Raw genomic sequence first — 139,010 nt, forward strand, 5'->3', positions numbered from 1 at the left:
CTAGAGTGCTGCTCTGCTTGGAAGTTAGGCTATTTTTTTTAAATATTCGTTTGTTATCATTCCATTCTATGACCTGAAGTATTCACGCCGTAAGTGTGCCTAAAATTTGAATTTAAAGTGAACGATTCGATGAAAAAGTGAACCGAAAAATACATTTCCACGCTTCATTATACGCTACGTTAGAAAGACCTCCGCACTTTCCATTTTGAATTTCGACCGCACTTACGACGTGAATTGTAAAAAAATTGCTCATCAGAGCTGGGTTCTCATCAGACACATTTCACGTTTTTTTCTTACCCACGAGAAAAGAACAGTCACACCATCAGTAACTGTGGAAAATCAAACGTTTATACAAACAATCACCGACAATATCTGAGCTTCACTAATGCCATAAAATTCATCTCACTTCACAAAAGCTTTTGCTCACAAAGCTCATAACATGAATGAGAGAGAAAAATGTATGCGAGAGAAACCATAACTGAGCAACATAAATTCATACCTAGATTATATACCTACAATCAACATGTTAAGGAGCTGAAATCAATAACATTATCTGAGATTGTTGATATACGAGGTCTACGAAACCAAAGTCAATGTATTTAGCTAATGTTACATCAGCTGTCGAACTTAGTTTGAATTAACTCTTCGGCGACGACGCAGAATTGTTTGTCTATTAAATTATTTTTTTGTTGATTTCGCAACAAGATGAAGAGTTACGAAAACAGTCGGTTGAACCTAAAAGTAGTGTTACTGTTAAGTGCATTGCCGCTGATCAGTTCGTACAACATTTTGGTGGTTTCGCCTGCAGTGAGTAAATCGCATTTTAGTGTTGGAGAAACAATTTCGATTGGTTTAGCCGATGCCGGACATAATGTGACGTTAATTTCACCCTACGATTACAAACCGAAACATCGGAATATCGAACCGGTTCAAGTTACTGGCGTTCTGGAGAAAGCTGAAGGTATAGTAGACTTTCGAGTCGTCAGTAAAATTCAACCGATTTCACATGTAGTTATGTCAGCAATGATGAAACAATTCATGATTCCGAGATATGAGACTTCATGCGGTTCGGTTAATTAAAGATAAGACAATGTGATAAACGAATGATGTTTTCATTGCCGTACCTTCTGTACGTTTTGCTCAGTAATAGAGAGCTAAGTTAATTTGAGAGAGTAACTTTGGGGTACGAAAAATTCCCGCTAGATTTCCATACACTGATACTGAACATTTTGAGAGATGGCCCATACATTTTGTGTCATAATTTCATTTCACCGGTTAGTTGTATGGACAGGAAGGCAAGTTAAAATGACTGATCCAAGTTATAAATACTTCTATCACATTATAACAGTCTATACTATAACAGCCTTAGGTTCACACTTTATTGGCCACTTAATAAATAAGTGCGCCAAAAATTTAAATATTTTCAAGTGACAGTTGAACAAAACAATGCTGTCCTCATACAACAAATGTCAAAAACTTTGTGTTTAAATGACTCGCTACGATAATGACGACTGATGATCATAATAGTGAACTATCGTGTCCTTCGCATGAATGACAGACCTAGAAGTAGTTTAAACTTCGACTGAAATATCTTTCTTTCCTCCCCTAGAAATGATGAAAAAACAAGAATCCCAGGGTATCGAAGCCTTCACCAAGATGCCAGTCACTGTGATCCTACCAATTTTACTCTACTACGGCTACGACCTATGCGACTTTACTCTAAAACATGAGAACGTTCGAGCACTATACGGTCGAAAGTATGACCTCGTGATTATCGAAATATTCGGCACCGATTCGATGATTGGTCTAGGTCAACAATTCGATGCTCCGGTGATTGGTTTCTCAACCTTCAGTACATCCAGATGGACAAACGATTTGATCGGAAATCCGTCTCCGTTGTCGTATGTTTCGCATACAATGCAGGATTTTCCGGATAAGATGAATCTGTGGAACCGAATTTTGAATATCGTTTTTTACGGATACGAATCGCTCATTTTGAATGCGATGTCACATCCGTTGCAGGTGGATATAAATTTGCAACAAAGACACCTGCAGAGACATCGTAAGATTCAATTTCTATTTTCTAGCGATGGGTTTACAATTCGGCGTTTCCTAATGCTAAACTCACCTACGATGAGGCGAGGAAAAATGTGTCGCTCATTTTTGTCAATTCACATTTCAGTTTGGCGAGACCGTTGCCCTACGTTCGTATTAAAGTGCAAAGTTTTTCCGAATTATTTTTTAACAGAGCTCGTTATAGGGACCGAACACAATTGAAGTTGGTGGAATGCATGTCAGTCGAAATCCGAAACCTTTACCTCAAGTAAGTCAATTTTTCAGTTGCTTATTGTGTTCAGAGAGATGTTAATATGACGACAACTGAGACGTCGTTTCGTCGAATGAAAAAATGTCCAATGACAGTTGGTGTATTTTGAGAGAGAATTCAATACATTTGCTCTCGATTAAATTCAAAATCATTCGACGTATTCTCTCTATATCCGACGAAACGACCCAGTCATCACATTAGCATCTGTCTGTTTGCGTTCCCTGTGAATTTATTCATCGAAGGATAGTAAACTGAGTGGAGTTCGTTTGCGTCTTCTCTAGGACATACAGAGTTTCCTCGACTCAGCTACAGACGGTGTCATCTATTTCTCCCTTGGTTCGTTTATGAAAAGTTCTCAATTCCCCATCGAGAAGCGAGACGCATTCATCAACAATTTCGCCAAATTGAAACAAAAAATCGTTTGGAAGTTCGAAGACGACACTGTACCCATGCCGAAAAATGTCTACACCGGCAGTTGGTTGCCACAAAGCGACATACTCGGCCATCCCAACGTGAAAGCGTTCATTTCACATGGCGGACTTCTCGGCACCACCGAAGCAATCTATCACGGGGTACCCATTGTCGGCATACCATTCTTCGGCGATCAACATTTGAACATCAAACGAGGATCGCAAGCCGGTTGGGCGATCAAGTTGAACTACGATAACATAACATTGGAATCGGTAGAATGGGCGTTGAATGAAATTTTGAATGGGAAACGGTAATTTTGATTGAATGGCAACAGAGAAACGGCGTAACCGGGCGGGTAATTTCCAGGTACTTAGAGAATGCGAAAGTCATCTCGGAACGATATCGCGATCAACCGATGACCCCGATTGAGACGATGGTCTATTGGTCAGAGTATGTAATTCGGCACAAGGGTGCACCACATCTTCGGTCGGCTGGCTTGGATCTCAATTTCATTCAGTATCACAATCTGGACGCATTTGCGGTTATTTTCGTCTTTGTGATCGTATTCTGGTACGCACTGAAATGGAGTTGTCTAAAGTTATGCTGTCGCAGGTCGAAAAAGGTGGAAAAGAGTGCAAGCAAACAGAAAAATAATTAAGTGGACGCTGGATGCTGTAGTTTCTAAGGAAATTAATAAAGTTTTTTTGGTTCGCCCAAAATTCTAGTTTTTTTTCCTGAGTGTATTTGGGCTGGAGGTGTCGGCCGTGAATTTCGCGCGACATAAAGTGAAATTACGAACGGTAACGTAGTCACATAGGTTTTCGGAGAGCTATCTCTACGGCAATGTCTCCAATGGGAAGAAGTACCAGAAGCACTGGAAAATGCAGTGATCAAAAAGTAGACATCGAACCATCAATCTCTTATGAACTGAACACTGTACAAGTTGTTCATGAAAGTCGTTACGAAAAGGGACACCAAGAAGCTCGACTTCTACCAATCTGTTGAACAAGCTGCATTTAGATCAGGGTTCAGCACAAACGACCACTTACATATGATGAGAACGCGGGTTGAGAAGTGCAATGAATACAAGATTGCTGTGGTCTTGTAGACTTTGAAAAAGCGTTCGATTCAGTGGAAACATGGTCGATATTAGACTCATTCGTAGACTCAAGGTATTCCAACACAATTCGATACGTCTATAAAAACGCTACGTCATGTGTAAAACGCCATAAAAGCATGGAAAAATTCAGAATTGGCAGAGGTGTACGTCAGGGTGACACCATATCACCCAAGTTATTCACATCAATTCAGGTGCATGACAAACATTGACGATGACAGAGACAATAATGTTGGTTATACTGTCATTGAACGAGTTGACAGTTATGTGTTGATTGAACAAATTGAAGTTGGGTCTGGGAAACCAAACTGCAGGAATAAAACGTAAAATTGATCTTACATGGGCGGCGTTTGGAAAACTCAGACTGATTTTCAAAATCAAAATTCTCCTCGTGCTCCCCGTGCTCACATGTGGAGCGGAAACGTTAACAAAAGCTTCCGATAATAAATTAAGAGTGAAACAAAGAGCCATGGAACGGAGTATGCTTGGAATTACGCTCAGAGATAGAATGAAAAATCAATGGATTCGACAAGAATCGCTGATGTCATGGAAAGAATAACATCTTTAAAGCTTTAAAGTGGAGCTGGGCGGGAAATATTGCAAGAAGGACGGACGAACGTTGAACCAAAAAGATCATGAGCTGGAGACCACCTAAAACACGACCAGAGAGATGGAATAATGGTATAAAGAGAATTGCAGGCACAAATTGGCAACAACTGGCAACAGATCGTTCGGAAAGGAAAAGAATAGGGGAGGCCTACGTCCAGCAGTAGCCTTAAATTTTGCGAATAAAATTAAATCAATTTATGTCATTTTGTTCTATTTATTAGGTCACTTATTTGACATTTAAAAAATGAACGGCGCCTGCCTGGTTTATTTTACTCTGCCCTGCTCTCTCACATCGAATCATTAAGAATTGAGATACATTCGTCAACCAGACGCTATCTTCTTCACGGTTTGTGATGGTGAATAATTCTATTCAATGATTCGCCCAATATTATGACACCCCACATCATCCTTTGCCTTGCCCGTAAGGTTTGTTGTTTCATCTTATCCGTTAATGTTGCTTCTCCATTGTATTCGCAATATTATAGGGTAGCTAACCGTGAACTGTGCTGCGGTTGCAATGTTCTTTGTTATTGAACTATCCAATATTTAAGAAAGATTTGTTGTGTTGGTTGCTTGGATGGACCAGTTGAGAAACAGCTGACGCAAATTCATGTATGAAGTCCCCTGTATTCACTTCACATATGAGAAGAAACTTGAGCGAAACTATTATTATCGTAATGAACTGGCTCCAAAACCTTTTTGGGCTGTTAAGGTAGATGATTGATGTTATTACAGCTGGACAGATGAGGTTTAAATTGTGTACAAATTTTAGTGGATCGATTACTGAGCACTGTAAGTTACCCTACACAAAACAGTCGCCGAACTTCGTCGTTGTGAATTTGTCTCTCAGTTCTTTCTTAGACAATCTCCCATATATTAACAAAGCAGATCAATTATTGAGGCTGTTTCACTCAAATTCTGTATCTCGTTGGAGAAAGTTGTCGATTTTTTTTCGCAATATGGCTTGCTTCGGGGGTGGTGACAAAAAGTTATTTTCAATAAACGGTGAATACGGTATGTGTCCAAACAGTTATTGGGTGAATTGTGAATGTAAAATCAAATCGTTAAATTCAAACATTTTCTTGGCTCATGTGGCGTAATGAATCTAGGCGAAAAGTACGAGTTCGATGCGAATTTTAAAGGTCCCAAGACAAGCCGGTTGGCAACAGATGTAAAATGGTTATGGGTTTTCTTGGTGTTTTCAACCGCTTGGATCATATTTTGTATCTGTGGTAAGAGTAAAGATTCAAGATTCGCTAATTTAAGATCCAATTTTGACTGAATATCCGACTATTGTCGTACATCGAGAATGTTTCCTTTTTTAAGGCTTGATTTCCACTTACCAAAACAGTACCCCTTGTGAGAGACAAAAATGTTTTTTTTTTAATTTTTGCTTTGTTTTTACTTGACAGCTCGATCTCTCACGGCTCCTATCATGGAGTACTTTTTGTTGAGTGGAAACCATACTTAATACTACTAACTCAGAAAAAAATTCATATCGACCGGCATCAAGAGCGGAGTTTAGGTCGAGTTATTTTAACGAAAATAATTTACAAAATCAATAGATTTCTTGTATTGAACTCATCGAATTATACTTATTTCGTGCAATGGAATTTACAATTTCGCTTCTCCGTTTCAGATGCTTCTTCAACGGACGAATTTATATTCGTGACATGTTAGGTCCTTCACCCAACAAATTGACTTTAATCTCATTTTCATTGACAAACCGGTACACTGAAAAACACTTGATTTTAGCTTGATTAATGAATATTTCCAAACAAAAGTCCTACACCGACGAAGTGGCGCCGTGTTACCAATCTCTTTTTCTACATTTCTCCATAACGAAAGTATAGCGAAATGAGAGGAATAAGAAAAAAGAGAGAAATTTTATATTTTCTTGAAATTAGGTCAGCCTGAAAGCGTGCGTACCGTTTCGTTGACATTGTATAGATCATCTTCAAGGCCGTTTGAAACGTCGTCCACGTTAAAAATAGTGTCATTTGAACGAGATATTTTGAACCGTCGCCTAGTATTCGTTCTCATTTTTACACAGGATTTTCAACTTCGTACTCAAAAGGCAGCTCTTTTTTGACATTAAAGTTTGTGTTAAATAAAACCCAACGAAACTAATCTGAGTTTACGTTTCAAAGTACTGTAACTTGAGATGCACTGCGGAGGTCGCTTTAGCAAAGGAACGCAAAGTGTATGGAAGATTTTGGTTGTGTAGAGTTTGATTCGTTTGATGTTTACATAACAAAAACTCCATTTGTTCATACATTTTGACAGTAAATGTAAATCTTTGCGTTTCAAATTTTCTTTTGTTGTTCCACAATTTATATTTTAATCTGAAGGTGTCGCCTACTTCTACTTCAAGTGCCAATAGGCTAGTACACAGTGCGTGAGATCGTGCACAATGCCTGAAAAATAATCGTTTACATCGGGTTTACATCAGGGGCGCTGACTTCTAAGGACAAGCGAGGCTCGGGCACCACTACTCGAATGATGAGCACCACTACATCTTTCCAGTTTTACTTGAAAGAGCACCACTACTTCCAGATTCGCTTGTTGTATGAGCACCACTACTCCCAAACACAAGTCGGCGTCCCTGGTTTACATCAACTTTAAGAATGTTTGCCCATTAATTTTATGTGAACATTTCTCAGTCATTGCATGGGCAATTTTTCAAACATTTTTCACGAACTGTGAACTGATACTGAGACCAATTTCTTTACAATTGGCGGCGAAGTCTTGAACTTAAGTGGGAAATAAGACATTTAGAATACAAAGGCTCTTTTACGCTTAGCACTACCCCTATCATAAATATAGAAATATTTGGAGGCTGATGACAGTGATAGGTGTGGCGCAGGGTGGGCTTCGCTTATTACTGAAGTGCTTACCGAAAACAGATGATACGAAAAAGCCGAATATTGGATTTTTAATTAAGGTAACTGCGCATCGGGATCTGACCGATTAGCCCACAGGGTCAGTGCTGGTTATTGGGAAATAGTTCCACCAGGATAACATCATGGTATTGCCAAGTTTAATGTGCCACCCTTAGACGAAATAGGTATAGACTGGCAATACATTGACGTAACTGAAGCTAAAGTAAACCGATATTACGCAAAATACACCAACACATTCATAAGTCTTTCGAACGTCAAACAAAATTTGTAAAAAAATCCAAACGATTTTCGCCGATTTTCGAGTATACGATAAATTTATGGTACTCACTGACACTATTAAGCATTTTGTATTTACTTTTGCTCATAGAGGTAGACTACCTAGAGGAATTATGACCGAAATTCATTGAAAAATTATATCACACACACCACTAACACGAAAACGTCAACTTTGCTTTGCTTTTGACATTATGAGTCCCTTTACTTTTGACATTAAGAGTCCCGAGTACTGTCTGTACACGGAGCTGTCACACACACATTCAAATGTATGATTTTTCATTTTAATTTGTCAGTTTGTTCTATTGAGAGGGCCCTTGCTTTTGCTTTAGTGCTCAAACAAAATTTTTGTATGAAAGGCCAGTCTATAACTGTTTAGTCTAAGGTGCCACCCAATGTTCTATATGAGGAGGTTTTTAAATGTTGCAAAAAAGTCAAATTCGCTTTGTTAGGTTGCAACACACATGCCAAGACTCAATACTAAACAGCGCAGGTTCAACAACAGTATTACGCCAAACGTCACGGATGCAACATTAGAAATTTTATATTATTCTAGACTTGGGCTCCGTATTTTTTGTGATCCGTTGAAGGTTTGTGTTACCTTCAGTGGGTATGTACTTTGTCCAGGCCCGGACTGGCCATATATGGCAACTAGGCAAAGCACAAGTGCGCTTTTTGGATTTTGCGCCTTTTCAAAAATAAAATGTACTATTGTATCGCCTGTCTAGATTATCATATTATGAATTGTAAAAGGCGCTAATTGTAATTTTTATATTTTTTCGTTCAAAAACGCGAAAATTTTCGCCTTCGGCGCTAATGAAAATAGTTCTTAAACCTTCAACGGAATACAGTTTCACCTTCGATTTCAGGTGCAATAAATGAGTTTTCTTTAGGTGCTTGCGTCGTAGGGGCTAATTTAAGCGTGTAAATACTTCGTCTACTTGATTTTGAACAAGCCTAATTTTTGACAGAACGTGTAGTTGCACAAAAATTAGCTGCGGTTGCACACGATAGAGGTTGCACACAAGTTCTGACAATAGTTTCGGCAACTGAAGTGATCTGAAGTTAAGCTTGTAATCAATTTCTTTTGATTCTCCTAGTTCAATTATACGATCTGCGAGTTGTTGAACGTTAGTAATTTATAGTTACTCAAGCTATATTTGTTGGAAATAAAAATTTCGATGTGATTACAATTTCAATCTAACGAACCTCAGGAATTTTATCAATCAACAATTTTTTGATAGAGGTAATTACTCTATTACTTTTGGTAAAAAAATATATTTTTAATATAATTATATAATCTTCCAGATGAAAAGACCTATATTACTACTACTAAAAATAATAAGAAGTTCATTCTTCAGCACAAACTCTTTACTTCGCTTAGAGTCTTCTCTGATCATTATGATAAAATTTGGTTCCAAAAATTTTGAACTGTTAATTTCAACAAGAAGTAGGACTTTTTGGATGGGTCAGATTCTTTGACTGACTGTCTGAATTTCGATTTTGGTTACCTTAATTGAAAATGAAACCCATTGAACAGAACAATCCGTTTTTATTCCATACAAAGAAACACCAAGAAATCATTTCGAGAAATTTTTTAGGAATAATTCCTAGATTACTACTCAGATGTTTTCCTCGTCGAATAACAAAGTTGGAAATATGTTGAGAATTACTCAAGGTATCAAGGACGAGGCAAATTTTCTGTCGGGAATAACTCCGAGTCACAAGTCCGTCATAGCCCATCTTCGAACTTCACATCGGAAATTTAAATCTCCGTCGTGTTATCAAAGAATTGCTAAATTCTGACAAACATTTTCTTGCATTTAAGGTTTTTGATCATACATGCATGTATTAGGGAACGTCAGATTTATCGAACAGGAACGCAATGTCCAACGAAACGGAAACACAAACTATCTTTCCTTGCAACAGACGCTTCGCTCCAAGGAATAGTGAACAATTTGTGACCAACATTTTCCCTGACTCACAGTCAAGGAAATAATCTTACGACGTTAATAAGTTAGAAACTTTGGGATTTTAAACGAAAAATTCCATTTGGTCGATTTTCACATGATTATGATTTACCTATGCCTAAAAAACAGTCAAAAAGAATCGCCAAAGTCAAATCGCAAAAAAAAAAATTCTTCAGAATTTACTTCAGACTTTGGCGTTTCATCACACTTTGGCGATTTTTCTTGGCGTTTCATTGTTTTTTGTTAACTTGTTAAATCACAAGAAAAATCGGCAATGCGTGAAGAAACGCCAAGAAAAATCGACAAATTGTGAAGAAACGCCAAAAAACGTGAGGAACGACCAATTTTCAAAGCGACAAAAAACCATTGTTAATGTTAAGACCATTTTGAGTTTGAAACTAGGCCCTACCTCTTAGGTGGGTCAGGCCGCTTGACTGACTAAATTTTCCAATAATTGCAGTCCCTTACCATTTTTAAATAAGCTGGTGTTTTCAAGAATGGTCTGTTTGCTACATCATTAATTGTGAATCTCTTTTATTTTCACTGACTGTTTAGAAAACTCAAAATTAATTTAATTTTCTGAAGAAACAAAAAGAGCTGTGAGTTGAAGGTTCAGCGAGCGATGTTTTACACCCAATAAATATGAGTCTACTATCTCTTGCCTACCTCTTGAATTAATTAAACTTTTCTAAATTACGGCCCTCGCTTCGCTCTGGCCGCAATATTTACACTCGTTCAAATATTACCTTTCATATGTCCTATAAGCATGGAAAAAATTCTTTTAAGAATATAATTTCACGCAAAAATTAACTTCTTCGAACTTAGCCACCCACTGGTCGGAACCACCAGAAAACATTTTAATGTCATGTAAATCCATGCTTAAACTTACTTTCAAAACTCACTTTTCTGAACTAAGACCGAGTGAAGTTATAAGACTATTTTCCTCCACCACAGACCACCTAAGCCCATATCTCTATAAACAATATGGCTAACAATTCGTATCATAAAACTAAATCTCTCTCTATTCGTCTTTCAGTGATTTCATGTGTATTTTATGTGTGTTTTTCTTAGTAAAAAGTAGCTTTCTTCTATAATTTTTTTTCTTTTAACGAAAATTGTCCTTATACAAACCCAATTTCTAGAACTTAATGACTAGTCTACCAACCAACGAAAAAATGTCGTGGTAATAAAAAGAAAAGAAGTTGTGTATAGAATTACTCCCATCTCACTACTTCAATATTGCTAATCTACGAACTGAACCTCATGATTTTCATTCTCCATCGAATGAGCCCAAAATTTTGAAAATCGATAAAGAATTACTTGAGTTATCGCGGCAACAAGAGTACGGACGTTTTCCGTATTTAACGTTTTATGCCAATGTAGAAATTTTTCAAAATATCTGTCATAAAATCCTGACTTTCAGTCAAGGAAGTAGACGAAAAATTTAATCATATTAAATGCAAAAAATTTTCGAAGAATTTTTTTAGAATTTTTTGAGAATTTTTTAAGAAATTTTAAGAATTTTTAAGAATTTTTTAAGAATTTTAAACAATTTTGAGAATTTTTAGAATTTTTTAAGAATTTTTAGAATTTTGAGAACTGAAATTCCCAATAATAAGTCCTGCACGATGTGCCTTTATATTACATTTCGTAGAAGGATAAAATTGCTAGGATCGCACTAAACGCTTACGTTTTGTAAATGAATAAAATATGCTAAAGTGAGAAGAAACGTGAAGATAAAAAAAATCATTTTGGTATTTTTTCACAACTCGACGATTTTTTTTTGCGTTTGGTGATTCCTCTTGTCGATTGACCATTTTTTATTTATTTGTTACATCACCAGAAAAAATCGTCAAAGTGTGAAGAAACGCTAGAAAGACAAATTTTCCATTCGTAGCTTTTTTCACATTTCTTAGCGTTTATTCTCTTTTCTGGCGTTTCCTTACACTTTGTCGATTTTTCTTGGCAATTTTTTTTTTTGTGATTTGATATTGGCGATTCTTCACAGGAATACTAAAAATTTTTCTAATAATTTAATTGTACTTCAAAGCAAGTTTTCAATAAAATTTCAGCTTTGAACGGTTCATTAAAAAAAAATCGCTCGCTCTGCTCGCCTAGTATACAATTTAGTACTTTCAACAATTTCAACTGTAGCATAACAAACTGTATCCGAAATAATATATAGTATTTGTGCAGCTGAAAGGAAGCATATGCTTACATTCTTTCTAAATAATAAGTTTTCGTTTCTTGCCGTTTCTTGCGCCTTTTGGCTCATCGCACAAGTGCGCCTTTTGGGAGCCAGTCCGGCCCTGACTTTGTCTGTATTTGCGTCACCTCTCCAAATTTCAAAGCCCTGATTATCCTGCACACATAATATGTCAGAATTTTTTATGTTCGACCCTGACTGCAGTCACGGTAAAGGTACACATCCACGTTCAGCTTTATTCGCAAATTTGTTATCAGATTTTCTTTTCTGTTTTATTTGAATAGTGCTCGCCACTGGCCTGAACAACATCGATCCAAATATGTTGGTAAGTGTAAATCGTTGGACATATGCCTTGCAAACACTCTCACCATATTTGAATATGTGGAAATTTACCATTTACTTGTTTATATATGCTGTGCTGAGATCAGCAGAGAGATAACAAGATTAATGTTAACCCTCCGATAAGAATTCACTGCGTTTTTACAAAGAGAAAACAAGTAGATTGTGGGAATTGTTCTCCTCACATTGTCATATTTTCGATCAAGTTGTCCATGAAAATCAAGTGTCAGAAGACTGACCCAACAACAGCGTCAATCAGTGAAAGTACTCAGAAATAAGATTTTTAGATTATTTAATCCAAATAGTGTTTTCACGTAGATTTTTGGGTTTGGAACACGTTGAGTGTAGATCTGAGCAGTGTATTTCTCAGTACTGTCACTGATTGACTCTGACGGCAGGTCGGTCTTCTGTCACTACATAAGAACAGAATCTTGAACAACGTGATCAAAAATATCACAGAACTTAACCTAACGAAAAAAAACGGCCGCTCTTCTCATACCAACCTTACAAACTGAATGCATATGAAAATATTGTAGCTCAAAAGGAGCAATTCCCACCATCTATATATAAATTGACAATCAATCATCGCTAACTATCTATGCTAACTTAGCCTCAGCTATTTCACACAAACCTAATGCCAAATTATATTAGCAACTAATGTTGTACGCTAGTCACATTCGTTTTGTTAGGTTGCAACACATGACAAGACTGAATACGAGACAACGCTGTTGCAACAACATTATTATGCCGAACGTCACGGATGCAACATAAAAAATCTTACGCTCACCCTAAACTTGGGCTATGTCTTCTTTGTGATCCTCTGAAGGTTTGTATTACCTTCAGTGTTTATATACTATACTCTAATCCAACTGTCTTGGCGCCATGCTACTAACTCGCTATGATGCAAGTCCACACTAAAATAATTTTGTATAAAAGTCATGCATGGCGCCACCTTACTAAGGCGTCGTGACGCAAGTCCTAATTTTTATTTGAATGTTATAAAAATCTAGTGAAAAGCAAATTTTTGATTTTTTTTCCCATTGGCATTGGTTGTAAACCTAATTTTTTTGCATGCTCAAGCTGTGAGTGTCACTTCGCGGATTTTATTACTGTTGTCATAAGTAGTTGACTTGCGTCATTCTTTCCACAACCGACACTACAACAAAATCTGCAGATCTTAAAAACGTTTGATACTTTTCTCGTGTAGCAAGAAGAGACTGAAACTGTCTTAACTCACACCGTATACGCCCGCTGAAATTTCAAAAGTGGAATCAAACGCAACGTGGTATATGGGCTATTCACGATATTCTCATATCAGAGTGCGTTAATAATTTTTAAACAGGTCTGTTCCATCGTACTGTGAAAACAATTTTTGACAAGCCGAAAACTAACGAGAGCATTCACAGAGCCATAACCTCCACGGTTTTGCAAACATTTCGTTGACAATAATTGTTTGGTTATGTCTCTATGAATGACTCTTTGAGAGCTGAAATAACCTTGGAACAGACCTATTCATTTGTTCATCAACTGATTCACCCAAAATTTAAATTCTGAAGCGCGAATACGACGCGACCTACTTGAAAGAAACGTTATGGTGTTACTTGGGACCAATACTTATTGCAGCGGTGATCTGCCTGATTTTTTGTTATGCGATTCGTTGGATTGCAACACCAGCCGTCTGGTTTTCAATATTTGTTATCGTCGCTCTATTCGCTTGCGGTAATTATTTTGTGAAAAGCTTTTGTTACAGTCGGTGACGTTAAAATAAGTTACACATTTTGTTTTAACTGTTTTTCAGCCGATCCAATTTAACAAACAAAAGTGCTTACGCTGCACACTTTGATTTGTATGAGTGAAGCAGCTGGCAAACAGTTGAAAGAAAATGCGTCACTTAATTCAAAGTCGCCGACTGTATAACGAAACGAATTGAGAATTTTTCTATCAATTTCAGTTTCAATTCTCGGTTTTATGCACTACAGCACTTCCGTCAATGATAATTATACTGGACTTGTCATTGGTATTATATTTATGATAATTACAGCTGTGATTGTTAGCTACATTTACTGCCAACGGCAGCATGTTTTTGTTGCAATAGCACTGATCAAAGAAGGAAGCAAGTAAGTCGATTTGAAATCTGACAACATGGCGGCCACTTCCATTTATTACCATTTTCAGAGCGGTGGCATCGTCCTACTCTACCATATTCTTGCCGATCATACCAAGTCTTTTCCACTTCGCCTTCTTCGCTCTGTTTGCAAGTGTCTTGGTCAACATCGCACTTGTTAGTTCAGATGATAACAGTAGGATTGAACTCGTCATGGACGTACGCAATGAATTTTGCCACTCTATAGAGTGGAAGCGTAGCAGGGAGATTATAATTACGGCGACGTCTTCGTCGCCATAATTGTCATTTCTCTGCAGGGCTGTAGCTTTAAAATTTTTACTTTTTTATTGAAAGATGGTGAACTTTTTCGGATTCCTTTGGATCTGCTGGTTTATTGAAGGATTTCAAACAATGGTACTGGCTCACACATACTCAACTTGGTATTGGACACTAGACAAGGACAAACTTCCATACTTCACATTAACTGCAGCTATACGTAACACAACTCAGTAGGTCCTATTTCATATATTTGTTAGGGTACAAGCACCAGTCATTCAAAATCAGGCAATTGATTGGTTAAACAAGAGAACAAAAAAGAATCGCCGGATTTAGAGCATTGCCGAATACTAGTGCTTTTACCCTACTCAATTTTTGATTCATAAAAGAGAGCCTGAAGACACTTCGCCCGCTTCGCACCATTGACATGTTTAGATGATAATTTAGCGACTGGGACGTCGCTTCAGCAGATAGATAAAGATTTGACGACTGTGACGTCGCTTCGAATTTTTTTCATTGAAATGATAAGTTGGAACGCCTATGGCGAGATAGAAGAAACATTGGAATGACAGTTAGCTTCTATGGGAGAGAATGTGAGAGAGAGTAACATATAAATTCTTTCACATTCACTCCCATAGAAGCCAACTGTCATTCCAATGTTTCTTCTATTTCGCAACAGGCGTACCAATTTATCATTTCTCTGATTTTTAGCCCCGTACGAAGTACGAAGGGGCTTATAGGATTACGATGCCGTGTGTAATTGATGGAATTCGAAGCAGACGGTAAGGGCAAAGTGTTTGCCTATGTTTATAGATGACGAATCCGCAATAAAAATTTGGGCCGTCTGTCCGTCTGTCCGTCTGTCCGTCTGTCCGTCACGTCGATATCTTGAGTAAATCAAATCCGATTTCAAAATTTTTTTTTTCCCTGAAAGATAGTCAAAATAGTGAGGCGAAGTTCGAAGATGGGCATATTCGGGTCGGCCCTTCGTGAGTTAGGGCCACCTAAGTGATTATATAACTCGAGCAAATTTCATCCGTTTTTCGTAATTTTTGTTTCATTTGAAAGGTAATCAAAGGCCGAATAGAATGTTGTTGAAAAAAAATTAAATTTGGGTCCTTGGACTAAGGCCGCTACTAGGGCCCTATGTGTATTTTACATATAACTCGAGCAAATTTCATCCGTTTTTCGTAATTTTTGTTTCATTTGAAAGGTAATCAAAGGCCGAATAGAATGTTGTTGAAAAAAAATTAAATTTGGGTCCTTGGACTAAGGCCGCTACTAGGGCCCTATGTGTATTTTACATATAACTCGAGCAAATTTCATCCGTTTTTCGTAATTTTTGTTTCATTTGGAAGGTAATCAAAGGCCGAATAGAATGTTGTTGAAAAAAAATTAAATTTGGGTCCTCGGACTAAGGCCGCTACTAGGGCCCTATGCGTATTTTACATACAACTCGAGCAAATTTCATCCGTTTTTCGTAATTTTTGTTTCATTTGAAAGATAATCGAACACCGAATAGAATTTTGTTTAAAAAAAAATTAAATTTGGGTCCTTGGACTAAGGCCGCTACTAGGGCCCTATGTGTATTTTACATATAACTCGAGCAAATTTCATCCGTTTTTCGTAATTTTTGTTTCATTTGGAAGGTAATCAAAGGCCGAATAGAATGTTGTTGAAAAAAAATTAAATTTGGGTCCTCGGACTAAGGCCGCTACTAGGGCCCCATGTGTATTTTACATATAACTCGAGCAAATTTCATCCGTTTTTCGTATTTTTTGTTTCATTTGGAAGGTAATCAAAGGCCGAATAGAATGTAGTTGAAAAAAAATTAAATTTGGGTCCTCGGACTGAGGCCGATACTAGGCCCTATGTGTATTTATACTCAATAAATTAAAATTTTAGGGCTATTTGAAATTTTTGTTTTATTTGAAAGGAACGTCGTACGGGGCTTCGTAATTGTGCTATGCGCAATTTCTAAGATGTACACATTACATAATAATTTTACTTTAACTACTTTAACCGGCGCATAGGCTTACGGTCAAAGTAGGGTGACAGACGCACTAGGGTCACGTACGCAATAGATATACGGGTTTGTACGGGGCTCAGTCGCAGCAAACGCTCCGACTGTTCTGATGGCTCGTTTTTTGTAGAATTCAAACAAGTCACTTCTACCAGTCGCCAAATTATCATCTCTCTGTCGAAGCGACGTCCCAGTCCCCAAATTATCATCTCTCTGACATCCGAGTTTTAAGAATGAAAATATGTTTTTCTTTTGCACTGCGTGTATAGCTATCATCTAGGCTCAATTGCTCTCGGTTCGATGATACTCGCAATCGGCCAGGTAATTTGTTACTTGATCAAAACATTAATGGACAATCGTTGCATGCGAATGTTCAATTTGTGCTGCCGTATCAGCGAAATCGTTCAACGACTGTTGCAATTTTTGAGTAAAAATTCCTTTATCATGGTGGCGATTCATGGGGATCCATTCTGTAAAAGTATGCGAGACGCGTCCAATTTACTGATGCGCAACCTTCACAGCGTTTTCGTGACGAACCGAATCACCAAATTACTATTTAGCCTTTTCAATCTGTTCATCGCTGTTGGAACGGGCGTACTAACCTATATGTTACTGCCGAAGGACGATGTCAATCGACCGATGGATAATTTTCTGTTTTATGTTGCAATTGCGATATCTGTTTATAGCTCGCTTATTATTGGCAACACGTTCTTTGGTGTATACATAATGGCAGTGGACACAATGTTCTTGTGTTACCGTAAGTCCAACAAAGTGGAGTTCAAGTCTTTTTTTTGAATTTGAATTTTATTTTTTGCTATTGAATTTCAGTGGAAGACCGTGAGCGTAATGATGGAACTGAAGAAAAGCCATACCATATGTCGCCTGAACTGATGAAATTACTTCACAAAAATGCCGAAATAGCTCCTCCTCCTCCAGAACCAGTGTAAATCTGAGGAAATACACAATGACACAACATAATGACAGAGAATAAGACAAAATCATATTAAATGCTTAGTTTCCTCTTACCAAGAAAGTACTCCGTGTGAGAGACAAAATTGAATTTTTTTCCATTTTTTCTTTGTTTATTTGACAGCTCCCTCTCTCACGGCTCTCTCACTGAGTACTTTTTGTTGAGTGGAATGGAAACTTAAGGGCCGATTCGCAGTCACTCTGTTTTGGTCGCCGTTTTTAAATTACCGTTGATCTCAACTATTAACTAGCATATTTGTGTTATTCCTAGTTTACTACAAGTTCCACATACAACGTGGAACGCGTTTATATTTCGGACAGCACTGCTGCGTTTATTGACATTTGACATTCGTTATGGCCAATCTGTTGATGGTTTCGGTTTTTGTTTCAGATCAGATTTTGTTTTAGATTTTTCACTGCCGAACTGGTGAAAATATTTGCCAAAGAAAAAATTCGCCAAAATACAATTCTCATTACTCTGAATTATGAAAAAGGTACCTGTGAATTCGCTAAACAAAATAGAACAAACTTTAGACACCATCGTCGAAGAATCTGAAGTCCTATAGATCAAGTCAAAGGTTATTCGAAATGTCAGAAATCATCTACAGAGAACCCTAACCTCAACGTATGTGCAGTGAAAATGAGCAGGCACCTTGCTCATGTTTGAAAATAAACATAGCTAACGCCGACCCGTATGAAACACCTATTCGTATCAAAAGCCTTTAATGTAGTTCCACATTATCAGTCATTTCTCTTACTTCATTTTCTTCTCTACTGAAAAGCTATTCGCCCTTTAAAATCACTTGCATTATCCACTCTTTGCCTTGTTATCATATACAAATAAATTGCCGGAGGCAATATAGACAGCCCCGTACGAAGTCATCTTTCATAAATTCCTATTTAAACAGCTATATACCGCTATATTTAACTATATTTCACTATAAATAAACATTTCACAGATAAATATGATATTATATAGCTCTATATGCCTGTATATAGCTCAATATAGCTGTATATAGGTATATATAGATGTCCAACAAATATAAATATGATTTTGTCAATGAATTTACTACTGTTGCGTACCATAGAATGGCTTTTCCATGAGCTAATTCGACTACAACAACCGAAATTATATTGACTGCAAGAGAATTTAAGAATTTTGAAAACTTTTTTTTACGTAAAATCATAAAATTCGTTTTGAAACAATAACTGAAAACATCATCACCAAAGGATTAGTTAAAGCAAATGTCAAAAATTGTAGCAGTGCTGTCTGAAATGTAAACGCATTCCACACTGATGTGGAACTTGTAGTAAACTCAACTCAATTTAAGTTTGCAATTGGTTACCATTCTACAATTTTAATTGTTCCACAGCGTTCCACATGTTGTCAACAAAAGAAGCGAAAAGAGTGTCGTTTCACTCACACGTACGTGTGGAATTGAAGAAGCGTAAAGGCAAACGCTACTTCTATGTGGTGGAATACGTGTGGAACAAATAAAACGAAAGAAACAAACAAAACCCACCAAAATTGCATTCTTATGATGAGATCAGTTTAAATTAGAAAAAAACACAAATATGCTAGATACTAGTTGAGATCAACGGTAACAATGAAATTTGTTCTCTCTTTCCATTGTTATAGCGTAAATTTCAGTTCACAGTCATCCGCTTTGTCTCTGTCTTCACTCCGTTTTGTTTCTGGTTACATGACAGATGACATTTAAAAAAATTCAAAACATGTTAGACCTATAGGTTTCTTCCAAGGCCGATCAAAATGTCAATGGTCATCCACAGAGAAGCCAACACAACCTCACTTTGAAGTTTTAACGAACAAATTTGTTTAAGTTGCGGCTGTGTTTGCTTCTGTGGATGACGGTCGGTTGTTTCCGGCCTGTCAAAATTCGTTTTTACCGAACGATGGAAGAAACCTATAGAGTGTTATGATCAGAGCGATAAAACCGAAGACCATTTTATTATAACCTGTCTTGGGGTACTTGTCAAAATGTTTTTTTCTCTTTCATCATAATACTCTATTAGTTGAACTGTCACCTGTCATGAACACGAACGCTAAACGATAACTCTGAGGCCACCTTAAACGGTGAGTAAACGGAGTGTAGTGCGAAATATGGAAAGAGAGAACAGTTTTCATTGTTATTTTGAAAACGGCGAATAAACGTAGTGTAGTGCGATGCACGCTTTAACCATTTATCATCAGCAAATATGAAGCTATTTCTCTTTTACTAACTCTCGGTATATTTCGATGTCTTGTACTTTTGTACTTTTCTTATGCGCCAAGCGGAAGTGCCATATTGTATAACATTAGTCAACAATTCCATTGTTTCTGCTACGCCTTTAAAATAGATTTCAGTGTCAGCGTAGCATAGTAAATTAAAAAAAAAACCAAAATAAATAGCCGAAATTCGAAAACTCACCAAAATATGAAAAAACGCCAAAAAAAAATCGAAAAAAGGGTTATTAATCGCCCTGCCACAAGAATACACAGACGTATACATCATATTTGTAATATTATTGAATTATTGACAGCTAGTTTACACCAAGGTAAATATAGTGAGGAGGTAATGCCATTCAGACGTGCGGCCTAGCACATAAGTTCGATGTCAATGACATCTTTTTTTAAATGGTTGACTACGATTTACTTGTATTTCACAAAAATATTTTCACTACCTCACAACAGATGGCCCGACTTTCTATTCGATTTTTTGCTTTCAACGAAGGGATGAGATGGCGTTTGTATCGAACTTTCGTGCCACCGCACATCTGATTCGGTTATATATGGCATTACCTCCTCACTATATTTACCTTGGTTTACACGAGATTTGCCGTTGTGTGAGTGTAATTTCGATAACCTACCTTCACTTCATGTTGAATTGATTAAACAAAATTATCCGTTAAAGAACCAAAATATTTTTTCGAATATCTTTGGTAATTCTTGCTAAAAACAATTCCAATTGCAATATTCATTTATTTCAGAATGTTTTATTGGTTTACACTTTGACATGTAACAGTTGGTACGACTTGCTCATATTTGATTTCAAATTTTTGCCAATATCTTGAATTTTCTGTCAAAATGTATGGAAATATCAAGGAATATCAATTACATTACATCCGCCCTTGGGAAATATCAAGGTTCTGAAAAAACAGGTTAAGACACTTACGAAGGCGGGTACACGTACACATGGCTAAATTGTTGACTTTAGGAAATATTGCATTTTTGTAATATGCTGTGGCAGGGCCATTATTTTGTAAGATTTTATACTCTCAAAATGCGAAGAGAGCCAAGATATATTTGAAAAATGCGCACAAACGTCACTGAAAATCTGATCATTGAAATGTGTATTGTTTTAACAAATAATCTAAACTGTAACTAAACATAAATTGTTTAATAAAGTTAAAGTTAAATGAAAATCCTTCGCATCTCACTGCGACTACTGTCTATATAATGTAAGTGGCAACTACTCTGTTTGACACCGAAAAACCTCTATTATGACTTAAAACATATAAGCCCCCAAATTTGACACTTGTCAATTCAGTGTTCATACTAGGAGCAGCGCTGTGCTACTATAATGAAATAATACAAAACAATTTCCAGTTAAAGTGGGTTTCATTTCGTTGAAACGTAGCTGTAAGTTAAATCGCAATTGCAACATAGATCACACACAACGTTGAAACATGTTCAGTTTAATTGATTTTTTTTAGGGAGAGACACATGTTTTACAACGGAACGAGAGGCGACGTCAACGTGTTGTCACTAACTCAATTGCGTTCATTCAGGATTTAACATGAAGGATATGGATAAAAATATCAAATTTTCAATTTTCGTCAAATTTTCGTTTTTCATCAGATTTTCTATTTTTAATGAAATTTTCGTCAAATGATTCTGGTCAAATTTCGACAATTTTTCGTTTTTTTTTGGTCAAATTTCTTTAAATTTTAGATTTTCGTAAAATTTTAGATTTTCGTAAAATTTTAGATTTTCGTAAAATTTAAATTTCGACATAAAACTTCCAAAACGAGTTCTGCCAATTGTGTGTCGCTAATTTTTTTAAAATAATTTTCTACATGAAGCCAACTATGTGCGCATAGAGCTGAAAGCAACACCTCCAGCGATAACATTCATTTCAGAAGTTGCACAGAGCTAGCGCCACATTTTTCTCTTTAGAGGTTTTTGTTGGGATTTCAAATATTAAAGTCGGAAATGAATGAACAAATAACCACACCACACCAAATGCATAAAATCCACCCATTCAGTTGAATCTTTTCGTAGACTAAGCATTTTTTGTATCGCATCGGCGACATCGCGATGTGTGCATGTATATTGGCAGTTATACATTTCTCATAGGAGAACGTCTGCCTCTAGAGATTACAAGCACAATCACCTATATGCATCATGTTATACTTCGACAAAGCAGCGAGACTCAAGTCAATTCATAATACCTCGGTCAACCGACAAAATGCTTTTTACATTCTGTGTTTGTGAACTGTTGAATCAACGCACTTCAAGCAAAAGTGCTTCGAATGTTACCTGCCAAATAGAGTACTATTTTGTATGAAAAACTTTATTTTTTTTTTGTTTTCAGTGGCAAAATTTATTTGATACACTGTCCAGTGTCAATGCCCTAACTCATGCTTGAATTGAATTAACGCACTTCAAGCAAAAGTGCCATTAAAGTTAGCTGTCAAATAGAGTACTATTTTGTATGAAAAAATTGCACGAATTTTTTTACAGTGCTAAAATTTCTTCGATACACTGTCCTGTTTCAGTACCCTATTTAGAGTACCACTCATGCTTGAAGTGCGTTGATTGAATGCAATAATTTTACCAATATTATGATACCCCGCTGCATCCTTTGCACATAAGGTTTGTTATTGCCTCTTAACCGTTTATTTTGCTTCAAGGGCGCATTCGCAGTAGTATAGGGTAACTAATCGTGAACTGCAGCATATTGTAACGTTTTAACGTTGTTGATGAACCATCCAGTTTTTAGGAAAGACTTATTGCCTTGTTTGTGTGAGTGGGCCAGCTGTAAAACACTTCGCATTTGTATGTTACATGTGTCGAAAACCGTACTTTTCATGTTTCAAGCACTTCTTTCGACGCCTTCAGCTCAGCATGTCAAATCCATTACATAACTCGCGCTAAAAATCTCGTTTTCGTGTGTTTATTTACCGGCAAGCAAAATCATTGTTGGGAGAACGGGCATTCGAATTCCTATTAGTCTCGCTTCTAGTATATGTAGATGGTACTAGGTTTGTCCACCACTGGAGCAGTAAAATATTTCTTTAATGAAAAGGTCGACGATCGCGAGGATTAGAAACATAAGCAGCGAAACTATAACATAGGAATGAACTGACCCCCTGTGAGTTGATAAAGTGCAGATTACAACTGAAACAACAAATCTCAAACTGTGAGTAAAAAAATAAAGCATCAAAACTCACCGCTGACTGGTGGCGACTCGCTTGACGAACGAATAATGAGAGAACAAATTCCGTCCTCGATTTAATTTGCATGTTAACTTTAGTGGATCAATTACTGAGCACTGTAAGGTACCCTACACAGAACAGTCGTCGAACATCGTTTTGCATTCGCCTTTCCGTTCTTTGTTGAGTGATCCTCAATACATCCAAAGGTCGACTGTTGCGGCTGTTTCACTAAAATACTGAATTTCGTTGGAGACAGTTGTCAATTTTCGCAATATGAATTTTTGCGGGGGTGACTCAAAGGACGAATACGGTATGAATCGAACAATTACACGGAGTACATTGTGCATATAAAAACAAAATATGGAATTTATCGTTCAGTTTCTTATCTCACGTGGCGAAATAATTGTAGGCGAAAAGTACCAGTTCGATGCGAATTTTAAAGGTCCGAAATCAGGTCGGTCGACAACAGATGTGTATTGGTTCTGGGTTTTCTTGGTAATTTCAACCGCTTGGATCATATTTGGTATCCGTGGTAAGAGTAAAATTTCAAGTTTCGCTAATTTAAGAAACAATTTTCACTTAATGTCTGATTGGTTTATGGTTATGATAAACTATGGTCGTACACCGAGAAAGTTTCTTCCGATTTTTCCTTGAATATTACGAACCCGGTCGAGTTATTTTAACGAAAATAATTTACTAGTAGGGCTCACTAGTTGAACAAATTACATTTTTTGGTGCATTTTGGTATAAAAGCGTGAATTTTTTACCATTAATAAATATGAATTTGGTGATTCCAAAACGATTAGGAGACTTTGAAAAAGTGACCTCTAGCGTCATCTACATCCGGTTGAAGTTTTAGATGCAGAGGTAACTTCAATGCATTTCTGTGTAGCGGCAATCGAAGCTGCACAAGTGATATTGAGCTCAAACGAAAGCTAAAGTTTCAAGGTTTTTTTTGGTGCAAAAAAATTTAAAGAATTTTCCGTTTTTCCAGCAGTTTTTCCGAATTTTCTCAAAAATGATATTTTAAAACTAGTTTCAGTTTTCCGGTAAGTGTTTCCACAAAAATCATTTTTAGATGGATATTGATTAGAAAACGGAAGCTGTCAAAAGCTGACACACCCAAAACAATTAAAATCATTTTTGTTTTGCCTTTTCCACTTACCTCCCATATATTTTTAAATTTGCTTGAAATTGGGTCCCACCACATATCTCACATCACAAATCATACATCCCTTGATCCGGAGGTAGAGTGTTTGGTATCATTTAAAAGCTTAGGGTCCCATATTTTGATGCTGTTTGAGGCGTTTTCGGAATTTGTAGGGTCTGTCAAAGTTCGTTGAAGGAGGAAAATTTGCAGATTTTAGCAGATTTTGGGGACCTTAATCTTTTTTTAAAAATCAAAAAATTGGTTTTATTTTGTTTTTAGATCATGTCTAGCATTCCCAGTACTAGTCTCATTAAATTTACGAAAAAAAATTTACCGAATAAAATTCGCCATGCAAAGGTTTCCAATTCTTCGATGAAAACTGAAACTATTTGCCTCTGTTGCGTAACATCCAAAAACTGTTTCGTCGTTAAAAGTTTGGAACGTGCAACGATAATAGCGAAGAAAACAAACTTTTTTGAACCAATTTTAAAAATTACTTAACTTTCAGTTTCAAAATATGATTTTTAAGAAAATTCGAAAAAACTACCGGAAACGGAAAATAACGCTAGAGGTCACTTTTTGAAAGTCTCCTAATCGTTTCGGAATCCCCAAATGCATATTTATCAATGGTAAAAAATTCACGCTTTTATACCAAAATGCAACTAGTGAGCCCTACTATACAAAAAGTTTCTTATATTGCACTAGTCGAGAGGGATTCTTCTGAAAAACAGCAGACCGAAATCGGACGCATTTTGGATTGGAATTTTTTATATGTGCCCAGTAAGGTATTCGACCGTAGAACCCAATTGATTGATTGATTGATTTATTTATTGCCCAAATATGCGTAAGGTGAAAAACACTTTCAAAAAAATTCTTCGAAGCTTGTATGGCTAGTGTGAGGTGATCAAAAACCCAAAACATGCACTTTTCTTACAAAAATTATTCCAGTTACACGAGCCGTACAGGGTCGTGTGGGGTGTCATTAGAAAGTTAATTGCATGTATTTTCTGGGCAATTAGGGTCTTATTGGGTTTAAAATTCATCCACACTGAGATATGTGCAGTTGAAATTTTATATATAAACATACTGAAGGTAATGCAAATGCTCAGCGGATCACAAATTTTACGGAACCAACGCACTTCAAGCAAAAGTGGTACTCTAAATAGGGGACTAAAACTTGACAGTGAATTCATTTTCGTATGTTGTCTAACTTAGACTTGTGCAACATGACGGCCCTAAATACTTCGAATTCTCCACTAAATACAACTTGACGCAAACGAATTTTATATGTTTGTAACACAACGCCGCTTAATCGTTCCAAATTCACCACTAGATTCAACTTGACGAAAACAAATTCAATATGTGACGGAGCTAAAATTCGCCTGAAAGTTTGGATCCGTGTGTAACTGTGGATTTGCATTACCTTCAGTGTTTACATACTTTTCGTTGACGGAACCCGAGTTTCGGGTGAATATAAGACTTGTTATGTTGCTTGTGTGACATTTGACGTTTTAATGTTGGTGGAAATGTGCTGTTCAGCATACAATTTTTTGTGTTGAGTATAAAGATGCAACCTAACAAAGTGAATTTACTTACTGGCCAACATTGTAAAAATTACATTCACCAGAAAGTAGGGTTCCGTGGGTCTTTGTGGTTTTGCATTACCTTCAGTATGTTTATATACTTTGGAAATTTGCAACCGAAAAAGACTGAAAACTTACACTTTTCTGACAGAAGTTTCTCGAGGTACACGAAACGTACATGGTCGTGTGGGCTGTCATCAGAAAGGTATAATTTCACGTACTTTCAGGGAAAGTAGGCCAAATATTGGAATTGTAAGTAAGGACGCATCGGGATTTGACCGATTAGCCCATATGGCCAGTCCTGGTTCTATACGAGGAGGTTTTTTTAATGTTGCACACAAGTCAAATTCGCTTTGTTAGGTTGCAACACGTGCCAAGACTCAATACTAAAGAACGCAGGTCCAGCAACATTATTACGCCGAACTGATGCAACATTAGAAAATTTATATTATTCTTGCCTTGGACTCCGTATCCGGTGACTTGGGCTCCGTATTTTTGTCATCCGCTGAAGGTTTTTCTTACCTTCAGTGGGTATGTACTTTGTCTGTATCTGCGTCACCTATCCAAATTTCAAAGCCCTGATTTTCCTGCACAGATAACTCAGTATTTTTTGGTGTTAGAACCTAACTGCAGTCAGGGAAAAGTACACATCCACGTTCACCTTTATTCGCACATTTTATGAAATTTTCTTTTCTGTTTTATTTGAATAGTGCTAACCACTGGCCTGAATTACTTCGATCAAATAATTTATCCAGATATATTGAACCACTGCGATCCAGTTTTTCGTGAATCAATGTTGGTAAGTGTAAATCTTGCAAACACTCTCACCTTATTTGAAAATGTGGAAATTCATCATTTACTTGCTTGTATGCTGGGCTGGAGGTGAAAAGATTACCGTTAACCTTCCGATAAGAATTCATAGTATCAACAGTGCGTTTTTGCAAAAAGAAAACAAGTAGATTGTGGGAATTGTTCTCGTCCCTACCGCAAAAATCCGTGATGGCACTGCAGTCATGTCAGGCCACCGAGCTCCAAATTTTAAGAAATGCAAGTGTCAGAAGACTGACTCAACAACAGCGTCAATCAGGGAAAGTACGCAGAAATAAGATTTTGAGAATATTTAATCCAAATTGTGTTTTCACGTAGATTTTTTGGTTTGGAACACATGTAGCGTAGATCTGATCAGTTTATTTCTCAGTACTGTATTTGATTGACGCTAACGGCAAGTTGGTCTTCTGTCACTTCATAAGAACAGAATATTCTTGTATTGGACAACGGGATCGAAAATATCACAGCACTGAACCTAACGAAAAAACAAGATGGACCGTTTAAAAAATAAATAAAATTACGACGCAGGATGTCAACCTTACAAACTGAATGCATATGAAAATATTGTAGCTTAAAGGACCGACTCGCAGGCAGCGTCATCGCTGGTATTTGCAGTAGTCAATCTGTATATGATTTTTGTCAATCAATTTTTATGCTAACCTAGCCTCAGCTATTTCACACAAACCTAATGCCAAATTATATTAATATCTAATGTTGTACGCTAGTCAAAACCCGGCTGGAACCGTGGCAACTTACAACAGTCTTGGCTGGACTAGCTACTCGATTTTATTAAACAAACGGCATAGTCAATTAGCGTAGTTAATCCAACATAGTCAATCAACCAACATATTCAATCAACGTAGTCAATCAACGAAGCCAATCGTCACAGCCAACACGCCTCATTCCATTCTGCATAATTTCAAATTTCAATCACCTATCACAATAATTGACAAAATGCCACTCAAGTTGCTAGCCGCTCGGTCAAACAGCCGGACTAGCTACTGGATTTCAATCAATTCAAATAACCAATACATTTCTCAAACCAAATTTAAATCACCTTTCTCTTGTCTTACCTTAAGGTAAGCGAGGTAGTAGCTGACCGTCTAAGCAATTTTTCAACTTTGGTCATCAGTATCTCAGGATGATTTCGATGAAGCTAAGTTTTTCCTTCGTCAGAATTTAATTTGATCTGTTCCCATTCCGTAGAATATCAGAAATATTGACAATTAATTAATTTTTATTGTAAAAAACTGATTTTACTGAAGCACTGTTTTTGATGCAGTAGCTGACCACTAAAAAACGGATGTTTTTATACCTGACCAGTCTTGTTGCAGTAGTTGACCGCTACAAAATTAAGACATTTTTCACATTTTTCGCAATAATTTCGCATTATTCGACACATTTTCACTCTTAATTCACTGATATTAACCAATTTCAATGATAAAAACTCATAAAAACACAAAATATCAACGAATTTTAATCACATCATTTTGTACACAACAATGCACATGGAAGGTGAATTTGTCACCCGAAGAAAAAAAGTACGGAATTTGGTGCGGTCAACTACACAAACATGGCATATTTTTGATGCAATGTTTTGACCACCATGTAATTAATCAAATATTAACTTTTAGACGCTATTTATGTTAATAATATTAATTGTCGAACTATTTACTACCTAAAAACACCAAAACTTTGTCCATTAATAATTCTTTTGTCAATAAAAACCTTAAATTAGACCACACCGATCCTACGATTTTCTTAAGAAATGTGCAACTTTGTACTGAGATGGTGCACTGCTTTCATTTTATGGTTTTATCAAATAAGTAAACATAATAATCGCATTATTTTCATGAAAAAATTAATCTTTAGCTCTAAAGATTAATTATAACGTTAATTTGCGTATTTTCATTTGTAATTATTTTCCAAAACTGATAAATAATGTAGCTGGTCAGGTACACCTGCACGGTCAGCTATACCCCCGCTTACCTTACTCCTTGCAACGTTTTTACCTTTCGCACGTACGTCATCGTCTTTCACACCTACTCATATGCATATAACGTCAATAAATGAACTAACTAACTACTCGTGCGTTAATTCATTCGTCGTTCACACGTCCAATTATTCGAATTGCTGTTCCAGATTGCGCATTTCAATCCAAATCGATTGCAGAACACAATATGGATACGCCAATAGTCATTTGTGTACCTGTTTTGGACGATTGATTTTTAGGCAATTTCGCGGATTGCAGGCCGAACGAAGTGAGGCTTACAAGCGAAAGTGCCTTAAATCAACCGTCCCAAACAGGTGCACATGTGAGTTTTCATGCAGAGGGCCGGAAACCCGAGAAAATTCGAAAAATTGCCCTCATTTTCGGCCCCGAAGCATGAAAAAGTTAAACACACAATCACACCAACATTACATCACAAACACATGTCAGACTTTCGGCGAAAAGAAAAAACTTTTTCTCAAGTCGAACGTACGATGACACCATAATAAATTCGTACTCTTCCCGAATCGCATCGAACTGCTATCCTGGCTAGGCCGTCGTAGCCATCTTTCCAGTTCTCCGCGGCAGAGAGAACACATTTATGATCCTCAAAATTGAAAAAATTTATTAAAACAACAACAGAAGTTCAGAGCACAGTAGAAAAACGCGTCCGATCATAGCACTGTCAGTCCGCTGAAAATTCAAAATTGAAATCAAACGCAACGTCGTATAGGTTTGTTCCAAGGTCATCTCGAAATGTCAAATTTCATCCACAGAAGGCAACTTAACCTCAACTTTCAGGTTGACGAAAATTTTAACGAAAAATTTACAAAGAAATTTGTGGACGTTTAGGTTATGTTCATCTCTGTGGATGAAATCGTCGGCGTTCGTTTTGTCAAAGTTTGGGTTTACAGTTATTTGGAACAAACCTTATAGGGTTATTCACGATATTCTCAAATCGGAGGGCGTTGAAATTTATTTTTAAATAAGTCTGTTCCAGTAAAACCGATTTTTGACAGGCCGAAAACGAACGAGAGCATCCACAGAACATTTCGTTTGGTTATGTCTCTGTGGATGACGCTTTCACAGCTGAAATAACCTTGCAACAGACCTGATGCAAATACTGATTTAACCAAAATTCAAATTCTGAAGCGTAATTACAACGGTGCTTGCTACTACTTGAAACAAACGTTATGGTGTTACTTGGTACCAATACTCATTGCAACGGTCATCTGCCTGATATTTTGTTATGCTATACGTTGGATTGCAACACCAGCCGTATGGCTTTCAATATTCGTTACCATCGCTCTATTCGTTTGCGGTAATAATTTTGTTAATAGTAGAATGCTGCGGAGGTATTTCATTACATGAGAGATCAATTTTGTGATACGAGCCGAATTCACAAGTGTGGTTTGAAGCTTTGGAGGCTCACAAGCTTTGGAAACGGTTATTTTGACAAGTTTAGAGTTTCCATATCAGAGAAGAAGGCGAGGTATGCAACTACACGAGTCAAAAACGAGTTGCCGAAAACCACACGAGTTAGTTCGGCTCGTATCACAAAATTGATTCCAAGTGTAATGAACTACCAAGCTGTTTGCTTGCTATGTTTTATTGCCCATCCACCCGGAGTATTGTTTTACATGTACATTTTCCCACCGAGGACGTAACAGTCACAGTATCAAAAAAAAATATTCTAAATCAATAAATTGCTATTAACATCACGATATTTTATTATCTGACAGATTAAAAAATCTACGCATTGAAACATTTATAAATGAAATCTAGTTCACCGACCCGATGGACCCATTGTTTCGAAGCCAACTGGAATGAAAATGTATTGACCGAGTAACGATCGATATTGTGAAATCTTTTTTTCTTCAGCTGTCAACGCGACCTAACCAACGTTGATTCAATTTTCCATTCTTCAAGCGCATTGTTCAGAAACTCGTCATTTGATGCTACGATTTCATTTCGCAAATTTTTGGTGAAAATAAAATTCAGTAGACGAAAGTTTTTCTGCGACGTCTTTCGGCAAAGCCTACTACTTTCAAATTCGTACACGATAGAGTGTTCGAAACCATCAGAGTCAAGTTTGGCTTATAAAGAATTCTCTCAACCAGCTTTGACATCGACATCACTCCAAGCAGTGACATCGGTCTGTAATTGCCCATTTCCGTCGTGTCAACCCTGTTGGAACAGCGAATCCAAGTGTGCGATTGCAAAGAAGAATCTATCAAGTGTTCTGACGAAAACGGTGAATTAGAAAAATCAACAGAATAAATACGACAGTCAAACGGGCTAGACTCTTAAAATAGGTGTTTCTTCTCAACCGTAAACCCCAAAGGCCACAAAATAAAAGCTAGCTGGTAGCTAGCGGTGTTGAAGAAACAACAGTCTCCTTAGACATCACAATTACTGTCGCGTATTTCAGAACGTCATCATAACACGATTCACAGATGCACCTATTGATCAAGGATGTAAGACAATTAAACGGAAGCATCTTGTAACGTTTCAAAAAACGGACGTGTATCCCATTGAAGGCTGAAGCTGAGGTAGTTAATGTGGGCTTCACGATTTCGAGTTGAAATTCTTTTAGGAAGAGAAGCATTCGCGAAGTGCAAAAAGACACAGAAGAGTGTCTAGTTGAAACTGAAGATGGTATGTAATGAAAAAGTGCCCACATGTAATGTAATGACCGCTTTCCGCAGATGGGAAATGTACAAGTAAGAACATCATTCCGGCGGGATAAGCAACAAAAGCTTCTTTTTTTTCAATCGGCGACGTTAAAATAAGCGACGCATTTTGTGTCAACTGCTGAAAAAAAGTGTTCAGGCTGCACACTTTCGATTGTTTGACTAGAGCAGCTGACAAACAGTTGAAACAAAATGCGTCGCTTAATTCAAAGTCCTGTGTAACGAAAATAATTGAGAATTTTTCTATCAATTTCAGTTTCAATTCTCGGTTTTATGTACGACCAGTTTTTACGCAAGACTTCCGATGATGATTATATGAATGATGATTATCCAATTGATTATAGAAATGATCATATTGAAGATTATATTGGACTTGTCATTGGCATTATATTTATGAACATCACAGCTGTGTTTGTTGGCTTTATTTTCCGCCAACGACACAACGTTTTTTTTGCAATAGAACTAATCAAAGAAGGAAGCAAGTAAGTCGACTTTTGAAATCTGATTTGAGAGCCATTTCGAACTGAAACCATTTTCAGAGCGGTGGCATCGTCTTACTCGACCGTTTTCTTTCCGATCATACCAAGTTTTTTCCACATCGCCTTCTTCGCATTGTTTGCAAGTGTGACAGTCAACATCTTCTTTGTTTGTTATCATGATAGCAGTAGTACTCGAGTCGCCACGCACGTACGTTATTTGAAATGAATTTTGCTAGTCTTCGTGCTGCAACCATGCAGTAGCGCAGTAAATTTGAATTATAAATTTCTTACTGCAAGTTGCTGAACTGTTTCGGATACCTTTGGATCGGTTGGTTTATTGAAGGATTTCAAACAATGGTACTGGCTCACACTTATTCAACTTGGTATTGGACGCTAGACAAGACGAAACTTCCATTCTTTACATTAACTGCAGCTATTCGGAGCACAACTCGGTGGGTCATATTTCATATTTTTGTTAGGGTAAAAGCACCAGTTTCACCAATAGGAGCAAAGCAAAGGTTTGCAGTTTGCACATAAGTTTGAATGTGAACAAATGAAAGTTTTTCAAACCTTCATAAGCCACACATATGCGACTAAGCATTTCGACTATGATTCGCTAGACTTGTTCGTGCGCAAATCGGAAAAGTGTTCTTAGAGCATTGTATCGAGTACCACTGTCGCCATGGCTTGATGAGAAATTGTATTTATCTCCTGCAAGCTGATATTTCATACATTACGCGTTTCTGCATATAAACACAAACACATACATAACCACAGCCTATACGATTGGATAATTCACACATAACCCACCTAGGGTAAATTTACTTTCCATCTACATATTTGAAAAAAAAAAGATGCCGAACGGCGGAAGCGAACACGGGACCAGCAGCATATCAACGAATCATGCTGACCACTACGCCAACAAATCACATAACGCGATGCAATTGGTGTCGGTAGTGGTTCGTTAGTCACTTCTACATCGATCAAATAATCAGAGTAGTCGGAATGGTGTGATTTGAACGAAATGTTGAGGTGGATAGTATATGTGTGTGAGTAAGTAAATAAAGGATTCTCTGTATGATGTTTTTTTTTGTTGTGAATGCGTTTTAAAATTAACATGCTTAATTAATTAATTTTAAATCAAAATTTTTGTGGTTATTTCGCTAATGTATGAAATATCAGCTTGCAGGAGATAAAACATTGTTCTACCTTGGTGTATATTTCTCGAATCACTTCTTATGTACAATTGTATATACACTCGCTGGCGCTCGTTATATACAATTGTACATACGAAGTTATTCTCGAAATATACACCAAGGTAGAAAATGTACTATTTTGAACTGCATATTAATGCAAAACGTCGAAAGACGTATTTAAATTTTCTCTCAGATCGAAACAGTGGTCGAATGTTTATGTTCGCCAATAGAACAAAGCCGGATGTAGAACATTGTCGCAGAGTTCGAAATGTGAAAATATGTTTTTCTTTTGTATTGCGTGTATAGCTATCATCTAGGCTCAATTGCTGTCGGTTCGATGATACTCGCAATTGGCCAGGTATTTTGCAAATTCATCAAAACATTAGTGGACAATCCTTGCAATCTTTGCTGCCGTATCAACGGAATCGCTCAACGACTGTTGCGATTTTTTAATAACAATTCATTTATCATGGTGGCGATTCATGGCGATCCATTCTGTAAAAGTATGCGTGACGCATTCAATTTATTGATGCGCAGCGACGTTTTCATAACGAGCCGAATCACCAAATTACTATTTACCATTTTTAATCTGTTCGTCGCTGTTGGAACGGGTGTACTAACCTATATGTTACTGCCGGAGCACGGCTCCAATCAACTGAATGATGATTCTATTATGTATTATGTTACAATTGCGATATCTGTGTATGGTTCGTTTATTGTTGGAAGTAGGTTCTCTGGTGTATACATAACGGCAGTGGACACTCTGTTCTTGTGTTACAGTAAGTCCGACAAAGTGAAGTTCAATTTTTTTTGAATTTTTTTCTGGATTCAATTTTAGTGGAAGACTGTGAGCGCAATGAGGGAACTGAAGAAAAGCCACACTATATGTCGCCAGAACTGATGAGATTACTTCACAAAAATGCTGAAATTGTTCCTCCTCCAGAACAAGTGTAACTCTGAGAAAATCCGGGAAAAGAAATCCACCCTACAAGTATGCATGCTTAAATTCTATAAATTTCTAACATTTACATATATGGGCTCGCTACCTCTCGATAACAATTTTGGCAAGAGGTACATAATCTCATATTATTGTTTTAATTTGATACGTCGTCGAATGATATGCTACGCTTTATACGGCTTTCCTCTGATGTCGATCGTGTTACGATAATCAGTGTGGCAAAAACCGTGTAATTGGAAACAACGAAATTGATCTGAATAAAGAATAATTTTGGATTAATAGAATCCGATTTGTCTTTCATTTATCAATTTGGATCCTACCAATATTGATCCTAAATGCATTAAAAATCAATCACTACTCAATTGAATTTTTCCTGTAATTTCTTTCTGAGACTAAGCATTTTTTTGATCGCATCGTTGTGTGCATTAGTTCGTCCGCTTCTAGAGATTTACAAGAAAAATCTTACTTAGGCTGGCACTACAACCTACTATTGGTTACGGCCTCTTCCAGCAATCTTCTCCAATCTGAACTATTCCGCGCCAACGTCTCCAGTCGCTCACTCTTAGTATTTTCAGATCAGACTCAATTGCATCTTTCCATCTCGCTGTTGGTCTTCCTGGTCTGCGGCTACCATCGGGATTTGTATCTAGCAGTTTACAAGTTTGCAAAATCATTTTTATGCAATTCAGTGATGATATTTGTAACTTAAGCCGCCTTTGTGCAATGTCGTGCGAACGTATGCACTAGTGCGATAAAGGATTCGCAAGGGGTTTTATCGCACTAGTGCGATAAATGCCACATGTTACTGAAGTCACACTAAGATTATCTTCGGTACTTATTCGATTTTCTTCATTGCATAAAACGTTGTATGCAGCACGAATCGTATGCTAGTATATTATCGCACGCGATGCCTTGCCACTAGATGTCAGATTGCCAAACCGAGGCGAAGCCTAGGTTGGCAAGACATCGCGAGCGATATTATACTAGCATAAATAACTATTTCGCAATTCCGGGCATCACCTTTCCATGCATCCATTTAGTGTCGTTTTGAAGGTATTTATTTCATTGTATTCACGGACACAATGAAATACGAACCTTTTTTTTCGCAAGCTACAGAAACTATTACCTTCAACAAAGACTGAATTTTTATAAATAAAAGTCTTGCATTGACCATAGTTCGAACCCCCAACAGCAAAACTTTTTGAACACAAAGCACTTCGAGTATAGCCACTCGGCTATGGAACCAAAAATTAATGCCGAACCTATTGTTTAAGCGTAAATACAGTAGCCATGGAAGTGCCAGTGTCCATGAATAGTGTGCGGAATATCTTGGGTGATTTGGAAAGCCCTTGACACACTGAAAAAGAAAAGTTCGGGTGCTGAGCTGAAATCCTGTCAGTTCTCGGGAAAAGGAGGGGGGAAGTCTGTAGTGCAGTATTTCATTTTTCGACCCTTTTCGAACACTCTAAACAAAATATTTCGTATTTTTATAAATGATATCGATAGAGAAGCTGCTTCGATTCATAAACAAATGTGAAAGAAACAATACGATCGAACAGATAGATTGGAGATAATGTCAATGGAAGGTAACAAACACACAAAAATAATCGGTATTTTTAGCCTATATTTCTACAATGAAAACTGAATAAATTTAAAAAAAATCTCTTTGATTTTTAAACGACGGGTAAGCCCGAACGCGCTGCTTCGATTCATAAAGAAATGTGCTCATTTTGGAGGGAATTTCAAGAGCTTTGAAACGAATGTAGATTCGACCTAAAGTTTCGCCGGGCTGCAGATTCATAGCCTTTCTTGAGTGTAGAAAAACTTTTTTTTTAATTTGTGTAGGTTTTCAGAGGTGCGTGTGGATGCTTCGAATTTCAAAATTAGTTTTTTGTTATTTTCCTGATCAGGGGACCATTCTGCATCAAACTTATCCGCAGGACTTAAAAAACAAAATAATTTTGTCAAACCGCTACACCCTAATGGAAATACTTTTTATGAGTGCCACAACAAAATTACCAATCAAATGTGGAAATGTGATTCACATTTGTTTCACAGATAAATATGCCGCACTGAATTCGATCGTATTTCTGACGAAACGTCAAATTGACAACCTGCTTTTGTGTTTATCAGTGGCCCGAGTGGTCCCGGATTGAGCTATTTGATCAGTGTTGTCAAACTGGTCTACCCATTTACTTTATTTATGGTTAAACTTAACGAAGAATTACTGTTAGCTCTTAGATAAAAATAATTGATTTTGTTTTCAGCTCTTTTTGTAAGGTCAAATGTCAATTTGTTGTGAAATTTTCTCTATTGAAATGAATCAATCAATGAACATTGGTAACAAATGCAAGTTAGCCGGAGGACTTTGCATTTTGCCTATTTTCCCAATTTTAAAGAAAATTCCAGAAAACCCGGAAAAGCTACTGAAAAACCTAAATTTGTGAAAAATAATTTCACTAAAATAAACTTGACTCTTTTACCTTCAATTTGAGCCCAATGTCGTGGTTGTACGATTTGTTGTCGCGTATCTAAAAATCTAAGAATAAAAAAAACGCCACTTGACGTGATTTCGGAAAATCGACCCTGACTCCACCTCTGTTGGGTAAAAAATTATGCTTCATTCAGAAAAGTTGTGCGGAATAGAAAAGAGAACATTTGACTTGAACATCAAATAGTTCTAAAAATTATATTTCTAAAGTTATTTCACATTAAACTTTAATTCTTATCCAAATTTCCGAGGGAATTCCGGTTAACCCGGAAAAACTACTGGGGAAACGTAATTTTCTCAAATTTTTTTCTCACTAAAAAAAAACTTGGATCTTCTACCTTTCATTTGAGCCCCATATCGATATTGCATGGTTAGCGGTCACGTCTCTAAAAATCACAGAAAGGACCTCTGCAAATCATCTTTGAAGGGGTGAAAAGGAGGGTAAGAGTGGTGGAAATTTTTGGCTACCTCCCCAGAAATTTTTTATTTCACATACATAACAACCTCCAATCATCAGATCGTCTCTATCCAAAATGTAAACGTTTTGGTCCTTATCAACTCCACTACTTCGACATTTGTTCTTATAAATTTCAAATATTGAAGTCTGAATGAACAAATAACCACACCGCACACAAAATGCATAAAGTCCAACTTGAATGTTTTCTTAGAACTATTTTTGTCAGACTAAACATTTTCGGTATAGCATCGGCGATGGGTGCATGTACATTGGCATTTGTATGTTATATTACAATGCAGAACGTCTGCTTCTATATATTTAATATTTACAAGTAAAATCACCTATGAATCATGTTACTTCGATAGAGCAGCGAGACTCACGGCAATTCATAATACCTCGGTCAACCGACAAGATGCTTTTTACATTTTGTGTTTGTGAACTATTGAATCAAGTCACTTCAAGTAAATGTGCTTCGAATGCCACCTGTCAAATAGAATACTATTTCAGTGCTAAGATTTATTTGATACACTGTCCAGTGTCAGTCCTCTATTTAGAGTACCACTCATGCTTGAAGTGCGTTGATTGAATGCAATTATTCTCCAAAAATTACGATAACCTCTGCATCCTTTGCACATAAGGTTTGTTATTGCCTCTTAACCGTTTATTTTGCTTCATCAGCACATTCGTAATAGTATAGGGTAACGAATCGTGAATTGTAACATATTGTAAAGTTTTAACTTTGATGTTAATGAACTATCCAGTTTTTAGGAAATACTTATTGCTTTGTTTTTGTTTGTGTGAGTGGACCAGCTGTATTTTACATGAGTCGAAAACCGTACTTTACATGTTTCAGTTTCAAACACTTCTTTCGATGCTCTGAACATGTAAAATCCATCACATAAAAATGAAAAGTCTCGTTTTAGTGAGTTTATTGACATCGGTTTCGCCTCGATTCAACAAAATTCACACGAAAACTCTACTTTTCCTCTTTTTATATTTTTTCTAAATTAATTAAAAAACAGAAATTGTGTCATCGCAGGATGTACGGATTATCTTGAGGTGTCATCATATCCCATAGGTACAACTCAATAGGTTTCTTGTAAGCAACGGTTAAGCCGAACAAAATGACCGCTGACCGGTGGCGACTCGCTTGACGAACGAATAATGCGAGAACAAATTCCTTCCTCAATTTAATCTGCATGTTAACTTTAGTGGATCAATTACTGAACACTGTAAGTTACCCTACACCCAGAACATTCGTCGAAAATCGTTTTGCATTCGTCTTTCCGTTCTTTGTTGAGTGATCCTCAATACATACGGAGCCCGATTGTCGCGTCTGTTTCACTAAAATACTGAATTTCGTTGGAGAAAGTTGTCAATTTTCTCAATATGGATTGCTTCGGTGGTGACGATAAATATAAGTTATTTTCAACAAACGACGAATACGGTACATACGAATCGATCAATTACAGAGTGCATATACAATCAAAATAAGGAATTTATCGTTCAGTTCAAACATTTTTCTTATCTCATGCGGCGAAATAACTGTAGGCGAAAAGTACCAGTTCGATGCGAATTTTAAAGGTCCCAAGACAAGTCGGTCGGCAACAGATGTGAATTGGTTATGGGTTTTCTTGGTGTTTTCAACCGCTTGGATCATATTTGGTATTTGCGGTAAGAGTAAAATTATTTCAAGATTTGCTAATTTAAGACCCAATTTTGACTGAATATCCGATTGGTTACGTCATATTCAGAGAAATAGTTATTTGTTCCTCTAGGGAATAAAAGTTTAAAATTTCATTTCGAAGATTTTGTTTGAAATTGGCCCGAAAAAATGAAAATTTTCAACTCGTTTTCCGATGTTAAGACAACATTTTTCACAACAAGGACATCCGAAGTTTCAGCTGAGGTGAGAAAATGGCTATTTTCTCGGCTGTGTTGTCAAAACATTTTTTTTTCTTTCTTTTGTAAATATTTATATTATTCAGAGTGAAAATTCAATTCGGCCGACATTCGTTGCAGTTTATTTTGGTCGAATTAATTTAGCAAAAAACGAAACAAAAACATTATCAACTTCAACGCTCCATGGGGAATATAACAACAATAAGTTTTCGTTATAACGAGCTTGTGGAATTAAATTTATTTCAGGCAATGGAATTTACATTATCGCTTCTCTATTTCTGCAGATGCATGCATTGTATGTATTCGCGATAATTTCACTGTTGATATTAACTACAATAAGAAACGAGGAGTATTTAAAACGATAATTCTAAAATAGGTTATGAACTGTCCCTAGAAAATATGAATTGATATGAATTGAAATAGGAATTTGAATGCGTCATTGAATGCGATACTGTTGAGTCGTTGGGCGATACGTTGGGCGAGTCGAGAATGGCACATTATCTGGCCGCAAGGAAAAATTTCATCGAATCAGAATTATTAAAATTATATTACCGCAACGCACTTCAAGCATGAGTGTGAGTGGTACTATAAAAATAGAGTACTAAAACGGGGCAGAGTATCAAACAACACGGTTGGTTTGAAACGAGATTAAATAGGGAACGCCGACCACCAATCATTTTTTTTCATATTATTAATCAGTGATGGACAAGAACATCACACAGGAAAAAATCAAACCGATCGGCTGGGCCGTTTCTGAGAACCAGCAGCTGTGTCGTCCACGGCCTGTAGAGTAGCGGTTAGTTGTGACTTATATTGGGATCGGTAGCAGGACTAATTCTAAGACTTTTTATTAAAAAAAATTCACCTTGGAACATCTGGTTGGGCAGCTGTAGCCCCAAGTAGTCGAAAAATCACGATTTTCAATCGACGATATCTTCGAAAGGAAGCAACCGTGGAAGTTTCGGATTGTTGATATAGATAGAGGGTTACAAGCCCTATCTACCACTAGTAACTGATTTTTTAGATGTTGTCTATAATGGCCCATTTTCGACCATCTTTTTTTTTGCTACCATCGGCGAACTTTGAACACTGCTGGAACGCTTCCAACGTACTTTTTTTAATCAAAATATGTACAGTTGCTTAGCCCGAAGCTTAAGCTTTGTAACAATACCAAGCATGATACTCATCGGTCGCGACGCGTACCGTTTTTGTTAGATTTTTTGTAGCGAGGTCGCTCTACGACGAAATTTACGAACGAATCTTAAATTTCGAAATTGTAACACAACTACTTCGTGTCCTTTGTTCTTGAATGATTTTTTCGTGTTAATAGACAACAGGTGAGCGTCGAAGAAGTCAAATATGACTGATTTTGGTGTAGGTGTCACTATTGGGCTTATGCGGGAATTCTGATTCTGAATTCCCGCATAAGCCCAATAGTGACACCTACACCAAAATCAGTCATATTTGACTTCTTCGACGCTCACCTGTTGTCTATTAACACGAAAAAATCATTCAAGAACAAAGGACACGAAGTAGTTGTGTTACAATTTCGAAATTTAAGATTCGTTCGTAAATTTCGTCGTAGAGCGACCTCGCTACAAAAAATCTAACAAAAACGGTGCGCGTCGCGACCGATGAGTATCATGCTTGGTATTGTTACAAAGCTTAAGCTTCGGGCTAAGCAACTGTACATATTTTGATTAAAAAAAGTACGTTGGAAGCGTTCCAGCAGTGTTCAAAGTTCGCCGATGGTAGCAAAAAAAAGATGGTCGAAAATGGGCCATTATAGACAACATCTAAAAAATCAGTTACTAGTGGTAGATAGGGCTTGTAACCCTCTATCTATATCAACAATCCGAAACTTCCACGGTTGCTTCCTTTCGAAGATATCGTCGATTGAAAATCGTGATTTTTCGACTACTTGGGGCTACAGCTGCCCAACCAGATGTTCCAAGGTGAATTTTTTTTAATAAAAAGTCTTAGAATTAGTCCTGCTACCGATCCCAATATAAGTCACAACTAACCGCTACTCTACAGGCCGTGGACGACACAGCTGCTGGTTCTCAGAAACGGCCCAGCCGATCGGTTTGAGTTTTTCCTGTGTGATGTTCTTGTCCATCACTGATTAATAATATGAAAAAAAATTATTGGTGGTCGGCGTTCCCTATTTAATCTCGTTTCAAACCAACCGTGACAAATTTTGACAGAGTAAAAAACGTGACAAAAATCTCATACAAATTGGTACTCTATTTGGCAGCTGTCATTAGAAGCACTTTTGCTTGAAGTGAGTTGATTGTCGTCAAAACGACCAAATTGTTTCCGAAATTTAACCGTTCCCCATAACATTTCATATTGTGGGCTTGTTTTGCTCCTCTCATTTCTCAGTAATTTCTAGTGTATACGACCCTGATCTCCGTCAATGGAACAACACACACGAACACTCGCATGATTTGTGCAACGTTCATCAATAAAATGTATGGCCGAACCCCTAATTATATGCCTTTACCACTAGGCCTGCTCTGACTTCGGGGAGTGTGGGATATTGGGCTGAATAGGTGTTTTTCTGGTCCGGAAGGCTTAAATATGAGACCCGTATCTTTTTTCAGAATTTAAAAAAATAGTTTAGGCATGGGGAGCGATTCATTTGTACAAATGTACGAATGCGTTAGTTAGAAGAGTAAAAAAGATATACACCATCATTCTCCTCTCTTCTAACCAACGCTTTCGTACATTTGTACAAATGCCTCGCTCCCCATGCCTAAACTATTTTTTAAAATTCTAAAAAAAGATACGGGCCCCATATTTAAGCCTTCCGGACCTGAAAATCTCCTATTTAGCCCAATATCCCACACTCCCCGGATTCAGAGCAGGCCTACTTTACCACACAATATAAGCGCTGTCTACACGATATTTGACATACTATTTGACAGTTAAATTGTCAAGCGGATACTGCGAAAAGTGAGAATGTATGAAATATTGCTATTATCGTGTAGAAGAATATGGTGAGGACATTAGGGGATATTATTGGGGAGTCAGTCATACACTTGACTTCTGAAAAATGTATACTTATCGAGTTATTGATTACTTAAAGCACACTACAAAAAGCGGACGTCATTTATGAAGGTCCCTTATTGCAAATTTAGTTTTAAATTCTTTTGTTTTATTTGAACAGTGTTATCCAATGGTGCGTACAACGTCGATGGAGATATATCGGTAAGTGTAATTTTTTGCTAAATGTGACTTACACGCTCCTCATATTTGAATATTTTGAAATTGTGTTCAGTTGTTCGTTTGGATTGTGCAGTAGGAAAAAACGATTAACTTTAACCTCGCGATAAGAATTCAACTTTAACCTCGCGATAAAAATTCATAGTAATCAACGGCGTGTTTTTTGCAAAAATAGAACAAATTGACCGATTCAGACCTTGCAATACCGAACGAATAAGATTGAGAATATTTGATTCAAATTGGGATTCAACGACGTTTTCTTTGATATGTGGGCTAATTGTCAAGTTGAATTTCCAGCACTCCGTTTTGCGGACAAGACGTTTCTGTTGTTTAGATGACTTTTTATGTGTCAAAAAACGGCATTATGGGCGTGCGTACTTCTTGAATGACCCCTAAGAAGAGGAAGACGTCTAGAAAACGGACGACTGTGAATTCAATTTAACGAAACATTTCACTTTAGCTATTTCACAAAACCCTAAAGCTCAAAACACACTGTGCTAGGCATCGAAAAAGTGTTTCGATCATAATTCTCTTTGTTGTAGTTTCGTTACGCATCAAAGAATTTCGGTCGAAACGCGGTGTGTCAAATGATGTTTACATGCTGTTGTTTTCCCTATGGTCGAAAGTGGCTTATTACACACCTAGGGAAAACAAGAAAATTGGTTTAGGTTACAAATGCATGTAAAATCCATCACATAACTCGGGATGAAAATAAACTGTCTCGTTTTCGTGTGTTTATTTACCTCGGCCACGCCTCGCATCAACAGAATTGACACGAAAACTCTACTTTTCATCTTTTTATCAGTACTAATGTACTAGGACCCACCTTTTGGGCGGGTCAGGTCCCTTGACTGACACTTTTCTAAATGTATTTTTGGTCAATTTCATTGCATTTTAATTTTTTATTGTTAAGCTTCAGAAGCATCTCTGATTCCAATTTATTTTTTCAGCTGTATTCATAAAAACTTGTCAAATTTAGTCCATATATTTACTATATTTATGACTCCACGCAAATGACAGTAAAATTTGACAAAAAAAATCCTTGGGAACCATCGAGTGTAAGGTGGAATGATTTTTGACCACTTTTTGAGTTCTCAATTTTCTTATAAATTTTCAATTTTCAAGATTTTCAATCATCCTCAAATCGTAAATAAAATATGACTCGTGCATATTACGGCCCTCGCTTCGCTCTGGACTTCCCACTCGTATGAGCTGTCTATCATTCTGTTCGATTACCTTCTTGTTACATCAGAGTAGATGCATATATGAATGAGAGATATATACGACATGTAGAAGAAAAACATAGGCTAAAATTTTATGTGTTGGTAGTACCGAATTTGAGCTAGTTAGCTGTCAAAATTGTATGAGACGATGGTGTAGCGATGCGCTGAAGCGCTGTAGGAGCTACATGGTAATAAATTTAAACTTTATTAGTTTTTGGTTCATCTTTAAAAATAACTCAGTTTACCAATATTTTCGGTAAATTGGTAACAATTTCGACTCTATAATGGTAAAGGGATTAAAAATATTTGTGAAAAGAGAAATTTATTGGTAGACCGAGAAAAAATAATCCCTCGAATATAATTTCACATTTACAAAACCTTCAATGATGAATAAAATATCACGACTCGTGTGAATTACGGCCCACACTTCGCTCAGGCCGCAAACTTCACACTCGTAAAATTTTTACAATATTCTCTTTGATTCATTTAATTCCATGAATTTAAAAAAATCTTCAGAAATTAGTTAAGATGAACTCCATATTGCCTTCAAAAATGTAACTTCTTTATCAAAATTTCTTACAGCTATCCAAAATTAGTTAATATCACATTTTTGTTTTATGTAGGATCTGATATTTCTAGTCCCACAGACTCTGACAGCTGTTATATTGAATGAAATATTTGAATTTTTTCCCAGTCGAAATTTTTGTCGCACACATGTAACGACCAGTTTACTGGGATACAAACCAAACGAGCCATCAGAACAGTCGGAGCGTTTGCTGCGACTGAGCCCCGTACAAACCCGTATATCTATTGCGTACGTGACCCTAGTGCGTCTGTCACCCTACTTTGACCGTAGCCTATGCGCCGGTTAAAGTAGTTAAAGTAAAATTATTATGTAATGTGTACATCTTAGAAATTGCGCATAGCGCAATTACGAAGCCCCGTACGACGTTCCATTCAAATAAAACCAAAATTTCAAATAGCCCTAAAATTTTAATTTATTGAGTATAAATACACATAGGGCCTAGTATCGGCCTCAGTCCGAGGATCCAAATTTATTTATTTTTTCAACTACATTCTATTCGGCCTTTGATTACCTTCCAAATGAAACAAAAAATACGCAAAACGGATGAAATTTGCTCGAGTTATATGTAAAATACACGTAGGGCCCTAGTAGCGGCCTTAGTCCGAGGACCCAAATTTAATTTTTTTTCAACAACATTCTATTCGGCCTTTGATTACCTTCCAAATGAAACAAAAATTACGAAAAACGGATGAAATTTACTCGAGTTATATGTAAAATACACATAGGGCCCTAGTAGCGGCCTTAGTCCAAGGACCCAATTTTTTTTTTTTCAACAACATTCTATTCGGTGTTCGATTATCTTTCAAATGAAACAAAAATTACGAAAAACGGATGAAATTTACTCGAGTTGTATGTAAAATACGCATAGGGCCCTAGTAGCGGCCTTAGTCCGAGGACCCAAATTTATTTTTTTTTTCAACAACATTCTATTCGGCCTTTGATTACCTTCCAAATGACACAAAAATTACGAAAAACGAATGAAATTTACTCGAGTTCAATGTAAAATACACATAGGGCCCTAGTAGTGGCCTTAGTCCAAGGACCCAAATTTAATTTTTTTTCAACAACATTCTATTCGGTGTTCGATCATCTTTCAAATGAAACAAAAATTACGAAAAACGGATGAAATTTACTCGAGTTGTATGTAAAATACGCATAGGGCCCTAGTAGCGGCCTTAGTCCGAGGACCCAATTTTTTTTTTCAACAACATTCTATTCGGCCTTTGACTACCTTCCAAATGACACAAAAATTACGAAAAACGAATGAAATTTACTTGAGTTCTATGTAAAATACACATAGGGCCCTAGTAGCTTTTCATTTCTAAGGCCCTAACTCACGGTCCACTCACCCGATTTTAAAAAACTTTTTTTTCCTGGATTGGTATTGACAATACCTATCATTTGCCGTGTCATTTACATTTGCATCGTTTATTTTGCCATAAATATCACCAAAAGACCTTAAATCACTTAGGTGGCCCTAACTCACGAAGGGCCGACCCGAATATGCCCATCTTCGAACTTAGCCTCACTATTTTGACTATCTTTCAGGTCTGTCCGTCCGTCTGTCACGTCGATATCTTGAGTAAATCAAATCCGATTTCAAAATTTTTTTTTCCTGAAAGATAGTCAAAATAGTGAGGCTAAGTTCGAAGATGGGCGATTTTGGGTCGACCCTTCCGGAGCTGGGGCCCAATAAGTGCCTAACTGTTTTTCGACGATATCTCCAGACATTTAAGCACTACACTTGCAAGTGATACGTCAAATGAAAGGTATTTACAATACCGATCGACAAAAAAAAAAGTTTATGAAAATTGGATGACCGACTCGTGAGTTAGACCCCTTGGTGTGAACTAGGTACAGGGCGGCAAGCCGTTTTTGCTTGTAGGTTGACCAAATTTGAACGTATTTAGATGGATTTTGCTTTATTAGATAGGTATTGACCGTACCAATCAGGGAAAAAAAGTTTATGAAATTCGATTCACCGGAGCGTGAGCTAGGTCTCTTGGAGTGAGCTTATATGTGGCTACTCGGCCGTACAGTGAAGGTGGTGTTTTTTGTTAATATCTCGAGTAAACTTTGACCGAATTTCAATTTTTTTTTTGTTTGTTGCCATTTTGGATTTTTGTAAAATCAATATAAATCGGCGAAAATGATACTTACTTAATTTTAGGTCAATTCGAAATTTGTGTTACATTTGAAAGGAACGTCGTACGGGGCTTCGTAATTGCGCTATGCGCAATTTTTAAGACGTACACATTTCATAAGAATTTTACTTTACCGACGTTTACGGGCGCAGTAGGCTTACGGTAAGAGTAGGGCGACGGACGAACTAGGGTCACGTACGCAATAGATGTACGGGTTTGTACGGGGCTCAGTCGCAGCAAACGCTCCGACTGTTCTGACGGCTCGTTTTAAGTGTACACTTTTTAATCAAAGTGTGCTCATTTGATAACAGACATTTTGCTGACGTAAGATGTGGTTGTAAAGGGAGTAAAAAACTACCTACTTGGATAAATGACTAACAAGTTGATAGATGACAAACAACTTTATAGTCAACTATCAAGTTGTTAGTCAACTGTCAAGTTGTTAGTCAACTGTCAAGTTGTTAGTCAACTATCAAGTTGTTAGTCAACTATCAAGTTGTTAGTCAACTATCAAGTTGTTAGTCAACTATCAAGTTGTTAGTCAACTATCAAGATGTTAGTCAACTATCAAGATGTTAGTAGTTCACTAGCAAGGGATGTTTACACGTTAAAAGCTGGGCATCGAATGATGAAATTATTCTTCCTACTAGTTTCATGCACGTCGAAAACAAACCCATATGATTTACCCACACTACCAAACAAAATCAAATTTCATCTGTTTTTCTCGGATAGCTTCCAGATTCCTAGTCCTACATAGCCCATCTTCGAACTTAGCCTCGGGATTTTAATTCCACGTATTTAAAAAAAAGAATCATCCAAATTGGTTAAAAATTACTCAAGTTATCAACGAAAAATTGTTCTTCTTCTTCTTTTTCAGCCTGTTTCTATCCACTGCTGGATGTAGGCCTCTCCAACTTCTTTCCATTTCGTACGATCCATTGCCATTTGCTGCCAGTTTCTACCTGCAATATTCTTAACTCCGTTCGTCCATCTCTCTGGTGGTCTACCTATAGCTCGTCTTTTATATGGTCGCCAGTTCATGATCTTTTTGGTCCAACGTTCGTCTGTCCTTCTTGCAATATGTCCCGCCCAGCTCCATTTCAGAGATGCTATTCTTTCCATGACATCAACGACCCTGGTTTGTTGTCGAATCCATTGATTCGTCATTCTGTCTCTGAGTGTTATTCCAAGCATACTCCGTTCCATGGCTCTTTGTGTCACTCTCAATTTATCTTCGGATGCTTTCGTTAAAGTTAACGTTTCCGCTCCATAAGTGAGCACTGGAAGGACACAAGTGTCGAAAACTTTGCGTTTCAGACTATTATTCATTTTGCTTTTGAAAATCAGTCTGAGTTTTCCGAACGTTCCCCATGCAAGACCAATCCTACGTCTTATTTCTGCAGTTTGGTGGTCCAGACCTAACTTCAGTTTATGTCCTAGATATACATAGCTGTCGACTCGTTCAATGACAGTGTCATCAATTTTGATTTCTCTATCGTCCCCGATGTTGGTCATGACTTTCGTTTTCGATAAGTTCATCTTGAGGCCAACTTTGCTAGCCTCTTCACTTAAATGTTGTAGCATAAGCTGAGCCTGACCTAGATTCGCTGCTATCGGTACAATGTCATCAGCGAAGCGGAGATTGCTCAGGTACTCTCCATTTATCTTTATTTCCATTTTACTCCAGTTTAACTTCCTAAAAACACTCTGCAGAATCGCCGTGAATAATTTCGGTGAAATGGTGTCACCCTGCCTTACACCTCGGCCAATTCTGAATTTCTCCGTGTTATACATGAAGTAGCATTTTTGTACACATATCGAATTGTGTTGGAGTACCTTGAGTCTACTCTACATTCGTCTAATGCGTCCAATATCGACCATGTTTCCACTGAATCGAAAGCTTTTTCGAAGTCTATGAATAGCAAGACTATGTCGATGTTGTATTCACGACACTTCTCAATAAGCGTTCTCATCACCTGCAAATGGTTTTACCCACATTTAACGTTTTTCATAGCATTTCATACATTTTCAATCACAGTTACCCACATTTTTCGGTATTTTCTGGTGTAAGACCCTGACTTTCAGTCAAGGGAATAAGAAAAGGGGTAAATAGTTGAAAAATAGATTGAAGTTGATTCATCCGAGTCGAGGCCGAGGTCAATAAACACACTAAACTTCAATCTTTAAAATGGTTTGATTACTTTTCTCGTAGCATGAGGAGGCTCTAATTTTCAACTACTTGAAAAATACGTTATGGTGTTACCTGGGACCAATACTTATTGCGACAGTCACCTGCCTGATCTTTTGTTATGCGATACGTTGGATTGCAACACCAGCCGTTTGGTTTTCCATATTCTTTTGTGTTGTGTTATTCATTTGCGGTAATTATTTTATGATTATTTTCGGCGGCTTTGAAATAAGTGACACATTTTGTTGCAACTGTTTTTCAGTCGATCCGGTCGATTCACTAAAACAAACAAAACTTCTTACTACGCTCATACGTCTTTAGACGGTTCTAATACTACCACGCGTGTGTGTGTAACTATTTCACCCGACAAAGACGTATTAAGCACGTTTGTTTGTATAAGTGAAGCAGCTGATATAAATAGTTGAAACAAAAGGTGCCACTTAATGCAAAGTCGCCGACTGTGTAACGAATTGAGAATTTTTCAATGAATTTCAGTTGCAATTGCCGGCTTTGTGCAATACAGCAATTTCGATGGTAGATATGCTACCGGCCTTGTCGTTGGCATTTCATTTACCATAATCACAGTGCTGTTTATTGCCTACACTTACCACCAACGACAACATGTTTTTGTTGCAATAGCACTGATCAAAGAAGGAAGCAAGTAAGTGGAAATATGAAATCCGACTTCAACAAGAACATGGCTCTCATTTCGATCTATTACCATATTCAGAGCGGTGGCATCGTCCTACTCGACCGTTTTCTTTCCGATCATACCAAGTTTTTTCCACATCGCCTTCTTCGCATTGTTTGCAAGTGTCCTGGCCAACATCGCGTCTGTCACTTCACCCGATAGTGGTCGGACTCGAGTCGCCATGCACGTACGTTTTTTACAATAATGAATTTTGCCAGTCTTGGTGCTGTTACCATGCAGCAGCGCAGTAAATTTCAATTTTAAATTTCTTACTGAAAGTTGCTGAACTGTTTCGGATTCCTTTGGATCTGCTGGTTTATTGCAGCGTTTGAGAAAATGGTACTGGCGCACACATACTCAACTTGGTATTGGACACTAGACAAGACCAAACTTCCATTTTATGCGTTAGCTGCAGCTGTTCGTCGCACAACTCGGTAGGTCACATTTTTCGATATTCAATTTTTCCTTTAATGTCAGGCCCGAACGGGCGATGACCAAAGAATTTTTTGATTTCTAAATGTCCGGTCCTGCTATAAGTGAACAATTCTATCCCTAGCACATGCACGTGTACAGCAGCGTCTTAACGGTGACAATGTTTTTCTCTGGCAGGTATCATCTCGGCACAGTTGCTCTCGGTTCACTGATCATCACAATCGGCCAGATCATCTGTCACATGATCAAAACATTGATGAACAATCGTTACATGCGACTAGTCAACCTTTGCTGCAGTATCAACGGGATAGTCCAACGAATGTTGCGATTTTTGAGTACGAACACGTTCATCATGGTGGCGATCCATGGCAATCCATTCTGTAAAAGTATGCGAGACGCATTCAATTTACTGATGCGCAACATTCACAGCGTTTTCGTAACGAACCGAATCACCCATTTACTGTTCGGCTTGTTCAATCTGATAATCGCTTCTGGAACAGGCATACTTACCTGTGTGTTACTGCCAAAAGACGACCTCAATGGACAGGACGATATTTTCCTGCTTTTTGTTGCAATTTTGGTGTCTGTTTGTGCTTCACTTGTAGTGGGCTACACGTTCTTTAATGTATACATAATGGCAGTGGACACTCTGTTCCTGTGTTTCTGTAAGTCCGACAAAGTGGAGTGCAAGTTTTTTGTTTTTGAATTTTTTTTTTATTATTTTTCCAGTGGAAGACCGTGAGCGTAATGATGGATCTAAAGAGAAGCCATACCATATGTCGCCTGAACTGATGACAATACTTCACAAAAATGGTGAAATTGCTCCTCTTCCACCGTCTGAACAAGCGTAACTCGGCGAAAATACCTTTAAATTTCTATGAATTTTTGTACTTTTATTTCACGTCATTGCATGACATCATTAGTCTAAAATTACGTTGTTTCTGTTATGTGATGATGAAACAATATTTTCTTACCAAATAAAGTAAAAACGAACAAATTGAGTTTTACCCACAAGTTGAATCTAGGAAAAGTGAACCGAGGACGAATTCACGAATTCTGGTGAAATGAACCGAGAACTTTTCACTTACTTTGCCACTTAAGTGTCAGTTATTGGCCTACACATTCTTGAAATCGTTTTTTAACCCTGACGCCATGATGGCACATTTTTGGCCAAATTTAGAAAAATGTTCACGCAAAAAAATGAAATTTCGAATGTGTTGTAAAAACTCTACATTTTAGACGTACATTCTACGTACTAGACGTAGTGATGTACGTCTAAGACGAAAAGTGTACAGATAAGACGTATAACTCAACCAATGACATAATAGTGGGATAAGGGAAGAGCTGTTTGCGCTGTTTGTTTGTTTTTGACTCGGTTTAGTATTAATAGCCTCGCGCTGTGGGTGAGTTCCAGTGTTACATTTAGTCCGTTGCCAAATCGCAACGTAAAAAAGCCAGTCACGGCCTCCTCTAATGATTATCACTCTGCTACTGACTGTTTGCTAAACACTGGACGCCCCCATGTAGTTTTCTGATTACAGCGGTGGGAATTTAGTGATTCTAAACGTCCTGTGTAAGGACGCACCGATTTGAACTACACTGGATCGCCAATCAGCAATAACGCCGCGACGATTCTCATTTCAATTTCTTTCTCTTTCTAAAGTGTTTTTGTTGTCCATGGGTTGATGTCAATAATTTGTGATAAGGGGTCACGGATTTTATTGAGTTATTTATTTATTTATTTATTTCGTCAATGGCATCCGCCCCCTGACTACTTGCATTTTTAATTTTACAATAAAAGAACAGAAAAAGATTATACATGTCAAGTTGAATGAAAAAAAAATAGAACAAAAACATAAATAAAACATTCATCAACGTCACATAGGAGTGAGTCACGTCTCGTTTGACCAATAACCAGAAAGTCGTCAATAGGTCGTTTTCTGAGCCACCTGGAAATGAACGGTTAGTGGTTAGCGGTAGCCAGTCGGCTAGACTGGCTCGATTCGGCACAAGTCGATAAGACTCGGAGTTAAGTCGTGAGACCACTTTTTAAAGTGAGACCTAAATAACCTAATCGATACCGATTAGAAAAAGAACCATAGGTCCAGCATATTTGGAAGTGAAATCAGTCATGACATTTTGATCTTACCATTCAATTTGATTGGAATCTTCAACATTCTAACAGTCGTTTTGAATGAGTTCCGCGGCATACACTGAAACCAAAGCTGTGAGAAACGGTTAAATTCCAAACACATGTTATTTATTGGTTCATGGTAACCATACTTAGTCCTGTGTTCATCGACAATGAGTAGATCGTCAGCTCGAGTGGGACGAGGATTTAGAGTAATTCTTCTCGTTATTTCAAATGAATCAAGACCACCACTTAAAAGGTCAAAAGTAAACAATGCACAGGCATTTATCCTGCGTCTAGCAAGCGGTTCAATGTCGATGGAGCAACATCTGTCAATGTAAGGTGGAAGTTTATAGTTCTCGTCACGTCTCACTGATCGTCTGAGTGCAAACATCAAAAACTTCTTCTGAATCGATTCAATCCTATCAATGAAAGTTTCTTGATACGTGACCGTGACCGTGACATATCAAGAGCTGGTGCCTGTGCACATAACCAGTAGAGTTTGAACGTTGAACCGCTGATAGTGGGACTTATCCACTTGGATCCCCCTTTTTACTCTCCGGTTCATAGTAAGCGTGCATTGTATATTAAACAAATCACGTTTACCGTGAACAGCGCTGGATCGCTACTCGAGGTATGTTGAAACTTAATCTAACAACAATCACCGTCGCTCGACAAAGTGATCGGACTAACTACACGGCAGTGGGGAGATGAACCGACTACCTGAGCTCTTTCATTGCTCGAAAAATATTGAGGTATAATACAATACAATGTGACACAATATAATGCCACAAGGAGAAATCAATTACCTGATAACGAATTAGTTGTTCGAATCTCACCTGTTATAACTTTACAATTACCTGTCTTATGGAGACTCTCACTAATCTCACCATTGTCCATTCCGTTTGTTCCGTTCAGTCTTTAGATAATATTGTTTCATTAAGTGGCCTAATTCCACATTTCATAATCACTCTTTTGTTCTTCGCGCCCATCGAAACAGAGTCCACCAGGAAGTCATTAGGTCAAGGTACATACGATGGAGATAATATTAAATTAGATGCATATACCTTCATATCTTCCACTGAGTGAACGAAGGTTTAGAAAGCGGTTGACGAGTCAAGAGTTGAAGGATGAAAGCGAAGACTAAGACAACTAACGTAATCCTGTATAGAAAAGCGGACGAAAGTCGGTTACTGTCAACCGGCGTTCTTTTCGGTCCCAGAGAATTTCTCCTTCTACGAAAGGTAACGCAAAGACGCTTTCGGTCCTAGAGAAATCGGCTCTAGAGATTTCCTTCTTTTAAGAAACATAACGCAAAGGCCCGACCCTAGAGAATTTCTACTTAGTCCTAGCGAACTAGATACCTCAGGAAAGTCAACCCAAAGCAAAAATCTCACACAAGAAACGACACAGGGATTTCAACCAAGTGGTCGACTAAGGCCCGCTAAAACAATCATTAAAAATTTCGAAGCAAAATTCTTCGCTATTTGCCACTTCCAAGGCACACGTGGACTCAACAGAAGATTCACCCTTTTACGTAACACTTCCACTCTTTTGCGTAACTTTCAGTGCATCAGTCTGCACATTCCACTGATCAGGGTCACACAACGAGTCAGCGGTTAGCAAGTTTTTTCAACTTTCGTTGACTTGACAGACGTCGACAACAACTAAAACAAAACAGACTGAAACTCGAAGCGCGCAACATTACGGAAAGAAAAAACTCTAGACAAATCACAAATAATTGCAAACTGTTTGCACTTGCTCACGAATGCACAGCATAAAAAAGACTAAGGCTCCTAATCGTACCGGATTATCCGTGAAGGATCTGATTGACAAAGCTGGCAAAACAGCACATCCAAACTAAAAGCGTAAATGCTTATAAGAAATGACAAAGAAAAATTGTGAGAAACGATGCATTCAAAGAATGGCAATTGGAAAGCATCAACAACTCACACATCAAGTTACATCGCATACGTACCGAAACCGTTACCATATACAAACCGTATCTGCTTCAACTGGAGTCAGAGTTTTCTCCGAACCGTGCTGCACTGGGTCCCGATCGTATCAGTTCAGTATCATATATGCGGTACAAACCGTATTTGCAACATATTGATACCAGAATCAGAGCCTGCGTTCATCATTGAGTTTTACTGTTTCACCTGGATACAGTTCATTTCGATATCCCTCGTGTTAGTTTCCGCATTGGTATTCGGCCCCTATTTCTTGCCATTTCCCTCAAATTCATGAATTCCATTGAACAGCTTGTTGAGCAGAAAATGCTGGTAACCGTCCCGTTTCACCGCCCATGAGCCTACGTCTCCGTCCGTCGTAAATTTCATTTGGGAAACAGCAATCGCTCGCGAAAACAATCGGACACAACCGTAAACAACCGTAAACAACTTTGAAATAAAACAAACCACAAAAACCAAGAAATAACTTAAAAAATTTAGAAAAATTCGACGAGCAAAAATTTTCACGTCCAGCCATTTTCACAGCGCCTACGTTGTCAATGAAAGTTTCTTGATACGGGTGCCAAACGACCGAAGCATATTCCAGATACGAACGCACATGTGCGAAATATAAACTCTTCAAGGTTTTGACATTCTTAAACTCCTTACAAGTCCTGATGACAAAACCGAGCATCGAATAAGACTTAGCGATTACGTATTCGACGTGTTTACCAAAGGTCAGTTTTTCATCCATGAGAACTCCTAAGTCTTTCACCAGTTTCAAGCGAGTCACCACAGTATCGTTGATAGAGTAGTTGAATTCAATCTTTGACCTTTTGCGAGTGAAAGACATCACATTGCATTTTCTTACGTTTAAATAAAGCTGGTTGACTTCGCACCACCGTAAGAACCTGTTCAAATCTCTCTGAAGAGCAGTAGCATCAAGTACAGTTTTGATCACTTTGAAGATCTTCAAATCGTCTGCGTACAACAGATGAGTAGAGGAAGAAAAAACTTTCGTGACATCGTTCATGAACAATATGAACAGAAGAGGGCCAAGATGGTTACCTTGACGAACGCCAGACGTCACATTAAAAGTCATAGATGACCACCCAGACAACTTTACGAACTGTGTACGTCCGCTTAGATAAGACGCAATCCACGCCAACAACTCAGAATGAACTCCAAACTTCTTCAATTTGAATAAAAGAATTAAATGCTTAACTCGGTCAAAAGCTTTTTGGAAATCAGTGTAAATGACATCTAGCTGATGTTTAGACTCCATGACTTTAGTCGCATGACTTACAAACTCCACTAAATTCGTCGCTGTAGACCTTCGTTTCATAAAGCCATGCTGAGATTTCGAAATCACGTGATTAAATTTCTCGGTTAAGATTTTAGTTACGACGGCTTCGACAATTTTCCAATAGTTGGCAGAATAGCAACACCTCTGTAATTTTCTACGTCACTCCTAGATCCACTCTTATAAATCGGTGTAATATACGACGATTTCCATCTCGTAGGAAACTTACCAGTTGAGAGTGATGAGTTAAAAATGCGGAGAAGTGGATAAGACAGACTATCAGCGCAGTTCTTCAAAAGAACGGGTGAGATTTTGTCAGGCCCTTCGCCCTTACTGGTGTCAATACCACGTAAATGGCTCACAACATTTTCAATAGTAAAAGAAATCGATCCAACATCAACAAGTTGATCAATGTGGTAAAACTTACGGGACAGGTCTGATTCACTCTCGTTATCAGTAACATAGACACTTTGAAAGAACTCGGCGAATAAACTACAGGATTCAATAGGACTGGAAGATTTTTTATCTCTTTTGCGCATCGTTGAAGGATAGCCTACAGTTTTCTTGTGCGACTTCACAAACGACCAAAACCTTGACGGATCCGATGTCAGCATTTTCTCAGTCTTTGTCAGATACCTGCTAAAAGCCAAATCACGCACAGTGCGAAATTCTTTACTTAACGACAAAAAAACCATCTCTAATCTAGATCTCTCAATGGGGTCAGTCTCAGAATTAAGACGCTTACTAGCTTTGCTAGCTCATTCGATTCGTTGAAGTGATGTGAGTAAAACGTAGTACTACATTTGGTGAAATTTAATTTGTTGTCGACGATCGATTTCATGACCTTCAAGACGTTACTAAAGTTCTGATGAGCAAGACACACCCATGACTTACGACAGCAGAAAAGCTCAAATCAGCTTTACTTGCTCGGAGCCTTTGTGCTTGCTGCAATTTGATAGCGAGAGTGATTTGCAGATTCACCTTGTCAGAGGCAACCACCAATATGTAAAAACGAAAACTGGAATGGACACCGCAGTTTCATTAGCTACATTAGCAAAATGCAAAAAGTTACAATTGAAAGTAGTCTGAATCGGCGCGTGTGAGAATCAACAAATGGAGGGGTGTGGCGTGTGTAAGCGTCGTAGATATATCGAGGCGCTCTATTTTAAATCTCTTCACTTCACGATAAAAAATTACAATCTGCCCGAAAAGCTTAAAAACAGCGGAAAAAGAGGTGAAATTTCGTTAATTTTGAGTAGACTTTCACAAAAGTCGCTTCCGGTCGCTGCAGTGAAACTAATCCAAGGATGTTTTTCCATGGCATGGTACCTATAGACAAACTCACAGAGTAACAAAGGTTGGTAAAATTCATCTATTTCAAAACGTATGAAATTCGTTGCTTCTGGTTCATATAAATTTTTAAATTTAATATCTCGGCCAAATCTTATGTGGCGTGTGATAGCTCGTTGAGCTCATATGGACGCCCAGAATACGAATAATATACTTTGGGGTAGGATTTTTTTTGTTTTTTTAGTGTGAACGGACTTGCGTCACGGCCCTTCACTAACGTACCGCCATGATTTGTATTATTGCATTGGCGAGTATGTTAAATCCTATTTTTCAGGATATTATACCGAACATTAATTCTGTCATAATGTTGGATATGCGTGACGTCATTATTATCTGTCAAAAACCTAAAGGATGAAAGTGACGCAAGTCTTTGTGTCTACTTACAAAATAACTGATATCGCTGAGGAAGACGCATTCTGCGCCTGTATGAAAAAAGTTCTACCAACAAAAAAATTTTGAAAGAAAATTTTACAAAAAGAAATTTGCGTCACAAGTGGCAGATGTTGAGGAAAATATTGCCAGGAAAATGGTTAAAAAATGAATGGTAAATAGGAAGAAATCCGCCACTTGTGACACTCGTTTTGTGTTACATAACACTCGAGCTATAAATGCTCGAAAACATATTTACCGGTAACATGCACTCTTATTACATATGCACCCAATAGGTTGTGTTTGCTATATAATGATACCACCTTCCGTTACATTATGCTTTGAATTGTAAAGTACTTTACCATCACTAGCATAGTACCATCGACCGTAAAGTGATGTAGTACCTAACCTATAGGAACTAAAGTTAGGTTACGTTTGAAAGTACCGTAACGTGTAGATGATCTGTATATATGGGGCATTCCATGGTTGGTTCTTGAAAAATTGAAACAGCTGCCAAAATTAGGAAAACATTTTTTTTTCATTTATTTTTAGTTGATCTCACACGCCGAGTATGATTTAGCATTTTATTTACTAGAAAAACCGGTACTAGAAATTTTTCGCCATGGCGGTTGGTTGGTTGGCAAAGCCGAGCAGGATAAATAATGACGTTCCCTGAAAAATTCCGCAACCGACAACATGTTTTTTTACATTTTGTGTTTGTGAACTATTGAATCAACGCACTTCAAGCCAAAGTGTTTCCGTTGACAGGTACGAAAAGTCGAATGGCGAGCGGTGATGGAAACTTTAGGCTTGGCGCGCAGAGTGCTTATAAGGTAAATGATTGAGGATGTTCAAGAGTTTTGATTTTTTCGAAGGTCTTCCTTCATTTCGAAAAAGTTTTTATGGTCAAGTGGTTGAGTGTTTTTTCGGTTTTTCGGGTTGATTTCTGTTTTATTTTTTAATTTTATTTTGATTTTGTTTAACTTGATTTCGATTGACTCCGTTCTGCTGCCTGCGTCTAAGGGATGTTTCTTCGAAGCAGCCTTCCGAGAATTTTTCCGTATTTCCATCGTAAGGTGTCACGAAATTGATTGAACAAACTTTCAGACACTAGTTCAAGCGGAAAGTTTGAGGCTGTATCGTGTAACGGTTATAGGGGAAACGACTGAAGATGGTTAGCCCACTCTAACCTTTGACCGCCTCTTTTCAATGTTTTGTCATACCCATTCCCTCTCTGTCAACCTTGACTTAAATATACTCCCATGCTTCAGAAGTTGAATAAAAGTGGCAGAAAAAGAGAATTGTTTTTTATTGATCTTTAATAAAATGTCGGCTAACGTATGTCTTCTGCAAACGATTGGTCATTTTTGGTCGCTTTTTATTGACTGGTAGGCCTGTCTCAACCCGCCCGGATTATTGGTTCATAAGATTAGTCGTCCGTCCCGAGTTTCGTGTAGTACATACAGCCCGCTGCCAACCTAGTAGCGCTAAAAAACCCTCGGGGATGGCTAGAAACGAAATGCCCCCTACTAGATTGAATTTTTCGACATTTTGTTGAATTTAATATATACACCACTGTGCGCTTCGTATGAATTTATATGCAAATTCATAAATCACACAAACACACTTCATATGAATTACAATTCAAATTTATATGCACGCATAAATACACTCACACTGTACACTGCATTCGAGCATTGATACACTGGTGCATGCATAACCATCATGAACAGTTAGCGTTAGCAGAGTTCTTGACGCAGTTCCCACTTCCTAAAAAGAAGAAAGCGACCAGCGCCAGGAACGAGGAAACCATATAGGCGAATATTTCAACTTTTCCAAATTGACCAAATTCTAAAATTCATATTTATAATGAATAGGATTCAATACGAGCACTAAAAACGATGCCACTCACTTCTAATTACCTATCATAACCTACGATTGTTATTGCGCACTTTCGATCACCCAAAATCACTTACAGTGAAGGTGTGACGCAAATTCTTTTATTGACTTACAAAAGAACTGATATCGGTGGGGTTGACGCTTGCACTTCGACTCGCAAAAAGAAAAGCGAAAATTTTACCGAAAAAATTCTACAAAAAAAAATTTGCGTCACAAACTGTTTTGACTGTTTTGTATCTGTTGAAATGCAGCTCGAATATTTGAAATTTGAATACGACTGTATTGCTATGGAGCGCTGATGGTGTGTTCTGATGGATGCGACATTCCATTAAGTAAATGTTGGCCACTTGGAAGACAGTATTTCAATTTTAGGCATACGTACCCGTAACACAAATACATATTTTTAAATGCGTGAGTGTGTGGGGACATTTTGGACATTGGGCGAAATATTTTTTTGGGCATAAGGGTGCATCGAAATATTACTTTTCGGGTGGATCAGAATAAAAAAAAATTGACATTAGCGCGACTATTTCAAATTTGAATAAAAGTTGATGAATAGGCTACCTGCAAAATCATGAAATCACTTTTGAATGAAATTTGATGTAAAACTAAACAACATTTACCATTACACATTATCAAAATATCCATTCGTTTTTTTTTTTTAAATTAATTAGGAAAAAAATTTTAAGTGGAAAGTCTGACGTCAGACTAGTGCGATCGTTTATATGTAATACATACACTCATACTATGGTAAAACACCTGTGACGTCATTAGTTGTTCAATTATTTACGTGCCAAAATAAAAAAACCAAAATATTAACAAATACATATCCCAACAAAATCTCTACGAGAAAAGTGTGACGCAGTCTTTGAAATACAATTTCTAAAATGAATGATATCGCTAGAGTTGACGCTTTCAGCTTCGTTTCGCAAAAATTAAATTTTACACCCAATTAGTTCAAACGAGCTGGCTTATTTTTCATCTGCCAAATAATTTTTTAACAAAAAAAAAATTTGAATTTTGAAATTGGTCACTTTTCATACACCAAATTGACTTTTTCCAAACAATCAAAACCTTTCAACTTACTCTGTATGTTTCTATCTATCTATCTATCTATCTATCTATCTATCTATCGATAGGCTATCTCGGAACGTAGTCAGCCAATCTCTATGAAACTTTGCAGGGACCTTAGTCAGGCCATTAGAACTTAAGTTTCATTCATCATTATCCCAGGAAAAATCAGAATTTTGTGTAATTAATTAATTTTCAGAACAATTTCTCTCATATAAAAATGTACAGCCATTTTGTGATGGAAATGTTGTGATGATGTGTTGTAATTTGGTAGCAAAATTTTAAGTTTTTGAATATTACGGTTTACATGGGTGCAAATTAGAAAAATTTGGCTACTTTGGGGTATGTTGGGCAGCTGGAAAAATTTGGTCACTTTCGGTGTATGTTGGGCAGCTGGAAAAATTTGGTCACTTTCGGTGTATGTTGGGCAGCTGGAAAAATATGGTCACTTTTAGGGTATAGGTTGGGCAGCCGTCAAAATTTGTTCACTTTTGGGGTTTATATAACGACCATTTGTATAGTTAGTACATATACCTATATATAGTTAGTATATACCTATATTGACATATACACATGTATTATATAAGCATATTGACGTTTATTAAAATTATGGGTGAGAGTACCTAATGTAATATCGATTTTTTCTTGATCGTGAACAATTCAAATCCACATTCTTCAATTGACGTATAAATATATGTAGGATATAGCTATATTTAGTTAGTATATAGCTATGTATAGTCAGTATATAGCTATATGAACCTATATACAGTTACTATATAGCTATATGAACCTGTATATAGCTATATGGTTCTATATATTGTTAGTACATAGCTATATTGACATATATATAGTTCTTATATCGCTATATGACCTATATATAGTTCTTATATAGCTATATGGATCTATATATAGTTCATATATAGCTATATGAATGTATATATAGTTATTATATAGCTATATGGTTAGTTAATAGCTATATGGACTTTTTTTCCGTGCCAATTTTTTTCATCAACAATTTTTTTAACCAAAATCTTTTTGGACCGCAAGCAGGGTCAAAACCTACTTTCAGACTTAGCTTCTAAAACGATTGATATCCCCGCAAAAACTCTTTCAGAGCAAAGTTGGACGCAGTCTACAGTCTATATGTGTTGATTATATCTAAAATAAGTGATATCGCTAGAGGTGACGCACATCGACGCACATCTACATCGACAGTACGTTGAAAGTTCCACGAGTAATTATACATTGTGATGTTAACGATCAAACGATCTCCATCGTTTTTTATTGTGAAACCAAATTTACAATTAAAACGGAATGTATCAAAATCAAGTCTCTCTCTATCTATTTCTCTCTCCAGACATAAACTAAAAGCTTTCTTTAAGACAACAATGAGCGATAAATAAATCCACACTCAATTCATAGAAGAAAAACATCAAAGTTATTGTTATGCAAGGTGTATATGTGTGCGTGATTTTATTACCAAAACCTAGCTAAATGAACGTAAAATAAATCGCAGATTCTAGACGGTGACATCACTGAAAGAGAATCGACACCGAACTACAAAACTATGACCAGTTCGAAATATATATATTCACACATCAGCTGGGTTAACTCTCCAGTCTGTGTTCATTGCTCGATTCGATATTACATTAAAGTTGATCTCCAATTATTTTTTAGTTAATTAATTTTCGGTTCCGCTCAATAAAATGGGCAATTACAACCGTTGCTGGTTGAAATTGAAAGTGTTGCTGTTATTGAGTGTTTTTCCACTCATCACTTCGTATGACATTTTAGTGCTTGCACCTGCAGTCAGTAAATCACACTTTAATGTAGGAGAGGCTATTTCAATTGGTCTAGCCCAGGCCGGTCATAATGTGACGTTGATTTCACCCTATGATTACAAACCGAAGTATCGGAATATCGAACCAGTTCAACTTACTGGCGCAATTGAGAAGGCTGAAGGTAATTAATTAGACGAAAATTATTTTTTGAAGAACATTCAACGTTGGGGACATAAATAACTCAACGTTCGTTCGTTGTCTATGCTGACTGGTTCAATGGTAAATACACTCGTACGTTTATCAGTTGAGATATTTCGATATAGCGTAACTTTTGAGTGTCATTTACCTATTACGACGGAACAGATTTTAAAACGTAGATATGCGCGAAAAAGAACACGTTTGAAAACAGAGATAAAAAACATGTTGCTGAGCCCACGATTTTTAAGTCCATTACTCAGCAAAATTCAAATGGAAAGAAAAAACATTTTTTGCTTAATAATTCTTGCGCAACACCGGCGCTCGAAAACTAAAACGAAACACGAAGAGAATTGATGTTTATAAACAAGAAAACAGAATGAATCATTGGAGAGAGCTGTGTAAATGCTCTGTATAGAGTAAAGTAGACCAGACAGGAGCAGAGGACGAAAATACATTCAAAGGAGGAACCTTAATCCCGTCTTGCCTGGTTTACTTTACTCTGCCATTGGTTTAGACCGATCGTTTCAGAATGTTCAGGCGTTCTTCCTAAATATTGAATAGGTTTTAAAAGCGTTGAGCTTTGTTTGATCTCATTCTCATGACCATAGGCTATGGTCCACACCGACATAAAATATAATTAAATTAGGCAACACAGGTCTAGTACACAAGTAGTGGTATAAAGTGTGGGAAAGCCCTCCGAGCCTTGAGTACGACCAACGCACTCCAAGAACAGGCCCAAGAACAGACTTTTTAACAGTCAAAAAGCCTCTTATTCTGGTCCCCGCAGTGGTATTATACCAACATAAAAAACTAAATTTCTGACTATACCGCATCGTCACCTTCGACATCATGGAAAAATCGATCAATAATCGATCGATAGTGAAATCATACGCTATCAAATACAATTCGATAGCGAAACCGCAATGGCTAATTGACAAAGTCTAGTGGTATTTCAATTAAGTGGGAGAATATCCGCCATTGCTCAAATATTATTCTGGGCCCATAACCTGTTAGCAGAGCAGGAATTGACTGCGACTAACGGATATCAACTAATATCCGGACTACAAATAAAATTCCGTGTTTCCCTTTCGGGTGTTTATTTGTAAGTGACTTGAGACAACTCTTTTCTTAACTAAGCTTACTCGATCTTACAATTCATTCGGCTCACAACGTTCAATCACAGAACACAACACAGTTATTATCAAGTGAACTCCAACAATTATTCGATGGTCCGCAAATATCAAACTGCGTCGTGTAGGCCCCTTATTCAGAATCATTGTTCTTGTGCCTGTTTTGGAGTGCGTTGGTACGACAAACATATCTGTTGGTCCCAAGACGTTGCAAAAGTAACGACTCAGTCACCGTGAACATTCTTCTTAATTTTCTCCCTAAAGAAATGCACAAAGGAATGGCAAGTCAAGGTATGGACTCAATTAGGAAAATGCCGCTCGTTGTAATGTTACCGTTCATTCTAAATTGGTCGACGGACCATTGCAATTTTACGTTAAACCATCCGAACGTTCGGGCATTGTACGGTCGAAAGTATGATCTGGTCATTGTGGAAATATTCGGTACCGATGTTGTCGTGGGACTAGGTCAACAATTCGATGCCCCTGTCATTGCATTTTCAACATTCGGCACGTCTAGATGGACAAACGATTTGATTGGTAATCCGTCTCCGTTGTCGTATGTTTCGCATCCGATGAGAAACTATCCGGATAAGATGAACGTTTGGGACAGAATATCGAACACATTGATGTATGTGTACGAGTCTCTGGTTTTGGAATTTTTTTCCTATCGTCAGGTGAGTCGGGTTTTATAGATTGTTGTGGTGGCAGTGTCGCATCAGTACCTATACCCTTAGGTTCACAAAAACAAATATTTTTTTCCCTTTTCTCATTCTTGTAGCGAGCAGTCTACGATCATTCATTTCCCGATGCTAAGATAAGCTATGACGAGGCCAGGAAAACTGTGTCGCTGACTTTCGTCAATTCTCATTTCAGCATAGCCAGACCATTGCCCTATGTAACAAAATCAATTTATTTCCGATAAATGAGCAGACTAAATTAAAGAAGCTCGTTGCAGGGCCCTAACACAATTGAAGTCGGTGGAATGCATGTGAACCGAAAAATCAAACCACTGCCTCAAGTAAGGCTCCATGTCTAACAGAAAAGTAATTTTACGAAGAAACAAACCTTTGCGTCTTCTCTAGGATATACAGAGTTTCCTCGACTCAGCTACAGATGGAGCCATCTACTTTTCGCTCGGTTCTTTCCTGCAAAGTTCTCAATTCCCCGTCGAGAAGCGAGACGCATTCATCAACAATTTCGCCAAATTGAAACAAAAAATCGTTTGGAAGTTCGAAGACGACACATTACCAATGCCGAAAAATGTCTACACCGGCAGTTGGTTGCCGCAAAGTGACATACTCGGCCATCCCAATTTGAAGGCATTTATTTCTCACGGCGGTCTTCTCGGCTCAACAGAAGCAATTTATCACGGCGTACCCATTGTCGGCATACCATTCTTCGGCGATCAACATTTGAATATCAAACGAGCATCGCAGGCCGGCTGGGCAATACCGTTGGACTATGACAATATTACGATGGAATCGGTGGAATGGGCGCTGAATGAAATTTTGAACGAGAAACGGTAATTTTGAGTGAATGACGACAGAGAAATGATAGCAAGGTTCTTTTAACATTGTTACCTTTCGAGCCACCGAGTTATCATTTCCCTGGATTATCAATCAAGTTGTCAAAATTTGCAGGTACTTGCAAAACGCGAAAGTCATCTCGGAACGATATCGTGATCAACCGATGACTCCCACCGAAACAATGGTCTATTGGTCAGAGTATGTAATTCGACACAAGGGTGCTCCACATCTGCGGTCGGCTGGTTTGGATCTCAACTACATTCAGTATCACAATTTGGACGCATTTGCGTTAATTGCCGCTTCAGTCGTCATTTTCTGTTATGCTCTTAAATGGGCTTGTCGTAAGTTATGCTGTCGCCGGTCGACAGTGGAAAAGAAGAAGGCGAACAAAAAGAAAAATAATTAAAGGGAAGAGCTGAAAATTGTATGTGGAGTGGACGCCTATGGATGACTATTTAGTTTTTGTAATAAAATGATTTTTTGACAATAAGATACGAATCCTAAATTAACTCTCACCCTATACTAAGAAGATACATGATGCCAGACCTCATCTTTTACGTAAATTTTGTAAATAAAAATGGTAAAGTGAACGAGACTCAAATTTTTGTATAGCGCGACGTAACCCTGCTTCAGACGCAGAATGCGTCAGCGTTACCAATTCTTACTGTTAGTGCGCTTTAGAATTTGAATTTTAAGGGAACGATTGATCAGATATTTAATCAGTGAAGATATACGTCACATTTACCCTTTAAGGTACAACAAGGTGTTTACAATAAGGGGAGTTTCACTAATAGCTGAAGTTGACGTAAACTGATCTCATCATAAGAATACAATTTTGGTGGGTTTCGTTTGTTTCTTTCGTTTTATTTGTTCCACACTTATTTCACCACTGAAAGTAGCGTTTGTCTTTACGTTTCTTCAATTACATACGTACGTGTGAGAGAAACGACACTCTTTACGCTTCTTTTGTTGACAACATGTAGAACGGTGTGGAATAATTCACGCCGTAAGTGTGCCTAAAATTTGAATTTCAAGTGAACGATTCGATGAAAAAGTGAACCGAAAAATACATTTCAACGCTTCCTTCTATGAAAATAACGCTGCGTTAGAAAGTTTTACGAACATTTCATTTTGAATATCGACTGCACTTACGGCGTCAATTCACGCCGTCAGTCCGCTCAATATTTGAAATTTTGCAACGGATCGGGGGCGATTTAACGTTCAGGAAAATTTCATGACTGCCAATGTGAAAAAAAATAAATTCCAAATTCTTTCGTTGACGTGATCCATTGTTTACATTCAATTTGGAATGTATTGATCAAATGATATTGGAAATAATGGACTCATTAATATCCCTTTCATCGATAATATTTTATTTTAACAATAATCACAATCTTTTTAAGAGAGGAGAAAATTCTTTCAAATCGAAAAATGTGAAAGAGGTTGCATTCGATGGAAATCTCAAAATAATTAGAGGAAAAGTTTGAGCTTTCAATTCTTGAATTTCTTCACGCATTTTGGGCCTAGGATGCATAGGAATAAACAATGAAAAGGTAAAAGGTAAAAGTTGAAGTAGATATTACGATGGAAAGTCTTCAGTTTCTTGCATGCTCTGATTATGGTCAGAGGGTCCCGGATCTAGTTCGAAATTAACAATATCGCTTTGCTCAATGGGAATCAAGAAGTCATTGTTTTTCATTAATGGTTCCAGCAAATCTAGTTCGTCCGGTCCAAAGTCATACCAGCCAGATTGAGACTGATCGAGATTGCTTTCTAATTCATTGTTTTGCACCTCGGGCTCGGGCCCGAAGTCGTACCATTCAGACTGATTAAGTACAAATTCTGAATATTCAAGTTTCACTCGCTTTTTTTCTGGTTCCGAATGATCTCGGCTTGGTTCTAGCTCTTTCTTTTCATAGTAGGGAATCGGATTGCTACTCATCCAGCAGAATTATATTTTATGATTTTTGAAAATTGGAAAAGTCAACAAACAAATGAGTGACATTTTAGTTTTTTTTTGGTTGGTATCGTTGGAATTGAGATTTTAAAGTCTGCGTTATGGATTTATTTCTGCGTTTATATGATTATGTTTGAATTTAAGGCGCACTTACGGCGTGAATTAAAACTGTAGAATGCTAATGCTAATGCTAATGCTCAAAACAAACGAGGCATAGGTTTGTTCCAAGTAACTGTAAACACGAACTTTGACAACCCGAACAACGACAATTTCATCCATAGCAACGTCGCTTACGTGATTTACACAGAGATATTATTGAGGTTATGGTTCTGTGAATGAAATTTGACAATTCATATGGCCTTGGAAAAAACCTATTGAAAACGTGTTTTGGTCCTAGTTTTCATTGACAGATGCAGCAGTCGCGATTTTGAATAGAAAACGTTCTAATAACTTCATTTGACAGTTTCGAAAATTTCGTCATGAAAAATAGGACCAAAACACGTTTTCAATGCCTCGTTTGTTTTGAGCATAACCAATTGCAAACTTAAATTGAGTTGAGTTTATTTAAAAATTGGGAATTATTAGGTTGACCCTCCATATACTTTGTCGGCGGTAGGAGGTAGGATGATCTCGGGTAACGGTTGTTCAAAAATGCATTCCTGCCACAGAACAAAATAATTCTCTCTCGAAGTTGTGCTACAAGGGACGCTCCGAAAGTTTCTGGACTCGGATATTTCTGATGAAGTTAATCTTTCGAAACGATTTTGTTCTTAAACTAGAGGATTTTCTAATATAAATCACATCGCAGTAACCTAAATAAGTTGTAAGCCCACCCAACGAAGGACCTCCGGATTAAACACTGCATTTTCAACATTTTTCACCACTTTTAGTAGATTTCACAAATGTTTTGAATGACAAAAAATGAAATTGAATCGATGGAACAGCGTTCAAGAGATGTCCATAAAAAATTGTAATTAAATCGCTCAATTATGTCCAGAAAAAAAAATAGAAATTTTAAATTCATGTAAAACATAACCTCAATGGTGGCTCTAAGAAATAAGTTCTTATTTTCACAAATTTCAGGGCGAAACTCAACTTATTTGTCAGGAAAATTAAAGCCTAGGGTTAAGTCATGGTTCGATTTTTTTCATGAGACATAGTTTTGTGGGTTAGATGTGTGGGACACATGAAGTTCACATAAGGGAAACGCTAAGTTCGGAAGACTGAACTTGAGATCGCATTAGTGACGATATGATCATTTTTTTTCCTAAAATGATTAGTTTGGTTAAATGTATCCTTCCAAGATTGATCATCTTCAAAATTTCACGTTTATAGAAAAATGACTTCTTACAGATATAAGTGAATGTCTTGAAAGACCACATTTTGCGGCAACGACCCTCACCCTGAAAATGTTTTTGATGGTTTTTTGGTCATTAGATTGCTGAGTTATTAGTTAAGAAAAAACTGTGTGAAGATGAAAAAATCTGTTTGAGGTGGCTATAGGGGAGCAAAATCCCCATCAGCAGAGTTTTTTGTTTTATCATAGGAGTATTGCATTGTCATCGGAATGGACCCAACTTTGAGTATTACTTACAAAAATATTGAAAAATAAAATTAATTTGAACGAAATTATTTCCGAAATATGCAACAGTTAAACCGCGGAAGAATTTATTTCAAACAAATGCCGACATCATTTTTTCAAAATATTCTCCGATCTTGAATTTTCAAAAGTCAATTTACCTTTAAATTTTAAGAATATTTTAACTTCTGAATGAAAGTTAGTTCAGAAATATCCGAGTCCAGAAACTTTCGGAGCGTCCCTCGTATTTCATTTTAGAGACTGCATTGTAGTCACAAAGATGCTTAAAGAGAGCGCAGAGGTCGTTCCGCATCTATTTAATCAATATTACAGCCACAATCCTCTTTCATAGTTTCACCTCCATTGACGGCGACCAGAATTATCGCCCAGGGAATTATCGCCCAGACAGATTTTTTCAAAAATTAATTGGTATTATCACCCGGGGAATTATCGCCCAGGAACTATCACCCAGCTCGATGGGAATTATCACCCGGGGAATTTTCGCCCAGGAATTATCACCCAGCTCGATAGGAATTATCACCCAGGGAACTATCACCCAGGAATTATCACCCAGACTAAGTGGGAACTTTCACCCGGGGAATTATCGTCCAGGAATTATCACCCAGCTATCTGGTAATTATTCCCCAGCTAGTTAAAGCTGAGGAATTACGGCCCAGTAAATTTAGAATTATCACCCAGCTATTTGAAATTGAGGAATTATCGCCCAGTGAATTTGGAATTATCACCCAGCTATCTGAGATTGAGGAATTATCGCCAAGTGAACTTGGAATTATCACCCAGATAACTGAAATTGAGGAATTATCGCCCAGAAATTTGTGTTCAAAGTATTACCGAGTCAGCAGTAACTTTTCAACTATGTTAAAAGATTTATCACATTTTCGATATACACATCTTTTACTCCTATTAATTTGGTAAAACATTATCTATAGTAGAGAAAGATAACTTCCTCAGTGTGTAAACTTTAATGCGAATTTACGTCTGATCTAATCAATTGTGCACCTTCTTGTGTTAATCTCATTCGACCTAATCGACTGTGCATCGTCTTAGGGGAATACACATTTGATTCAATCGATTCACCTAAGACGATGCACAATCGATTGAATGAAACATTTAGGTTAACTAATTGTGCATCAACATAGAGTCATCTACAATTAGTCTAGCAAATTGTGCATCATCTTAGAGGCATCTACAATTAGTCTAGCAAATTGTGCACCATCTTAAACGGATGCACATTTAGTCTAACTAATTGTGCATCAACTTAGAGGCATCTACAATTAGTCTAGCAAATTGTGTATCATCTTAAACGGATGCACATTTAGTCTAACTAATTGTGCATCTACTTAGAGGCATCTACAATCAATCTTAGCAAATTGTGCATCATCTTAAACGGATGCACATTTAGTCTAACTAATTGTGCATCAACTTAGAGGCATCTACAAGCACTGCAGTTTACATGTTAGGGAATTCATCCTTTTACGAAATGCAACGAAAAGGAGCGTAGTTCGTCCCTACAGAATTCATCTTTTTACGATACTTCTAAGTTGATGCACAATTAGTTAGACTAATTGTAGATGCTTCTAAGTTGATGCACAATTAGTTAGACTAAATGTGCATCCATTTAAGATGATGCACAATTTGCTGGACTAATTGTAGATGCCTCTAAGTTGATGCACAATTAGTTAGACTAATTGTAGATGCTTCTAAGTTGATGCACAATTAGTTGAACTTAATGTGCATCCATTTAAGATGATGCACAATTTGCTAGACTAATTGTAGGTGCTTCTAAGTTGATGCACAATTAGTTAACCTAAATGTTTCATTTAATCGATTGTGCATCGTCTTAGGTGAATCGATTGAATCAAATGTGCATTCCCCTAAGACGATGCACAATCGATTAGGTCGAATGAGATTAACACAAGAAGGTGCACAATTGATTAGATCAGACGTAAATTCGCATTAAAGTTTACACACTGAGGAAGTTATCTTTCTCTACTATAGATAATGTTTTACCAAATTAATAGGAGTAAAAGATGTGTATTGTGTATATCGAAAATGTGATAAATCTTTTAACATAGTTGAAAAGTTACTGCTGACTCGGTAATACTTTGAACACAAATTTCTGGGCGATAATTCCTCAATCTCAGATAGCTGGGTGATAATTCCAAATTCACTGGGCAATAATTCCCCAATTTCAAATAGCTGGGTGATAATTCTAAATTTACTGGGCCGTAATTCCTCAGCTTTAACTAGCTGGGGAATAATTACCAGATAGCTGGGTGATAATTCCTGGGCGATAATTCCCCGGATGAAAGTTCCCAGTTAGTCTGGGTGATAATTCCTGGGTGATAGTTCCTTGGGTGATAATTCCTATCGAGCTGGGTGATAATTCCTGGGCGAAAATTCCCCGGGTGATAATTCCCATCGAGCTGGGTGATAGTTCCTGGGCGATAATTCCCCGGGTGATAATACCAATTAATTTTTGAAAAAATCTGTCTGGGCGATAATTCCCTGGGCGATAATACCCGTCACCCCATTGACAAATACTAAAACATTTCGGCAGACACCGCTGGAAACATCGACTATTGATTAACATACGGCTGGCTATATTCATCTGTTATCGATAACGACGACAAAAATAATGACAACCTTTGCGTAACGTAGTCCTTTATATACAGTAAAATGCGTGTTAAAAAATTGAAGTACAAGATTTGAAATCAACAGATTAAAAATGCTTTGATCGATGGAAGTAATAGACCCGATTTATAATACTGGTCATATGCTTGCCATCTGAAACATGTTAACATTTTCATTCTAAAACTTTTAACGCTTCACAACAAGCTTATCTAAATAGGCGTTCGAGAATATGCGGTGAGGATCGTACCTATCAAGTGTCGACACAGCCAAATTCCACTCATCAACGCCAAATTTGGACTGTACCAAACCTCCGACTATTTCAGAATCAGTCCACGGTCCGTTTTTCGAGTAACCATAGCCTTTAGACCATTCAACTCTGACTACCGCATCGTCACCTTCGACGACATCATGGAAAAATCGTTCAATTTTTTGAAAAGCTCCGGCCTGATGAGGTGCCTTATCGAATGAAAGAACTGCGATCCAGAGTGCAGTATCCAAATCCGGTCGATCTTTTACTGGAAAAACTGGAGACAATAATGGCGCTTCACCATCTGGTACAACTGTGTAGTGATGATCGAGAGCCGTCGCTCTAATTTCGATGACTCCATTTATCGGGTAAACGCCCCGTGCGGAATATTCACGTAGGAGTTGCTTGTAGAATGCCGTTGCCTGGCTCACGACACTTTGAACATTTGCTTGTTTCGTGATTACGACAACACCAGATGCGGTTTGTCGAAGTGTCGACGATTTTACGTACAACAACAGATTCTTCGACGGTCCCCAAATATCAAACGACAAAAATGCCAGATTTCCCACTGTCGACACAAGACTCTGTGCCGGTCCCAAAATGGGATTAATCAAACCCAGTCCATTCGTTACATTACCCACGACCATCGACAGAAATTCAGGGAAAATATTCGTCAACACGTAATTGTATGGACTACTAACTCGCCTCGCTAACAGATTGGCTGGTCTATTCGTGCATACACTCCACTTTTTCAGCCATGGCGTGTTCGAGAATGGAAATTGAATCGTTTCGATTCGTCCCGTTTCGTCAAGGAAACGCGAAAATGTTCTCGAATTCGCGTGAACATTTGCAGGATCAGCGAACAGTTCGTCACTCAGAATATCGGCACGACTTTCACAACGTAAATTGTAATTGGGTCCAACTATCAGAACCACTTCGGTGATAATTGTGCGGCCTAAGTTGACAAGGAAAGCTTTGGTGTCTGCTTCAGATCGTTTGAACGTCTTCAAAACATATGATTTTGTCGTTGCATCCCAGACAACGGCCGTTAGAGAAATTACCAGATTCGAGATTGATCCGTAAGAAAATCCAGGTACCGCCTCTTCTCCGACCGCTAAAACCGATGTACCATGACCACCGATGGCTAAGACGCCACCAATGGTAATGTCACCTATTGATGGTGAAGCAGCCACTCCTAGCCCATTGGCTTCTAAGAAGGTTAACAAATTGTGTATGGTCACTCCACAGCCAACTCTTACGGCTGAAGTGTTTGGATACGGCGACGGAGTCAGTTGCATCGCGGTCAATTTTTTCGTAGTATCGACAAGTACGACATTTTTAGCGACTTTATTCATTGCCGTTACAGTCATCGGAGGCCAATTGTGCATCTGGCCACTGGCTCGCACTGTGTAGTTGTTCAAGAATGCCCAATTGGCTAGTAATTGCACGTCTTTCCCATTCGATGGTGTGGCGAACCATAGATTTGGCACGGACAATTCATTCGACCAATTTTCATAGTCGCCGTTTCGCAACGGAATGTGAGACGGGAAATTCGGTGGTGGAGGTAGACCAGCTGTAACGTTGACATGCTAAGGTAATGTAGCAGTGGGAATGGTAAAATTTTCAAAAAATCACCTAAAGTATCACGGGCAAGCCAAACCGTCGTACAAAGAAAAGGTAGAGCCAATTGAAGCGCAAACAACATTGGAAGAAATCAGATTGCTTTTATCACAGTAACGTTGCGAATAAAAAGAAATTAATTCTATTCGCTGTGTTTCAGTATGATCAGTCTCAAAATGGAAATGTTTGGACAAATGTTTCGATTCAATGAAAAACAATACTTCGCTTTGTATTTACTCTAATGAGTACGTCAGAAAAATGAATTTTAAATACTGCCTTGAAAGGCAGCGCACTTGGAATTATAGCTACGTTTAGGGTGCAGTGATTTTTGGAAAATTCTTTATTTTATGTTAGTTTGCGCATGCTGATTTCGAAAAAGTAAGCCAGCTGCTGTAAAACCAAAGCACCTAGCAGGGTAATAGAGGTTTTTACACGTCAAATAGAGTAGTTTTTTGATACCAATAATACCATTAGCAGCCTTAATGGTAATTTTGCAATGACATTATGAAAAAAAAGGTATGGAAATGTTCGCATACTTCGATTAAAGTACTACTTTATTTTTTTCTATTACCCTGCTAGGTGCTTTGGTAAAACACATTTTTTTGGTCAAATCTTTCCTATGCATTTGAGTTCAGGTTCACATTTAGACTTCTCTAATTTCATTGGATGGAGCAAAATCAATAAATTTACCAAAGGTACCGAAAGGCGAACTCATCGCGGGCGTAACGATAGTACTCGATGAATGTTGCTTTCAATTCAATTCGCCGATTTAGATGAAATGAATTTCCAACTGCCATTCTGCGTGCAATTTGTTGACGACAAAGTTAATGAAATAAAGGCAGCGTTCAACCATTGCACTGGACCAAGCACAAGCACAGAATTTTAAACCAGGGCCTCATCGTTACAGTAGTCAACATTTCTCATATGAAAGCACTGTCAGCTTCGGTGCTAGACAGTGCGTTGCTCATATCAAAGTATATAAACACTGAAGGTAATGCAGACCCTCAACGGATCACAGAAATTACGGATCCAAACTTTCAGGTGAATTCATTTTCGTATGTTGTCTAACTTAGACTTGTGCAACATGACGGCCCTAAATACTTCCAATTCACCACTAAATACAACTTGACGAAAACGAATTTTATATGTGTGCAACATAACGCCGCTGAATCGTTCCAAATTCACCACTAGATGCTACTTGACGCAAACGAATTCAATACGTGTGTAACATGATGGAGCTAAAATTCACCTGAAAGTTTGGATCCGTGTGTAACTGCGGATTTGCATTACCTTCAGTGTTTATATACTTTGGCTCATATATATTGAGTTTGTTAAGTTGGTACGATGTTATATATGAGAAGAGGGGCCGTTTTTCGTTAAAAAATCTTTTTTAGTGCTTGGTTCAGTGCTATGGTTCAACAGTACAAACGAACTCACCCAATTCACGCCGTAAGTGCCAAGGTAACTATAGTGTGGAGGTAACGCTATATATAACAGAATCAGATGTGCTGTGGCACGAAAGTTCGATACAAACGCGATCTCATCCCTTCGTTAAAAGCAAAAAATGCAATAGAAAGTCTGGCCATCTGTTGTGAGACACGGTGGCGTTGAATGAATTTTGAATAAACATGTCCACTCCACGTCCATCTCGGTTCTTTCCATAGCTGGGTAGGGGAGGCGTGTACTATATAACGGCACATGTTGCAGGCGCAACCACTGTGCCGTTTAACTCCATAACTCCATGGTCTCATGTATCGATAATCTGAAGTAGATACATCATAGTGGGAACTGAGAACACCACTGAATGTCATTAAATCAACGATGATTTCGATGGTCAATTTTTTTCCTAGTCAACATTTATTTCCTTAATCGTGTACAATCGCCTGATAACCGTCTCTTTATTCAAATGTGGTTGTAAGGGTCATGTCTTCACAAGTATCGATGATTTGCGCGTCTCCCAAATTGCTGAATAGAATGCCCGATGTTTTCTCGAAATCAGGAAGATCCGGGAGATTCGGCAGATCAACGCCTGATCGGAACTTTGTCGTTGAATTGATTTTCCTCGCCTTTCCTATTTTTCTGGAAGATCCATAGTTACGGAAAATTGTGTTTTCAGATGATATTAGTCTGAAAATTGATTTTTTTTTCGCAATGATTTCAATAAATTTGGATTGATTGACAGACTACTGTTGTACTGTACCCTTTTACGAATGGTAACACGTCCGGCCAAAATTGCATGATTGCGTTAATGATGAGACCTGAGAAAAACTGAAATGGAACCCATGCATATGACACGAGTGCACGAAACAATCCAACTTTTTGGAAGTCTACGGGGACATCAGAGGTCGAAGCCATTATCAACTAAATTCTGTGAGAAAAGAAAAAAGATTTTTTTTTATCAACTTTGCTTTTATCAATCTATTCACGCAAACAGAAACAAATACAGAAGTAACAAGAAGGTCATCGAAAGTACATTTATTTACAACCTTCCACCCAGATAACAATATAAGGCTTGATTTCCACTTACAAAAAAAACCACTCCGTTTTGCCAAACCGCACCTCTTTTCTTTAATGTCCGGAGCGAACCCCCAAAAAAAGAATGAAGAAAATATTTTGAGACGCTGCAACTATGTTAAGGCGAGAATGCGACTCTCGCCAAAATGTCCAACATAGCAACCAAATTATTTTTAAAATATTCTCACTTCAAATACAAATAATGATAATAAATAATGATAATGAGCTATCACCCTTGTTGATAACATGGCGGAATTCATACAAAAATTCAACAACTGCAACGCACTTCAGATGATGCGGTGAATTTTTTTGTATGTAAAATCATCAGATGTGGTGTGAAAAATGGCATTCTCCAAACAATCAAAATCTTTCAACTGTTTCTGTCTATCTATCTATCGATGGTCGAACTCGGAAAATCCGCAGCCAATCTTCATGAAACCTTGCATGAACCTTAGTCAGGCCATTAATAGTTTTCGGAATAATTTCTCTCATATAGAAATTGCACAGCCATTTTGTGATGACAGTGTAGTGATGATTGTTGTGAAGTTGGTTGTAATTTGGTAGTTTAAAAATTCAAAGTTTTTGAATATTATGGTTTACATGGTTGGCAATTAGAAAAATTTGGTCACTTTCGGTGTATGTTGGATAAATTTGGTCACTTTCGGGATAGCTGATTTTCATAACACAACCAGATCTACATTTTTCTCCATTTGACCAAAAATGAGCCATTAGTGGACCTGCATAGGCAAAAAATCGTGCATCTTTGAAAATCGTTATAACGATGATTGTAGGTTGTTCCGTATCGATTCCTGATTCTAAATTGATGTGGGGCCAAGACGGCAGCTCAATGGTTCTCTGGTGAGCGGCCGTTATGTCCCTTTTTTTTCTATGATTTTTCATTCGTAAGCGAGAAGAGATATCAATCCACTTCCAAAGGATAAGTTATAAAGAAAAGTCTTTTTTTTTGGTGAAATTTATTTTTTGACATTTGAATCCAAAATGGCGAAAAAAATTGGTCAAAGTCGAAAATTATTTTTTTCTCAAAGGAAAATCTCTGAAACTGATAGAAAGACAGTAAATTCGTAAAAATTTTCTTCAAAAGGTTTATAGAGAATTTAAAGAGCTACGTTTTCGTTTTTTATTTATTGAAATCGGGCAGCTCGTTCCGGAGCTATGTCCGTAACAATGAAGTCACCACATGCTCTTCATGTAAAAATACATCGAAATTATTATTTCTTTAGAGTAAATAATCACACGTATTTCCATGACAATCGACCTAAAGTTGTATTTTCTGTAAATTTTAGTAACTCAAGGCGTAACCGAGTTTCATATTTTCACGGAAACATGCTCCCTGTTCTAGAATTTAAGGATTTTGAAGGATCTCTGGGTTTTTTTTGGATTCTCTTCAGGATTTATTGAACTGTTGAGGTGGTAGTGGGTCAGTTCCTAAAATTATGTCACTGCACATGCACAATATGTTCCCAGCTCTAGAACGTAAGTATTATCAAGGATATCTGAGATTTTATTGGGTTCCCTTCTGGACTTTTGGGATTGTTGAGGTTATATTATGTTAGTTCCTAAAATTCTACCACTTTACATGGTATACCATGCTATCAGTTCTAGAATTTGAGTAATTTGAAGGATTTTTCAAGTTTTTCTGGTTTTCTTCTGGACTTTTTGGATTATAGAGCTGGTAAGATCCTAAAATTTAACCATTATGGTACATCATCTGGATATTCAGGATTATTGAGAGTCATCTTAACAATCCCGTAGGTTCAAACGATATCCTAAGAAACCTCAAAACTCTAGAACTGGGAAGATGGTAGACCATGTTGGATGGAGGAATTTTGAGAACCAAAATACTACCATCTCATTAACACGGCGACAATTTGTCTATAGGTGATGCAATAATGGATGAACCAATAAAATATGTATTTACAAAGAACATTATCTTCGAACATTTTTTATCAGTCATTGATATTAGCATGAAAGATAGGCACAATTTAGAGCTCGTCAATGAATGCGTTCTTACCGATATTTTTACGTTATATGAATGGATATGACATCATAATCATCCGACCATTAATGCTTTGTGGTTTTGATTGAAAATCTTTCTTTTGTTGTTTTATATAAAATTTCAATGAGTGGACAGGGCGAATAACCATTTGTACAAAAAAAAAGTTATTTACATGCGTCGAAAACCGTACTTTTCATATTTCAAGCACTACTTTCGACGCCGTCAGCTGAGGTCAGGCTGAGAATCAATTTTTTTTAACAGGTCAGCTACTAGTCAACGATTCTCGTTTTTAATCGGATGAATGAAACATTTTTTAAATTGACATTTTTGGGAAGCGCGGTACAGGTTTACGTTTAGTGAACATTCTAGAACTAGAGACGCTGTTTCAGGATCGTCTGATACCCTTGATACAGTATGGTCACAAAACGTGAACCATGGGAAATGGAAAAGCTATTGTTTTGTTCGTTGGATGATTTCAGTCTCTCTCTTGTTAGACTTATAGCCTCGCGCTGTGGGTAAGCCTTAGTGTTGTATATAGTCCGTTGTCAAATCGCAACGTAAAAAATGCCGTATGCTCTGTATCAAGGGCAATAAACGATTCAAAATTTTTTTTGTAGATCCGATCAACGCAAAATTGCTCGTGTGTTTTCGGCCTTACACGCATGCGCGTATTAATGGTAAAACGGTATAAACGATTTTACAAAAACGTTACAAGGATATTTGTTTGTATCACTAGACCGAACTGAAGCAAATTGCATCACTTTTATGGTTGTCCTGGAGTGTAATTAAATGAGGGGACAAATCCACGTCGTATAAATTTATATGTCAGAGAGAGCTTTTTTCTCCTTTGTTACGATCTGTCAGTTTTTCTATTTTGCGATTTAGTATGGAAATGAAAACTAAAATTGAGATATAATTTCTGTTTTAAGTGGTTTTCCATATTTTTATGGACCAAAATATTTTAAAATGTGTTTGGAATCGATTGGCATTAACAGATTGTCTGAAAATATTTTTTTCTATTTTATTATTTTGTTAATGTTAATCGATTCCAAACACACTTTAAAACATTTTGGTCCAAAAAAATATGAAAAACCACTTAAAACAGCAAAGATATCTCAGTTTTAGTTTTCATTTCCATACTAAATCGCAAAATAGAAAAACTGACAGATCGTAACAAAGGAGAAAAAAGCTCTCTCTGACATATAAATTTATACGACTAATGGCGTGGATTGATCATTTTATCATAATTTACGCGCTCTATCTAACTCTTTTGCATACATTCGCGTCTTTCAAGGTGAATGTTACTGCAATGAACTTGAATTAAACGGTTCTTATCAAATTAAATACACATATAGCGGTAGAGTATCTCCCAACTTCTTAAGGAGAAAATTCTTCTAGAAACCTTGTAAAAGGTAATAGATCCTATCACTTCCTGTTGCATTTCGTATGAGGAATATCTCACTTTTTACAAGAAAAGTTTTATTGGAACGTCTTGGACATTCACTTTGTTCGGGCTACAACTGTAAAATTTCCAAAAAGAAAAATCAATCGTCCAAGACATGTAATTTTTGAGTTCATTTTCCCCTCATGGGATTTTCATGTTTTTTGTGATTTGGTTTTCGGCTAAACACACAAAACATACTGCGTATTCATATTAGTCACTTAAACCAAACGATAATCAAATAATTGGGCTTATCAATTTCACTTACCTGAAAATCACTTTTCACAAAATGTCGAAATACAAAAAAAAAAAATCTCACGAACCGCAAGTGGTTTAAGTTTAAAACTCAAAGTTTTTCTTCTTAATTTATATTTTACTATTAATTTTGGACATGCAATTTCGTAAGATCCTAAAATTTAACCATTATGGTACATCATCTGGATATTCAGGATTATTGAGAGTCATCTTAACAATCCCGTAGGTTCAAACGATATCCTAAGAAACCTCAAAACTCTAGAACTGGGAAGATGGTAGACCATGTTGGATGGAGGAATTTTGAGAACCAAAATACTACCATCTCATTAACACGGCGACAATTTGTCTATAGGTGATGCAATAATGGATGAACCAATAAAATATGTATTTACAAAGAACATTATCTTCGAACATTTTTTATCAGTCATTGATATTAGCATGAAAGATAGGCACAATTTAGAGCTCGTCAATGAATGCGTTCTTACCGATATTTTTACGTTATATGAATGGATATGACATCATAATCATCCGACCATTAATGCTTTGTGGTTTTGATTGAAAATCTTTCTTTTGTTGTTTTATATAAAATTTCAATGAGTGGACAGGGCGAATAACCATTTGTACAAAAAAAAAGTTATTTACATGCGTCGAAAACCGTACTTTTCATATTTCAAGCACTACTTTCGACGCCGTCAGCTGAGGTCAGGCTGAGAATCAATTTTTTTTAACAGGTCAGCTACTAGTCAACGATTCTCGTTTTTAATCGGATGAATGAAACATTTTTTAAATTGACATTTTTGGGAAGCGCGGTACAGGTTTACGTTTAGTGAACATTCTAGAACTAGAGACGCTGTTTCAGGATCGTCTGATACCCTTGATACAGTATGGTCACAAAACGTGAACCATGGGAAATGGAAAAGCTATTGTTTTGTTCGTTGGATGATTTCAGTCTCTCTCTTGTTAGACTTATAGCCTCGCGCTGTGGGTAAGCCTTAGTGTTGTATATAGTCCGTTGTCAAATCGCAACGTAAAAAATGCCGTATGCTCTGTATCAAGGGCAATAAACGATTCAAAATTTTTTTTGTAGATCCGATCAACGCAAAATTGCTCGTGTGTTTTCGGCCTTACACGCATGCGCGTATTAATGGTAAAACGGTATAAACGATTTTACAAAAACGTTACAAGGATATTTGTTTGTATCACTAGACCGAACTGAAGCAAATTGCATCACTTTTATGGTTGTCCTGGAGTGTAATTAAATGAGGGGACAAATCCACGTCGTATAAATTTATATGTCAGAGAGAGCTTTTTTCTCCTTTGTTACGATCTGTCAGTTTTTCTATTTTGCGATTTAGTATGGAAATGAAAACTAAAATTGAGATATAATTTCTGTTTTAAGTGGTTTTCCATATTTTTATGGACCAAAATATTTTAAAATGTGTTTGGAATCGATTGGCATTAACAGATTGTCTGAAAATATTTTTTTCTATTTTATTATTTTGTTAATGTTAATCGATTCCAAACACACTTTAAAACATTTTGGTCCAAAAAAATATGAAAAACCACTTAAAACAGCAAAGATATCTCAGTTTTAGTTTTCATTTCCATACTAAATCGCAAAATAGAAAAACTGACAGATCGTAACAAAGGAGAAAAAAGCTCTCTCTGACATATAAATTTATACGACTAATGGCGTGGATTGATCATTTTATCATAATTTACGCGCTCTATCTAACTCTTTTGCATACATTCGCGTCTTTCAAGGTGAATGTTACTGCAATGAACTTGAATTAAACGGTTCTTATCAAATTAAATACACATATAGCGGTAGAGTATCTCCCAACTTCTTAAGGAGAAAATTCTTCTAGAAACCTTGTAAAAGGTAATAGATCCTATCACTTCCTGTTGCATTTCGTATGAGGAATATCTCACTTTTTACAAGAAAAGTTTTATTGGAACGTCTTGGACATTCACTTTGTTCGGGCTACAACTGTAAAATTTCCAAAAAGAAAAATCAATCGTCCAAGACATGTAATTTTTGAGTTCATTTTCCCCTCATGGGATTTTCATGTTTTTTGTGATTTGGTTTTCGGCTAAACACACAAAACATACTGCGTATTCATATTAGTCACTTAAACCAAACGATAATCAAATAATTGGGCTTATCAATTTCACTTACCTGAAAATCACTTTTCACAAAATGTCGAAATACAAAAAAAAAAAATCTCACGAACCGCAAGTGGTTTAAGTTTAAAACTCAAAGTTTTTCTTCTTAATTTATATTTTACTATTAATTTTGGACATGCAATTTCGAACAAATGCTATACTTGTAACATCACCCGTAGGTGTAAACGATATGATGAAGAGGTCGAGAACTATAGACTCTTACCGCTGACATTCGCTCAATTTACTTACAATAATTAAAGACAGGGGACAGTGCAAATGATAAGTGATAAGATTTGCGAACATATTCATCACTCATCAGTATCGATTAGAGAGCGTGGATTGTGTAGATGTATGCACCAACACAAGTCATGATTTTACTGGACTGAGCAAATCGACACCAGGGAAATACTAAATATATGATTAGTTGACAATTCGACAGATGTGTGTGACCAACGCACTATAAACAGGCACCAGAACGGATAATCGGAACTAGTTGTTTGTCTGGCTGCAATGCTTGAAGTTAGCTGCGATTTGCGTACTTGAGTAAAACTTTTTTTTTTAATTTTATGCAGATCAGTATTGCTCAAAACAAACGAGGCATTGAAAACGTGTTTTGGTCCTAGTTTTCATTGACAGATGCAGCAATCGCGATTTTGAATAGGTTTGTTCCAAGTAACTGTAAACACGAACTTTGACAACCCGAACAACGACAATTTCATCCATAGCAACGTCGCTTACGTGATATTTCATACAAATCGAGCAACGTCGCCTACTCGATTTACACTGAGATATTATTGAGGTTATGGTTATATGGATGAAATTTGACAATTCATATGGCCTTGGAACAAACCTATAGAAAAAGTTCTAACTTCATTTGACAGTTTCGAAAATTTCGTCATGAAAAATAGGACCAAAACACGTTTTCAATGTCTCGTTTGTTTTGAGCATATGCCAATCGATAAAACTCCATAAAAGATGCAGACCCAGCAAAATCCAAAGTATATAAACACTGAAGGTAATGCAGACCCTCAACGGATCAGAGAAATTATGGATCCAAACTTTCAGGTGAATTCATTTTCGTATGTTGTCTAACTTAGACTTGTGCAACATGACGGCCCTAAATACTTCCAATTCACCACTAAATACAACTTGACGCAAACGAATTCAATACGTGTGTATCATGACGGAGCTAAAATTCACCTGAAAGTTTGGATCCGTGTGTAACTGCGGATTTGCATTACCTTCAGTGTTTATATACTTTGGCAAAATCTGTCTCTTATTCTTCGAAAACAATGGACATATCAACGTTTCAATGTGAAGTCCCATACGAAAATTTGAATTCTCCGTTATTCAACAGAAGCAATCTATCATGGGTTATTCATTGTCGGCATTCTTTGGCGATCAACATTTGAATATCAAACGAGCATCACAGGCCGGCTGGGCATAACCGAGGGAATATGACAATATTACAATGGAATCAGTAAAATGGGCGCTAAATTTTGGACGAGAAACGGTAATTTTGAGTGAATGACGACAGAGAAATGGTGACCGAAGTGACGATGACACTAGGCAAGTTATCATTTCTCTGGATTAAGAGGCCTGTAAAGAAAATTTTAGTTATCAATCGAAACGGCAACTTTTTTGGGAGGGTGGGGAAAACCGGAAACGTAGGAAAATATGCTGTTTTTCTTGCTTTCTCGCCAATAGCTACTGTTAAAAATTAAAAAATTTGTTATTCTTGTCGTCAATACCTTTCATTTGACACATCATTTTTGAGTCAAAACTTCTTGAACATCCGACGGGAAACGGGCAAATACGCCGACTGCTTTTGCATATAAAACAAGGCATCAGAACAGTCAGAGCGTTTGCTGCGACTTAGCCCCGTACGACCCGTAATCCTATTTCGTCCGTAACCATAATACGTCCGTAGCCGTAATACGCCCGGAACCCTAATACGTCTACAACCCTCTAATGCGTCTGTTACCAAAATGCAAATCAAGTTGGGCATGGTCAAATTTACTGAAAGTGTTCATTTTTAAAATTGCGCATAGCGCAATTACGAAAGCCCGTACGAAGTACCTCTCAAATAAAACCAACAATTTACGATATTATTTTAGAAATCCAACATTTTTTGCCAACTTTCCATTGGGTATTCAATTACCTCTCAAATAAAACAAAAATTAGCAAAATCGGATGATATTTACTCGATTTACGTGCAAAAAACACTTAGGGCCGCGTAGCGGCCTTAGTCCAAGGGCCCAAATTTAAAACTTTTTTTGCCATCATTCTATTCGGCATTCAATTATCTCTCGAATGAAACAAAAACTAGCAAAATCGGATGAGATTTCCTCGATTTATGTGCAAAAAACACTTAGGGCCGAGAAGCGGCCTTAGTCCAAGAGACCAAATTTGAAACTTTTTTCGCCACGTTCTTTTCGGTATTCAATTATCTCTCAAACGAAACAAAAACTAGAAAAATCGGATGATATTTACTCGATTTATGTGCAAAAAACACTTAGGGCCGAGTAGTGGCCTTATTCCAAGGGCCCAAATTTGAGACTTTTTTTGCCATAATTCTATTCGGCATTCAATTATCTATCAAATGAAACAAAAACTAGCAAAATCGGATGAGATTTATTCGATTTATGTGCAAAAAATACTTAGGGCCGAGTACCGGCCTTAGTCCAAGGGTCCAAATTTGAAACTTTTTTCGACACGTTCTTTTCGGTATTCAATTATCTCTCAAACGAAACAAAAACTAGAAAAATCGGATGATATTTACTCGATTTATGTGCAAAAAACACTTAGGGCCGAGTAGTGGCCTTATTCCAAGGGCCCAAATTTGAGACTTTTTTTTGCCATAATTCTATTCGGCATTCAATTATCTATCAAATGAAACAAAAACTAGCAAAATCGGATGAGATTTATTCGATTTATGTGCAAAAAATACTTAGGGCCGAGTACCGGCCTTAGTCCAAGGGTCCAAATTTGAAACTTTTTTCGACACGTTCTTTTCGGTATTCAATTATCTCTCAAACGAAACAAAAACTAGAAAAATCGGATGATATTTACTCGATTTATGTGCAAAAAACACTTAGGGCCGAGTAGTGGCCTTATTCCAAGGGCCCAAATTTGAGACTTTTTTTGCCATAATTCTATTCGGCATTCAATTATCTATCAAATGAAACAAAAACTAGCAAAATCGGATGAGATTTATTCGATTTATGTGCAAAAAATACTTAGGGCCGAGTACCGGCCTTAGTCCAAGGGTCCAAATTTGAAACTTTTTTCGACACGTTCTTTTCGGTATTCAATTATCTCTCAAACGAAACAAAAACTAGAAAAATCGGATGATATTTACTCGATTTATGTGCAAAAAACACTTAGGGCCGAGTAGTGGCCTTATTCCAAGGGCCCAAATTTGAGACTTTTTTTTGCCATAATTCTATTCGGCATTCAATTATCTATCAAATGAAACAAAAACTAGCAAAATCGGATGAGATTTATTCGATTTATGTGCAAAAAATACTTAGGGCCGAGTACCGGCCTTAGTACAAGGGTCCAAATTTGAAACTTTTTTCGACACGTTCTTTTCGGTATTCAATTATCTCTCAAACGAAACAAAAACTAGAAAAATCGGATGATATTTACTCGATTTATGTGCAAAAAACACTTAGGGCCGAGTAGTGGCCTTATTCCAAGGGCCCAAATTTGAGACTTTTTTTGCCATAATTCTATTCGACATTCAATTATCTATCAAATGAACAAAAACTAGCAAAATCGGATGAGATTTATTCGATTTATGTGCAAAAAATACTTAGGGCCGAGTACCGGCCTTAGTCCAAGGGTCCAAATTTGAAACTTTTTTCGACACGTTCTTTTCGGTACTCAATTACCTTCCATAAAAAACTAAATCTAGCAAAATCGGATGAGATTTACTCGATTTATGTGCAAAAAACACTTAGGGCCGAGGAACCACCTTTGAGCCCTCCCAACAAGCCCACGTTGCATCTTACCCAAAAACAATGTTCAGCAACTTTGTTCTACTCGTCAATACCTTTCATTTGATATATCACAAGCAGTTATTGCGTGCGTATTTCGGTAGATATCGTCGAAAGACTGAAAAACACCTATAGGGCCCTAGCTCTGGAAGGGCCCACCCTACCATGCCCATTTTCGAACTTGACCTTACTTTTGTCGATACCAATCGGGGAAAAAAAGAACTTTAAAAAAAGGTTGTGATTTACTCAAGCTAGAGGGGTCGCGGACAGACAGACAGACGGACAGACGGACATTTTTTTTTATTGCGGATTCGTTATCTATGAACATAGACAAATGCTTTGCCCTTACCGTCTGCTTCCAATTCAACATGTTACAAACGGCATATTAATCTTATAAGCCCCCAGTACTTCGTACGGGGCTAAAAATTCAGAGTTTTACGTTGTTTACCTCTGGTTTGCGTGTCCACCAAACTTTCTAGCGTAAAAACGTTGCCGCGACCCAACGGCAAGTGCTTCAAAACATTGACGGAAGTTTGGAGTCAAGTTCCTGGAACAGGGTCTTCGTTTTGTTTTGTCTGTTTTTCACTAGTTTTTCAAGCATATCTCCGTAAAGGTATTGACGTAACAAAAGAAAATATTTAATTTTTAAGAAAATCGAGTTTGTACAAACAACAGTAGATATTAGCGAGACAGCAAGAAAACTGCATATTTACCTACTTTTCCTGTTTTCCCGCACCTCTCTCAGGTACTTGCAAAGCGCAAAAGACATCTCGGAACGATATGGTGACCATCCGATGACTTCCACCGAAACAATCAATGGTCAGAGTATGTAATAGGGTATGACAAGGTGCTTTAACTAACTAAGGAAGTGCACACACAATCAAATAAATCCGTTTCCGCCGAAAAAACGACATTTTCCAATTAACGTCTTGTACGTAAAATATGAACAAAAATGGTAGTTGAACGAGAGTATACTTACCGTTGTCTCATCTGAGAGGGTATTAAGGGAATTCACTGCAATTTCAATCAGTTAAAACTCTCACATTCCTCCTAGCCCACAGGCAAACTTTATTCTTCCATATTTCGACATCTGCCCATCATGTACCTCGTATTGCTAACATAATTTTGAATCAACGCAATCTGATGTCTAAACTGTGCATTCCATCTCGCTTCGATATCATTGCCCGAACTGGTCACACACTGATCGTACGCAACATCCTCATCATCATCAGAGTCACTTTGCGCGTATGAACAGGAACGGTCCGACACATCATCATCACAGCTGTCGAGCTCGGCCACTTTATCGGATCCGAGATTCGATCCATCGGTGTTCGAGTTGAGATCACCGTTGTCACAGTCACTTGACGACTCGTTCACATCCTTTGAGAAGTTCGATTGACGGTCATTGCTTTGTGGCGTTGCCACTTCTTCGGGATACAAATTCAGCCGGGAAATGGCATCAATGAATTGACGATTCACGTCGACTGAGTCGTTGTTTGGTGTTGCTGCGACAGGAACATCGTCCATGTCCGAGGTGATGCACGAACCATTTACGACCATGCTGTAGCTCTCAAACAAATCTTCATCTTCCTCATTCGGAATGTTACCGTTTTCGGGCTGGTCGACGAGGCGTTTACAGATATCCAGCAATTCCATGTTCTTGCGCACAATGTCCGCTGTTTTGTTGCAGTTGATCCTGTCACTTTCTAGAATTTCGTCGCCGGTTTCCATTTCGGTTTCGGTGATGCCACAGACTTCACCCAGTGACGTTAGATCTACGTCCGGGTCATCAAGTGAGCGACCAGTGTTCTGAACATTTTTCGGAAAATTCAGCACTTTCATTGCGCTGCCGCCGATGGACCCGAGTAATTTTCGAAATTCCATCAATTCTTTACTGTTCCGTGAAAGAGTGACCGCAATGCCATGACTACCGAATCGGCCGCATCGACCGATCCTATGCAGATACAGAGCGTGGTCGTTGGGCACTTCCACGTTTATAACCAAATTTACATTCTCCGAATCTATACCCCTAGCCATTAGGTCGGTAGCGACAAGGATGCGACACTTAAAATCTTTGAACTTTTTGAAAATATCCAGTCGGGTTGATTGCTCCTGTGATCCCATGATGACGTCACACGGCCAACCCTCATTTGCCAAATAGTTGCTGTAGCTCTCCGCCCTTTGCTGCGAATTCGAAAATATGAGACACTGTTTGAACGGCACCGTTGCCAATATCGACACGATCGTCTTCACTTTGTGTTGCATTTCTTGCATTTGCTTTGGATTGTCTCCCACGTCCAATTCGTAAATGAATTGCTTGACGCCCAGCAAAACGGGTGCTTCTTTGCGAGGCGTTACGCCAATCGGATTTTTCATGTAATCGTTCATCGCAATTTCGACACTTTTATCATACGTTGCACTGGAGCCGATCACTTGCCGCTTGTTCGGCAACGATTTGAATATGAAATCAATATCGTCTGCAAAGCTAACGGTGAACAGTTTGTCAACTTCATCCAGCACAATGACACGGATCTGGCTCATGTTCAGCACATTGTTCTTGATCAAATGAACGATACGGCCGGGTGTGCCAACAATTGCTGTGCATTTTTGAAGGCGTTTCCGGTCATTCAACACGTCCATGCCGCCGATGAAACTGCTTACGTGGAAGCCTGCAAGATTAAATGATTCAAAATTAATAATTTCCGGATTAGTTACATCACGTAGCCGGAGTTACTCCTACTGTAGAAGCTTTGAAAATGGTTTATCTAACTAGGATGCTCATATCTGCCAAGGACATTGTTTACAAAACATCTCTTCCTAGCAAGGATAGACACGAATCGTGTTGATGATTGCGAATCTGCAACGTAGACAATATGCATTTATCACATACCAGTATCACGTACGTTAGTAAGCCGGTATGACGCAAGTCCAAAGGAACCAAGGAACAATAGTTTTTGACTTCTCCCTCCTTTCCTAATGATCCTTCAACTGAAATATTTGCAATCTGGTCATTCCATACGAGTTCAACGAGGTGTTACACGTCAAAATCGGTTAAGGATTTCGCTGAATTTCAAAAGTTTATCAAAGAACATTTTCACAGAAATAAATCGTGTCACTAGTTGAAGATGTTGCGGAAACCACAGCACTTCCAAGATAATTGGAAAATAGAAAAGGATTCTTGATAGAAAGACAGGGCGATATGGGAATTCAATTTCTGTATGAATTTAGAGCACTGAACATGCAGGGCTTTTTACAAAAAATAGTCGCACAATGACCGAAGGACTTTTTCAAGCCAGTGCGTCCCTCTGATGGACATTCGAATCATCTGCGACAAGTAATTTTTCTTTGATAAACTTTTTGAGTCCAGACGCAGAATGTGACATCAATAGCGATGGGAAACATTTTGCAGGTGTAGACATAAGGACTTGCGTCACATTTAAGGGGTTTTTTGACTGACATACGAAACAATGAATGTACAAAGCAGGCATGGTCTGTTCATACAAACCAGAGGACATAGCGATTTCATATAAACAAACTCACCTCTCATGAGAGGTGAGTTTGTTTATATGAAATCGCTATGTCCTCCGCTACTCCGCTACATACAAAGTTTGACATTCGACCATACCTTGTGTTGACATTCATTGATACGAAACGGTACAGAAAATGAAGCAAAGTCCCATACAAACTAGAATAGACCGGCTTACTGGGTGAGCAATGTCGCATTACTTGTCATAGTCGTATTTTGCCTTCAAGACAAGATCATACTGAGTAAGCGCTCAGCGGATGTGTGATCTGAATGGAAAGCGTGCAAGTTTAGTGTATACAACTGATACATGCCTTTGCGAATAAAAACCTCAGGCAAGAAAGTACAAAGATGTTTTATGACGAATATAGCGTTAGAATGAAACTGAACAACCGACCAAAGAAATTTTTAATAAAATTTACAAATCTGCAACGTTGATCCGACTGTCGATGATCATAACCCAAGAGAAACACTCTAAAATGTTTGGCATTCTCTCATTAACTCGAGTATTTCTTAACGGATTTCCATAAACGTTTTTTATTCGTCGAGGAATGAAACTCAGGGGGTTAAGTTCGTTAATACGTGGAGTAATAATCTAGGAGTTATTCCGAAAAGATTTTTTTAGTGATTTCGTGGTAGTTGTTCGGCGACCAGAGCGAAGCGAGAGTTGTAATCTAAACGAGTTTCATCTTTGTTCAAGATATAACCAGGAAATCGTTTCAACGCCCTGTATAGCAGATAATAGGACCTGCGATCGTGTGATAATGTAAAAGAGTCGCAAAAAAACGGAAGGCTGGTCATTAGGTTACTTTCGGGCAGCTATTTTATCGAGCTTTTCTGGTTGTGTGGGTATCGATGGCATAGATTTTTGCAAGAAACGGACAAAAGGAATAATGTTACAAAGTTTGGAAACTACCTATCCTTCCATCGAACCAGATGAAAATTTGTGTTAAATTAAATACGCAATAGATGGGAAATTGTCTTACGAAATGGCTTATTGCTTCTGTTGAAAACTTACCTGAGCTTTCAGTTCCCAGAAGTGCAAGGATCTGTTCAATTTGTACGGCTAATTCTCGTGTTGGTGTGACAATCAAACTTTGCGGTGCCTTCACATCTTTGCGATAACTTTCCAGTACAATGGTAGCAAAGACCAATGTTTTACCGGTTCCGGATTTGGCCTGCATTAATATGTCTGTGTACCGGGACACTGTTATAGAATTTACTGAGTTTCATTCGCCAACATCAGTCGTCTTACCTAGACCACTGATGCCCAACGGTATAGCCCTTAGCTGAATGGGTGAAGGATGAGTGAAACCATTTTTGGTCAAACCAAGTAGCACTCTGTCCGAAAGCATCATTTTGTCGAAAGTTATGTTTGATTCGATTTCGACGTCGGTCGTACGCTGTTTCTCTTGCCAGTTGTGTGCCATGATTAATTGAAGTGTGGAAAATTGTTTTTGACTTTGTGTTTTCTAAACTTAAAATATTTCACAGCCGGTTTAGTGAACTGTCAAAACAAATGTGACAGAAGAAAATCAATTCACAGCATTCCCAGCCGATGTTTGTGTATTCTTTGCAAAAAAAGGTCAGTTTCGAATTTTATGGCGTAATTTTCGAAATTATGTCGGTGTTGGAGGCAATGAGTTGATTGAATGAATTGCATTGTTTCAGACTAACCGTTTCAAATAAGTAGTATGTCCGAACCTAAATGGGTCCAAGCTGTGAATCCGCCATTTCTTCAGAAGTAGGAAAATTCTTGTCTCAGAAATTGTTTCGATTTGTAAACTCTACAACTTTTCCTTCGTGTCGAATTTATAAGCTGACGACACACACACTGTACTAACGTTCATAAATATTTTATTTCCGGATTTGGATTGTTTACTATTAGATAACAATGCAGCGAGAATTGCTGTTGGTCTTCGTTTAGGATCCCAGTTGTGTGAAGAGTACAAGTGTAATTGTGGTGCTGTGGTTAAGAAGGACGGTTTGCATGGTTTATCGTGCAAATTAAAGATAGGGATTATTGCTAAACACGATTCTGTCAATAATGTTTTTGGTCATGCATTTTCCTCTGCAGGATTTCCCAATATTTTGCAACCACCTGGTATTTCTAGAGACGACGGTAAAAGACCTGATGGTATGACAGTAGTTCCGTGGAGTCATGGAAAATCACTTTTATGGGATGTAACAATACGTGATACTTTGGCTCCTTCATACATCAGTGAATCCTCTAAGAAAGCAGGGTCTATTGCAGATAAAGCGGAGAGATTTAAGCATAATCATTATATACGTCTTAAAGAAAACTATTTATTTACCCCCCTTGCCTTTGAATCATTAGGTTGCATGGGTCCAGAAACAACGAAATTTATTGACAAGTTGGGATCGTTGATGAAGAGAGCATCAGGGGAGCAACGTTCCAAAGATTATCTGTTGCAGAAAATTTCTATTGCTATACAAAGAGGCAATGCGGCATGTATTCTTGGAACTTTAGGAAGTAATAGAGCGGATGATTTTTATTTATTGTAATATTTGTTGATTGAAAAGATCGTTTTTTTATTGACTGCGCCGTATGCGAGCAGTCTTTTTTTTCGCTTTGAATAAATAAATGAATATTTGATTTGGATTGGTATTCCTAATGCGTTTTATGTTCCTTTTCATTTATACTCAAGCTATATTTTGGGAATTTTAATTCTGAAAATCCTGAAGACAGTTCCAAAGAATCCCGAAAATTACTGAGTGGACTCGCTAAAGATATGACGATGACAGACTGATGTGACCTGATCGACCTATTAATTGTTCAAGATGACGAACTATTTTTGGAAATAGTTATCTGTTTACCTAGGGGAAAAAATAGGATACTCCAACTCGAGCGAAATTGTAAACAATCGCTCAGAGGTGAACACATCGTTTTTCACAATGAATATATAAACTACCCAGGTATGGTCTAATGTCACCTCGGAGGGCTCGGAGGACATTAAGATTTTAAAAACGGATTCAAACGCACTCATTTTCACATTATATTTTGATCAAAATAATGAACGCGTTCAAAAAAATCGTGCGATAAATTCAAGGTAAATATGTGGGCGGAGGTAATGCCATTCAGACGCGCGGCTTAGCACAATAGTTCGATGCTAATGACACCTTTTTTGTGCATATATTTACCTTGGATAAATTGACCGATTTTGAAAAATCAACCGCACCTGGTATGTGCATTCATTGGTTTTTCATACGTATTGTGTTTTGCCGTTTTTCTCCACGAAAGGAAAACATCGATTCGCCATACCATTTTCGAAAGCATAAACAAAGTGACAGCTCGGATGAGAAAATTTCTATTTTCCCAACGGGAGAGAAAGTGCTGCACTTTTCTCACTAAAAATGTAATTCGTACAGTCGTCGTAAAGAAAATACAATTTTCTCATGATCTATTGAGGGAGAAAATAGGACTACATACACACAACGTGCGCCTGTAAATCATTTTTTATAAATTTTTCCAAAAATAATCGTCGAGAAAAATATGAGGAAAGGCGGGAAAATTAAGAAAAAATTGGTAAAGATTGATAAAACGTTGACGCTAACTAAGTTCCCCACATAATGTTATACGCAATGTACATAATAGCTTTGAGACTCTTACGATTACTCCTTATTATTAATTAATTAAAAACTCTGGGGAAAATGAAGAATTTAAAAAATCTGATAACTAAAAAAATGGATCTGTCCATGGAATCTCTGCTGTAAATACCATTTTGACAACGCAGGTGGAAATATTGCCATTTTCTCACCTCTCAAGCGAAATTTTGTGAGCCTTTGTAGTGAACAACGTTTTGTTTAACTCGGGGAAAAATGGAGATTTCATTTTCTCGAGTGACTTGTTGGCCTTCACTAACCCTCTTATAAAACTCCGATCTCTACTCATGACTTCTGTCAACAAGAAATTAATTACGATTCAATCATAAGCCAATACTTGTCACACAAAACGAGCTATTGCACCATTTCGTTGCAATATAAACATTAACGACAATTTTTGAATTGATAGTTTTCATAACAATCGCACAAAAATACGCTTTTGTTATGAAATTGAATGAACGATTCTCTTTTGCCGTCTTCCCTCTCTTCAACAATATCTCTCTTTCTCTGACTCCCACCCTCCCAGTTCTAGTGCGATTTATTAATGAAATTGGTGTTTCGCTTTCAATATACGGATGCATTTCCATAAATAATCCAACAACAGGGCCGTAGTCATGTAAATATATCAATAGGAGCATATGGTAGAAATATTTGTTTTATGATTTTAGAGACAGATCACGTAATGTAATATGCATCGCGCTTGAGAATTTAGAGAGTTGGAGATGAGAAAAATTATGATTTTTGACTAGATGATTTTTGGCATTGGAACCAACGCACTTCAAGTAAAAGTGATCATAGAGTACTTTTTTGTACAAAATGGTTGTTTTATAGTTGTGTCACACACTGTCAAGTTTCAGTATTTAGGAGAACTACTCACACCTGCTTACTGCTCTGTCAATCAATTCTCCCAACAAAGAATGCCGAAAATTTCCACCAAGGACACTTTCTCTTCGTTTGATTTTATTTATCTTGGAGGAGAAACATTTTCTCCAAACGTTTTCACTTATCAGCCGCGATAAATTTAAAGAGAGACAATGTGTGTGTATACAAGGTCACCTTGAAGAGAGTCACAAAGAGACGGTTTTTAATGGAATGAGGGAAACATAACCGAATCGTGTACAGAAAAGTTTTTCTGATATATTCGACTAGTTGATATCGAATAGTGAACAACCAACCTTAACATTGGACATTACACATTTCGAAGCGATAAAAAAAATAATTAAATTTTTTGTGCGAGTGAATTTTGTTTGAATACGGAATTGTAAGTTTTTCCTGTTTTGTTTTTTGGTCGGTCTTCGCACCGGCTGTTTGTTATGTTTTATTTTTGGTGTTTTTAATTTTAAATTGTTTCAGTCAGTGGTTCATTGGGTGTTACACATATATTTTGATAGTTGCACTGTGTTAAAACTTGGTGTGTGATGTCATTATAAGTTCACTGTTCCAGCTGACTATATAAAGTGCTCAGGTTAAATATTGAATTAAAAAGAGAGAGCCATTCAACCCAATCTTTCGGTGATGTAGTTCATTCAACAGAGATCTTTAATGATTGAGGAGAATTGAATGATGAACGGCATTTTGATGATCCGAGAGTTCGGCTAATTAAGATTTACGTGTCGAGTGTCTCCACTACAAATTCGTCATTCGATATAAATATGAATGCGATGCCGGCTAGCGCACGTAGCACAACTGTACAATGTGTGGCATATATTCATTGTATACACAAATCACAATCATTTGTGACCTTCCCAGAGGTTACCCGATTTTTTTCTTTTCTTCTCTTCACATTATTTGGTGATGTTATGACGATAAGCAATCTCTGTAGATTTATCGATGTTAGCTTTACATCATTGTTTAATTTACTCAACAATGTGTCGTTAGATAAGATTTCTAATTTGAATTTAATTACACTTTGCAATGAAGCGTAACATGATGCAATTTTTCGTTGAACAAATGTTGAGGGAATTGTCCAATAAGAATGCGAATTAGTCGAGTTAACAGTTTTGATATTCTATGTGGCAGTGGAGAGTTTAGGGGAGGAATGGCACCATTAATTTGCCGGGTCACACCGGTCAACGACTTTCGAATTGAACTGTTCTTGTAAGAGAATCTTTTCTTCTGTTGGGAGTGAGTCGAATGTTTTTCACATTTATAATCAGTTGACGTTGCACTGACTATCGTTAAGCAAACTACTGAATCTGAAGCGACTATCGATTGTCAATCACCAGCTAATTGCAGTCCTTTTTCTTTTTTGTAGGGTAGAAATATGTCACGAAATGAGAGGGTGGTTTTTGTCAAAAGAGCTCAAGTGATTAGCCTTAGAGGAATCGATCCATATGTGATGTCTAAATTATATTCGGCTTTCTATTCAAATACCCTCACACGACAAGAAACAATCTCTCCGTTATATCCGAGATGTTAAATTATACTTTGGAAACATTTTCAGCTGTGAAGTAAACTCTACGTTGCCGAGTGCGAGTGGAAATATTTTTAAGAATAGTTTTAATATCGAACACAGTAAGACGTTTTTCACCTGATCAAACAGTTACACTGTGCTGAAAAGGCATACAAATTAGTTCGAAATACGTTGGCATAACACAGTCGTTTGGATGCAAGAGTAGTTGTACACTTATGAGGCTCGAGATCGGTTTTTGGAGTATTACTTCGCCGATAAGTGTTTGAGAACATCAATTCTCACGAAAGGTATGAGTCATACCAATCAGGGAAAAAAAAGTTTTTGGAAATCGGTTAAGTATATCCAGAGATAAGGTCATCGAAGCAGTGCCTATATTCGCGAAAATATTTTCACGAAATTTCTCAAATTTTCGTGAATTTTCGCAAAAAGTTTTATTGCCTGCCCCAATGCCCCATGCGAAAATTGACTATTACACGGCTGTTTACCCCCTGCGAAAGTGATCCATTACACTAGGGATATTTGGGGTTTATTTCAAGTTGACAGTTCTTTCAAGTAAAATTTGTCTTGCTTTCATTTTATCTTTTTTGTTGAATGAATCGATCGATCGAAAAAGAATGTAAGAAATGTCGCTAAAATAACATTTTTTTGATAAAAATATTGATCGATGAACACAGTTATTTCAGAAAAACTTGTTACGCAAGTAATCTGGTTACAACATACTTTTAGAAGAATTCGCAACACAGAATTGTCGGCCATATTTATTGTAACAATAAAAATAATTTTGATGTTCCGAAGTAACACTTTATGGCCACACATTTCGTTGTAAAACTAAATGCTTTTGCTTATAGTACAAACACTACACTTTGTTGCACATTTTTTTGAAAACATTAAAAAGGACTAACAAAATAATTGCACAAACAATGCGTCTTCATCGATACTAACTGCGAAAAACTATTCAATGTCAACATGTCACCAACGCAATCGTAACTACTTTTGCGACAATACTAATGTAACATGAGTGCTGTTTTCGGGATAAATTTTTTAGGAGACGTGTAGCGTGTGAGCCGATTTCGTCAGTACACTAGATTTGTTTGTAAACGTTTTATCGGAAGAACAGATTTATTTTTGTTTTGTTGGTTTTGGTTTATTGAGATACTGAACTTTTGTAGAATTTCTGCAGAACAGCCGTGTAATAGTCAATTTTCGCATGAGCAGGCAATAAACCAGAATACGTTGGATGCTGCGACGTAATTCATTGCTCTCGGACACAATTCTGTAGAACTCGCAAACTCACTCGTGTTTTTGAGCAACAAGCTTCGGTAACTGTTTTCTCGACAAGTGTAGTTGCATACCTCGCCTTCGGCTCGGATATGCAAACTTTACACTTGCCTCGAAAACAGTTACCGAAGCTTGTTGCTCAAAAACTTACTCGTGAGTTTGCTCGTATCACAAAATTGTGTCCTTGTGTAATGAATTACTTTCACAGCATCCAACGTAATCTACTATTTTTGTGAAAATTTGAGAAAATTCGTGAAAATATCGAAGCATCGAAGCGCTGTTGAATGACTGGTAGTCGAAGAGAAATATCATGCCACTAGAACCAAGAAGGTGGGTTTTTGATGCAGGTGACTTCCGAGGATGTAGCGGAGTCCAACAACTTATTCACCACCAGGGTTAAAAACACATCTTTTCGGTCCGGCTAACATAATACCATTGTATATTCAGGCTGACCGAAAAGTCACATTACAAACAAAAGTCGACAGAACTTGGACGAAAAGTGTGAAAACTTTTGGCTTGAATGAGTTACGCGTTTCGGTCCGCCTGAAAACAAAAATATTTTTTTTTTTGAGGAAGTTTCTGATTTTTTTCTTACAACAATTATAAGTTGCTAACCAGGCCCGCACTGGTCATATGAGATAGAGATAGCTTGGAAAATCACGAGTCCGCCAAAAATTTAAATATTTTCAACGCCACTTGACAAAAATACCTCTCACTTCATGTAACAAATGTCAAAAACTTTGCGTTAAAATGACCCGATATGCGTTATGTTTTGAAGTGGAAGGTGCACTAATCACACTAATCATGTGAATTGTCGCCTTTAAGTAGAACTTTTTCAAGTATTTTCTTCACTTTAAGCGCCTTTTCGTACATTTCACATGAGAGCCATTTGGTAGCCAGTACTGACCGAAAAAAAAAACCAGTCATTGTACGGCCGAGTAGCCCGACTTGGTCTCACTTCGACGACCATGTCTCTCGATATACTTAATAGATATTCAACAAAATTTCTTTCCCTGATTGGTATGATTGATTTGATGCCTTTCAAATGTCGTGTGATATTCTCGAACACTTACCGCCGAAGCCATACTCAAATAACCGTTCCCGAGCCTCTGTCGTGCGATATTGATTCGCTCTTTCCCTACTGCTTGCTTTCAAATATATTCTTTTCTGGGATGTTTTTCAGATCTTTATAAACGGTGTTGTTTGCTGAATCAGCAGCTAATAAATTTTCAATTTTTCAGATCAAAATGTCTGCAACCATAAAAGATTTACTTCTCTACGAGGTCGCACCTCCAGTTGCATCAACGGCTAATAAAGTGACAGTCGTCGGTGTAGGCATGGTTGGAATGGCCTGTGCGTTCAGTATTTTAACTCAAGTAATTAATTATGAAAAAAGCTATCGTAAAAGCATAGCACTGAACCAAGCATGTGAACAGAATTTTCACGAGTGGCCTACTAGATGCAGTCGTCAACATTTTTTTAAATAAATTAAGTTTGTAAGGTTGGTATAACTGCGTCGCAATTTTATGTATATGAAGAGGTGCCGATTTTCCGTTAAAAAAACTGTTCTCGTGCTTGGTTCAGGGCTATGGTAAGAGCCATTTCTCGCTAACTTTATGTTCATTTTACCATTGAACATAGAATGTCTCCAATGAAGTAGCTTTGATCGATGTGGCAGCCGATAAGCTAGCTGGTGAAATGATGGACCTGCAACACGGTTCGGCATTCATCCGAAATGCTAAGATCCTAGCCAGTACCGGTAAGAAAGAATGACAAACAAAGAAACGAATGAAAGTTTCTGATACATACACGAAATCTTCACGCTCTGCAGACTTCTCCGTTACTGCCGGTTCGAAGCTATGCATCGTTACGGCCGGAGCACGTCAACAACCAGGCGAAAGCCGTTTGGATTTGGTGCAACGGAACACAAACATTTTCAAAGGAATCATTCCGAAATTGGTGGAACACAGTCCGGACACCATCCTATTGATCGTGTCGAATCCCGTCGACATTTTAACCTATGTTGCGTGGAAACTGAGTGGCTTGCCGAAGCATCGAGTTATTGGATCTGGAACCAATTTGGATTCGTCACGCTTCCGATTCCTCATGTCGCAGCGGTTAGGCGTTGCGCCGACCTCATGCCACGGTTGGATTATCGGTGAGCATGGAGACTCGAGTGGTAAGTGAATGGTTTGGTATCGAACTGTGAACACGTTTGATTGGGTGTGTGTGAAACAGTTCCAGTTTGGTCGGGAGTTAACATCGCTGGTGTAAGGCTACGCGAATTGAACCCTGCGATTGGCACGGAGGACGATACAGAGAAGTGGAGTGATTTGCATAAAGACGTTGTTAACAGCGCCTATGAAGTCATCAAATTGAAGGGATACACCTCGTGGGCTATAGGTTTGAGCTGCGCATCATTGGCTTACTCAATTCTGAGAAACACTTCCAACGTTCACGCTGTTTCGACTCTTGTCAATGTGAGTTTACAAAATTCAGATTTTTGTTGTCGTTGTTTTTGACCGATTGAAATTTCCAATTTTTATTTTGAATTTGCCGCTTCGGATGGAATCAGGAAGTTAGTATGATTCAGATTGAGTTTATTTGCATGATAGAGATATGAATCTCCGCGTTGGAAATTGATGCCAACTTTCATGCGAAAGGGACGTCACATTCCACGGAGATTACTAGAATGTTTGCAACGAAATGATAACAGCACTGCACATACCTAACACGTGTGCATAATAAAAGAGAAAATTCTCTCATTAAAAATTGGGCGGTTTCGGCTCCGGATATCGCCGATGTACGGTGTAGTGGCGTTATCATTTCCCTAGATGAGACACAATTTTTGGTAACCATCGCGCTTGAATAATTTTCATCGTTCCACAAGATGAACGCATTCGATTGTATACTGCTGTATAGGTTTGTTCCAAGGCCATATGAATTGTCAAATTTCATCCATAGAACCATAACCTCAATAATATCTCTGTGTAAATCGCGTAGGCGACGTTGCTCGATTTGTATGAAATATCACGTAAGCGACGTTGCTATGGATGAAATTGTCGTTGTTCGGGTTGTCAAAGTTCGTGTTTACAGTTACTTGGAACAAACCTATAGATCACTAAAATGACCGCTGGCGTGACGATCGATGGTTCGGTTTTGTGTGCAAACTAATGACAACCAACTTTGCTTCTAAGGGAATTCCTCGTATTTAGTTCATTTGCATTCATTTCAAAGAATTGGACGCACTCACTTATTCATTACTATGTGAAATTGTGAAGTTGGTTTCGATTAGTTTACACACTTTTCCCCACCATTCCTCACGTTTCCGTCATCAGTTTCAACAAACGAAGAGATCTATATGCCACTACAAATTGATTTGAAATCAGTCCAAGTTCGATGCATGACAATAAGATGGCGCTTTGCAGTTGCTTGTTTTCAGACATTTTTAAAGTTAGATGACGATGGAAATTGTCCAAGCATATAGTGTTATGATGAAAGAGTTATAATATAATTGGTCTTCGGTCCTCTCGCTCTCGCATCGCAATTTGCTGAAAGCGAAGCAAATACTTTGACAAAATACCCAAGGCAAGTTATAATTAACTGGTATTCGGTCGTCTCGCTCCGATCATAACACTCTATATGTCAAGTCCGAGTAACCGTAAACCTGAACACTGACTGCTGCACTGTCATCCTTGGAGAACCCTAACCTCAACCTCAACTCAACTCAAAATAATTGAAGTTATTGAGCTGCCGTTTAATTTTGTGTTTTGGTGGTTTTGGTCCAGATCAATAAAAAACGTTAAATTTTAATTGCTACTTGTGTGGCGCACGTGTTTCAGCTCAATATTTTACAAGAAAACCATTCAAACATTCGTTTCTATTTTCGAACGTGAGTAAAGTTCCTGCTCATTTTCACCGCGCACATTTTCAGGTTAGGTTCTCTGTGGATGATTTTTGACATTCTGAATAACCTTGGACTTGATCTAATAGATCGCTTAACAGACTAAAGCCTAGTATATACTTCTGAGCGAAGCGAATTGCCATTTTTTCGCTTCACCGTACTAGATCAGCGTAAATTTTTATGAAAGCCTCGCTTCGCGCACGAGGTCTATACTAGGATTAATAAAGCACCAAACAGGTCAGGTACTGACCTGAAGCATGTACGGTATAATTATCAGACCTGACTTCATCAAGCCAAATTCGCGTCAGGTCAAATTTTTTCCGTGATCTTCCGGTTGCACCCTTTCCATGTCCACAATGTTTTGAATTCCGTTTTTTGAGAGACATGAAGCACGTCCAATAATTTCGACAACGAGACAACGCCAATAAATTTTCACTTTCTATATAGGGAGACCATGGTATCAAGCAACAAGTTTACTTGTCCCTACCGTGCGTCCTGACATCGAATGGAATCTCGCATGTGGTTAAGCAAATTTTGACGAAAGACGAAGAGGCGAAATTACAAGAAAGCGCTGATGTCATGCACGCTGTGCAACAGGATTTGAAATTTTGACATGAACTCTAAGTCTTACAACAACAAAAAACTATATTTTTCTATTAAAATGACGCACACATTTAACCCTAACCCTTAATTTATGAACACCAAAAGAAAATCGAAATTTTTTATTTATTAAAAATATATTTGACGAAACAGTTGACGAAACAGCAAAAATTGCATCCCAAAAATTTCGTTCCTTTTTTGTATCTCTTGATGGCTAAATATTGTGACAAAATTAAGAAAAAAAAATCTTTTCGTTTCGAATATAAATTTGGTAAAAAAAGTAAAACGGCCACAAAATGTCGCGATTACGAAGTCCACATTGAAAATGGATTGCAACGCATCTACCTCATGGAAATGGAAAGAAAAAAATGAAGACCTCAAAGACAACGGTACAAAATTTGAAATGAAAAGGAAATTTATTGAATAAAACAAAAATGGACAAATCTATCGGTGTAATATATATGTAGCTTGATGTTGTAATAAAATCACTAAATGTTTCGATCTGTCTTTCTTTATCGATTCCCTGAAAAAAAGAGTACCAAAAAGTCGGTAAAATCTTTACATTTTAGTAACAAAAACCGACCAATTCTGCCTCATAGAAACTGAAGAAGACTACAAGACTCTCATCCTGCAGAGAAAAAAGAAAGCAGATGGCGTTGCCTCCACCAAGTCAGAAGTAATGCCACCTGTTATCATTTTTTTTAAAATCGTGGAATCCAAGGCTATAGACTGTTGGAGAGGTCACACTGACCGCTATTTTATTAGATACGCGGGGACGGCGGGGACACACAAAACAGAAATCACATACTATGAAATTGTCAAAGAGAATCCATCTTCTACGAATATGTCCAATTTTGTATGTGTTACCCGCGTATCTGTATATGCGAGACCTCCTTAAAGTTTACAGCCTTGGTAGAAGCAAGCTAATAATAAAGTCGCCATAAGTAGACTTTAAATACATCCTTTCTTCTCACCTTGAAATCGACACAATGAATCTGTTCCAAGTACAATTGGAAAGTGCAGTTTACTGTCAAACGTCATCCACATAGCCATAACTTCAACGCTTTTCCATACATTTTGTTTGGTTATGTTGTCTGTGGATGATTTTTGACGTTTCGATGTTGCACTGGGAACAGACCTATTGTCGCATCGAACTTTTGATTCTGTGCGGTGAGTGTGACGAATATGCAATAGCATGAATCCTTATCATTTATCAAAAGACAAAACTTGGGGTCCATGTACGTTTGCGGTCTCGCATTGCCTTCGGTGGTTTTATATACTTTGGGAGTAGACAGGAGGCAAGTGCATTAAGCTGTACAAAAAGACCATGATTAGAACAAACTAGAATGTTTGCTCTTAGAAAATCCATGGCTGTAAACTTTGGAGAGGTCAATGTCACACAGATACAGATAAGCGCGTGACCTTCCCAAAGTTTACAGCCTTGAAAAATCTACTTGCACAACGTGATAGGACATATGTTCTCTTTCACCATAGGTTTGTTCCATCATACGGGTAAAGGTATCCACGCACTTATGCCGTTCAGCTCTCTGTTTACGAACGAACAAAGGAAGCTCCTCACACTTCTGATTGTTAATAAGTAAACGGAAAGCTAAACGGAGTAAGAACAATTACAGCTTAAAAACGATTTTTGACAAGCCGAAAACGAACGAAAGCATCCACAGAGCCATAACCTCAACGCTTTTACCAACAATTTGTCAACAATAATTTTTTGGTTATGGCTCTATTGATGACGCTTTGATGGCTCAAATGACCTTGGAGCAGACCTATTGCTAAGTTTAATAAGTGAAAACTCTATGTCGTCGTAAGCATCATTTACCGTTTACATTGTGGCAGTAGTTATTGGGTAAGACATTTCGACCACTGTTGTTTCGATCGAGAAAATTAAAAACGTCTTTCGACGTTTTGCAGTAATATGCAGTTCACAAATACCATTTCTCATCAGGCCATGGCGACAATGGTACTCGATACAGTGCTCTATCGAACCTATACCGATTTGCACACGAATAAGACTAGCGAATCATAATTGAAATAAAATTTCAATTTTTTCCTAAACTCAACCAGAAGTTCTGGTCCAGAACCACTCATGGCCAGTGTGTGTGGTTAGCCGAAGTAGTTATCTTTGTCGATGTTATTGTATAATCTCGATTCCAGTTGTTATTTAAGTTTGTTTCAAACGAAGTTTCAATTAAATTGAAACCATGTTTTTGTGCTGCGCTGGTTGTGAATCACTGTTGATGATAATCCGGTAATAATAGTAGGTTTTATTGGATGCTGCGAAAGTAATTCATTACAAGAGGTAACAATTTTGTGAAAAAACCAAACTCAGAAGCGTGTTATTTGAGCAACAAGCTTTGCTAACTGTCTTTTCGACAAATGTATTCTCGTTTACTGTTTGCCCCATGCGAAAGTTGATTATCACTTCATGACATCATGTAATGGATCATTTTTACAAGGGTCAAGCGGTTATGTAATAGTCCACTTTCGCATAGTAGTGAATATATGTCTAATCATGTCCGGAGCGTTAGCGGAGGACTTGACGCAGTCTAACTTCCAAAAAAAGAACGAAGAAATTTTTTTGAGACGCGGCAACCATATATAGGCGAGAATTTAAGTTTCTTTTCTTTGGCATGTATCACCACAAATCCTATTCTATCTTATTCGCGCTTCAAATACGAGCAAAACGAGCTATCACTCGACTATGTAACTTTAAAATTGCCGGAGATACATCGTTTTGATGTTGGTCATTTTGATAGAAAATGCACCAAATTAACGTTTTCCAAACAATCAAAATCTTTCAACTTACTCTGTATGTTTCTATCTGTCTATCTATCTGTCTATCTATCGACGGTCGATCTCGGAAACTAGTCAGCCAATCTCCATGAAATTTTGCAGGAACCTCAGGGTGGGCATAAAAATGAAAATGTGTTACGCCATTACCCCAGGAAAAACCAAAATTTTGTTTTATTGGCCTCGAAGTGGTTTCTGAGTGTGGTTTTCAAGGTGCATGTCGCCAGCCCCCCGACTTCCTAGTGCTGTGTTGGGGTTAACGGCACTAGTTGCGCCTGAATTAGTGCTATCGAATGGTACCAGTCCCACAATTAGTGCTGTTCTGGTGACCCAGCACTGACTATTTAAAAAGTGATTTTTTGATTTTTCGTCATTTTTGTATGGAATCACTCTTTAATTCACATTTTATTCACAAGAAACGCAAAGCACTAATTAGTGCTCAATTAGTGCTGACGATTGACACCAACCACAGGTTTCTAGCTTACCAGGAGGCCGAGCACAATTGAAAAAACTGGTCGAAATTTTGATTTTTTCTTGTTTTTGTATGGAATTATTTTTTCAGTCGAAGTTTACTAATGTATCGTTCACAGCACTAATTAGTGCTCAATTAGTGCTGCAAAATGACACCACTCACACTATTATGAGTTGTCTGAGATCCGAACACTACCGAAAAAACTAATGAAAATTTCGATTTTTTCTTACTTTTGTATAGGATTCTTTCATAACTCATGTTTTACTAATTTAGAACTTGGAGCACTTTTAAGTGCTCAATTAGTGCTGGAGAATGACACCAACCCCGCAACAGCGTGTTGCCAGTAGACCGGACACGGGTGAAAGAATAGAAAAAAATATAGTGCTTTGGCACTTCGTGTTGCGTCAATGAAAGCTTTGAACATTACGCCCTAACAAACACAGATTTCGTTTTAAATTATGTTTTGTAATTAATAGTAAACAGAAAAGATTTATTTTCAATCATTTAAATATAAACAAAAGTATTAAAGTGCAATATTTTGATGAAAACTCTCGTGAAAACTACTCCGAAGGCTTCTCGTTGTTTTTATTGGTGTCTTCCACCAACTCCTGGTGGTACAAACGGTAGAATGACTCGAAGCCATGTTCGGAAATTTCAAAGCTCTACGGAAGTAATTTTTTAGTAAATCATTCCAGAGTTAAATCAGACGAAACTTACTGTTGAATTTCCACTTTGAATTGTATCATCGCGCAAAACTTGCGAATTTACACTTACTTCTAACAATGAATTATCTGGGCTCATCGAATGTGGTGGATCGTGTAAATTATCACCGGGCGATTTCTGATGCTCGTTTGGAAAATCATTACGGATCTGCTTTGAAACTGGTATGTCGTGATCGATGTCGATAGAACTTTTGTGTAGACATTTATTTTGAACATCATTAGACGCGCCCGATTTTATGTACATAATGGAGTGTACTACCACATTCGCATTAGGCGAAATAGTGTATGACTTCGACCGATAATCGTCGAACATTTCCCATTTATTGTTTATCCGGATAGCAGATGTGTAATGACCAATGTCACACTCCAGAAACGGTGGCTTGAAGATTATCAATCCAAAGAGCACATACTTGTTGTTAAAAACATTCAAAACGAGTGGAACATCTTTTATTTGAAAAACCGCTGTTTCTTCAAAATCCGACGCAGAGTAATTGGTACAGCTTGGCAACTGTAAGAGAAACAAAACAAAAAGAATTTTCGTAATATTGTTAATATCAATTAATGCAAATGTGAAGTTATGCGTTAGAGAGCTATGATGATGTGCGGATGTGCCTAAAGCTTAGAAATAGCATTCTTACCTCAATAAAAAAATGTTCACTAAATTTTCTTTCGGTATCCAATATGTTCGAGCATTCGCACAGTATGTAGACTGGGAAATTACTTATAATTCCAATTTCAAGATTTTTCATGTCGTTGTTGTACACGTTCGAATCGACACCGACAATTGGGACTGATCTTTTTTGGAAATATTCGCATGACAAGCACTTTGATGTCTCACTGTAGCTCGGAGTGTTCTTAAGAACGTTATTGAGCATGGTCGTTAACACCATTTCGAAAGAGCTTTTGTTGTACATGTTGTGGAGAAGCGAGGCTCGTAGGTTGTTAACCCTTTTGAGATTGGAACTGAAAGAGGAGTTACACGAAATAGACTTCATTTATCAATTTCGGCCTATAAAAACAGTTAAACTTACTTCTTAGCCAGCAAAATTGCAATCTCGAAAATAAGATCCTGGCTCTCTTCGCAAATCTTTCTAAAATGTTCGAAGTATGCGTAGGCTCCGGCTAAAATCTAAACAGAAGTTATTGGTATAGGTTAACCATCTAAAAGCAGTTCTTAGTTTTACCTGCGCTATTGAGTCAAAGCAACATGTATTTCCTACAGCTACTGGAACTTTGTTCACACGGTGCACAGTCTTAGAAAGATTTCCGTTGGTCAAGAAACCCAATTTTACTTTTTTGTTAATGTTTGTGGTAAGGTCCCAGTATGGAGATGGCTTTGTGTAAATACTTCTCTTCGTCTTCTTCCGCTTGCACCACTGCTCCTTATGGTTCAACTCTTTGTTAATGTTTTCGCAATTCGATTTTTCCGGTTCATTTGTCAGTGTATCCGGTCCACGATGTGTATTTTTCGGTATGGCTTCTGGTGGTCTTGAAGACGTTTGCTTCCTCGATGCCTTTTTTTTTGTCAGCGAAAATTCATTGTTCGTACGTGCGTCGTTTAGTTTCTTGCGGAGTGATTGCCTTAGTGGCTTCGCTTTAACTGTAACCTTAGCAGGCGGTTTTGTCGGTGGCTTCGCTGAGTGTTCTTTTCCAGCTGATTCTTTCTTTGAACATGTGATACAGATCCTGTTTTCGCCGTAACCCTCTTCTTGCCCGATTGATAGTGAACAGCCTGGTAGTATGTGAACGTTTATTCCACATTTGTAACATTTATGAGCTCCACCCGGAACATCGTTGTTCGCACAAGCTACGCAGGTAACTTCAACACAATTGTCATTTGAATCATCTTCTCCGAAGTCAACAATGTTATGTCCTCTATCCGAATCGGCGTCCGATTCAACCGTGTGATCGTCGCTGCACTCACCGTCAACCGTTTTAACATATTTCTTTGAGGCGATTTTTACCGCTCCATCCAACATTTCTAAATGTTTCTGAATGAAAACGTCTACTCGACAAGGTATTACATCACTTAACGATGATTTAACATTCTTAAAGTCACATTCGACGTTAGCGCTACTACTCGTTTCGTATGGCGAATTGAAAATTGGGCAACACATTGCCGACCACAGCAGTAGAAGTTTGCAAATTTTTCGAAAATGTACTGCGAAGCTAGGGTTAAACATCAAATTGTCACGATCACCATCGTCGCAATTCTTCACTATGAGCTTAGCTTCGGTTTCGATTTCCATGATCCAGGTGTTGAAAGTAGATCCAACTGCGTCTACGAATTCAAGCAGTTCCTCTCGGCTAGCATTTATAATTGCATCTTCTTCTGATATTTCTGGAAGATCAGGCTGATCAAAATTGTTTACAACCAATGTATGTATCTCATCAGTTTCCTCTACGCCTTTTATTTTTCGAATAATCGACCGTTTGAAAATTTCACACGGTGTGTCATTGCCAGTGTCGGATGAACATCCTGAAAACACAATAAAACGCAACATTTACTCACAAATTTCTTATCATAATTTGAATAGCCGTGAATGACTATGTACGTGCATTCCTTTTTCAATCAAATGCAATAAGGCACCTTGCTCACCTTCGGTCGTTGACATCGCAATTACCAGAACTTCTAAAATATGCTGTCGTGCTCGCTCTAAATCATTCATCTTCAGCATGAGTGCCACACTTCTTACAAAGAAATCTTTGTGTTTGAATCGGGCCGTCTTTAATGGTTGGCAGCTGGTCACACTCTTAATAAAATGTGCAATGTCGATTCGTATGAAGCAATTTGGGATTCTCTCTTCGTTTCCATTGAGAATGTTAAACAAGCAATTTATATATTCAACCATAGACGATTTTCGCCCGAATGACTGTACGGCTGCTCCCAGTAGAGCTGGTGACATATCAGCGGTAAATTCATTGGGTATGCTTCCGCCTAATCGTTGCCATTCATTCATTAAATACTGAATGAAGCACATATCCTGTTTTTCGGTTAATGCGGAGGCAATGGAGACTTGATAATCGTCTGATATTGCAAATGAATAAAGAAATATATGAGACGACAACTTTCCACCAGGGCGTTCTGAAAAGGATGTGTTTTTATCAGATATTGTAGCTTGATCAGAAACTTACACGCACACATACCCAATTTGTGAGCAAGTCCTCCTGTACTATCGCCAGTAAGTTTTGTGTAAGGATTAGCCCTCTTATATGCATTGAACAGTCGTAATTGGTTTGGACTTATGTAAATTACAACAAAAGGACTAATTCCAATCAAATGAATTGTGTCGGTATAGCAATTCATTGCTTGGAAATACGTAATCGCTGTGTAAGGGCACGAAGAAATTTTCTTCATAGCTTTTTGTCGCATCTTTCCACAGCGGATTGCATTTAAAGAAAATTGGCGGCCTTTTGGATCCTCAAACATTGTCATATCTCTTCCCATTTGTTGGTGCAAGCTTAGCGCGGTTTTTGTTGAAGAAAATACTGACGTCGCTTTCTCGCCACTATTTCTCACTGTTTTTTGGTCATTCATCGTATGCAGTTTCTCATTGAAATTAATTATAGAAAAACAAAATTTTACAGAGTCACTTTCATTTTGGGGTTTTTCTTTAACAAAGCCGGTGATACTAGCACCACAATTTACACATTTTCCAGCAATAGTGACGTAAAATGACCCTTTCACATAAACTTTATTCCTTTTAAAGGAAAAATTACAAATAATGTTTTTTCGATGGTTCGAAATTTTTTCAAGTAAAACATTTGTCCAAACACCAGGTTTCAACACGAGATATTGCCGCCCATGTCCTTTGTAGTAATTTCCGTTTAAAGTTTCGTAATTCTTTGGAATAGGTGCTATTGTCTTCCACACTTCAGCGGAGAGGTGAACATTAAAATTTATGCGGGGAACACTGGGGTTTGACATAATTGAATTATCGAAAGAATCATCACAGTCCATTTCTATTGAGATATTGTCATTGTCACATTCATAGTCTTCAATATCACTTTCGCTTCCGTTTTTACAATCGTCAAACCAACGTAATGCAGCCGAGTAAATCGATTTCGGATTAGTTTTAGTCAAAATATTATCATTTAAATGCTTCCAAATTATGTCACTTGGCTTCACGATTTTATTATCCTGAATAATTTGGCCTTTAAACGAATCAAATGTTTTTTTGTACTCTTCGCGAGTTACTTTACCGCGACGTCCGGCCATTACGGCCACTCGAGAAAAAGTAAATACTGAAATTCTAAATCAATGTAGATACTCGTTCCTATTCGTAAGAAGAAACTGCCTATTGTCCTAAATAGTTCACACATTTAAGTGGCTAAAGTATGTATTAGTAAGGTGTTAAGCACAAATACAGTAGAATGGGTCTGTTGAAAGTAATTGCCTATTAGTCGTTACATGTCCTACAATGAAAATATGAAACAGCATCACATGGAACGTACGTCTAAAGACTACCGTTGATTAACACTAACAGACCATATGAGTCTAATAATACAACTTTTATAAAGTGGCTATATAAACATAATCTGCACCGACTAATTGAGTAGATACTAAGGATTGAAAATTGTCAGCCAACAATATATTGTTTGTGAGGTTGGTCAATCCTCATCACTGATTCAACATTTTACGCACAATAGCACTGGCGAATAAACTAAAATACTGTTGTAATTGTTTTGAACAAATTAATATTGCTGAAACGAGTTGACTCGACGCTAACATCAGAAACATAACAGAGGAAGAAAATTTGACTAATTTTTTTCACCCGTGTCCGGTCTACTGGCAACACGCTGTTGCGGGGTTGGTGTCATTCTCCAGCACTAATTGAGCACTTAAAAGTGCTCCAAGTTCTAAATTAGTAAAACATGAGTTATGAAAGAATCCTATACAAAAGTAAGAAAAAATCGAAATTTTCATTAGTTTTTTCGGTAGTGTTCGGATCTCAGACAACTCATAATAGTGTGAGTGGTGTCATTTTGCAGCACTAATTGAGCACTAATTAGTGCTGTGAACGATACATTAGTAAACTTCGACTGAAAAAATAATTCCATACAAAAACAAGAAAAAATCAAAATTTCGACCAGTTTTTTCAATTGTGCTCGGCCTCCTGGTAAGCTAGAAACCTGTGGTTGGTGTCAATCGTCAGCACTAATTGAGCACTAATTAGTGCTTTGCGTTTCTTGTGAATAAAATGTGAATTAAAGAGTGATTCCATACAAAAATGACGAAAAATCAAAAAATCACTTTTTAAATAGTCAGTGCTGGGTCACCAGAACAGCACTAATTGTGGGACTGGTACCATTCGATAGCACTAATTCAGGCGCAACTAGTGCCGTTAACCCCAACACAGCACTAGGAAGTCGGGGGGCTGGCGACATGCACCTTGGTTTTCAAGGGTCGGGAACGCGTTTTCGGCTGTAGCTTAGCTGTATTGAAACCTACAGAGGCGTGCGATCAAATGAAAGGTATTCGTAACACGATTCGAACAAAAAAATAATTAAAAAAATCGGGGCAGATTCGTTTGAGCTAGAGTGATTAGAGTGACCAAATTTTGAGCTACTCGAGCGTAGGATGAAAGGACTAATATTTTTTTGGGTTATGAGAGATAGAGAATTACTTTCTTGGGCAAAGTCTCAGAGTTTTACGAGTAGAACAGAGGGGCATATGTGAAAAATGTCGAAAGTTGGAAATGGGTGGGTCAATTATGTTTTTAGAGGTATTTCTTGAATGGTGACAGATAGAGAGTTACTTTCTTCGGCAAAATCTCAGAGTTTTACGAGTAGAACAGAGAAGCATATGTGAAAAATGTCGAAAGTTGGAAATGGGTGGGTAAATTGGGATTTTGAAGATATTTCTTGAATGGTGGCAGATAGAGAATTACTTTCTTCGTTAAATTTTCGATTTTCGTCTAATTTTCGAATTTCGTCAAATTTTCGAATTTCGTCGAATTTTCCAATTTCGTCAAATTTTCCAATTTCGTCAAATTTTTGAATTTCGTCAAATTTTCAATTTTCGTTAAATTTTCGAATTTCGTCAAAATTTCGAATTTCGTCAAAGTTTCGATTTTCGCCAAATTTTCGATTTTCGTCAGATAAATTTTCCTGCTTGTCTGTTCCTGAACATTTGCCACTTTGCGACGCAAATTTTTTTGGTAAAATTTTGGTTGTTTCCAGTCAAATTTTTTTTGGTAAAAATTAATTGGCAGATGATGAGAAAAACTAAGCCAGCTTGTTTGAACTAAAATTGGGTGTAAATTTAATTTTTGCGTAACGAAGCTGAAAGCGTCAACTCTAGCGATATCATTCATTTTAGAAATTGTACTTCAAAGACTGCGTCACACTTTTCTCGAAGAGATTTTTGTTGGGATTCATATAAGATCTTCGTTTTGGCAAGGCTTACCTCATCCCAATTGTGAAAACGTGTATAGTTTCGTGAATGGTTCCTTTTGTGTCGCACTTTCATGTTTCTGGTGCCGAGTCGCACTGCTCCTAGCATGAACACAGAGCCTACGCCGGATTTTTTCTAAGTTAATGCTAGGAGCAGTACCTTGCAAAAAACCAACAATTTCGTTTTTCACAGTTTTTATTTCAATTCGAATCAAACAAATTCAAATTCCTTGTCCATTCCTTAAATTCGCTTAAATTGCATATATCGGAACAACTTCATTGGTGAAGGATCTGCTGACACCTGCAGCTGGTCATTGAGGATCGAGACTCTAACATCACCAACCGAACAAAATGTCTTAGCCCGAAATCTCATTACACAACGGTTACCCGCAAAGCAATAGTATGGACAAGGATCGACAAAATTTTCAACGTAAAATGTTAGTCGATACACTTTGTCGGCTTTCATTTGGACGCCGTTTTTAACAAACGAAACTCTTGGACCGTCTTCGGCATTGTCCGTTACTGAGATACTGCATAATGGATACTGTGGTTCATCGTTCTCGGCTATGCTTATGTTGAAGGTGTGTTCTTCCTTAGTTTTCAGCAATCCCCGCCGGAAAATGTCGTTGAAAAATATTCGACCCAAAACGAGGTCAACATTTGTTTGCAATAGAATATAGTCCTCGGCCTTCAGAAAGTAAGGCCTAAACGGCCAGCCTCGACTGATAAAGAAGAATACTGGAGTGTCATTCAACATATAGAGCAGCGGACCGCATCTTGGCTGTCGTTTGAATATTGTCGGTACTATAGCGTAAATGGACACTGGACTTCTGACTTCCTCCAATTCATGCTTTTTGAACATCTTCACATACAATCGATTTTTCAGCACTTTCTTAATCTCTTTCCTTTCCATCGTACGAAAACGAATCAAATGGAAGCAATCGTGATCCGGTAGCGCCTCTTTAGCACCAAGTGCATTTCGTAAGTGCCTCGGATTGTTTTCGTTAAGTCCCCTTCTGCAGCAAGATTTTTTTGCCCATGCGATACAAGTGAGGAAAATATCAAATTCATTGCACTGTAAACCATCCATTTCCAAGATACTTCGCAAAGTTTCCTGGCTACAGTCCAAAAATTCGGCTGACTGGAGAGTTTCGTACGGCGACTGCCTGATTTTGTGTTCAAAAAGTTTCTGGAATCTTTGATTTTTGAGTGTCATGGACATCTGGTAGCCCCATAATATTTCACTAACTGACTGACTTTCACTCGCTAATTCAACACATCCATTCAAATAACCCATCATGCCATATCTATCGGCCAGTTGGGCGACACCATTCGTATTTAGAAGCGTCAGGTTCACGTCGACATTGGAGAAATAGAAAAATTGCAGAAACTCTTCGAATTCACTGTACGATGTGTCATTGACGACTATCATTTCCTTTACGGGCAACGAACAGAAGAACATGGCATAAAACACTTTGCTTTCGTTTGCTAAGATGTTTCTGTGTGCATGCAATAACTTTGTCGTTTTACCGTTTTGCACAATAGCGAATTTCACGTCGGCACATTTCTCTTGCAAATATAAACTCGAAATCGATTCCGGTGCAGTCACACTGGCCATTTTTTTGGAAAAATTGCTTGATTACACCCGAAACAAAAATCGATTTGTTTACACACAACGCACACGGTACACTGTTGTACAGGATGGAAAATTTTCACGGAAAACGTTTGGTTCGTAATAGACTGTTTGAAGAGAGTAAACAAAAAAAAAATTCGCTCACGCACTCACGCAGGGGTTAAACTGTTGTAAGGGAGAACGAAATTATTATGAATGAATTGTAATGCCTTGTTTGAAACAGTCTCTTATTTGCCCAAGCAAATTTATGTCATATACAGATACAAATTTAGGATTATTTTATAAACATTCAGACTTTAATAAAGTATAAATGGTGCTTCGAAAAAACAAAAAATTAATTCACTAAATAAATTTTACGAGTACCAATTCGCACTGTTGCGCCTTCTGCACAGTTCGCTTGGCTAGCAACCACACATTGCAACGTTAATACGTCAAACAGTGTTCCCTCGCTGCACTCTAGTTCGTATGAAACTTCATTAACACATAAAAAATAATTCTGACAAATAGTTGGATGTGGTATGTTAACCGGAAGAGGTCCAGATGGACATTCGATTACGATTGGTTCAGGTACCTGAAATGTTAAAAATTACAAATTTACAAATCTAACACATGACCACCCTACGAAAAGTAACATTACTTCGCACTTTGCATCTTCCGGTCTTTCGCACCTTTGTCGCTCCTGATTCCAATGTGTGCGTGGTGCACACTTTTGTAATTCTAGATTGCCACCTTGGCACATATAATACCTAAAGCGAACAAACATTTGAAAAGATTCTAAAAAAAACGTCATGGACACAATTACTCTTCACAGTTTTCATCATATGATGGATAAGTAACGATATTTTCGATACCACCATTTAGTGGGCATAGCTCACGCGTACAAACAGTTTCCTCTTGTAGTGCACATAAAGCTATTTCAGGATCGAAAACTAATCCCGGAGCACATGTTCCAATTCGGTGTTGTCCTTCGATGCAGAAATTATATTCGGTACAGCTTCCGGGAACTTCCCATCTCGAAATTCCCCAATATGGACATTCGAAATCATCATTTGTACATGGTGTCAAAGAAGGTCTGTCACATATCTGCAATTCTTTATTAAAATTGAAACTCAAGTCACACTGCCTCGGCACTGCAATGCCATTCACACACTCGAAGTATGAACGACAACCCGTTGGATTGTTAATGAAACTACCATCAGGAAGACCGTAGCAAGCATCTAGTCGCTGTGGTTGGGTGGGATCTACTGGTTCCGGATCAACTGGTTCCGGATCAACTGGCTCCGGATCAACTGGCTCCGGATCAACTGGCTCCGGATCAACTGGCTCCGGATCAACTGGCTCCGGATCAACTGGCTCTGGATCTACTGGCTCTGGATCTACTGGCTCCGGTTCCGTATATTCACAAGCATCATCGGTGTCTAGAAGACACTTCCGTTCTTCATCTTCAAAATAGTGACCGGGGTCACACTCTCTCGGAACTGCTTCAGAATCAGACGCTTCACAATGCCAATAAGCACGACAGCTCGTAGGATCATTGACGGACCACGGGAATATTGTAAATTCAGAACAGTCAACTGAAGTATCTTGTGTTTGTACATGTGCAGTTCTAGCAAGGACCAGCGTCAACAAAACTACCAACACTAGAAGTATAAGAAAAACAAACATTTGTTGAACTTTTGCATTTCTTTTTACGTAAATCTTAATGGGGACGAGCGGCAAGGTAATGACGCTCGGCTGCTCATTACGAAAAGCGCAACTAATCAAAGAATAAAAAAGATTGAGTACTAATGATACCGCAGATATTTCACTACTGATTTAAATTTTTAAGTAAAAATTTCACTATCTAGCAATGATCGCGTTTTTCAACCGAGAAACCGTAGAGAACTTTAAAATAATTTCAAAAATATAAGTTCGTTAAAAGATAACCATCACTGATTTTAATTCATCCAGCAACATTTTCAAATTAGTGATACGCTCTAAATAATTAACGAACACATACGTACTCGCGAGTGTTAAAAATATCCCCGAACTCATAATTAATAAGATCCTTTTCATTGACTTAATTCATCGAAAAGTTCAGTATTCGACCAACGTCTGATTTCAACTAACTTATCTCAACAGAATTCGCTTTCTTAAATATATCTTCCATCTAACAGCAATATCAAACAATGTCAAAAGATTAAACTTTATAATTAATCAGTTTTTTAGATTCGTGAAAAATAATACATTTTTTGACGAAAGTAGAGCGTCTAATTTTCAATTAGTGTGGGAAACTCACTGTCCAAATTCTTGTGACAATATTTAGCTATTTACTCGTATTTAATTGGCATTTACCTCTGAAATAACTTCAACATTTGCTGTACTAACAAAGTCCATAAAATATTAACTTAAGATCGGGCCTGATAGAACATGTGAAATAGAAAAGGAGGAAGTCTCAGCAGCAATCTCCTCACTCAAAAACAACAAAGCTTCAGGTCCGGATAATATACCAGCGGAACTGCTGAAAATGGGTGGTGAGGAATTGGCAAAGGTGATTTATGAATTAGTCGTGCGAATATGGAACGACGAATAGTTACCGGATCAGTGATTAGATAGTGTCATTTTACCTCTGCACAAGAAAGGTGACAGGATGATTTGCGAAAACTACCGTGGTATTGCTTTGCTTAACACGGCGTACAAGGTTTTTGCTCGAGTGTTATTCGTTAGACTAAATCCACGGGCTGAGGCGGTCATTGGAGATTATCAAGGCAGATTCAGACGAGATCGCTCGACAACTGACCAAATATTCAACCTTCGTCTGATTCTGCAAGAGGGAAGGGAATTTCAAGTCCGGACATACCATCTTTTCATCGACTTCAAACAAGCCTACGATAGGACCAAGCGTAGAGAAACAAAACTGATTCGTCTTGTGAAAGCGTCACTGAAGGGCACCAGATGTCGTGTCAAGGTGCCAAAATTTTTTTTTACGTTTTTGCTGTAAGAGAAGGGCTGAAATGTATCCGGTTACAGACGGGAGTAATAGACGAATGCGATGTGTTGTGTTCGGATAGTCGTTTAATACTGAAAGTCATTTACGGTTACATTTGTAGCGTATGTACAACATATACCATAATACTCCCTCCCACAAAAAAAATTGAGATCAAATTATACAAAAAAAAATTCTTTGCCGAGCCCTCCACGGTAAGTGATACCGTCGTCGTCATCGGAATTGGCCACCTGATTGATCGTCTCCAAATACACATAATGATGCCCAAAGGTCTGTGGCTTCTTCTTGCACACCTTTGACAAGTGTCCTTTACATTGCACGAACGAAAAACATACGACTTGAATTTACACGACTGTAAAGTATGATTGGTCTCGCCACAACTTTAAACCATTTTGTCACGCAGCACGTCCTTAAATGAATTTTTAAACTTGCAGTGCCGGGTTAATCCTTTTAACCGTGCCAAGAAATCGGCCTAAACACTGGCGAATGGATCAGTTCAAGTGCTGGGCTTTGCAGATGACTTAGATCTTGCCAGTCTTACACATGCAGCAGCGGTAGACACTTTCACAAATCTGAAAATCCAAGTGGAGAGAGAGAATGGGTTTGATAATCAACGAATCGAAAACCAAGTATATGAAGGCCGAGCCCAATACGGTTGCCAATCAACAAGGGAACGTGATAAGCATTGGAGAGTACAACCTCGAGGTAGTCGATGAATTCCTTAGAGCGCTGATTCGTTCGGATGGCGATAATACACTTGAAATCCAATCATGGCGGCAAGCAGATGCTATTATGGCCTAATCAAACATTTACGCTCAAAGTTGATATCGAAGAAAACGAAGTGCCAAGTTTACAAAACGCTCATTCATCCAGTTCTGATCTATGGATACGAATCTTGGACGGTGAAGAGAAGTGATGAACAGTTGCTCCTAACGTTCGAGCGTAAGGTCCTTCATACTATTTGCGAAGCGATGCGTGGAGGTGAAAGGTGGCGGCGACGATACAACTTTAAATTAAAACGTTATTTTGTCGAGCCGGATATAGTGGCAGTGGTGAAAGTCCAACGGTTGAGGTTGAGATGTAGCAAGCATGGATAGAAACAGAGCCCCCTCAATGTTATTCCAAAATGATCCAGAAGGGCGAAGAGGAGTATGACGCCCTAAAATGCGATGGATAGATGGCGTCGAATCAGATCTTCGGGCACTGGAAATAAGAGGTTGGCAAAGTGCTACGAAAGACCGGACGCGCTGGAACCGGATTCTCTCAAGTGGCTGTGGCGTCGGTAAAGTGAAGTTAGTAAGGAATGAAATGGATGGAAGCTAAACAGTCTCTAGCAAACGAACTCTCTTTAAAAATCGAAGTAAGGTGGAAAATAAGTTTGAGTAACTCTGTTTCTCCAAGTGAACACACTCACGAATCGTAAACAAGTAGCAGAGCTCCACAAACGTCTTTACCACCTTAATAGTTGTAGTTTGTTTGCTAGAGAGAGTATTGATGGAAGGACTAAACATTCAAGTAATAACATTAACCGTTTTTTGTGGTGGTGTTTTTCAAAAATTAATAATATTATTGATAACGGTTAGTCCAAAACAGAGTGAATTTGTGAGAGAAATTTCATCAAAAAAATTAATCAAGAAATAACACTCGTGACAAAGATTTTCTCACCTTGCTAGCCCCTCACTTTTTTTTTTTTTTTGATAAGAACAATTATTTATCAGCCCATTTCCAGTAATAACTGCGATGGTCTTCACTCGAAAGTTTAAAGATTTCGGTTTGAAGTGAAATATTATCAGAATGTGCGTAGATAAAAGTGGTTTAACTCACCTGCAATCTGTGCTTTTCAATGGGCGGATGTGAATGGTCGATATTTATGACATGCATGACTCCAAAATCGCTGTCTCAAAATGTCTTTAAATGTTATCTTTCTCTGGTTTTTGCAATTTATAAAGTATTTTCCTAATCAAATGATTCATAACTAATCAAAATCGAATATGTTTTCATATTTAAAAATAACCGAAAACAGTGCCTTTTTGGGTGGAATTTCTATGACACTGGATTGGCGATTTATCCAATAAAAAATAATTTTAAACTTAGAAATGGAATTTATATGATGGTTAATGCTTATTTTTATGTTTTTAAGCAAAGATAAAGGTTAAAAATGATTATTTATGTGAAATTTTGGGCATTGATACTGATCGGGCTTCGACTCGATGGTAGAAATTAGTAAAAGAACCTATAGTGAACAGTTTACTGAGCAAAAAATGTATCTATGAATTGAATTTCCTTCGAAAATTGAAATTATACGTTCTGTCACTGAATCTTCCATAGGAAATGACGTGTTGAACCAAGATTTTCTCCATACTGCCGAAGCGTGATCCAAAGTGCCGAATCCAGATTTAATTAACTGAAATTAACATTAAAGTTAAATGAGTTAAATCACGTATTTAGGCTATTTTAATAGAGAATAGACAACCTGCATGGTCTTCTGGAAATATTTTATTATTGTTATTTAGGTTTGAAAACCCTTAAATACACAATCTTACACATCTCTTGAGTGAATTAGTATTTTAAATCAGCAATTTAAATTTTCCTAATTCGTCTACGTCATCATTCTAATTTGCGAGTAGTTGTTTACATTCGAATAAGTATTTGTTAATATTTTCGTTTCGGTACGTACATAGACGAACAACTAATGACGTAAGCGCAGCTTTGCGAGTGTGTTAGTGTATGTATTACATATGAACGACCTCACTAGTCTGACGTCATAGTTTCTGAAATTATTGTTCTTCATTAATTTAAAAAAAAACCTAAAGAATATTTTGATAAGGTGTAGTGGTAAATTATGCTTATTTTAACATCAAATTTTATTTAAAAATGGTTCGATGGGATTTCACGATTGTGCAACATGTCGATTAGTTGCTACTATGATTCTGAACACGCCCTGGACATACTAATTCAAAGTAACAGAAAAAATTGAGTTCAAACTCAGATTTTCAAAATTCTGTCGAACCTTGTTTTTTACCCTAATATCGTTGAAAACTCTATTTCATCAGTAGATAGGAACAAGTAGGGGTTGAAAATACTGATTATTTTTGAATATTTCTCGCTCGTTGAGGTTTTATATCAAACGTAGAATAAAAAAGTTCTTCAGTTTTTCAAAAGCCGCTGAGATTGGCTCAGATTAGCACTCAGATCTATATAGTCTTTGTTTAAACATTGCCAAGGCTAGGGATGTAACGTCAAAAAGCAAGATAACGAGAGGGAAGTGAGTGAATGTTTTTATATCAGGGGCGCCGACTTCTAGGTGGCGTTGGGTGCTCAAGCACCCGACACCAAGATTCGTTGGGTGCGTAGCACCCAACAGATATTTGATATTTTTCTTAATTAAATAAACTAACATTATTGCCACTGTTTCTGAATTGAAACAAAAAAAGCCTTCAGACATTTTTCGGACCTTCACAAGCAATAATAATAACGTTTCTGTGTGAGTTGTCTGGAATTGTAGTTTTTGTATTAGTTTTGTCTTAGCTTGGTGTTCCACTTCAGCACTTTCCTAATGTAGAACCGAGAAGAAACGTGCAGAAATAGTCATCTATATTACAGACGATATGTTTAACAATGAAATCATACGAGGAATATGATAAAGGCTATGAAGAATACTTTTGTAGAAATAGTCATTTACGTCACAAGGACAAAGGTCCGAAAGTATTTTCCATGTGACGTATTGAGTTTTTCATGCTTGCTATGGGAACCTAAAGTAGAAAAATGTTTACTTTCGCCCCTCAAAATTGACATTTTTACTTTCGGTTCCCATAGCAAGCATGAAAAAGAAATAGTATGTCAGGACTTTTGGTAAGGGCGAGGGCGACCTGGATTGGGTACGAGTACGACTTGTAAGTATAAGCTGAAACCTGAAATGTTAACTTTTTGACTTGTTGTCAAAATGGAAGTCAACCTGAAACTACTTTCGAGCCAACCTGATTTTTTCAGGTCAGTTTCATTTTCTTTAACCGGAAGCCACCCTGTTAAGATCAGGTAAATGAGATTCCGATTCAAGTTTTACTTTACCTGAGCCACTCCGACAATTAGACGACAGCTGCATAAAAATTGGAAAACATGCATACGAGCAATTTTTCTCTAATGTCGATATACATGTCCAGAATAGAGATGAGCCGGCTATACGAAAAACCGGAAATTTCAACTCAAATTTTCCACCAAAATATTATATAAAATGAAGCTAGATTGTCAAAAGAAGGCTTGAACAAAAGTAAGTGTATGTAGTTATTCCGTAATATTTTCATGAAGAAGTATGTTCTACAAGTACGACTTAGACATTATTGACTCAATCTTGATTGCAATACGATCACTTCATTTTAGTTTTCTTGGCGAACCCTATCTATTTGGACGAATGTAGCCTTATTTTATGACGTTCTGCTGGAACGCTGTTGGTTTTTGGTCTGTACGCACTCATGCGCCCTTTTGTTATAGTTTGTTCTTAGCTTTACATTTCTCGACTATATTATTACTACGATGGGAGAATACATATTTCTCTGTTAGATTTACAAATCACTGAGAACCAGGTCTTGCACTTTCTCTTGATATTAAATTAAGTTGCTAGATTCGCTATCGTGAAAATCACTGTACAGAGATCTCGCACCCAACAACCAAAACACAAGTCGGCGCCTCTGTTTTATATTTGTTGCACTTTATTACTATTATCTTTCTTATGTCTCATAATGTTTTCTATTATTTGATGTTAATTGTGCCGCATTCTGCAAAAAACCCAGAAGTTCAATTTTCGAAAAAAAAATTGAAATAAAAATGAAACGAGTACGTGGACTTGATGGATTATCTTTCCATTCATACGTCATACGTCAAGGCTCTTCAACAATTCAATAAAATTAGCATTTAACACGGGCCTAACGTTCATTTAGCATTTACAAATTATTTCATGTTCCCAAGTCACTCATCAGTCACACAGTGCGTGAATCTAAAACACTGTATCAAAACTGATAAGAATTTATATTTAAATGTAGAAATATATTGCTTTAAAGAATGGAATTCAAACGGAAGAAAGCCGAATCATCTGCTAATTGTTGACGCAAATTTTTTTGTTAGAATTTTCTTTCTAAAATTTTTCGGATAAAATTTGTGTCGATCAAACTTTCGCGTGTCACTTATGACGCATATCTTTTTGCGTGGCAAATCTGTAAGCGTCACCTACACCCATATCAGTTCTTTTGTAAGTAGATAACAGGACTTGCGTCACACCTCCACTGTAAGTGGTTTTGGGCGATCTTTTCCGCAAGCGTTTTCTTATTGAAAATATTTGAAATCAAAATTAATTTAACTAATTCACAGGTTAAAGCACACAAAAAGCAGAATTGGTTGACAGTTGCACAAGTATAATACAATGATAATGAATAAAAGAGATGTATTGCACCAAGTTCATCGAAAGGCGACTATCGCAATTCTTTTCAGAGCAAAATGCCCGAGCAAAAAAAATGATCCAAAAAGTATATGCATATTATATAAGGGTATAATTAAATACTGCTTACAGTATTGAACAGTTACTTCTATATCCTAGTTCCTTCCAAGTACATAAAAGTAAGTGCTCATATATACTGTATTTACAGTATTTACTCGTACCCTTATGTATACTCTTGCATACTAAAAGTCAGTCTGCCATGAATTCTCGTCGGGGCAACATCCTTGTGAGGTGACATGTAAAACTGATGTTCAAAAATAAGAAAATTGATGAAACATTTTCTTATCAGTTCACATTATACTGTTAATTCCGTTGTCGTTTTTCGTGTTAGGCGTATCTGTAGGGTCTCTTGTTAGGAATATGTATAGGGCCTTGTCTCGTTAGGTATTAGGGATTCTCTGACGACAACGGATATGAACAGAAAAATGTGCAACTGATAAGAAAAATTTGGTTTCAATAATTTTCTCATTCTTTCAAGTCAACAAAGATTGTGACTAGCCGAAGATGGGTAATCAAAACTGAAAATGTCATATTTCATTGAAAGCACGTGTTGCGAACAATTTCAACTTTCTCACAAATGTCACCATAGCGTCATGAGTACACAAAAGTATACGGTGATTTGATAAATAATTATATGAAAGTGAATGACGGTATACTGAATATTCATATACTTCCATATGCTGGTTTTGTATGGGAAAAAATCGAAAAAAGGGTATCCAAATACTTTACAGTTTACAAGGAAATAGTCATATACCTTCATATACTTTTTCGTCGATTTTTAGACCCGTACGAAGTACTGGGGTCTTATAGGTTTACGCATACGTTTGTAACACGTCGAATTGGACTCCCTGAGTAAGGGGAAACCTATTGTGGTTGTCCAGAGATGCCAAATCAGCAAGAAAAAAAATGTCCGTCTGTCCGTCTGTCTGTCTGCACGATAACTTGAGTAAAACGCATCCGATTTTGAAAATTCTTTTTTTCCCCGTTTGGTAATGTCAAAAGACAGGCTAAGTTCGAAGATGAGTGATTTTGGATCGACCCCTCCTGAGCTGGGGCCCAATAAGTGCTTTACGGTTTTTCGAAGATATCTCCGGACATTTAAACGTTAAACTTGTAAGTGATACGTCAAATAAAAGGTATTTACAATACCGATCGACAAAAAAAAAGTTTATGGAAATCGGATGACCGACTTGTGAGTTAGACCCCTTGGTGTGAAACAGGCACAGGGCGGCAAGCAGTTTTTGCTTGTAGGTCGGCCAAATTTGAACATATTTCGTTCGTTTTAGCTTTATTAGATAGGTATTGACAGTACCAATCAGGGAAAAAAAAGTTTATGAAAATTTGTTCTCCGGAGCGTGAGCTAGGTCTCTTGGAGTGAGCTCTTATCTGGCTACTCGGCCGTACAGTGAACGTGGAGTATTTTGTCAATATCTCGAGTAAATTTTGACCGAATTTCATGATTTTTTTTGTTTGAAAGGTATTAACGAATGTAAAGCGTCGGTACTATTTTCGGTTTCCTAACAAAATGGCTGCCGGCGGCCATATTGGATTTTAGTAAAATTGAAGTATCTTCGGGAAAATGGTACTAAGAGAGTTTCTGTTAACATGGAAATAATGTGTTAAGTGTGAGGGGTTTCAGGGATTCCATATATGGACATCTATATATACCTATATACAGCTATATTGAGCTATATACAGGCATATAGAGCTATATAATAGCATATTCCTCTGTGAAATGTTTATTTACAGTGAAATATAGGTAAATATAGCGGTATATAGCTGTTTAAATAGGAATTTATGAAATTTGACTTCGTACGGGGCTGTCTATATTGCCTCCGGCAATTTAATTGTATATGATAACAAGGCAAAGAGTGGATAATGTAAGTGATTTAAAAGGAAGAATAGTTTTTCAGCAGAGAAGAAAATGAAGTAAGAGAAATGAAGAGTTTCACATTAAAGGCTTTTGATACGAATAGGTGTTTCGTACGGGTCGGCGTTAGCTATGTTTTTTTTTTGCTCGGGTGTTCTAACTCAACTTTCGATAATCGCTTCGGTGCGGTGTTTTGCCCACCAAAATGTCATTACATTTTCATATTGTAGGCCGTAGACTATTTAAAATCATTAGGCATTTTGTATTTTGTCCCACATTAGGCTAATGAGAACATAAAGCACCACCAATGAACTGGATTTTTAGAATAAATTTCGTACACCAAGAACTAAGAAAGAAAACTATTCGATATGTGTAAAGTAGAGCCTAATGCGTAAGAATTTCTAAAAGAAACACCAAAACTAATTGATCAATTGAAAACAGAACCTGACTTGTATCACTTTGCAGTTAAATCGTTCGGTATTTATGTAGTTGGTACAGTAATTGTTCAGCCGAAAAATGTATTGTGTCAAATGAATTTGATAGCTTCGACTAAATTGAATGAGAGGGCAGCAGATACTTATTGTATTATAGCTTTGAAAGCGCTGTGGGTCGTGTGGAACAAGAAACTCTTAAACCACACCGAATAATGAAATCTTATTTTGAGTTCAGTTTATATGTGAATTACACATACTGCTGGGTATACATACCCTTTTTTCGACTTAAGCCCATACAAAATACGTATATGGCAGTATATGAAATTTCAGTATATCACCATATCGCCCAAAACCACTTGCAGTGAAGGTGTGACGCAAGTCCTGTTATCCACTTACAAAAGAACTGATATCGGTTTGGGTGACGCTTACAGATTCTACACGCAAAAAGATATGCGTCACAAATGGCAGCTGATGAGCAAAGTACGCGAAAGTTTTATCAACAAAAATCTCACCAGAAAAATTTTAGGAAGAAAATTATAATAAAAAAGTTTGCGTCAAAAAGTGGCAGATGATTCGGCTTTCTTCCGTTTGAATTCCATTCATTAAAGGAATATATTTCACAATTATAAAAATTTTCCTTCCTCAACATCTGCCACTTGTGACGCAAACTTTTTTATTATAATTTTCTTCCTAAAATTTTTCTGGTAAGATTTTTGTTGATAAAACTTTCGCGTACTTTGCTCATCAGCTGCCATTTGTGACGCATATCTTTTTGCGTGTAGAATCTGTAAGCGTCACCTACACCGATATCAGTTCTTTTGTAAGTGGATAACAGGACTTGCGTCACACCTCCACTGCAAGTGGTTTTGGGCGATATCAGCTCCTTTGTAAGTTGTGATTTTTTAGAATTGGGTCGAAGATAATAGACAATTATACTATGCAGTTTGAACGAAAATATTCTTCTTAGAAAACTGTATAACTTTCTCTTTGATCTCAACCTTCCAGCTTTCATTTGACGAAAATCGAAAATTTTACGGAATTCAAAAATTTGATGAAAATCGAAAAGTCTAAAATCGAAAAATTCACGAATATCGAAAATTCGACCAAAATCGAAAATTTGAGGCACTTAATATGAGCTCCCAAATAAGCGACTTTTTAAGAAAACCATGAAACACGTGTCGACTAGAATGTAAAACTCTATCAATTTGACTTTTAAACGAACTTTCTATCTGCAGTATTTTCCGAGTTATGGCTGACATAGCTCGCACTTAAAACGCCCATATCTCCAAAATAAGCGACTTTTTAGGGAAACCATGAAACACGCATCGACTAGAATCTAAAACTCTATAACTTTGTCTTTTACACGAACTTTCCACCTGCCGTATTTTCCGAGTTATGGCTGACATAGCTCGCACTTAAAACGCCCATATCTCCAAAATAAGCGACTTTTTAGGAAAACCATGAAACACGTGTCGAATGAAATCTGAAACTATAAATTTGTCTTTTAAACGAACTTTCTATCTGCCATATTTTCCGAGTTATAGGTTCCATAGCTCAATAGCTTAACACGCTCATAACTCCGAAATTATAAGCTTTTATAAAAGTTCCTTCAAATTAGTTTCTTAGAATTACGTCCTTAACATACCCTGAAAATTTCAGCCAAATCCGCCGGTAAATTCAAAAGTTTCGGTTAACAGAGTGACAAAGGTTGGTAAAATTCATCAATTTCAAGATGTATGAAAATGAATGTCTTCATACGATTTTCCAAGTTTTGAAATTTAATATCTCGGCCAAATTTTAACCTTATGAGGCGTGTGATAGCTCGTTGAGCTCGTATGGACGCCCAGATTCCGAATAAAATACTTTGGGGGTAGTAGGAGCAAAGGGGGAAAAGTCAAAAAGTTCGTGTATATATGTTCCTCAGTCCTGCGGAAAATTTTTTTTTTTTAATTTTTCAGTGTGAACGGACTTGCGTCACGGCCCTTCACTAACGTAGGGCCATGATACGTGATCAGTATACCAGCATATGCGTTTATATCCGTAATCAGTATATCTCCATACACTTGCAAGTACGTAATTTCTTCATCATTTCTTTTGTACAGTGAACGACATCTCAAATGTCTCACTGTCATTTTTTTCAGAGAATGTCATTGTGAATTTGCAATGACACAATAAAATTCTCAGAAAAATTTGACAGTGAGACATTTGAGATGTCGTTCACTGTTATAAAATTCTGATTAATTTTATTTAATCTTTGAAGAAATGGATTATGTATCAAGGAAATGAGTGTACAGTCTTGATTCAGCTTTTAATTCATCATATATTTCGTTAAATGCCTCGCCCGAAAGATCTTACCTCGTCAGGGGTTCCTCTTTAATAAACCAACGCAACACGCTTCAAGTCAATCCAAAATGGCGACTAAATCATTGGAAATTATGAAACAAATTCTACTTTTCAGTTTCATCTTATCTGCTAATTCCTAAGACCTAACAAGATACAGAAGATATCCTAGCGAGAGAAACAATACACAGAGACCTAATGAGAAAAGATAATACACAGACACCTAACGAGAAATGAACCTACACGGAGACCTAACTAGAGAAATCAACAATAATGTGAAAGCGATAAGTAGAATTTGTTTCATGCATTTACTAATGATTCAACTTAAAATGTTAAGGTGAATATTGCTCTTACCTCGTAGAATTCATGTGACAGATATGTTGCCCCGCCAAAAGCTCATCATAGACTGATCGTTACATTGTTACAATACTGGTCACACTATGTTGTAGCTCCTTAGAATTGTAACGCATACTGGAGCTACGCTGTGTGTTAAATGTTAGAAGTTTTTTCTTGGAAATAAATGAAATTGAAATTGAAATTATATGTTTAAATACTGATAGCAGTATATAAACGTATGTATCATATGCTGAATGCTAACAGTATATCAACATATCCTTACATATACTGAAAAAATACGTATATACGTTTTGAGTCATTTTTTTTCGCTCGGGTTAAGAAGGTGTTAACGAAGGAAAGACGGTTGTTAACATCTGAACCAATATTTTCTTCAATTTTCGTCGGTCGATTTCACAACGACATTAAATTTGTGCTCATAATATTCCTTGTAGTTAGTTAACACAGTCGCCTGTTGTGTGCCCACAGCAGCTATTGTTATGTCGGCAATATTGTTACGTTGGGGGAAGCAGAAATCTCTTTCAGTGATCAATTGGGTACCAGCAGGCAATCCATAATCGGCTAACGTTTTGTGTTGACGACATTTCCTTATAAATGTGTCTTGTGCTTCTTGTGCACTACTAAATGTGTTTTGTATGTTATAGGACTTAAAGCCATTCCAACATGAGTTGATTCCTGTTTCCTCATAGACATTGGTCACAAAGGAATCATCACAGTCGTAGGCTCTCCAAAGAGCACAGGGCAGATTGGAAGGAACTTGGAAAGAAGCGATGTTTCGGAAGTTCTTTGGCATACAGGCATTGCAGAATGGAGCCGTCCCAGTGATAGCATAAGCGTTACTTCGATCGTCATAGCAAGTATCACCTTTTCTGCCACATCCTTCCTTCGGATCGGAGAGACAGCCAGTCATTCCATACGTAGTCGTAAAACCGCCGAACTGTACAATGGCGGCGTGCACCGAAACATAGAACGAGCAGAGCAAAACAACTAAAAGCCGCAAATGTAGGCACCCCATCATCTGTAATGATAAAAATTGAGGAAAAACTAATAAAAACTAAAAACTAATAAAATAGAAAACTTAAACAGGGGCAAAAGTTTGCAGCCAAAGCGAGGTTTGCAATTCAGTCGAATTGGAATTTCTTATTTCTTCCCGATGTGAACAAATAATTTTTTAAATTTTAAATTACGGCGTAGTCGGTGTAGAATAGTGTTCGTAGAATACAAAGAAATAAGATGTCTATTTGACACATAGATCTGATAGTTTGTTAGCTGGATAGAGTATTGGTTTCACGAATTTTCAAAACCAAAACAAAGTGACAGTTGCAAAGAGAAAAAATAGTTATTTATATAACAAGGTATAAAAAATGTAGATTTTTTATGTGTATTTTGTTTATCCGAGGCGAAGGCGAGGTCAACAAACACAACTTTTTAACTTTCAACGTTTATCCCGAGTTATGTGATGGATTTTACATGCTTTTGAAACCTAAACCAAATTTCTTGTTTTCCCCAGGTGTGTAATCAGCCACTTTCGATCCTAGGGAAAACAAAAGAATGTAAAAGCTTTAGTTCACTTTGTACAATCAACAAAAAAGGTCTTTTACTCTGCATCATGTTTCCCACATTCCACACATTATCATACACAAATCACATATCAACGGAGGAAGTAGTGTGGATCAGATGTGCGTACGACGCACTGTTTCTAGGGTGAACATACATTTTTGAAATTTTTCAATGTGGTGAATAAAATTTTACATGAAAAATGGCAATTTCACCACAGGGAGCTGCGAGAAAACAGGTAGAGTAGGAAAATATGCAGTTTTTCTTGCTTTCGCGACACTGTTGTTTGTACAAACTCGAATTTTCTTAAAAATTAAATATTTAAATCAAAACTAGTGAAAAACAGGCAAAAAATACTGTTCCGGGATCAGTGTTCTGTGCATCATGATCGACCACTGTTTCGATCTGAGAGAAAATTTAAATACGTCTTTCGACGTTTTGCATTAATATGCAGTTCAAAAATACCATTTCTCATCAGGCCATGGCGACAGTGGTACTCGATACAATGCTCTAAGAGCACTATACCGATTTGCGCACGAACAAGTCTAGCGATTCATAGTCGAAATGAAATTTCAACTCATCACCAAATTTGCTAACTCGTGGCCAGTCAGTGGTTTCTTTACCAAAAGCCAATACTTGAGCGGATCTAAGCAAAGGTTTGCAAATATGTTTGAACGTAAACAAATGAAAGTTTTTTCAGACCTTCGTAAGCCACACATATGCGACTTTGGTTGATTCTTCTATAGATACGAAGTGTAATGTTTGAATGGATAGCAAAAACTAACCGACAACGACGGGTAAAAGATTATTTTAATCACTGTAGATATTCTTCTAAATTTACGCGCGAGTTATCGTCTAACACTGTCCGAGCTCTAAAGTTAGTTTTATAGTTTGCCAGAAGAGAAACACTTACTTCACTTGCTAATATGAAACTACTTGCTGAACTTAAAAGGTAAACTATTTCAGCATCAATTGAATGAGACACAACGTCAATACCATAAGCCCTGTTGGCTTGTGACTGAATAATCAGTCGTCGAGATTCGGGTTTTTATACTACTCGTCTTGTGCTGTGCAGCACATGTTGTGCTGATAATTGAGAAGTACAACAAAGTCACTATCAGCATACATGAACTATATTTAATGAATTCGATTACCTTGAAATTTTAAACTTTGTAGGGGAAACCTGTGGAATAGCAATCAGCAGGTAATATTATGCATGTTCCTCTCAGACTGGAGACTTGTTAATGTGCAGCGTGTAACATGTTTCTCTGCAGAGACATGTCTTTTTTTATGAAGAAACTATCACGGTGAGCTTGAATATAGTCATATACTACTTGATTTTAGTATAGGGCAGTCCCGTAATTTGCAGTCGTGTTTTGTGTAATATACACGAGTGTTATGTATAACGCTGGTAATCGCGTGTGGAAATTCACGCTATCCGCGGTATCCTAGATACTGGGAAATCGTTTGGCAAAAATTACGGATACCGGGAAATAAAACCACTGCCGAACAAACCCACCGGGAAATGTATGTACCGGGAAGTTCCCTTTAGCTTTTTGGCTACCGGGAAATTTTGACTCGGATACCGGGAAGAAAACATCATTTCCAAACGCGCTGGTAATAATCCCTGGTATCATAATATGGGAATTCCTTTCATTTTATTTATACTGAGTATATCGTGTATATTCTGAGTATATATCCAGTATATCGAGTATATCTTCGTATATTCCGTATATCGGGTATAAGTCGTATGTCGACAACTGCCACATTTAGAAAAATGAAATTTTTTACGCGATGGATTTCGATCAAATTTCAGTGTGTAGCTTGTGATACAAAAGCAAACATTTTCCAAAGTCTTATCGCTCAGCCGATATTGGTCCTATTGAAAAACTAATTACCTTGCGAAGATTTCGAGACATCAACAGTCAAAAATTCTTACAAAATGATGAACCACCTTCAAGAAATAAGGTTGCCATCACGATGCATTTTAGTTTCCTTCGATATCATTAGCCTGTACACCAAGCTACCTCTACAAGAAACAATAACGGTGGTCGAAGAAAGATTAAACGAAAACAACAATTGGAAGAAAAATGAATTCGAACGATTAACAATTTCAGATGTTTCATGTCTTCTAACTGAATGTTTAAAGAATATACTTATTTCCAATACGATAATTTATTTATTTATTTTAATTATACAAAAGCCAACGGTAGACAAAAACCTACTGGCTCAAATCACAACAATATTCGTACATATCATCTCGGTAGTTCGTCAATAACATTACAGCTCAGTCACAGCATTACGGTGAAATGACTGAAAAGGCAGAACCGGAAGCAGCCATGTTGGCCCAGTCGACCCGTCGGAACCTCATCTGCCCTCTGCCTTGTATGCCACCAATGAAAGTTGGTTAAATTAAAGACGTCCACAGAAATCGAATGACGCATATCACACGGCTCCACAATGTCGTTCCAACGCAATTGACGTGAGAACTGCCAACATCAAAAATAGCCGCGTTCAATCCAGTTTCGGTTAATGCCACAACGTCATTGGAACAGCATGTAGATGACAGCTTGAAATTCTTCGTTTTTGTCCGAAGACCCCGCACGTTCTGATAGTATATGATGATTTTCCGTAACGAAATCCGGATAGATTGAGAAGTGATGGGCTCATTTCGCGGTACATCCAAAGTCGACTCAGTCACAAAATAGTTCATGCAGGGTCTGATGTCCTTATCCAGATGCTCACGACGATTGTCAAGATTGTCAAAAGTATCCATTGCGCAATCCATAGGTGAATTGACTGTCACATTATCTAGCTCGAAACTAACGTCAAAATTGTCCAGATTTCCATCTTCATCGTTCAGGCTTTCGAAACTCTCACTTCCGAAATTGTCACATAAAGCTGCTTGTCTTAATCGATTTGTTCCATATTCGAGTCCAACAGCGAGACTTCCGCTAAGTTGATCATCGGCTGCTCCATTGTTTCTTGAATTTCGGTTTGATGCGGATGGTGTTCGTTCGCAGATTGGCTGAACTGCATGATCGCTGCTTGTGCATCTTTCTGATGTGCTGTCGTTTCCACTTCTAAAAAATTTTGTAGTGACGCTCCATTGACATTGTTTCGATACTTAAAGACGTACTCTCGCACTCTCACACTTTGGGGCCAAGTATTAGGTGACATCAATTTTTCAAAATAGGCAATGGGTGCTGAAATCCTGTATTGTAATGTGCCAAAGCTTCCACGGTTCGATCGTAATTGCGTTGCTTGGAAATTTGTCTTCTCAATATTTAATTTCTTCGCCAAATAATCCAACAAGTGTGCTGACATTACGTTATTGTCTATGTTCGATGCCACAACACTTTTCCGTCTCGTACTAGCTGCCGAAGAGTAACTATTCGATCCAGATACCGGCGTCCTATCAACGTTACTAGCGGCCAAGAAGGCTTTCTTTCGAGGAATTTCTTGCAGGTCATCAGAATTATGATCCTCTCTTGCTCTCTTATGTCTCGGTGATGAAACAGCTTTCGACGCCACATTCGATCGTTGAACATTAGAACGGCTCAGAGTTGCAATATTACCAATCAAGGCTTCTGACAGTGACTGAAAACCGCTCGTGAAATTTCCCAAATCTTTAGATAAGGAGCGTGACATATGATTGATCGAATCTTTCAAGCACTCAATTGAAGACAGAACTGTCAGGTTTCCGCTGTTGCAGTCGTGACAAAACCAATGAACATTGGGATTTCCAGAAATCGCATTCATCGTCGACTTGTTCAGTGCAACATTTTGTATGAAAAAAACGGCCGCACGACGCATCACATTTGATGTAATCCGAATTAGTTATCTGGTCCTTACATGTAGAACATTCCGATGCCATTATCGTTGTTTGAAGAAACGAACCGTTGAGAACAAAAGATTGAGGTTATGCGATGCTGACCAAAATAAACGGATTTCACAGCTAGTATTCCAGTTGTAGACAGAAAACTTCACACTATTCCGGAACAGCAAGACTAGGCAATCACGATTAGCATTACCACGATAAACACACAGAAGTCCAATATCAACAAAACTAATAAAATCAGCAGTGACCCAAGCTAACGTGTAAACGCTTTGACAGTTGACCTAGAATGATCTAATGATCTATACATTCAGAACGACGGATGTCCAATGGGCTCGCCTATATCTGGAACGGTTGCAGACATTTACTTACAAAAATTGGAGAAAAATATCATTCCGAAACACAGCAAGATCCATATTCTGGAAGAGATACGTAGATGATGCTTTTGCAATAATCGAAGGCGACGTTACAGATGCAAATAATATAAAAGACCAGCTCAACTTATACCACCCACAAATACAATTAACAATGGAAACGGAACAAAATAATGAAATCGCTTTCCTGGACATCTTAATAAAACGAACGGAAGGACAAATTGAAACAAGTCTATAGAAAAAGCACACACACTGACAGATATTTGAGTTTTTAAATGCATGTCCCTCCCGGAAAATTAACATTACATGTATGTATGCCCCCCTCGGGGAAATCGTTTGTTACCTATGGACACATTTTGTGTCCGTTGGGGAAGGTTTATAACCTCACTAGATAGGTAATAGTATATTACCTACATCTTACAAGATTATAATTTTCAAACACTGAAACAAAAACAGTTTTTGTTGCTTTCGCTATGATCCTAATAAATTTTGCTGCAGTCATAACTTGAATTGAATGCATAATAACGTAAGCAAAAGCTTTGTAACTTTCAACAAATTATTTTCAGGAAACGCCAAGCCACATGCAATTGGACTATTCACTTATTTTTTGGAACACTACCCATTTTATTAGGTCTTCACTTCACTGCAAAATTTATTTTAATTGAGGACGCCAGCTTTTTTGGACAAAAACGATAATGTGCAACAATAACAGTAATTCCCAACAATAATGCCCCATCAAAATGGCGACCATTGTTAATGCATACACATGGACAAGTCAATTTTCTATTTATTTTTGATTTTTATTCTGAAATTGCGTACGGATCTACATTTTATTACTGCAATCCGTAGATCTAATTTGTAGGAAGCTAACGACATTGAGCTGGAAAAAATTGTTTCACTTTAGAACACGCTGTACGTCGACAAACATTTTATGTTCCGCTTGCGGGTTAAGCACGTGTTTGTTGTGGAGTGGATGACGTTTGTCGTCGAATAGTGCGTTGAAAGCCTTCGTTGAAGGTAATAGGTTCTTTAGCGTGCGAAAAAAAGTTAATATCGCATTGTGTCCAGAAATACAGTGAAATAAATACCTTCAAAACGACATTAAATAGATGCATGGAAAGGTGATGATTATGGACCGGAATTGCGAAAAAATGTTTATTCAACCGAAAATTTACTGTGTAAGAGCTAAGCAACTGAAGATGGTCCACTCTGACCTAGTACTGTCGTTTGTTCTCGAGGTCGAAATAGTATTTTACATGACTAGGGATAAAAAGATGAAAAGTAGAGTTTTCGTGTGAATATTGTTGATCCGAGGCGAAGCCGAGGTCAATAAACACACGAAAACGAGACTTTTCATTTTTATCCCGAGTTATGTAATGGATTTTACATACTGAGGGCGTCGAAAGAAGTGCATGAAACACGAAAAGTACGGTTTTCGACGCATGTAGCATGTAATAGATTTTTTGCAACTTTACGTGATGTGCGGGCAAGGGAAGAGTTGTAGCTTTGTTTGTCGTTCCGAACAGTTTTTCTTTAAGTGTTTTAGAATGTGAAAGGGAATTCTTATATTGCAATCAGCGTCCATGAGGGGGACATTTATAACGATTTTTCATGAAATAGAGCAAAAAGTCGGATGGCAGTTCGTTGAATCACTAGCTTCTAGAAGATGTAGGTATCAATTGTAGCCATCTCATGAAACAAACAAAGGGTTTAGTCGATACCAAAATGTGTGTAATAATTCAGTATTAAGAAGGGTGTTTCCTTCGGCTGTTATCATTTGAAACAATATTTTCTTCAATTTTCGTCGGCCGATTTCACAACGACATTAAATTTGTGCTCATAATATTCCTTGTAGTTAGTTAATACAGTCGCCCGTTGTGTGCCGACAGCAGCTATTGCTATGTCGGCAATATCGTTACGTAGCGGGAAGCAAAAATTTTCTTCAGTGATTAATGGAGTAGCATCAGGCAATCCATAATAGGCGAACGATTTGTGTTGACGACATTGCCTTAAAAATGTGTCTCGCGCTTCTTGTGCACTACTAAATGTGTTGTAGATGTTGTAAGATTTATAGCCACCCAACCAACATGAGTTGCTTCCCGTTCTCTGATAGACATTGGTCACAAAGTAATCATCACAGCCATAGGCTCTCCAAAGAGCACAGGGCAGATTGGCAGGAACTTGGAAAGTAGCGATGTTTCGGAAGTTCTTTGGCATACAGGCATTACAGAGTGGAGACGTCCCAGTGATGGCGTAAGCGTTACTTCGATCATCATAGCAGACATCACTTCCTCTTCTGCCACATCCTTCCGTCGGATCAGAGAGACAGCCAGTCAATCCATAAACAGCCGTAAAACCACCCAACTCTACTTTGCTGGCGTGCACCAAAACACAGAACGAGCATAGCACAACAGCTAATAGCCCCAAATGTAGACATCCCGTCATTTCCATCATCTGTAACGATAAAAATTTTCTTTTTTCAATTTCAATTTCAATTTCGTGAAAACTTTCATAAAATAGGAAGATACAAAAATCCTAAGAGTAATTATACCTAGAGAGGAAATTTCGAACAAAATTACGTAAAATATGTGGTCCCAACATGAAATACGAAATGTTTATTTGTATGTGTGTTTGCCCTCTTAATTAAGAGGGCAAATTGAACTATCAAAAGCGAAATAGCGTCAACGCATGCATGTATTGGTGTAAAATTATGCGAAATATGTATCTTATACAAACTGATGTTGGGACCACATTTCGTCGTACAAATTTCCCCTCTAGGTATAATAATTATTACTCTAAGCAAAAATCGAACAAGAGCGAAAGTTTGCAGGCTAATTTTTTATTTTTTCCCCGAAGTGAACGCATTATTTTTCATCCGTATGCGACTCATTTACGCTGCACGGATGAAATAGTTATTTGTTAACCTAGGGAAGAAAAGTTAGAAATTTCATTTGAAGGATGTTATTTGTTGACAGAGCGTAGCGAGTGCCGCAGGTTACACGAGAAATTGAAATTGAACTTTCCGAGGTCAACACAACGTTTTCCAAAGGCTTCCGAAGTTTTAGCTGTAGTGAGGAAAAAACTAATTTCTCGACTGCGTTGTGAAAAATATTTTTCACGTGTTGGGGCCGAAAATGAGGGAGTTTTGAGATTTTTCTCTGGTAAGGGGTCGAATTACATGAAAAATTTTTTGAGTATCCGTTTTGGACGATTGATTTTAGGCACTTTCGCATGTACAACTCGCGAAATTGCCTAAAAACAATCGTCCAAAACAGATACACAAATAACCATTACATACTTTTGTTTTCCCTAAAATCTCAAAACTCCTTCATTTTCGGTCCCGGCACATGAAAAATCCATTACATAACTCGAGATAAAAGTTGAAAAGTCTCGTTTACGTGTGCTTATTGAACTCGGCTTCGCCTCGGATCAACAAAATTCACACAAAAACTCTACTTTTCAACTTTTTATCCCTTGTAAATTATCGTATACGGTATATGTGTATTGATGCGTACACGACGTACATGATATTAAACAATTTTGCCCTAGAGTGCTAATGGTTTTGCAAACAAAATTGTGTTACTGGAGTTGGTTGCCCACTGCGATAAAATACCTAAGTGATATAAGGACAAATAAAAGAGGCTCTTACGAGTACTCGAACTTACATTAAGTGTTGCTTTCCACTTACAAAAAAATCACTCCGTTTACACTTTAAACAATAGAAAAGAGACGTAATTTTTTTAAACGAAGATATTCTGTTAAGTAAATGTGGCCTCACATTCGTCCGTTTTCGTTTTCATTTCGTTTTGACTCCGTGTACGTGACAGATATCATTTCAAAAAACATTCTCATTGTATGAAATGCCAACTGTCAATGAGTCACATACACAGAGACAAAAAGAGAATGAAAACGGATGACTGTGAATTCAGACTTATATTCGATTTATCATCTGTCACTGTCGGTTTGATAGCTGGCCAGAAGAGAAACACAATGTGCGGATGGAGAGACACTTGCTTATATTGTATAAAAACTACTTACTTACACAGCTTCACTACCACAAACTCTGTTGGCTTGTGTATTCGAGACTCGGGTTTTTATACTACTTATGTTTTGCTGATAACTGATAAGTATAACAAAGTCACTATCAGCATATATATGGCAACTTGAAATGCATTTTTTCAATTCCTTTACTTTGAAATCTTAAACTTCGTAGGGAAACCTGGGGAATATTTCGTACTTAAAATGCTTCGGTCTACCTCACCTCGTACATAATTTGGATGATCTTACAGCGCTGTTGTAGCGACTTTTGTTTTACTCTGAACCTGCTGGGCCTAATTTTAAAATATCGACTACTAACGACACCTATGTTCTAATAGATGAATCATACGATTTACAGTTCACAATTGTACATGTACAATCTCTGGAAAATATGGGTAACCAATGGTGGCTTAGGTGCTTGGAAAAGCATCAGCTCTCCTGCCCATCTTATCCTATCCTATCCTCCAGCGTAGTTATAGATCACGCAGAAAATTGACCACTTGCAATGCGATCGCGCCTACCAAAATTTTGTTAACTAATGGCAAACAACTTCACAAAAAGGGGGAAGGTTTGGATTTTTTCCGCTTTTTCAGAGGTTACACAGAAAATCGTCAAAAGTGAACTAGGTAACTGTCATTAGCTTCGTCGACTGAAGAGATCGATCATAACAACGCACTTCAAAGCAAAGCACCAGAACAGATTTTTTAACCGATTGGCCTCTTATTTTACTATTTGCTATGGACTGTCACAGAATAAACTGCATTAATCCGCCCCAAATTTTATAAATTAGGTGATAGCGCCTTATGCGAGGCCTTAGGTGGTAATTTTTAAAAACTACGGTTTATGTACAAATGTTACTCTATTTATGCTTGAAGTGCAAAATTCGTTTATTGACAAAAACAAATTAGTGAGAACGGCCAGTGCTTGTGTGTCCAAAACAAATTAGTGAGAACGGCTAGTACTTGTGTGTCCAAAATATGGTACTTACGGCCACTCTCTTTTTTTTAATGACAACATATTGGGGTTGTGTACGCAGGCCTATCATTTAATTCAGCTCTTTTGCTTGGTTTTAAGTTTTCATATGAAAATCAATCATCGATCGGATACATCAAATTAACATAACATAGCAATGGCCTGCTTCATTTTCCTAAATAGGGCAAAGGACGACTGTGAAAACTACAAAAGCGCCATACTTATTCTCATAGCCGAATACGGTCGTTTCATGTAGTTTTTCGGTAAACAAAAATTTGCTGACAAATGGTAAAAACGTCAACAAGATCCATGTCCTAAGCCCTATTAAATGTTACTGAATGACGCCTTTTTTCAAATGAGTGATTGTCCAAAGTTATTTTGTCCGTGCACGCTCTCATTACATTTTTAAAAGTGTAAACTATTTGTTGAAATCGTACACTGTGCGTACACTGTAATTCAGCCAAATTATTACACTTATGTTAGCTTCGGTGTTAGAGAAAACATTGGTAGAAATGATTGTTATCCCTCCAATCTCCCCTATTTAATTTAAATTTAAAACTTTAACGAACTTGTTTTTCCAGATTTGGGAAATAATTTTCTTTCCTATCTCAATAATATGACCTACTAATAATATGATGAGTTCACAGAATAGTATACTTTGTTACGATTGATGAAATAGTTATTTATGGAAAAAGTTAAGCAAGTTGCTTCGCTCGTTTGATAACATCACATCTAGTGACGAAAGCAACACCATTTCGGAACTTATTGCGTAGGTTTTCTGCAACCAGCTGCGAAAAGCGATCGTTTAAAATGCAAACTTTTAACAAAATAACATATTTTTCATAATGAAAGTCTAGAAAGTCTAGGTCGATCGGCGAATTCGTCTTAAACGCACTCACATTTTATGTCAAAATAATATGAAAATGAGTGCGTTTAAGTACGAAAATCAAATTTTTATGTCCTCCGGGCGGACAATAGACCATACCTGTTTTACACTTTCATTGATTTTTCAGACACTTTAATAATAGCAACCCGGCTTTTTGATCATTGACAGTAAATATCACTTTTGGAGCTTTCGCCGTGCAAGCAAAGTTATAGCGTTTTTGGTGAAGAATAAAGTTGCCGAAAAAAGTTTTCCTCTAGTTCATCATCCTGAGAAGCTACAGGCCAAATCTGGGTCAGACATGAGAAAAAACGTTGCAATCTCAGAGCTCTTTTGCCAGAACTGCATTCCTGAACTCAATTAAGGAAGTTTGTTGTAAAATAATTTTTATCAAATTCACTCCCTATCGCTCCCACAGCAAGAACTCAAGAGTTTTTTTTAGAGTTTTTACCAATTTTTTCTCCGGTCTTGCTTCTAAACATTTATAATTTTTCACGTTGCGGACGTTCCTACATCTTTATGGCTTAAGAGTCATATCGCCAAGACTTCAGGTGATTGGGGAACAAGCGGTCTCCGATTTTAATGAGTGATAGCTCGTTGGATTCGTCTTTCAATTCTAGGAAACACGTATCTTTCACTTTTCCTAAAAAAAAATTTGTTTTCTGTGAAAAGTGTTCAAAAGTGATGACATGTCACATGATTGTTGTAATGTTGTACGAATGTCGGCCTTGGAAAGACCTACAGATAGAGTATACGCACAGCTTGGTGCATGTTTATCCACGATGGTTATGACTAAAAATATAGTGAATGTTCGGAGAGTACTCCTTCTCTGCAGCTTCGTTGTTCCGCGGAACTGAGTATGGGGTGTTGTAGTTGGCCTCACCAACTATCGTTGCACAAATAAATGAACCCAGTACTTTTGGGCTGCAAGCCTACAGAAGTGTTGGAAAAAAAGTAGATGCCAAAATGCAGTTTTTTTCCTTCTTTCTGAGTGCTCTACAGCTGGAACAGCATCTGGAACGGTACTACGGCAGTAATTTTTTATCGTCTACTATTCTTTTACCTTAGCAATAGAAAAACGCTTCGATATGTCGCGCATATATCAGATCCACTATTAGCAATATCAAAAGAGAAATTATTAAATTTTTCTCGGAGGATTTTAGTCAAATAAAGTGTTAGCGTATAGCAAATGACCTCAGGACTCCGGAACAGTAATTGGTTTTTCAATTGGACCAATATTTGCTACGTGACAGAGTTTGGAAAAACGATATGATCAAGTGGGAGCAAACGGTTTTCCAATCTTCCGTCACGTAGCAAATATTGGCCCAATTGAAAAACTAATTACTGTTCCGGAGTCCTGAGGTCATTTGCTATACGCTAACACTTTATTTGACTAAAATCCTCCGAGAAAAATTTAATAATTTCTCTTTTGATATTGCTAATAGTGGATCTGATATGTGCGCGATATATCGAAGCGTTTTTCTATTGCTAAGGTAAAAGAATAGTAGACGATAAAAAATTACTGCCGTAGTACCGTTCCAGATGCTGTTCCAGCTGTAGAGCACTCAGAAAGAAGGAAAAAATCTGCATTTTGGCATCTACTTTTTTTCCAACACTTCTGTAGGCTTGCAGCCCAAAAGTACTGGGTTCATTTATTTGTGCACCGATAGTGGGTGAGGCCAACTACAACACCCCATACTCAGTTCCGCGGAACAACGAAGCTGCAGAGAAGGAGTACTCTCTGAACATTCACTATATTTTTAGTCATAACTCTCGTGGATCTACATGCACCAAGGAGTGTGTATACTCTACCTGTAGGTCTTTCCGAGGCCGACATTCGTACAACATTACAAAAATTTAAAATAATTTTTTCTTGAGTTATTGTCGAAAAACTGTTTTCGGTACCCTCTGACATGTGATCACTTTTGAACACTTTTCACAGAAAACAATTTTTTTTAGAAAAAGTGAAAGATACGTGTTTCCTAGAATTGAAAGACGAATCCAACGAGCTATCACTCATTAAAATCGGAGACCGCTTGTTCCCCAATCACCTGAAGTCTTGGCGATATGACTCTTAACTTCTTCTCAGAGAAAGATCTGACGGAATTTTAAGGTTTGAGGTTTTTGAGGCTGGTTGTTATAATTATGTCTTTGCATAGG

At 37.5% G+C, this 139,010-nt stretch overlaps 7 protein-coding genes and 2 long non-coding RNA genes across 16 annotated transcripts; 5 read left to right on the plus strand and 4 right to left on the minus strand.

Annotated features, from left to right (window-relative positions):
- Positions 1-617: 617 nt before the first annotated feature.
- Positions 618-64,375, plus strand: LOC119077492 (UDP-glucosyltransferase 2-like). 3 transcript variants are annotated; one of them, XM_037184714.1, is made up of 6 exons: positions 618-961; positions 1,610-2,022; positions 2,088-2,204; positions 2,261-2,323; positions 2,608-3,047; positions 64,006-64,375. In XM_037184714.1, the coding sequence occupies exons 1-6, from the start codon at positions 706-708 to the stop codon at positions 64,295-64,297; spliced, it is 1,581 nt and encodes a 526-aa protein (XP_037040609.1). In that variant the 5' UTR covers positions 618-705; the 3' UTR covers positions 64,298-64,375. The 3 variants fall into 3 exon arrangements, with proteins under 3 accessions (XP_037040609.1, XP_037040608.1, XP_037040610.1); XM_037184713.1 differs by lacking the exon at positions 64,006-64,375 and adding an exon at positions 3,104-3,456; XM_037184715.1 differs by lacking the exons at positions 618-961; positions 1,610-2,022; positions 2,088-2,204; positions 2,261-2,323; positions 2,608-3,047 and adding exons at positions 60,809-61,218; positions 62,630-63,039; positions 63,144-63,260; positions 63,321-63,383; positions 63,448-63,887 and having other exon boundaries at positions 64,006-64,365.
- Positions 13,718-14,420, plus strand: LOC119077520. Its single transcript, XR_005087818.1, has 3 exons — positions 13,718-13,873; positions 14,106-14,271; positions 14,330-14,420. It is a non-coding gene; the product is annotated as an uncharacterized LOC119077520 (long non-coding RNA).
- Positions 31,792-34,083, plus strand: LOC119077510 (choline transporter-like 2). Its single transcript, XM_037184742.1, has 4 exons — positions 31,792-31,896; positions 31,986-32,140; positions 33,191-33,663; positions 33,723-34,083. Exons 2-4 carry the CDS (start codon positions 32,043-32,045, stop codon positions 33,836-33,838), a joined length of 687 nt encoding a protein of 228 aa, XP_037040637.1. The 5' UTR covers positions 31,792-31,896; positions 31,986-32,042; the 3' UTR covers positions 33,839-34,083.
- Positions 38,099-50,047, plus strand: LOC119077494 (choline transporter-like 2). The gene is made up of 9 exons (XM_037184718.1): positions 38,099-38,237; positions 38,342-38,464; positions 41,865-41,905; positions 48,086-48,254; positions 48,557-48,722; positions 48,792-48,939; positions 49,032-49,186; positions 49,362-49,849; positions 49,914-50,047. Exons 1-9 carry the CDS (start codon positions 38,180-38,182, stop codon positions 50,033-50,035), a joined length of 1,470 nt encoding a protein of 489 aa, XP_037040613.1. The 5' UTR covers positions 38,099-38,179; the 3' UTR covers positions 50,036-50,047.
- On the minus strand, positions 61,932-72,098 carry LOC119077489. 2 transcript variants are annotated; one of them, XM_037184704.1, is made up of 4 exons: positions 71,965-72,098; positions 70,458-71,902; positions 69,501-69,511; positions 61,932-62,053 (listed from the first exon to the last, which is right to left on the minus strand). In XM_037184704.1, exons 1-4 carry the CDS (start codon positions 72,032-72,034, stop codon positions 62,005-62,007), a joined length of 1,575 nt encoding a protein of 524 aa, XP_037040599.1. In that variant the 5' UTR covers positions 72,035-72,098; the 3' UTR covers positions 61,932-62,004. The 2 variants fall into 2 exon arrangements, with proteins under 2 accessions (XP_037040599.1, XP_037040598.1); XM_037184703.1 differs by lacking the exons at positions 61,932-62,053; positions 69,501-69,511 and having other exon boundaries at positions 70,202-71,902.
- Positions 72,099-73,782: 1,684 nt separating this feature from the next.
- On the minus strand, positions 73,783-78,317 carry LOC119077519. 2 transcript variants are annotated; one of them, XR_005087816.1, is made up of 3 exons: positions 78,190-78,317; positions 74,150-74,317; positions 73,783-74,076 (listed from the first exon to the last, which is right to left on the minus strand). It is a non-coding gene; the product is annotated as an uncharacterized LOC119077519 (long non-coding RNA). The 2 variants fall into 2 exon arrangements; XR_005087817.1 differs by lacking the exon at positions 78,190-78,317 and adding an exon at positions 74,477-74,593.
- Positions 78,318-85,373: 7,056 nt separating this feature from the next.
- On the minus strand, positions 85,374-89,398 carry LOC119077487 (probable ATP-dependent RNA helicase DDX20). Its single transcript, XM_037184700.1, has 3 exons — positions 89,122-89,398; positions 88,885-89,058; positions 85,374-87,012 (listed from the first exon to the last, which is right to left on the minus strand). Exons 1-3 carry the CDS (start codon positions 89,294-89,296, stop codon positions 85,412-85,414), a joined length of 1,950 nt encoding a protein of 649 aa, XP_037040595.1. The 5' UTR covers positions 89,297-89,398; the 3' UTR covers positions 85,374-85,411.
- Positions 89,399-92,609: 3,211 nt separating this feature from the next.
- LOC119077504 (L-lactate dehydrogenase) lies at positions 92,610-100,184 on the plus strand. 4 transcript variants are annotated; one of them, XM_037184731.1, is made up of 7 exons: positions 92,631-92,751; positions 96,423-96,557; positions 96,823-96,940; positions 97,013-97,360; positions 97,420-97,661; positions 97,757-97,759; positions 99,533-100,184. In XM_037184731.1, the coding sequence occupies exons 2-7, from the start codon at positions 96,429-96,431 to the stop codon at positions 99,695-99,697; spliced, it is 1,005 nt and encodes a 334-aa protein (XP_037040626.1). In that variant the 5' UTR covers positions 92,631-92,751; positions 96,423-96,428; the 3' UTR covers positions 99,698-100,184. The 4 variants fall into 4 exon arrangements, with proteins under 4 accessions (XP_037040627.1, XP_037040626.1, XP_037040625.1 ...); XM_037184730.1 differs by having other exon boundaries at positions 92,632-92,755; XM_037184732.1 differs by lacking the exon at positions 97,757-97,759 and having other exon boundaries at positions 92,610-92,751.
- An 11,804-nt stretch (positions 100,185-111,988) lies between these two features.
- Positions 111,989-113,872, minus strand: LOC119077499 (protein piccolo-like). Its single transcript, XM_037184724.1, has 4 exons — positions 113,720-113,872; positions 112,519-113,356; positions 112,354-112,462; positions 111,989-112,287 (listed from the first exon to the last, which is right to left on the minus strand). Exons 1-4 carry the CDS (start codon positions 113,769-113,771, stop codon positions 112,051-112,053), a joined length of 1,236 nt encoding a protein of 411 aa, XP_037040619.1. The 5' UTR covers positions 113,772-113,872; the 3' UTR covers positions 111,989-112,050.
- Between the last annotated feature and the right edge of the window lie 25,138 nt (positions 113,873-139,010).

The sequence above is a fragment of the Bradysia coprophila genome, unplaced genomic scaffold, assembly GCF_014529535.1.
Source record: "Bradysia coprophila strain Holo2 unplaced genomic scaffold, BU_Bcop_v1 contig_235, whole genome shotgun sequence".
Taxonomy (NCBI): domain Eukaryota; kingdom Metazoa; phylum Arthropoda; class Insecta; order Diptera; family Sciaridae; genus Bradysia; species Bradysia coprophila.

What these genes read in the sequence shown, in the direction of transcription:
- LOC119077492 (XM_037184714.1), top strand. Translation starts at nt 706, where the DNA reads ATGAAGAGTTACGAAAACAGTCGGTTGAACCTAAAAGTAGTGTTACTG. An exon ending in CGATGTCACATCCGTTGCAG is followed by an intron (nt 2,023 to 2,087) that starts GTGGATATAAAT and finishes TCTATTTTCTAG; the next exon opens with CGATGGGTTTACAATTCGGC. An exon ending in TGGCGAGACCGTTGCCCTAC is followed by an intron (nt 2,205 to 2,260) that starts GTTCGTATTAAA and finishes AGCTCGTTATAG; the next exon opens with GGACCGAACACAATTGAAGT.
- LOC119077510 (XM_037184742.1), top strand. Translation starts at nt 32,043, where the DNA reads ATGGTACTGGCTCACACTTATTCAACTTGGTATTGGACGCTAGACAAG. An exon ending in GCTATTCGGAGCACAACTCG is followed by an intron (nt 32,141 to 33,190) that starts GTGGGTCATATT and finishes TTGCGTGTATAG; the next exon opens with CTATCATCTAGGCTCAATTG. An exon ending in CACTCTGTTCTTGTGTTACA is followed by an intron (nt 33,664 to 33,722) that starts GTAAGTCCGACA and finishes ATTCAATTTTAG; the next exon opens with TGGAAGACTGTGAGCGCAAT.
- LOC119077494 (XM_037184718.1), top strand. Translation starts at nt 38,180, where the DNA reads ATGGATTGCTTCGGTGGTGACGATAAATATAAGTTATTTTCAACAAAC. An exon ending in GATCATATTTGGTATTTGCG is followed by an intron (nt 38,465 to 41,864) that starts GTAAGAGTAAAA and finishes TTATTTGAACAG; the next exon opens with TGTTATCCAATGGTGCGTAC. An exon ending in CACTCTGTTCCTGTGTTTCT is followed by an intron (nt 49,850 to 49,913) that starts GTAAGTCCGACA and finishes TTATTTTTCCAG; the next exon opens with TGGAAGACCGTGAGCGTAAT.
- LOC119077489 (XM_037184703.1), bottom strand. Translation starts at nt 72,034, where the DNA reads ATGTTGTTTGCGCTTCAATTGGCTCTACCTTTTCTTTGTACGACGGTT. An exon ending in GCTTGCCCGTGATACTTTAG is followed by an intron (nt 71,903 to 71,964) that starts GTGATTTTTTGA and finishes TCAACGTTACAG; the next exon opens with CTGGTCTACCTCCACCACCG.
- LOC119077487 (XM_037184700.1), bottom strand. Translation starts at nt 89,296, where the DNA reads ATGGCACACAACTGGCAAGAGAAACAGCGTACGACCGACGTCGAAATC. An exon ending in GTTGGGCATCAGTGGTCTAG is followed by an intron (nt 89,059 to 89,121) that starts GTAAGACGACTG and finishes CCCGGTACACAG; the next exon opens with ACATATTAATGCAGGCCAAA. An exon ending in TCTGGGAACTGAAAGCTCAG is followed by an intron (nt 87,013 to 88,884) that starts GTAAGTTTTCAA and finishes TTAATCTTGCAG; the next exon opens with GCTTCCACGTAAGCAGTTTC.
- LOC119077504 (XM_037184733.1), top strand. Translation starts at nt 93,143, where the DNA reads ATGAATGCGATGCCGGCTAGCGCACGTAGCACAACTGTACAATGTGTG. An exon ending in TAAGATCCTAGCCAGTACCG is followed by an intron (nt 96,941 to 97,012) that starts GTAAGAAAGAAT and finishes CACGCTCTGCAG; the next exon opens with ACTTCTCCGTTACTGCCGGT. An exon ending in TGAGCATGGAGACTCGAGTG is followed by an intron (nt 97,361 to 97,419) that starts GTAAGTGAATGG and finishes TGTGTGAAACAG; the next exon opens with TTCCAGTTTGGTCGGGAGTT.
- LOC119077499 (XM_037184724.1), bottom strand. Translation starts at nt 113,771, where the DNA reads ATGAAAAGGATCTTATTAATTATGAGTTCGGGGATATTTTTAACACTC. An exon ending in TATGATGAAAACTGTGAAGA is followed by an intron (nt 112,463 to 112,518) that starts GTAATTGTGTCC and finishes TGTTCGCTTTAG; the next exon opens with GTATTATATGTGCCAAGGTG. An exon ending in CGGAAGATGCAAAGTGCGAA is followed by an intron (nt 112,288 to 112,353) that starts GTAATGTTACTT and finishes TTAACATTTCAG; the next exon opens with GTACCTGAACCAATCGTAAT.